Source organism: Mustelus asterias, chromosome 23, assembly GCF_964213995.1.
Source record: "Mustelus asterias chromosome 23, sMusAst1.hap1.1, whole genome shotgun sequence".
In the NCBI taxonomy this organism is placed as follows: Eukaryota; Metazoa; Chordata; class Chondrichthyes; order Carcharhiniformes; family Triakidae; genus Mustelus; species Mustelus asterias.
In genome coordinates, this window is record NC_135823.1 from 68,913,740 (window position 1) to 69,044,501 (window position 130,762).

Here is a 130,762-nt window from a genome sequence, read left to right on the forward strand (position 1 = left end):
CTACAGCCCTCTGTGGTAAAGAATTCCACAGATTCACTACCCTCTGAGAGAATAAATTTCTCCTCAACTCTGTCTTGAAACGGGTGACTACTTACTCTGAAATTATGACACTCCCAAACAGGAAACAACGTCTCAGCATCTACCCTGTCAAGCCCCTTAAAAGTCCTATATGTCTCAATAAGGTCGCCTCTCATTCTTCTGAACTCCAGTGAGTAGAGACCCAACCTACTTAACCTCTCATAAGAAAATCCCTCCATACCTGAGATCAACCTGGTGAGCCTTCTTTGGATTGCCTCCAATCATTTGTTGGATAAGGGAACCAAAAGTGTTCACCGTATTCCAGATGTGGTCTAACTAGCGCCTTGTATAGTTTTAGCAAGACGTCCCTATTTTTATACTCTATTCCTTTTGAAATAAAAGCCAACATTCAATTTGCCTTCCCTATTACCGACTGAACATGGAGGCTAGCCTTTTGTGCATGAGGACCCCCAAATCTCTCCATGTTGCAGCTTTCTGCAGTATTTCTCCATTTAAATGTATTCAACCCTTTTATCCTATGTACCAAAGTGCGTAACTTCACTATTTCCTATATTATATTTCATCTGCCAGGTTTTTGCCCACTTACCCACCTGTCCATATTTCTCTGCAGACTCATCCTCACCACTTGCTTTCCTACATTTTTTGTGTCATCCAAAACTTGTAGTACATTCACTTCCCTTGTCCAAGCCATTAATAGATATTGTAAATAATTGTGGTCCCAGCACTGATCCCTGTGGCAGTCCACTAGCTATAGATTGCAATCGTGAAAACGCTTTTTGGAAATCCAACTACATCCCCTTTATCTATCCTGCTCGTTACCACCTCAAACAATTATGATAAGTTTGTGAGGCATGATTTCCTCTTCATGAAGCCGTGCTGACTCTGCCTGATTATAACAGGAGGCCATTCGGCCCATCATGTCTGCACTGACTCTCTGACAGATCATTCCACCCAGACCTATGCCCATAACCCCATGTATTTGCCTCATTAATCCCCCTAACCTACACATATTGGGACACAAAGGGACAATTTGGCATGGCTAATCCAATGAACCTACACATGTTTGGACTGTGGAAGGAAATCAGGTTATGCATTTCTAAATGCTCTGTTCTTACATCCTTTAAAATGAATTCTAACATTTTCCCTATGCCTCCTATAACTGATCCTACTGGAAGTTTAAAATTACAGTCCACATTCCTCTTTTTGGGAAATATCGTCCTTTCGAAATGTTATTTTCATGTCATCTTAAAGAATGTATTCCATCTTGCAATTATCCACCTACATAATATTATGTTGCAGAAACAGTTGGGATACATCCCGAAAAATTTAGATATAAATGTTGAATTAGTTGCAGAGTTTGTTTTTTCTTAAATAGTGGCATGTGTGTAATTGGTGTTGATCCTGAGGAACTTGCAGGCTTGTTCAGACCGGGGATCTCCAGACATGCAAGTGTGTGTGTGGTCACCTCCCCTCAGTCAGTTGCCGCTCCAGACGGTTATCTGGCACAGGGGTTAGCACTGCTGCCTCACAGTGCCAGGGACCTGGGTTCGAGCCCAGCCTTGGGTAACTGTGTAGAGTCTGCAGTGTCTCCCAGTGTCTGCGTGAGTTTCCTCCGGGTGCTCCGGTTTCTTCCTACAGTCCAAAAGACGTGCTGGTTAGGTGCATTGGCCGGGCTGAATTCTCCCTCAGTGTACCCGAACAGGCGCTGGAGTGTGGCGACTAGGAGATTTTCACAGTAACTCCATTGCAATGTTAATGTAAGCTTACTTGTGACAATAAATAAATGAACTTAAAAAACGTAAAGGTGCCTTTGTCAGAATAAGCTGTCACCAATCAATGGCATTCTAAAAGGAAAGGGGGAAGAGGCAAAGATGGCTAGCACAGTGGTTAGCACAGCTGCCTCGCAGCGCCAGGGACCCAGGTTTTCTTTCGATACCAATCAAGTAAACGAACTCAAATTAACTTAGGGACAAAGTAAAAGGGGCAGCTCCCCAAAAGGAAGGGGGGAACAGCCCGAACCAAAAACAAAGTCGAAAGGAAACTTAAAACGTCAAACCAAAAGGTGATTATCAGGGTCGACAATACACCCCAGCCCCTGCCGTGCCCAGCGGTCGCCTGCTGGTTAGGGTACATTGGCCGTGCTAAATTCTCCCTCAGTGTACCCGAACAGGCGCCAGAGTGTGGCGACTAGGGGATTTTCACAGTAACTTCATTAGTGTTAATGTCAGCCTACCTGTGACACTAATAAATAAAAAAATAAATGTAAACCTTACTCAGCTTTCTGCCTGATCGATTCCCCCGCTCCTCCCCCTCCACCCAAAAAAAAAGCGCTGAATCTTCAAACTCCATCTGGACGGGGAAGGCTCTCGACAGTTGGAGCGCCAGGTTGCAGGGGGGGGGAGGGGGAGGTCACACATCCGGGGACTGAAGGTGGGCGCGGGGTGGACTGTGGGTACTGTAGTCCGCGCGCCCTGATTGGCCGGCGGCGGCAGGCGCGGAGCGGAACTACAATTCCCGGCGGTCCTCGCGTGGAGGGGGCGGGCGCATGCGCAGAAGCCGCCGTTTATCTCCAGTCTCTGGCGTCAGTCGGCTCGGGAGGTACACGAGGAGCGGAGCTGGAGGCCGGCCTCTCCTTTCAGGCGGCGGCCGAGACCCCCTTCAACCATCATTACCATCCCCCCCGGCCCCCCACTAAAACCCGGCGGAGACAACTTCACCTGTGAACAAAAAAAAGCAAGAGGGGGGGGGGAGAGAGAGAAAATATTTCCAAAAGGACGACGACGTTATATTTGAATCGGGTGACATTCTGAGCGCGGCGGCGGTCATGGATTCGAAAGACGTGGCGGATTACGCCCCTGATTCCTGGGAGCTGGCGACCGACACGGAGGTCGAGGCCCAGATGAACAACTCCTTCTCCCGGCTCAACGTGAACGCCAAGCCGTTCGTGCCCAATGTCCACGCAGCGGAATTCGTCCCCTCCTTCCTCAGGAGCTCGGACGAGCCGGGTGAGACGCCAGAAGGTAATGAGAGAAAGGGAGAGAAATATATATATAAATAAAATTACACATCTTCACATTTATATTTTAAAAACCCTGAGGCCCCGGTTTGGGGGGGTAACAGGAGGCTCCTCTTCCAGGCCTTTGTTCGGTGGCAGCGGGGTGCTGTGGGGTTGGGGAGGGGGGGGTGACTTGTTGAGAGGCTCTGAAGTGGGGGTCACATTTGTTCCCTCCTCCCTCATCGTCCCCGTTGTGTCCTTAATAGGGCCTCAACCGTCCGCTTGATTCGTGTCTGGCTGACAGAAGGGGGGGGGGGGGGAAGGGAGGTTAGAAATGAGCCTGAAATAGGCCCTCCATTTCCACTTTGAACACCAAACCTTTTCTTTTTTAAACGCTATAATTGCGCTTAACTCCCAACTTTGAGCCCGCTTCGGTATGTGTGTCTGTGTGTGTGTGCATGGTTATTTTCTCCCACTCTCTCTCTCTCTTGTGCAATGCTCCATATGGTGGAAGGGGGGGGGGGGGGTGGTGGGGGAAAGAGTTGGTGCTGCATCCACCATGGCTTCAGGCCCTGCACCCTGGCAGCCGGCCTCTTTCCTTCGGAATTTTGCGCTTCTTCCGTTCACCGTCGGAATAACGAACACCTGACAGGGGTGGCCTGCACCCTGGCCTTTCTGAATTGCCAGGAAACTTGCAGGCCGCGTAGTTTGTTCTCGCTTATGACTTCATTTATTTACAGTAAACGGCCCCCAAGTAGGTTTAAAGCGGAAAAATGCCACCAGCACTTGTGAAACTATATGGTTCAACTTTGCAGATGCGATTGTAACCACTTTTCAGAGAGCTTTGAATTGTTTTTAAAGTTAAATTGGCACGGGGTGGAACTAATAGGAGATTGAGACTACTATTGTAAAATGCAGTCGTCAGGCTAAATTGCATGCCTGCCATGTCTTTTAGAAGCACTATTCTGTAATTGTCATGTTAGCTACTTTACAGCGCTTTTTCGAAGACGTGCATTCTACAACTAACATTTAATACTGTATACATTTGTACTGTAGCTACCAGAGCTCTAGTTGGCCAGTCTAATAGCAAGAAACGCAGCAATGCAGTAACTAGAGTTAACTCCGGTCCACTAGGCTTTTGCATTGTTCCCTGAGGCAGTATTTGTTTTAATATCAGACTTTTCTCAATTATGGCTGAATTGGGTGGAGCTGGAAGCTATTTTGAGCTCTTGATTTCAAGCTGGTTGTTTGTAGGTGCACAACCAAGCCCTGGGGATAACTGTACAAGTATGCACCGTGCATGTCCAATAGGAGCTAGATAGAGCTCCCTGTATTCCTTTCACATTGGTCCTATTAACAATGACAGTGGAAGGGGTTTTCTTCCTGGTCCATGTTGCGAAGATAATCAAACCCAGCTCTGCTCCACTGTTAGCATGTGGTGATTTTCCCAATACAACCAAAACTTAGACTTACAGTTTGTGTTTGGGTCTTGTTAGCAGACACTGGAATAACTTCTTGGAGAAGTTGTTGGGGTTGTTGTCTGATGTTGGGGTAGTGCCCTTATCAATTATTAAACTAGAAAACGAAGCAAAGGCGGTTTCGATGAGTGGGGGTGATGGGTAACTTGAATTGGAGCAGTGCATCCTTTTTTTACATGCCCTGTAAGCTTCTGTGAAAACCGATCCTTTTTGCCATTCCTTCCTGATTGTTGCTAAAGTGGGCCAAGAATGGTACCTGTTTCAAAATTAGCAAGCTAAGAATTAATAATACCTGTGAGTGTTTGTGGCATGATGCAGGTTACTAATTGTGGGACTCCATGTAGGTTTCCAGCTGCTGGACCATGCAATCTTTCTGGAGCGGACTAATTGCATTGAGCTGCACAGTCATAACTCCAGGTAGCAAGCTACAAAATTGCAGAAGAATCCAGGGAAAAGCTTTCCAGACCATTCTGTTAGCCAAAACAAATGTGGCATGGAAATGTTCCTTTTGAAAGAGAAAATCTAACTCAAAGTATAAAACATTATTGAGAAAAAGTTGGGTAGGATTTTGTTTTGTCCTTTGATCTTCATTCCTAGTTCCTTGCACATTTCTTCATCCACAATCCACAGGTGAGTTGTGGTACAAAGACTTCAAGCAACGAGACATGAATAAATGTTGAAATTTTACCTATAAACAATTCATTAAAATGTTGCTTTTGGAGATCCTGCTTTGTGGTATTAGTTTCCTGTTTATTTCAGCCAGCAGAAACAATTGGCCCCTTGCATCGGCTGGTAACAATCTCTCCAAAGCAGGTAGTGGCTTTTTCAGGTAAGTGAAACACTGGCTTTTCCTTATTTCAAAGGTTTCAAAGAATGTTTGCAGCTGAACTGATGTTGAAAACCTACTGCAGAAATAGTTGGTATACAGGTCGAGTACCTGAAAGCTTTGGGGGCGCCTAAGAACACAATATTGTGGCTACTGGAAATGAAACAAAGTGCTGGAAAAGCTCAGCCAGTCTGGCAGTAGCTGTGAGGAGAGAAACAGTTGATGTTTAAGTCCAAATGAAGAAGAATCATATGGACTCCAAGCATTAATTCAGTTTCTCTTTCCACTGATACTGCCTGACCTGTTGAGCTTTAACATTTTCTGCTTTTATTACAATAGCCAAGCTTAAACTAGCTATAATATAAAATACAATGGCCAGAGAAGTAAGATGTATTATTGAAAAATACATGATACCTTTCATAAATTCCCACCTGTTACGCTGTCTGTGATTCTGCTTGTAGGAAAGGGTTCAGTGTGTCTATGTCCAGGCAAACAGCTAGACTTCCCGCACTAAAGGCCAGATGTGGTCGGTGAGGTGCAGGTCATGTCTGCACTGCTTGAACCAGGGACTTCCTGTGCTAAAGGTCACAGATTAAATTCTGGGATTCTCAGCTTGGAATCCACCGTGGTTAGCTTCAGGCAGCTGGATTTATTAGAAGAAAAATCTCAAAACTGCTCTCTAAATTTGCAGTGATTTAGATGGTTGTTGTAGTGGACTGTTGGAGTAGATTGCAGCCACAATTGATCTCCACTGACAATTTTGATCATTAGGCAGCAGAGGTATTTCAGCAGTGTGCATGTGGCAAGAAAGCTCTCCATTATTTGGGTTTGACGACTGGCATTTGCTTCACTGGTGTGCAAGAGTTACTCCTGATGACTTGTATTTCAATGGCATGTTTAACATGAAACACCCTTAGATGGTTCGCATGGGGACAGGTCAGCCTAGCATAACTTAAGGGTGGGCATGGATACTCTCATGTCTGCATGAGTGCAGCTGCAACAACCAAGAAGTTTGACACTATCCAGGACAGAGTAACCTGCTTGGTTGACGTCCTTTCTACAAACATTCACTCCCTTCACCACTGGTGCACAGTGGCAGCAGTGTGTTCCGAAAGGCATTTACAGGGTGCCACATGAAAGACTGATCCAGAAGGTGAGATTGCAGGAGATTGGGAGTAGAGTACTAGGTTGAATTGAGGATAAGCAGACTGACAGAAGGCAGAGGGTTGAGATAAATGGGTCCTTCTCTGGCTGGTGAAATGTAACTAGTGGGGTGCCGCTGGAGTCAGTCCTTGCACCAGGACTGTTTACAATCTATATCAATGGTCTGCAGGCAGGGACAGACTGGAACATAGCAAAATTTGCAGATACTAAAATAGATGGGAAAGCAGGCAGTGAAGAGGATATGAAGATTTTACAGACTGATATAAATAGGCTAGGAGAATGGGTCAAAGTTTTGTAGATATAGTTTAATGTAGAAAAGTGAGGTTATCCATTTTGGCAGCAAAAAAAGCCAATTACCCAAATTGAAAGCAGATTCAAAATGCATCCGGGCAAAGGGATCTGAGTGTGTACGTTCATGAACTGCAGAAAGTCTGTATGCAGGTGCAGCATGTAATATAAAAGGCAAATGGGATGTTGGCATTTATTGGATAAGGGCTGGAGTATAAAAGTAGAGAAGTGTTGTTGCAATTGTATAGGATGTTGGTGAGACCACGGCTGGAGTCATGTCCAGTTTTGATCTCATTTGAGGAAGGATGTGGTGGCATTGGAGGCTGTTCAGAAGCGGTTCACCAGATTGATTCCAGGGATGAAAGGGTTGAGGTATGAGGAGAGATTAAAGAGTTTGCGCTTATAGTTGCTGGAGTTTAGAATGATGATGGGATCTGATCAAGGTATATAACATTTTTAACAGGATTGGTGAAGTAAATGTAGGCCATATGTTTCCTCTAATGGGGCAATCTGGACCAAGAGGTCACAGGTATAGGTTGAGAGGTGGTAGATTTAAAACTGAGATGAGGAAGAACTACTGAGGGTGTTGAATTTGTGGAACTTGCTGCCCCATAGCACGGTGGAGTCTGCATCATTGAATGGTATCAAGAAGGAGGCAGATATATTTTTGATTTTTAAAAAGAGACATGGGGAACAGGTGAGGAGGTAGATTTGAGACCAGGGAGAGATTAGCCATGATCTGATTGAAAGGCAGAGCAGGCTCAGGGCTGAATTTGCCTAATTCCTATGTTCCTACCATCTACATGCAGGAACCATGGCTCCTTTGGCAGCACTTTCCAAATCCATGACAGCTGCCATCTAGAAAGACAAGGGCAGCCGGTACTTGGCAACACCACCATGTGGAAGTTCTCCTCCAAGCTACTCAACATTCTGTCATGGAAATGTATCGCCATTCCTTCATTGTCGCTGGGTCAAAATCCTGGGTTTCACTCCCTAACAGTACTTTGGGTGTACCTAGACCATAGGGATTGCAGCGGTTAAAGAAGGCAGCTCCCCTCCACCACCTTGAGGGCAATTAGGGTGGGCAATAAATGCTGCCCTCGCCAGCCATGCTGCATCCTGTAAAAGAAAAAGAACTGAGTTCCAGAGATTTCTAAAGGTAGAAGAGCTGCAGTGGGTTTTGCAGTGGACTCTTGAGCAGTTGTTCAAAGTCAGGGGAGTGCACAATTAGAAGAGCCTGGAGGCACAATGGCATAATGCTGTGGAAATATTTATACGTGAACATGAGAATTTTTTCCAGGTAATGCCAGCTTTATTTATTGTTGCTATCTAAATATCTTCACCAGGAAGCCATCTCTGAACCTGTTTATGCATCATCCCCAGCAGCAGGTGAATTTCTTTCCATGGCGATTTGTGTATAGTTAATCTATGTTTTGTGTTTGCACACCAGTTTGATTATACTTTCTGGAAGTTCTTGGAGGGCAGCAGTTGGATGTTGCTGAAGGCAGAGTTCACACCCAAGGTCAATTTGATATGGAGCAGTAGCAGAGTTACAGATATTAGCTTTTGCAGTTTGGAGCATTGTTGCCAGTGCACTGCTTTTTGGAAGATTGAAATTGAGACGCAAGGGAGAATGGGATTTTTTTTCCAGCTGGGGTAGGATGTAGAGGTGGAAGTAGGGAAATTTGGTTTAGTAGCAAATGCTCCTGGTTGTGGGCTGCATTTGGGGTTTGTACGTTAACATTGTGTCCAACCGCTGGAATGGGAATCAAACTGGAAGCTTGTGCCAAGTTTCTGGCAGATAACTCTAAACTTTATTGTTGGACTGGAGAAAGTTCTGCCTGATTTAAAAGCAGGTAGACCACATTACAACAGCTGTGTTAGGCCAGTTCTTGGGTTGAAATCTGGTCTCCGGTGAGCTTTATTCTAGTGTCAATTGTTTAAATCAATCGCAGAAAATGGGTGGGTTCCTTGTGCACAAAGCATACATTTGCTACCCAAACCTCTTGAGCATTGCAAACAGAGTAAGCAATTTGTATGGTACTAGCTGCAAAGTTGTCTGAAAAGAGCACATTGATGTAATGAGCACAAATTACAAGCTAGATTTCTCTAGAAGTCTCGTAGCTGTCGAATCTTTCTTGGAGTCATAGAACCCCTACAGTGCAGAAGGACGTCATTTGGCCCATTGAGTCTGCACCAACTGACAGAGCACCTTACCCAGGCTGTATCTCCATAACCCCATGTATTTACCCTAATTTACACCGTGGGATTCGAAAGGACAATTGTCACGGCCAATCCATCTAACCTGCACATCTTCGGACTGTGGGGGGGGGGGAGCTGGAGCACAGGGAAGAAACCCATGCAGTCACGAAGGGGGTGTGCAAATTCCACACGGACAGTCATCCAAGGCCAGAATTGAATCCAGGTTGCTGGCACTGAGGCAGCAGTGCTGGCCACTGCGCTGCTCCAGTGTTAACTTAATATTTTAATTCTTTTAGTATATGCAATAACTGGTACAGACATTTTTGTGAAATCAAAAATAAATATCAAATTCAGGTGTGTTTATGTTCCAAATAGCATTCTAATGCAGCATTTATAGGATTAATTTGCAGAATTCATCTGTTTTTGTGTCACATTGCACATGAATACCTAGACATGTTGGGATACACCTCAGTATTTCTGCTGGCATGAATTCAGTTCCCTCCTTTTGTATGTGAAAATGGGCGAGTGTTCCACAATAAGCCCCATGTTCATTCGGGGTGACAGACTGAATTAACTTGCATGTTAAGCAAAATGCTGTGAATGATGGAAACCTGAAATAAACAGAAAAGGCTGGAAGTACTCAGCAAGACGGGCAGTGTTGGAGAGAAAACAAGAGTTAATGTTCAGGGCTGTGACCACATTGACTGACTGAAAGGTATGGTAATTAGGAAGCAAACATGAACTGTGGCCCAAGATGGTGGCTCATCACCTCCAGGGCAGTCAAAATGCTGGTCTGCCAGTGATGCCGATGTTTGAAATAATTTAAAAATAAGGAAAGCAACTGGAACATTGAGTCCAGAATAACCAATCTCAACCATGCAATGGGAAAAAAATCAACCATCGGTCAAGTTAATCAATATTTTATCATCGAAAAATACTCCAGTGCTTTTCACAGAAGCATTTGTTGAACATAATTTACAACCATGAGAAATATTAGGGCAGATGATCAAACGATTCTCCCAAGAGGTAGATTTTAAGGAGCATCTTTAAAAAGGGATATGTGATAGTGAACTTGGGATGGAGAATTTCTGTCCTTGTATTTTGAATAGCTAAATGCATGACACCAATTAAGCAATTAAAATCAGGGCTGTGCAAGAGGCTGGAGTCAGAGGAGCACATATGATGCTTGTCGGGTTAGACGAGATTACAGAAATAGGGGTGAGTGTATACATTGCTTAAATTTGTTTACTCCACTTTAAACAAATACAAGTATGGCATTTAACTCCTCAACCCGACTCGGGTCGGTTTAGCTCTGGCTGGACAACTGGTGATGAACAACATGCATTCAATTCCTGTACCAGCTGATGTTGATCATGAATGTACACCGGCTCAAACCTTGTCCACCACCTGAGATACGGTGATCATCGGGTTAAATCACTATCATTCATCTCCCCCCTCAAAGGGGAGAGCAGCTTCACGTCATCTGGGACTATGGTGACTTTACTTTTATCTTGCTATTGAGTGAGATGATAGCTAATCTGTTACTTTACTCTTAAGTACCCACTTTGACCCATATACCTTTGATTCCGATACATCAATCTCTGATTAAAGTTACTAATTGGCCTAGCATTGCTGCCTTTTACTGAAGAAAGATCCAGTCTCCCTTTTCCGTGTAGAAGTGTTTCTTAGCTTAACTCCTGAAATTTCTCCAACTGTCAGAATTTAAAATGTACCAAGAGTCAAGTATCTTCCTCCTTTGAACATAGGTGTATTTCTTGGTGTTTTTGAGATCATTTTGGTTTTGGCAATGTTCTTTTGTTCCAAAATTCATGTCTGCGGTTACTACTGTTAGGGGAGATGGTGGTGTAATGGGAGCAACATGGTAATATCACTGGTGGAATAATTGAGAGCCCCAAGAAAATGTTCGAGGCACATGGGCTCGAATCCCCCCCCAAGCAATTTAAATTCAATTATGAATTTGCAATATTAGTTTCAGTAATTAGCATAAAACTATCATTGTAAAGACCCATCTGGTTCCCTAATGTCCTCCTAGAGAAGGAAATCTGCCACCCTTATCTGGTCTGATCTACATCTGACTCCAGACCCACAGCAATTGAGAGTGGTCAACAAATGCTGGTCAGTGATGCCCACATTCTGTGAAAGTCTGGTTTTTTAAAAATTCTGCCTGCTAGTTTGTAATCCTTCTGCCTTTCATTGTATTAGTCTGGTTGTCTATATATTGAGGACGTTGAAACTTGTAAGAGTAGGAGGGCACAAATTCATCAGAGATGACTAGTTTAGATTCGATGGAGGAAAAGGGATGAGAAACAATTGGCATTATAAGATTGAGTGCACACAGTTTAGAATTTGGGCAGCAATTCTGTTTGTTTTGTAGAGTCTGAACAAGCACTCCATCAGGTTGACTGGATTAAGATCTTGACAGTGTTAAAAGACATTGGAGTAGATGGGAGGGATAAATAACTCATAAATCTGTACATGGGACAAATAGCAACAGAAATTAGCCAATGGGATGTCGCAGGCATGTGTAATTAGAGTTTGACAAGGGTGTTCTTTATCACCAGTCCTCCAAGTCTACAGTAGCAGTGGTCAAAGGCCTGTGAAGACACAGAACCTGGCATTTAAGATTGAGCGCCAATGATGATGTCAGTTAAATTAACACAGATTAAACAAATTGCAGCAGGCACTGAAGGATTTTATAATTACGCACTCCATATTTGTATTTTATAATCTATTTTATGGAATTGTTCTCCTGTTGGGTGCAATGTGCGAGTCTGATTAGAATGCAGGCTTAATTTGCAAAAGAACTTTCAACTGAAATCCATTGTGATACAATTTGTTAGTTGCATCTTAAAGCAAGTGAGCTTCAAATTCAGATAAAGGAAAATTGCCATGGGGTTTTGCCATTTCAAGGGGCGTCTCCAAGTAGTGCTGTTCCAGCTTTGTAGTACAGGGTAGATTAGGCTGAGTAGATTAAAGGAATAGCAAGTTTGGTCAGTTATATCTTTTAAAGCATGTCTTTCACGGCCGACCAACTAACTTTGAGCTGTAATTGTTATTAAGCTAATCCAGAATCTAATCAACACAACAGGTCCAGCAAGCATGGAACGAATGAATATATGACCAGTTGATCCATTTCATGCATCTAGGATCCAGAGTATGATTAGACATAGAGTACAAACACAAGGAAATTGTGCTGAATTCTGAAACACTACTTTGGCCTCAACTGGAGGACTGTATCAAATTCTGAGCAGCTCACTTCAGCAAGGATATGATGGGTGTGGGAAGATTTGAGTGGTTCTAGAGGTGTGGGAAAAGTGAGGTGAGGTATTTGGGGAGGTCAAACGAGACATAGGAATGCACAAGAAACACCAGGCTACTGAGGTGTAGAGGCCTGCGGGACCTTGGAGAGAAGGTTCACAGATCCCTACAAGACAAGTTGATAAGATGGTTAAGGCAGCATATAGAATCCTTTCATTTATTAGCCAAGGTATGGATTATAAGAGCAGCAAGGTTATGCTGCAGATAAAACAATAGTGTGCAGTTCTGGTTACCTCATTGCAGAAAGGGTGTAATTGCTACAGAGGAGATCTGAGGATGTTGACAAGACTAGGAAGTTGCAGCTGTGAGGAGAGATGGGATAAGCTGGGGTTGCTCTCCTTGGAACAGAGGAAGCTATGGGGAGTTTTGATTGAGATGTGCAAAATTGAGGGACCTGGATGGGAAGGGTCCATTTACTTTTGCAGAGAGATGTAACTGGGGTGTGGGGAGGCATAGATTTAAACTAATTCATGGAAAGACTCGAGGCAAGGTGAGAACTTTTAACCTAGAGGGTAGGAGGCTTGTTGCCTGGAAGGGGCATAGAGGCAGAAACCTTCAACGCTCAAGGTTTCTGGATATGCACCTGAAGTGTGGTAATCTGAGGGCTCCAGGCTAAATGTTGGAAATTGGCATATGGCTGGGTGGCTCATTTTCAGCTGATAGTCACAATGGGCCAAGCGATCTCTTTGTGATTTCCACATGGAAACATTGGAGTATCCAATGGTGCCTTAGAGAAGGTTGAGAGAAGATTTGAAAGTGTTCAAAATCACGAAACATCTGCACAGATAGGAACTATTCCCATTGGCAGATAGGTAGAGAACAAATGGACACAGGCTTACTAATTGGTTATTTTTTTTTAAATCAAGGTGATGTGAAGGAAATGTTTTGGGTAGCAAGTGGTTGCAATTGGGAATACGCTGCCTGAAAGTGTCATGGATCCACGATTGTGGTGAATTAGGTAGCTGGGGGAAAAGAAATACTTGGCAGGGTAGTGATGTCAGCTAACTTATCCTTGCAGTGGATCAGCTTGGACTCAATGTACCGGTAGCCAACTTTTATATGCAGTAACCATTGTGTTTTGAGTAGTCTTGACCAGGAGACTTTGGAGTACTCTATTTTAAATTGCATTAAATTTGTAGTACAAAAATGAGCTTTGTATGCTGGTGTTTTTGCTTGGCAGGTCCTGTTGACCTAATCTTATTTTTATCAATGTCCTTCCCCCTTCTTCCTCAATAGTTACCCAGCTTTTGTTAAAGATGTTTGTGCTATTGACTTCAGTCATCCCATTTGAAAATGAGTACCACATTCTCACTGTTGGGTAAAGACATCTCACAGAACTGTTAGTGCACAAGGAGGCCATTCAGCCTATGGTGTCTGTAGTGGCTTTCAGAATGAGCAATTAACCCCGTGCCATTCCCCTATATTAAGACGGAGTAAAGCTCCCTCTATGTTGACGCATCAAACAAATCCTGGGCAGGTGCGGCACGAAATTTGAGTAAAGCTCCCTCTGCTCAGTCAAGTCGAATGCTGTCCAAACAGATACAGAACAAGGTGCTAATTTTTTTGAGGGCATTTAACCACATGCTGACACCTCTCAGACATTTACTGCTGCTCCTTGGGCCTTTGCTGTGAACCTATCCCACTCGGAATGAAGTTGAGACTGGCTCCAGGTTTATTCTCCAGAAATGTTCTATATTTATGACCCATCGTTTCAGAATGTTAATCATGTCTGATTTGAATAGTTGGCATTCTAGATATCTCTTGCAAGGCAGAGGTACCAACTAACTCGAGGTGACATCTTTATGATAAAGAACCGTTGTGATAAAGTCATTGCTTTTTATCCACTCCTGAGTATCCGAAATTGTATGACTGGTTATGTTTGGTATATTTTCTGAGGTACTCATAGTTTGTACGTGGCTTGGCCCAGTGCCTTCTGTTGCTATTGGCATGATGAGCATGGTCCTTTTCACTTCATCCCAATTTGGGGAGTGGCTGAAGAGGTGTAATAATTGTGTAGCCTGTAATTGAAAACAAGATGTAAATATGGCCTGACTTAAATTGACCTGCAATAATTTTCTCCCCTTTCGGAAAGTGGTTAGGTTTGCACATGCTAAATTATTTGTTTGGGATGAGAAAAACTAAAAATGATTTTTTTATTAAGCAGAACAAATGCCAGCATAACTGTTTTGTTTTGTGTTCCATTGAGCAGGGTATGCCTGGTCCCCTGGCTGATGAACATCTCTGATGCACAGCTCGTAAAAAGCTTGCACTTGGCCATTGAGCTACATAAAAGGAAGCAAATCTCTACGTCTGTAGAGGTTTTTGGTTGAGGGCAGCCATTCCAACCCCAGAGGGACTATAACTCTAATCAACATTCAGCCAGTGTCAACCGCTGGATATTGAAATGCCTCTTGGTTCAGTACAGATTGTTAGGACTGCACAAAAAAATTGTTTGTGCCTTATCACATTAGTAAGCAGATGTACCCCAAAAAGACTAAAATATATCTACTAGCCCTATGCACTATCCCTGAACCCACAGGGTAATAGGCACTTGTTCTCGATCATCAAGCCAAACAATAGTGTTCCTCTGAAGAAAATTCTTAAATGTCTGGCCAGACTACTTGTTATGACTCCTGCTTTGTCCATAACCTCAAGTTACAAAGGGTCATGAATTAAACCCAATCCATGTAAACAGCCTCCACTCCATTGACTCTGTCTGCACTTCCTACTGTCTCGGAAAAGCAGCCAGCATAATCAAGGACCCAAATACCCTGGGCATACTCACTCCTACCTTACATTGGGGAAAAAGATACAAAAGTCTGAGGTCCCCTATCTACTGACTCAAGAACATCTTATTTCCTGTTGCCATCAGACTTTTGAATGGACCTACCTCGCACTAAGTTGATCTTTCTCTATATCCTAGATGTGAATTTTACTACTTCGTCACAAGTAAGGCTTACATTAACACTGCAATGAAGTTGCTGTGAAATTCCCCTACACTCCGCAGTCCGATGCCTGTTTGCGTCAATGCCAGCACATCTAACACTACATTCTGCACCCCCTCCTTTCCTTTATGTACGGTATGCTTTGTGCAGCGTGCAAGAAACAATAATTGTCAATGTGTACCAATGCATGTGACAATAAATCAAACTGGCTATGCTGTAGCAAGGGAATGTTTTGATCATCTTGAATGTGATTGCTCTCGTGGGTAAAAACAAATTTATAGATAAATTCCCAATTCGGAGGGTGGTGTCTGCATTGATTTTGTGCAATAATTTTTCAGTGTTCACTAGTACATCTACAATGGTGTTTCTTGCTTCAGTCTATATGGATTTGGCAGGTATAACAGTTGGAGACATGAGTTCGTTCAAGTGGGCAAGAAGATTTTTTAATGACATTGGACAAAGTTGAAGTTTGATATAGATGTTGGACTGGAACTATAGTTCAATGAAGGCATCCTCTTGTATTCTATTTGCTGTTTTAATTCTGTAGTTCACGTCCTCCTGGCTTTGGTTGCTGCTTTGTTTGTATGTGTCATCTATTTCTTCCTATGCCTCTTTCAGCTTCATCCAAAACTTCCATTTGGAGTATGTTATCCATTTCTCATTTGTACACAATTTCTGGAGTGTCTTTTCCAGTGCAGTTCCAGTTTGATGTAGCCTGCAATTTTGTCCAGGTCTCCTGGGACACTCAAGCGGAGGCCATTTAGAGGGCTCCCTGCTGGGTGCCACGTGTCCAAATCTCTAGCAGCCAGATTTTCGGTGCTGCCAGAAATCGGTGTGGAGCTGCATAATTTATTTAAATCTTCATTTTAATATTTTTTATGTATAATTAGTGGGCCTGCGACTGAAGTCTCTGGGATCACTAGTGTCTGTCGTTTCTCCCCGTCTCCCTCAGCCAGCAATGTTACACTCCAGCAGGGTTGACAAAGCTCCCCATTAGCAGGGAGCTGGCAGCCTGACTCCGCTGGAGGGAGGGGGGAAGTCATGCCCCCCCCCCCCCAAAAAGAGGTCAGGAGTTAGGGGGGCTGCCCTGTGGGCATTGGTAGCTTGGCACTGCCCATCAGGCATTGGGCAATACCAAGATAGGGCCAGCAGGGCAGGTCCTAATGGGGCCGGGGCTTCTGGGGGGAGATCAGTGCAAGTGGGGTGGGGGGGGGGTGGAAGCGTCCTGCTGCCATTGCATTCGGGGTCGGTGACAGAGGGAAGGAGGCCAGCCATCTGAGTGGGGGAGGGAGATTGGGGCTGGTCTGGATTCGTGTGGGGGGGCGGTCACACAGCCAGTTATTTGGGGGAATTGCTGTGCTGGCCAGCAATCAGGAGGCCAGCAGTGCGGGGCCACTGCGCATGTGCAGATCTTGGCGCTGACAGATCGGCGCATATGCTATGGCCTGCTCAACGAAATGCTGCCGGCCTCCAGTGGGATTAGGCCCCGCCCACAGATTTTCAGCGTGATTCACACTAGTGCGTTCTGCAGCGCAGTGTGGGGTAGATTCTTTCGAAACTCCTACTGGAAAAGCCAGAAGGATTTGCTCCAGTTTTTACACAAATTTGACACTTATTTTTGGAGAATCGCCCCCATCTTTATGGCACTCCACTTGGTACTTGCCTCCTCCCTGTGGCATAACATTTCTTGCAGGTGCCCTTAGTTTTGTACCTTTCCAGCCCAGATGTACCCCAAATCCCCAGACTTTACCTGTGCCTTTTGTGCGTAGTTTAAATGTCTTGCAAGTCCCTGTGCAACTTGTGCAGGACCCAGTTTCAGAATTTGTGAATAGTCCAAATCTTGGAAATGTTGTGAGCAGTGAGGAAAGAGCATCAACTAGTGGAAAAGGTATATATTTGATGGATGAAATTTAATGCTGGGAACTTTGAAGTTATTCATTTCAACAGAAGAATGGGGAGAGGCAATATAAAATAGAATACAATTCTAAAGATGGTGCAGGAGTTAAGGGACCTTTGGGTGTATGTGCACAAATCATTGAATGTGGCAGGGCACATTGAGAAGGTGGTTAATAAATCCTGCTTGATAGAGTTCAAAGGTTGAAGTTTATTTAGTCACAAGTAAGACTTACATTAACAATGAAGTTGGTGAAATTCCCCGAGCTGCCACATTCCAGCGCTTGTTCAGGTCAATGCACCTAACCAGTACATCTTTCAGACTGTAGAAGGAAACAGAGCACCCGGAGGAAACCCATGCAGACACGGGGAGAATGTGCAAACTCCAGAGTGACCCAAGCCAGGAATCGAACCCATGTCCCTGGTGCTGTGAGGCAGCAGTGCTAACCATTGCCACTGTGCTGCCCACCTGAGGAGGGTGGGGTAGCAGGTACTGCAGCAGAACCTGTATAAACCCGGTTTGACCTTAAATGAAGTATTTTGTCCAATTCTGGGTGCCACACTTTTGGAAAGATGAGAAGGTGCTGAAGTGCACCAAAAATTTGAGAATGGATCCAGGCACTTCGTGAGAAACTTGAATCGCGTGGATCAATTGAAAAAGCTGGGGGTTTTCCTTGAAGAGTAGCTTAAGGTGATTTGATAGAGATGCTCAAAATTCTGACAAAGAATATTATTAGTAGAGGGGTCGAGAACCAGAGGATACTAATTTAAGATGTCTGACAAAAGAAGCAAGAGATCATCATAGAATCCCTCGTGCAGAAGGAGGCCATTCGGCCCATCTAGCCTGTACCAACCACAATCCCATCCATCCCCTATTCCTGTAACCCCCTTGACACTAGGGTCAATTTAGCATGGCCAATCAACCTAACCCGCACATCTTTGGACTGTGGGAGGAAACTGGAGCACCCGGAGGAAACCCACAGAGACATGGGGAGAATATGCAAACTCCACACAGTGACCCAAGGCTGGAATTGATCCCGGGTCCCTGGCGCTGTGAGGCATCAGTGCTAACCACCGTGGCGCCCATGTGAAGGAAAAGGTTTGTACAAGGCTAGTAGTATGAATACATGCCTGAGAATCTGGAGGTAGATACTCTAAACTGAACTTCCTAACTCGACTTTCCTCCTACGTCCATTTGACTTGCACTCTGAATAACTCAAGTCATATACTCATCAGAAATTGAAGTTTAACCACTTGCTAAGGGTCATAATGAGGATGAGATTTCTTGGGCCTTCTGCTAAATTCCAGCAAGGTTGTCCTATCAAATCTCTTTGCACCCTCCCACAGTTGTAGACTCCCTTTTGCAGAGGCATCACTAAGTGTACCCACTTTGGGTCAGAACCCTTCTGGCTCCTAGAAGTTCAACTCACTATTTGTAGAGTCCTTCAGCTATTAAGGTGTTCAGTCTTGTGGCCAGGGCACAGAATTTCACCTGAACTCTGCTTTAAAGAGATTTCCTGCAGCAAACCTGTCCTAAACTAAAACCGTGCTAGAGAACAGAGCCACACTGTCTACTCTCTCCCCCCCCCCCCCCCCCCCCAAACTTAGCTTCCTGTTGACCCTTTTTCCATTCTTTATCTTCCAGGCGATATGGCCAGCTGATCATTTCCTGGAAGCAAGGTGCTTTACCAGAAAACATCTAGAGGAACTTGGTCCTTAAAGGACCATCACCCCAACATAAAGTATAGGTTTTCCCAAAAGCATGTGAGCCATCACAACTTGAAGGAGCCTTAACAAAATTGAAGTCAGTAGCAACCTGGGTAGGGGGACACTTCACTGGGTGAAGTCCTACCTAGAACAAATGAAGCTTCTGGTTCTTGGGTGGCCAATCAGCTCAGACACATGACCTCATTGCTAGGTGACCAAGGTTCAAACCACCTTCAGCTACTCTATCAACGACCTTGTCGTCCCCATAAGATCAGAAATAGGCTATGTCCAGTGATGTGGTTAACTTCCCACTATGGAAAGGAAATAGTGGGGTATGTCCATTGATGCTTGCAGAGAGTTCATGACTATTTGCAGCTTCTCAGATGGGCAGTCTAGGTGCCATTCTGGCTTAGGTTGATGTGTGACACGAGTGCCATTGGCCACTTGAGTGCTTGGTATCCACCTTCTCGTGTTCAGTGGCATTATTGTCAATTCCTTCAACAACCAACAGGTTACCATTGTTCAGAAACTGAACTAGGCAGCCACATAATTGGAGTGGCTATGAGCAAATCAGAGGCTGGGAATTCTGCAAAGAATAATTCACTTATTCCCAAAACTGTTCCACTGCCCACAAGTCGGGACTATGATGACACAGTCCACTTGCCTGAATGGGTGAAACTCTCATGACATGGAAAAATCTTCTCACCGCCCAGGACAAAGCAGCCTGTTTGATTGGCATCACATTCACCATCTTTGACATTCATTGCTTCCGCCACAAGTGCCTTGTGGCAGCAGCATACATAATCTACAAGATGCATTGCAGCAGCTCACCAAGGCTCCTTCAACTGCATCTTCCAAACTTGCACCTACCATTTAGGAAAACAAGGACATGGAACACAATAGACCCATGGAAACACCACCACTTCAAATTCCCCTTTAAGCCACATACCATCCTGACTTGGAATTATGTTGTTGTCTCTTCACTTGCTAGGTCAAAATCCTGAACTCCCTCACTAAATAACATTCGGGTTGTGTCTACGCTGCAGACTGAAGTGGTTCACCACTACTTCTAGTGTGATTAGGGATTGACAATAAACGTTGGCTTTACCAGTGCCCACATTAAAAGAAAATTTTAAAAAATAATTTGCCACATCTCTAAGTTTTTTCACTATTTTACAAAGGCAATTTATAACCTGGTGCTGGTCAGTTGTGTGAAGAAAGGTGCTCCAGCTGAAATTTGCATCTAATTGATTTCAAGAATTATAACTAAGGCATGGACTTCTGACAATGATCTGAGGATCTCGCTAAGAAGTCAGCCTCGAAGTTTAGAAATGCACCGCAATTGCTTTTGGTGTATTAATAATACACTGATTCTATGCAACTGCATTTTAACAGAATTGTAAATTTGTATGCAAATTACAGGCACCTAAGTAACCAAAAAAGGATGTGGGACACGAGTAATTGATGGCTACAAAAGATTTTTGAAAACTACCAATCAATATTAAGCGGTAATCATTAAAACAAGTTATAAGGTAGCCAAGATCAATCAGTTCAAATGTTAGCTTGAATATTAACATGGAAAGCATAGACCAAGGTGCCTCATTCCTGGTATCGAGTGTGCTCATCAGTGCTCAGCTGTATACCAAACAGTATTCTACAACTGAGCACACTATAGGGTGTTTTGAGCTTGAGATACGAAGATATTTGGAAAGCCAGCTTCAGCCAGTGTACGTTGGACCCCACTGAGGAAGAGAACCCTGGATAGATCCAAATGAAGAAGCCTGTAATTAAGCAACCTCGGTATTTAAAGAGGACAGAGTTGGCTCCCTACAGAACAAGCAAGCACACTGTAAAACTCATACCTTCACCCAGCCCTCCAACTATCTTCATGTGTAATATTTGCAATTGGATCTGCAAATAAAGATTTGATTTAAGTGTATGAGACCACTCCGACCAAGATGGTGAGTTATTGGTCTCTTTGCTGAACACTCAAAGCAATGGGAGAATCCATCGACACCAGAATTAGAAATAAGATCCTTAGCCTGGTAAATCAAAAGTTTATAATTCATAAAAAAATTGTCCAAGTCCTTCTGAAAGGATACATTTCCATAGTTATTCTAAATGTTTCATATGATGCAACTTGTTTACTTTTTACATTTTCTCCCATTGCATGTCCTTTAGTATACAGTTTGCAACACAATGTTGAACAAGTACAGGTGCATTATACTGAGACAGAGTGCACTATAGTGCTACGAAGAGCAGCTGTGTAAAATGATCTGATCTCAAACTATTTTCAACAAACCTTTTCTTTCTAACTTGTGGTTTCATCTGGGTGCTGACTTGTTCTTGTGATGGTTTGTGGTACAATTGGCATGTTCAACTCATCTACTTGTGCTGGACATCAGCCAGACTTTTTTCTAAGTTCTCTCATTTGAAGGCCCTGGCTGATGGGGTTTGGTTCTTTGCTGTCTGTGTTTGAATCTGATCCAGTGGGTGATGCATAGCAGGACTAAAGTCAGGAGTTCAGTAGAATACCTGCCACTGGGGTTGGTGCAACTGCAACAATGCTCAAGAAGTTGAACATGAATCAGGGCAGAGCAGTTTGTGAATCCCTTCACCCTTGCATATTGACTGCAACGTATATGATTTACAGGATGCAGTGCAGCAAATCACAGTTACTTGAACAGCAGCACGCTACCTATGACTGCGATTAATGGGATGGTCAAAATCTGCCTGCAGATTATTGGTCTAGAATATGGGCTTTCTGTTTCTGAGGGACGCCATCTGTGTTAAAATTCCACGTACCGCCCCCCTTCACAAAAAGTGTTTTCACTGTGCAAATTAATTAGGTTCAAATATTTCTTTTTGTTTTACTTTGTGAAACTGATGCTGAGCCACAACTGTCAAGACATGGCAGCTTCAGCAAACACTATTGGGATGTCATACTCACTGTTTATCCTGACTCATTTCTGCTCGCGATAGACTATTGCCAAGGGTGATGGTAGGCTGTCAGTGGAGCTGATATGAGTGCCGATGAAACTAATATCGACAGCTACACCAGCTCCTGCTTCATATACCCATGAGCAAAGCAGAATGTGCCTTGAGTATGGGTGCTGTTCCCTTGACGACAGAGCACTGGACTAATGGCCATGAGCCTCTGGGATGAAGTTTCAGTCCCTCGTTTTCCTGGCCAGGGACTAGTGATTCCATTGTTGGTGTCATTTGGTGCCTTGGGGCTGGAAGATAAGACGCTGGATATTCTAATCTTCAAGGATTGTCAGTACATTTACTTTGTATGGTGGGGACAGAGCCACCCCTTAAGTTTTACCCAGACCCCTGGTTGAAAATTCTTATCCATCGAGGGCGATGAAATTATTGGATAAACTTTATGAAAGCATTACTGATGTGCAAGTGTGCCCCTTTCTAGGTCTAAGCATACCTGTCCTGCTAGATCTGTAAACTTCATGTATGCATTTAGCCTTGATAAGACACCTCTATGTTGTGACACATTCAAAATGCCTGGGTAGCAGTGGAAATAAAATATTGCATTGCTGTTCAGTCTCAGAAGTTGTGGTGATTTTAGTACTTCGGCAGCAAATAGTTTTCAATGTACTATGAGCTGACTTGAGGACTGGACAGATTTTCAAAGTCTTAATCCTTCAAGACAAGAAGGAAGGTTAGGGAAAAACATGCAAGTAGATCATTAGAAAATGAAGTTTACAAGGACAAAGAATTCGAGCTTGAATCCGATGTCTGGTACTTGAGAAAGATTAAGAAGTTGAGCGGAACAATTATTTTGTCTACAGAAGCATCAGCTTCATGTAATATAAGAAATGAAGCATCAAAACTACTGAATTTGAAAGGAACTGTACAAATTATGTCAATGTGCCTGTTTAACATTTGCTTTGAGACGTACACAAATCAAACTTTGCGCACCAGTAAGCCTCAAAAACTGCTGAAGGAAAAGATTTTTTAGGACCATTGATTTCCCCTCAAATCCCCACCCCACCAATGTTGACTCCTTTCCTCATCGCTTCATTGACCATACAAATGTACAGTGCATTGCACCATCACCATTCAGTAACAAGAAAGGAAAAGAAATAATCACTGCACACTTTAAAATATCTCACCAATCTTTAGTGTACATGGGTAGTCAAAACAAAGTGCAAGCTTCAGTCATGTGTGGTTGGACTCCAGCTATAGGGGCAGGCATAATTAAATTCCTATTTTGAAGTATGTCATTTAAAAAAATTCTTTATACCACATTCTGTCATTAAACTCCTGCTAGTTGTGGTGCTGCAGTGCCTGCACAGAAGCAGAATGATTGCATCAAGTTTTCATAAACTGCTTCCGTTTTAATGACGACATAGGAATTCAGTGTAGTTGATGGGACATGCTCAGAGCCACAAATAAATACAATATAAAGATGGGTATAGATTATCAAATTTTCTACATCCTGGAAGTTAGTAAAATTAACAAACCTCAGACTAGCTTGGGGCAAGCATTCATCTCCCCTGACAGTTTTGTGGATATATGGAATAGACTGTGGGTGCTGGGTGAAATTATCAAGTATCCAGCGGCTTCAGAAATGTTCAGGCAAATGTAACATTTTGAAAATTCAACTTATTAAAAATTGTCTGGATTAAATAAGGAAGCTTGAATGGATGCAGTGCTCTGCCTTTGTCCTTCTGCTACATCTCACTTGAAGCTTCTGCTATGGAAAGTGGCATCAGTGCAATTATATGTTAAGTAATTGACAAATTTAACCATTAATCACTTGGGAACCTAGGTATTGTGTTCTTAAGCTCTTCATCTGGGAAAGGGCCATCACTCTGAAATGCAGCCTGCTCTCACCAGATGTCTCGTTCTATATCCTTTCCGACAAACAACAGATGTGGAAACCATAGCATTTTTTAAACCCTATATTCTCTCCAAGTGCTCCACAGATCGAAGTACCTACAATCCCCACATGAGAAGTTACTTGGCAGAGATTGAATTGAAGGAACAAATATCTGTTTGATATGGCTCATTTAATGCATTCTCTATCTTTTCTAATTGACCCTTAATGTATTTTTAGAAGCTTCAATCGAGTTTACTGATTTGGGCCCTGGATTTGGTCAAGAACATGCCTTCTCTCCTGCCTTTTCAATAATTGTCAAATTGAAAATTATCAAACTAATTCATTTGCCAAGTTAAAATTTAAGATAGCAAACTGATCTTGATTTCAGTAGCAAAATACCCGGAGAGGGTAATTTGGTGGTTAATGCATACATAATTCCAAGTATTATACTAATATCTTGAAAGTCACTCAGTGGGTTACACAGTAGTCTAAACGAATCTGCAAATTTTGGCATTGTGATCTTTACCGTACAAAGAAACCATTCCATCTGATGCAATTTTACAAGTTGACACTGATCTCTGCTCTTCTGTCTCTATTGTCAGCTACAAATTTATACATTTTTCTCAAAAGATGTAATTATTTCACATTCTACCAACCACAAATTGTTGATTGGGGTCAGCTGTCTCTGTTCCAACAAATCCATTCAGATAATTTCTCCAAATCTTGCGCTCGCTCCATTATTTTGTAATCCATTTGTTTAACTCTGCTCAATTCCAGTATCATGTTGCCATGACTTTTTTAAACACACCAAACTCTCGTCACTTTGGAATGTAAGCGTCTTGTTACACCTTCGTACCATCCTTTATAACCTTGATGTTTGATCACCCATAACTTCTTTGATGTAAGCATGACGTTCCTACAACATTTTTTTCATGATACTTGGTTGCATTCAATGAATCTATTTTGTACACTTTGCTTTTATTGCCTTCCTTCAATGAGGTGTTCAAAATGGCATATGGTTCTCAAACTGCAGTCTCACTGAAGTTGAGTTCATTCTCTTTCAGTTTTACACTTATAGGTACAATACCTATGACTGTTCACCTCTTTGCGGCTTTATGTTCTTGCACCAACTCCTAATGGTCAGTGTGTCATGCCAAAGTGCCCTTGCTACTCTACTCCATATAAAATGTCACCAGTATTTACTTTCCCTGTGAAATGCAGTGAACTTCTGTACCATGGGATATGGAATTCAAGTTAGCTCAATGAATTTGACATGGTTCTAGTTGCTATTCCAAACAAATAATTCTCAGTTTCTCTCCTTCAGGGCCGGATGCTACAGATGCCAGCATGGAAGTCTCTGAGCCAGCTGGTAAGGAACTTTCAATAGAATTTTGACCTTAAACAAAATAATGAATTATGTGTATGTTGCCAAATTATAGTGTCAGTTACGGACAACTTGTCTATATTTTAAACTTGAGACAATCTTTGCACTTGTGGTATTTAACCATTAACGCGGTTAGCTTTCTTTTCCAACACACTTTTAAATAAGAGTAAAATACTATGGATGCTGGAAATCTGAAAAACAATGTGGGATAAACTCAGCAGGTCTTAAGTTTTTATTTTTTTACAGTGGCAGAGTGGTTAGCACTGCTGCCTCACAGTACCAGGGACCCGGGTTCAATTCAGGCCTCGACCACTGTGTGGGGTTTGCACTTTCTCCGTGTGTCTGCATGGATTTCCTCTGGATGCTCCGGTTTCCTCCCACAGTCCAAAGATGTGCAGGTTAGGTGGACTGGCCATGCTAAATTAACCCTAGAGTCGGGGGATCTGCAGAGAAATGCATGGGGTTGCGCGAATAGGGCCTGGGTGGAATTGTGGCCGAATGGCAGCCTCCTGCTCTGTAGGGATTCTGAGTGTTTTATCAGTCACGAGTAGGCTTACATTAACACTGCAGTGAAGTTACTGTGAAAATCCCCCAGTTGCCACACTCTGGCGCCTGTTCGGGTACACTGAGAGACAATTTAGCATGGCCAGTGCACCTAATCAGCATGTCGTTCGGACTGTGGAAGGAAACTGGAGCACCCGGAGGAAACCCACGCAGACACACAACGTGCAGACTCCACACAGTGACTCATGCCGGGAATCAAACCCAGGCCCTTGGTGCTGTGAAGCAGCAGTGCTAACCACTACCACCGTTGGTCTAGCAGTATCTGGCGAGAGAAACACTGGACGTTGGATTCCATATGAGCCTTCTACAGAAGTCTTTAAATTTGTGTATATGCATGTATCCAAGTACACTAATTATAGGATTACAATTTACAAACTGTTTCAGATTTAAGCTAATTGGTTACTTGGAGTATATCTGTCTTGTTTGTTGTTTTCAAAATGTAGTGTAATTTGTTTGGACAAATGTGACTAAATACACTTTCAGTACGGGTTCATCCAGTGTACAACCTTGTGATTGAATGCTAGATTTTGAATTTAGTGAACAGATTTCCTGTAGAAAAATGTTTCTCTTTAGACTCGGCTTAGTTTTAACTGATTGCTCACTGTTTGAGCTTCGGCTAAATTTTAATTAGTTTCGCGAAATGAACAGCTACTGAGAACTTAATAAATGTTACAGCCCCAGTAGAAAATGGCGATACAGAAGCTGGATCTGAAGAATCGTGGGAGCAGAAAGCAGAGCCGAGTGAAGCAGAGCCAGGAGGTGGTCCTGCTGGCGATGGGGGGCCACCTTTGGCGGCTCCAGTAGGAATGGAAGAGGAGGATGATGTGTCAACGCCAAAGGTTGCCGTGGTAGAACCAGGTGCTCCAAGGAAGGAACATGTAAATGTTGTATTCATTGGTCATGTAGGTAGGTTAATCGATAAAATGACATAGTTTGTGCCTCATTTGCTGAATGTTGATCCCATTTTATGTCTCATTTATTCCAATAATTGCGGCAGCTGAAGAACTGCTGTTAGAGTGGCAATGAACTTTGTTCAAGGAAGTCTTCTGTTTGAGCAATTTACAAAAAGCTAAAGCTTGTTCATTTTTCAATGCAATAATGCTGTCTCTATTTTCCCTTAGATGCTGGAAAATCCACAATTGGTGGGCAGATCATGTAAGTTAATGCTTCTGTTCTGTAAGAAGTAGAGCAGGAGTGAGCAAAACTCCTTTGTAATCAAAATTCCCAATTTGTTTGGCTCAGTGTTGCAATCTATTCGGTAACCATTCTTCGTAGTAATTTCAGTGAGCATGAGTTCTGAACTCGAGCCCTGTCACTTCTGAGTCAGCCGTATGTGGGATTGAAACCCACAGCAGGATTTCAAATTTGTGTTGCGGCTTCAGGCCAAACATCAAATGAGATTCTGTAGACTTATTCAAGTAATACTTGGCGGTCATGGTGCATCATGTCATCCTCCTTGTGTCCTGTACAATATTGCATTTTCATCTGATGGTGTTTAAAAGAAAGTTTGGTGAACTGCAGTTTATTGCTGTTTTAAGTGAATGAGTAACTATTTAGCCAGGATAATGGTTACTGTATTCCAGAATTAGTTTATTTTAGTTTGAAGTATCTTCAAGGTGATGAGATGCAACTTTTTTTTGCAACATTAAAATTTGGCTTACTTTCAGATTTATTGTAATTTATCTGTACTTTCATCTTGTAATCTTTCAGATTCCTTGTCAGATAGTATGGTTCTGAGTGTGAATTTTAATTCAGACCAGAAATGCAGTAGTGTTTTGGTCTTAAACTGTTCTGAAACCTGCAAGTGAAGCATTTTGGAAAATACCTTCAACTTTAAGATCTGTCTCTACTATTTGAGGAAAAATTAGTGCATCAAATCAGCAGTGTAGATCAGTATTGTAGAGTAAATCGCAGGAAGCATTTTATGTTTTGAAGAAAACTTGTTTCTTTGAACGAAAACTATATTGAATTGGAACTAAAGTCAGGACCATTGGAAATGAGTGTAAAAGGATTTTACTTTGTACAAGACTATGTACAAAGACTTGTTTTCTACAAAGTGGTTAATAAGTGTAACAATGTATATTTTGTCACATTTTAAAATAACTTGAGGCATGTAGTTAACTCCAGCTTTACTATGATCAACACAAAAATAAATTGTAGTAGCATGTTTAGCCTGATTTGAATGTTGACCAAAAGATTAGTAGAAATGTATTCACGCTTTGCTGTTAATGCCTTAAAGGTACCTCACAGGTATGGTTGACAAGCGAACACTGGAGAAGTACGAGAGAGAGGCCAAGGAAAAAAATAGAGAAACATGGTAAGATATTTGTATGTTGGGTACTGAATCAACCAGCATCAGGATTCCTAAATTAAAGCTTCATTTTAGGATCAATTTCTAAATTTTCAAGCTCATTTTATTTCCTATTATTTGGGTTCCCCAACAGTTCAGTGAGTTTGTCTATTGAGGATCGTAAAGCCCCGGAAGTCCTTAGTTAGGAGCAGATTGGAACACCAGTTTGGGTTAATTAGCTGATGTCTACTTGATGCTAGAACCAGTATTATTGGCTTAAGTGCCTCAGACCAGGAAGAGGGAAATTGGTTATGGTTCTGCACCCATGAACCCTGTTGGAAGTGTGTGGATGATGTGATCAAGCGTTACCTGATGCCTGCCTTTGCTGCCATCACATTTCATTGCCAGTGTTTGGTGATGGTTATGTGGTTGAGTTTGCAGAGGGAAGTTGGCACTGTGGGACCCTACCCCAGCAAGGAATCAGTGTTATTTATGGTGAGTGTGGTGGTGGAAAGGTAAGGGAAGAAAGCTGGTGGGGGAGGAGGGGTGGATAGCTGTTGAGATTAGTTAGCCCAAAGGAATCTAGTACAACAGCTAACAGAGGAGGTGCATAAAAAGTATGTGTTTTCCCTACCCCCTTGTTTCATTGCTAGCTTTGATTAGTTGTTGGGAATTTGATAGATGCAGGGGGAATTTGAGCTATTTTGAATTTGTGGCCCATGTTGTTAAAATTGCTTATGGTTTTATTCATCCAACAAGTTAACATGAAATTACATAGTTTTTTTGTCTTCACAATATATTACAAAAATCTAATTACATTTAGGTACCTTTCCTGGGCCTTGGACACAAATCAAGAGGAGAGAGATAAGGGCAAAACGGTGGAAGTGGGCCGTGCATATTTTGAGACACAGAAGAAGCACTTCACCATTTTAGATGCTCCAGGTCACAAAAGCTTCGTACCGAATATGATTGGTGGGGCATCTCAAGCTGATCTTGCTGTCTTGGTAAGTTAAGGCTTCTAGTTTCTTGGACTTCAAGTTGATAGATTCAGGAACTAATTTGATAGTGTTATGATTCCAGTTGATACTACTGGACAGGAAAGGTTCCAGCATGGAACCTTTACATATTTAACTGGCAGCACGATTGTTTTAAGAGCTGATCACATGATTTGACAGTATCATTAGGGTGTTCACACAGGCTGCTGTTTTAAGTTTGTATTCTCTACAGGCAAAACTTAATAAATCTTTTGAATCTACATGTGCAAGCCCCACCTTGTTAACTCCCACAACCCTTAACATAGTTGGAATATTACAAAAAGAAAATTGGCGACAAGTTGGGATTCTGTTTCAAGAAAAGATTCTGAATCGAAGAAAACGACATGATGGGTCCTCACACTTAGAATATTAGATGGCTGAGGACAAGCAGCAATAGGGTTTAAGATTGAGGTGCCAGTGCAGGAAGACAAGTAAGGAACATTTTAAGGGTGAGATTCCGGGCAGTATCTGGCATTTTTGAAAAGACTGGATGCTTTGCTGTATGGCTGGGGCCATTTGAAAAAAATATCAAGTTGGTGATCTCCAGGGCAAAAAGAGGGAGCACTGGCAAGGCAGTGAATTTTAGAAAAAAAAATAGACTAAGTCTCAAGTTGCTAATGCCTGCAAGAGAAGTGGTGGGTCAGTTCGGATCTGTGTGTTCTTTCAATGACAATGAATCATGAAGTTCCTGTGCAGTGTGCTTTCAGTACTTTGTACACGCGAATAAAATTCCTAATGAGTTACTCAGACCAGCTTTTTTCAGTCCTGTAGGAAATAAAACCTTTAATTTCCTCCAGAGCTTGGTTCATGCAACAAAGCCAGGAACTCAAATTGATGATGACTTGACAAAGATCCTTGAGCATTACTCTACATTGACCATGGTGTAACCTTTTAATGGAACGATCTCAAATGTATGTCTAAAATCACATCAGTTGGCTTTAAAGCAGGATGCTTCAGCTTTTGTTGGTATGCAGTATCAGGAATTAAAGATACAGCAGCACCAGTATCAACCTCCATCCTAATAGACCATCCACTTAACTTTGGAATTGCTCAGAGTTTGAGGGGTTCGCCCTGTATGGATGTATTAAGTCAGAGCTCTTTATAGTTCAAGGCATCCTTATTTTCTTTAATCATTTTCTTCCATGTTGTAAAATTCTTTGTCGGCTGCAATTTGTTCTTGAAGGCACCTAGATCTTTCTGAATATTCTTAAGGGAAGCTCATCTAGCCCAACAAGCCTTTGCAGTGTAACCCATTTTGCCACAATTCTTGCATTGACTATCCTCCAGCATTCACTCGCTGAATGGCCCATTTTGGCATGTGACATGCTTGTTGCTGCTTTGACTTATGTACAGTTCCCAACTAGTGGGTTGTCATTCCTGCACCAAATTGTGGAACCTCTTTAGCTGCCAGTTCCATTGCCACTGATTTCTACTGCTCTTTAAAATCAAAGCATGTTCAGTAAGCAATCTTCTTTGGCTTGCCTCATTTTGAAGACTGCGAACTAGATCTTGAAAAGTTGAGCAGACAAACAGCGGGGTTGCCTGTCCATGTGGTCGTGGTTTTTATTATTCATTCGTGGAACATGGGCAACGCTGGCTGGCCACCATTTATTGCCCACCCCTAGTTGCCAGAGGGCAGTTGAGAGTCAGCCGCTTTGCTATGGCTCTGGAGTGTTATGTTTTCTTAGTCTCAATTGATGCACACTCAAAATGGCCAGAAGTTATCCACTGTATCTGACGAACCATTGAAAAACTTGACAATTTTTGGTAAACCTGAACAGATTGTTAGCAATCACGGTTAGCAGTTTACGTCAAGAGTTTGAGGCTTATCTCAAAGTAAATGGCATTCAGAATATATAATCTGCACATTCCCATCCATCAACTAATAGATTAGTGGGAAAATGTGTACCATTTAAAAAACTTCAAGTGAGTAAGATTCGTTACAATGCTGTTTGAATAGCTTTTTGGCATCTCATAGAATCACTACTTGTGCAACTACCCAAAGTTCACCTGCATTACTACTCTTTAGAGAAAGTTGAGAACTATGGTTGATTTGTTATTACGTCCAGAAACTTCAGCGATAGTGAAACGTCAACAACTTTCTCAAGTTGCTAGATGAGAAGTGAGGGCAAAACACTTATTTCAAAAAGGGGATTGAATGTTGGTGCAATAATTATGCCACAAGTGAGAAATGGGTACCAGCCATACTTTTGGCAAAAACCAGTCCAAGTTCTTGCAGCGTTCAAACTGAAGATGCAACAGTTTGGTGATTCTGCTAACCAATTGCCACCTGGAAATTATTTCGCGGTATCTTCTCCGGAAGTAATAACTTTAGCCCCTAGTGTTGTGAATGCTACTATGTAAGACTTTTTTGAATCGGAGTTGCCTGATTGTCTCTGCTCCTCCTCTACATGGGAATGATCCCAGATTAGTTCCAAGAGAAGTATTTATTGAAGTTCCAAATCATATTTCTGGGGTCAAGGACATCCAAATCCCAGAACGTCACATGCAGCCAAAGAGGAACAGACATCCTCCTGATTGACTGACCTTATTGACTGCGTATCATTGATGCATAGTATTATGTCTAGAGTATTATTGATCCTATCTAACATTGTAGTAATTTGTCATGACCACAGAAATAACAAAGGGATGTTATATATTTTTTAAGTGGTTGCAGATTGCTTTGAGCTGATCACTTTATGGTGATAGGGTGGTTCAGTTTGTACTCTGTACAAGCAAGTCCCCTCAGAATAAATCTCTCAGTTTGAAGCTACATATGCCAACCACATCTTATTAAAACCCACAATCTTGAATATGGTTAGAACATTACACAACTTTTACTATTTTTAAAACATGGATAAAAATAGTCACAGGACAGTTGGCTTCCAACAAAAAACATTTATTAAACTGGACAAGTTTGACTATAATTCAAACTCCTTCACTCCCACTTAACCTTAAATATACACAGATTTTAAAGATAACACAGGTTACAAAATCTCTTATGCCACAAGGTTTTCAGTAAACACTCAGTCCCTTAAAACCCTCAGGCTTACTGTGATCAGAAAACACTCTGCAACCAAGTAGCAGGTGCCACTCAACTGATCGAGTGTGGATTTCTCCCCAAGTTCCCCTCAGACTGTCATGTGGCAATTCCACTCGAAAAGACATGCTTCAGAATCATCATGCAGAGCACTGTTTTATCTTGTTTTCATCCAGGATTTGTTTCCAGGTTTTTCTACTATCCTTTCAAACAAGGCTTTCCCTCAGCTGTTTCAGTAGGGATCTGCCTCCAGGTATTCTAACTCTCCTTTCAGTATTCCTTTGTCTTGATGCTTTTACACAAACTGAGATCCAGCCACTTATTGCTCGACAATTATTTCACCTATTGCTTGCTGTTGTAGCAATATCTCAAAGCCCTTAGAACCACTTCAGATATCTTTTTGGTTTCTCACTAGCTAACCCCTTCTCAGCTGTCTGGATCTTCAATAAGCAGTATCCCATTCTTGTTCCAGTTTCCTCTGATCCTTTAACTTCAGGCTTCTTGGAAACTCCTCTTCTTTTCTCTAGTTTCCTTAGCTAGCTGGCTTTAGATTTCTGGCACTGGCTTTCTTAACCATTCTGGTGGCACAGTGGTTAGCACTGCTGTCTCACAGTGCCAGGGACCTGATTCCTGGCTTGGTTCACTGTGTGCGGAGTCTGCACCTTCTCCCTGTGTCTGTGGGTTTCTTCCGGGTGCTTCAGTTTCCTCCCACAGTCCGAAAGATGTGCTGATTAGGGGCATTGGGCTATGCTAAATTCTTAGTGTACCTGAACAGATTGTGGTGACTTGGGGGTTTTCACAGTACCTTCATTGCAGTATTAATGTAAGCCTACTTGTGACACTAAACTTAAAATTACTCTTGTGTGGCTTTTTTTCTAGCAAAGCTGAGAGCAGCTTACCATCTAGCTTCCTGTCATCAACTGTTGTGAATGTGAGCCAAAACCAAACTTCTTACCCTAAAGGTGCCCCTGGTTGCTAAGCAACCTTCTCCAAGCTGCTTTTACCTTTTCACAACCTAAACATAGCATAATAGCAACACTCTTTGAACTGAAACCAAGGCCCCCATACATGCAAACACCTTTGTCTAACTAGAGTTTTACTATTCCTACATAGCAGCACTAAATTAAAACCTTAAATCTATACCCCATTTCTAATATTTAACAATACAAATGTCCACTTGAAACTATTTTACTGACAATACAGGCGAAAAGAGAAAGGTGAAATAAGAACACAAAATGTTGGACATATTCAGCAGGTCTGTCACCTGTGGAGGTAGAAAGTACTGTGTTTTGGGCTGATAACCCCTCATCAGATTTCTCAGAATTACATGTGATCCCAGACCTCCTGAACATTCCCAATATTTCCTGTTCCAGTTTGCATGGTGTTTTGCTTTAGTAAGAGAAGCATATCCACATGCACAAGCATAAACAGTTGGATCCCTGTTTATTGCAATGTAGCTTTTAACACTGGGGAAAATGCAACAGTTTAACCAGTAGCACTATTGGAGCAAATATACTCTTTTTGTAACCAAATACATGTACAAAATCTGTTCAAGCAGTTTATGTAATCTAATAGAAGTTTGAGCTCATGAAAGAATATTTTATGATTCTTAAATTAGCTGCAGGTTTGGGTTGTATTCAGAATGTTGAATCAGTGAAAGACCTGAGTTGGTATCTTGCTCTCGTCAGGTAATTGCACTCCCCATTTCTCTCTGGGGAGGTAAAGCAGGCCATTACGCATTTCATTTTGCTTTTCAAATGCTGAGTTAAATAAAATTGCCATTCATGGCACATACAGCCATTTTGACATGTTTTCTATCATCTCCCCCTATCTACCTGTTGCTTGTTTAGGTTATATCAGCCAGAAAAGGTGAATTTGAAACAGGCTTTGAGAAAGGAGGTCAGACACGAGAACATGCTATGTTGGCAAAAACAGCGGGAGTCAAACATCTGATAGTCCTCATCAACAAAATGGATGATCCAACAGTAAGCTGGAGCCAAGATAGGTATGATTTCTGCATTATGCTGAGCGTGCTTCAAGTGATGCATCTAAGGTTCATAATTCAATCATGTCAAGTTTTGTTTTTAATTAATGTACTATTATGCAACAAAAATCACATGGTTAAATGTTAAATTGAAACAACTTGTGACCTTTTTCAGTGTAGCCATCTTGCAAGGGGAACAATTCATAAGATCTCTTTCTTTCAGTATTGTTCCCTGCAGATAGTGTATATTGGTCTTGCCAACATGCACGATGTTGCATTTATCTAAGTTAAATGCAGTTTGCTATTGTGTGGCCCACCCTCTTGATTATCTAAAACTTTTCGCATTTGATTGCAGTTCTCTTCTCAACCCTTGCACAGGTTTTGGTGTCATCTGCAAACTACTTGACCATACTCATGATGTGACTGTCCCAAGTCATTAATAAAGACAGTAAACAGTAACAATCTGCACTGGTCCAAGAGGGGCCACCACTAATAATGTGCCTTCAGGCTGAACCATGTGTGTTTACTGTTTTGGCTCTGGGAGTAAAGCCAATTCATAATCCAGTATATCAGATTCCATACTGTGACAATTAGGCTGCATCAGTATTTAAGAATATTTAAGGTGGCAGCATCGTCATTCTAAGACATTTTTTGGGCATTTGAATTCCAGGTGGCTATTAATCGGGGAAACATGGGAACCAGATGGTACTGTGGGGTTGACACTAACCTTTCATCCGTTAGCTAGATTCAAATTCAAGTTTGACTGATGGATGGACAGTCTTCTGTTACACTAATCCTTGAAATAAATTTGAGCAGTATTTTTATTTCCTACTGCCTTGAATCTCTGTGCAAAATTAATCCTAAATTAGTCATATCAATCAGACTGCATGATGGCTTGTGCAAAAATGGAAAACATTTCATGCATCAGAATGAAGTCTTCATTTTGTCTTGGAATGAGACATATTTTTAGACCGGGCAGTGGGAGCCTTCACTAACTCCATATCCTGTGCTGCTCCTGACCTTGGAGTGATTGTTGGCATTGGGTACCAGAAATAAGTAACATTGTTTGCCACAGCATTGTCTTCGTCTCAAAGAAATTCTAGTGAAATGGCAGCCAACAGCATACTGCAAAGTGAAAATTTATGCGGGTCTTCTGCAAATACCTGTTTTAGATGTTCTTGCCACATATGTCTTGAATAATGACCATGACACTCCATGGAAAAAATCAGAGCAAACTGACTAGGGTTGCATTTTCTAGTAAAATGAATAAAGCATTTGGGAATAGTTGTTGGGGAATAGTATAAGTGAAGGAAGGCAAATGTTCGCAGTCTCTTTGACTTGCAGCTATAGTTAAATTCAGAAATTTAATGTCACTCATTTTAATTGAAAAATAAAAAGCAAGTGCTGGAAGTACTGAGGTCAGACAACATCTGTGGAGAGAAACAGTATTAATATCAGGTCAAGATGACCATTCATTCTGTTGAAAGGCTATCTGAAGCTGAAACGTTAATTGTTTCTTTCCACAAATGTTGCATGACTTGCTTAGTACTTGAAGTTGTTTTTTCAGATTTTCAGTATCTATAGTATTTTCCTTTTATTAAGGTTTGAAACTAGTTGGAATTTTTAATAATGAGCTTGTTTCACATTGGTCGTCTTGTCCCATCTGACAATCTTCCAACTTTTAATTTTTGATTAAGATAGGTGGTATGCAAAGGCAATGTTTAGAATAATGAATTGCCACGACTTCCAACCTTCTCCCTTGCCATGAAGACTTTGCTTTCTCTTGTTTCTCCCCTCATGCCCTCCCAAGTCCATCCTGTCCATAAGACCCACCTACACCGGCTACTTTTTCCAGTAAACTGCTGGCCACCCAATGTTTCTTCCTGGCTCCCATGTTAGTTAATGTTAGCAGCTCTGTCCAGAGGTTTTGTCTCCCACTGTGCCAAATCTGCCACTGTCAGATGCAGCCCTGATCACCATTCCCTGCTTCCAAGAAAGCCATCACACATAGAAACATAGAAAACTACAGCACAAAACAGGCCTGTCGGCCCCACAAGTTGTGCCGAACATATCCCTACCTTTTAGGCCTACCTATAACCCTCCATCATATTAAGTCCCATGTACTCATCCAGGAGTCTCTTAAAAGACCCTATTGAGTTTGCCTCCACCACCACTGACGGCAGCTGATTCCACTCGCCCACCACCCTCTGTGTGAAAAACTTCCCCCTAACATTTCCCCTGTACCTACCCCCCAGCACCTTAAACCTGTGTCCTCTCGTAGTCGAAAATTTCCACCCTGGGAAAAAGCCTCAGAGTCCACCCGATCTATGCCTCTCAACATCTTATATACCTCTATTAGGTCTCCTCTCATCCTACGTCTCTCCAAGGAGAAAAGACCGAGCTCCCTCAGCCTATCCTCATAAGGCATGCCACTCAATCCAGGCAACATCCTTGTAAATCTCCTCTGCACCCTTTCAATCTTTTCCGCATCCTTCCTGTAATGAGGCGACCAGAACTGAGCACAGTACTCCAAGTGGGGTCTGACGAGGGTCTTGTATAGCTGCATCATTATCCCCGGACTCCTAAACTCAATCCCTCGATTGATAAAGGCCTGCACACCATACCCCTTCTTAACCACCACCTCCACCTGTGGGGCCGATTTTAGAGTCCTATGGACCTGGACCCCAAGGTCCTTCTGATCCTCTACAGCACTAAGAGTCTTTGCCTTTATGTTGTACTCCTTCATCCCATTTGACCTGCCAAAATGGACCACTACGCATTTATCTGGGTTGAAGTCCATCTGCCACTTCTCTGCCCAGTCTTGCATCCTATCTATGTCCCTCTGTAACTTCTGACATCCCTCCAGACTATCCACAACCCCACCAACCTTCGTGTCGTCAGCAAACTTACCAACCCATCCCTCCACTTCCTCATCCAGGTCACTTATGAAAATGACAAACAGCAAGGGTCCCAGAACAGATCCCTGGGGCACACCACTGGTGACCGACCTCCATTTAGAAAAAGACCCATCTATACCCACTCTCTGCCTCCTTTGGGCAAGCCAGTTCTGGATCCACAGGGCAGCAGCCCCTTGGATCCCATGCCCTCTCACTTTTTCGAGAAGCCTTGCATGGGGGACCTTATCGAACGCCTTGCTAAAATCCATATAACCACATCTACTGCTTTCCCTTCGTCAATGTGTTTGGTCACATTTTCGAAGAACTCCACCAGGCTCGTAAGGCACGATCTGCCTTTGACAAAGCCATGCTGAGTATTCTTGAGCATACTAAACCTCTCTAAATGCTCATAAATCTTGTCCCTCAGGATCTTCTCCATCAGCTTACCAACCACTGAGGTTAGACTCACCGGTCGGTAATTTCCTGGGCTATCCCTATTCCCCTTGAAAATAGGAACCACATCTGCAATCCTCCAGCACCCCTCCTGTCTCCATTGACGACACAAAGATCATCGCCAGAGGCTCTGCAATCTCTTCCATCGCCTCCCACAGTAACCTGGGGTACATCCCATCCGGACCCGGCGACTTGTCTATCTTGATGCCATTCAAAGATTCCAGCACAACCTCTTTGTTAAAGTCCACATACTCAATCTTTTCAGTCCACCGCAAGCCCGCAGTACATCCACCCAGATCCTTCTCCTCTGTGAAAACCCAGGCAAAATACTTATTAAGCACCTCTGCGATTTCTACTGGTTCCGTACAGATTTTCCCGCCTTCACCTTTTATAGGCCCTATTCCTTCACGTCTCATCCTTTTACTCTTCACATATTTATAGAACGCCTTAGGGTTTTCCTTAATTCTACTTGCCAAGGCCTTCTCGTGACCCCTTCTGGCTCTCCTAATTTCCTTCTTTAGTCCCTTCCTACAAGCCGTATACTCATCTAGATTTCGATCTTCGCCAAGCTCTCTGAACCTTTTGTACACTTTCTTTTCTTCTCGACTAGGTCCCGCACAGCTTTCGTGCACCACGGTTCCTTTAACCTACCAACTCCTCCCTGTCTGCTCGGAACATTGTCCTGTAGAACCCTAGACAGACATTCCTTGAAAAACTGCCACCTCTCTTCAGTAGATTTCCCTGAGAATACCTCCTTCCAATTTACTACTCTAATTTGCTGCCTTATGCCTTTGTATTTCCCCATACTCCATATAAACGCTTTCCTAGCTTGCCTGATCCTCTCTTTTTCCAATGCAAGCATAAAGGAGATAGAGTTATGATCGCTATCCCCAAGATGCTCTCCCACTGAGAGATCTGACGCCTGTCCAGGCTCATTGGTCAGTATCAGATCAAGTACAACCACCTCTTGTAGGCTTGTCCACATGCTGTGTCAGGAAACCCTCCTGAACACACCTAACGAACTCTTCCCCATCCAATCCCCTTACCCTAGGGATATTCCAATCTATGTTTGGGAAATTCAAGTCTCCCATCACAACAACTCTGCTATTATTGCAACTCTCCAGGATCTGCTTCCCTATCTGCTCCTCCACCTCCCTGTCACTATTGGGCGGCCTATAGAAAACTCCCAGCAAAGTGATCTGACCCTTCCCACTCCGAACTTCCTCCCACAGAGACTCTGTAGACAATCCCTCCACAGCATACACCTTCTCTACAGCTGTGACACTATCCCTGATCAGCAGTGCCACTCCACCCCCTCTCTTGCCTCCCTCCCTATCCTTCCGAAACATCTGAATCCCAGCACCTGTAGTGTCCTGTCCCTGAGACATCCAAGTCTCTGTAATGGCCACCACATCACACTTCCAGGCATCGATCCATGCTCTGAGCTCATCCCCTTTATTCACTATACTCCTGGCATTAAAGTAAACACATCTCAATCCTTTGGTCTGAGCTCTCCCCTTCTCTATCCCCTGTCCATCCTCCCTCTTGCACCGTCTATAACCCTTCTCTGTTTGCGAGCTAACTTTCTCGCTCCCAGTCACCTCGTCTCGATCCCCTCCCCCCCAACCTATCTAGTTTAAACTCTCCCCAGTAGCCTTAGCCAACCTTCCCGCCAGGATATTGGTCCCCCTGGGATTCAAGTGCCACCCGTTTTTTGTGTACAGTAAAGAGGTCCCAATGGTCCAGGAACCTGAATCCCTGCACCAGTCCCTCAGCCACACATTCATCCTCCACCTCACTCCATTCCTGCCCTCACCCTCCCGTGGCACAGGCAGCAATCCTGAGATTACTACCTTTGCTTTCCTCCTTCTCAGCTGTCTCCCTAATTCCCTATACTCTCTTTTGTGTTAGCACCTTTTGTGTTAATGAAGGAAGGTATTAAATGTAGTGCTATTTGACTTGTGTTCTTGACCTGCAGTCTTTGTAGTTGACTAGCACTTATCCAATGTCATCCAGCTGGTTGGGATTGCACTCTGCTTCCATTCTTACCAACCAAGTTGTAAGTAGAGAATGACCTGCAATACTACTAGGTCTTATAATTACTTCCCCCAGTGGCTTATCCTTGGTTTCTTCCTACTTTTCATCTATACGTTTCCCTTCAACAATGACACCCAGATACACAGCACTAGTTCCCAGATATACCCATCTCTGCTCACTCCACTTCTTTGGATCCGGTCATCCGTTTCTTAAATTGTCATGTTTGTCAAATGACCAAACCTCATGGTGTTTGATCCCCCATCACATACTCCATTCCCTATCCCCCAACCACATCCCTGTCCCTGGCAACTGTCTGAGCAAATCATTCTTAGCAATCTTGGTGTCATACTTGGACCTGAGATGAGCTTCTGACCATATATCACTGTCATCACTAAAACCGCCTAATTCCACCTTCTTTACATTTCACTCTGCCCTTGTTTAGCTCATCTGCTGAAAATCCTTGTCCCTGCCTTTGTTTACCCCTAAACTTGACAATTTCAGCACACTCCTGGCTGCCCCCCCCCATTTTTTTCCAGTCTGTAAACCTGAGGTCACGGTAAGAGTTTTAACAACACCAGGTTAAAGTCCAACAGGTTTATTTGGTAGCAAATACAAAGCTAATGGTATTTGCTACCAAATAAACCTGTTGGACTTTAACCTGGTGTTGTTAAAACTCTTACTGTGTTCACCCCAGTCCAACGCCGGTATCTCCACAACCTGAGGTCAGCCAGAGCTCTGCCCACATTAAGTCCTGTTCATCACATAATTAACCTACATGGACTTGTGGTTAAGCAATGCCTCTATTTTAAAATCCTCCTGTGTTTCCAAATCCACCTGTCGGCTCAGTGCTCCCTGTTTCTAATCACCTCCACCCCTACAATCCCGTATGTGGTCAAGTCCTGGCCTCTTGACCATCCCATTTTAAGTGCTCCATCAGCTGCCAAGGCACTAACTTATATAATTCCCTCCCTGCCCCTCTACACTCTTCTCCTTGAAATCTCTTTAAAATCTTGCATCTGATGAAGCTTTTGGTTGCTCTGATCCCTTTGTCGCTCAAATTTTGGTTGCTGACGTTTCTGTGCAGTGGATTGTACTTAAGTGTGCTGTATAATACCAGTGGTTTGATCACATTTTATTGTATAGTTTTAAATAATTTTGTATGCAACACCATATCAATGCACTCGAGAGGAGGATGTTGGATATTTTTTAAACTAGTGTTTGAATTTGTTTAATTTTGCATATGTCATTGCTATAAAAGATTGAAAAATTGATTTCAAATCCAAGTACAGTAAAGAAAGCCCTAATTTTTTTTCATGGCTGGCCAGCATTTATTGCCCATCCCGAGTTGCCCTTGAACTGAGTGGTTTGCTATGACATTTCAGAGGGCAGTTGAGAGTCAACCACATTGCTGTGGCTCTGGGGTCACATGTAGGCCAGACCAGGCAAGGACGGCAGATTTCCTTCCCTAAAAGACATTAGTGAACTAGATGGGTTTTTCTGACAATTGACAATGGTTTCATGGTCATCAGTAGATTCTTAATTCCAGATATTTTGGAATTCAAATTCCACCATTTGCCATGGTGGGATTTGAACCTGGCTCCCCAGAACATTAGCTGAGTTTCTGGATTAAAAGTCTAGCGATAATACCATTTAGGCCATCATCTCCCCATTAACCAAAGCATTGCTTTTCTTGAGCTGGGTGAATCTTGTTGATTTTTGTCAGCCGAAGAATATAAATATTTACAGTACTTTTTTTTGGATTACTTGGAACAGCATGGGTACTCAAAGCCCAGTGTGGTATTGGCAACTGAGGCAAAACCCAGTGAGAGAAGAGTGTGATAGACATGATTGACCATTTCCATAGTGAATAAAATTAGAGTTTTAGCTCAAAATTAGTACTAAATTCTCGAAACGTCCATAATAAAAATGGAACTTAATTTGAGCACTAAGTTGATGGATGGGATTGAGGTGGAAGTATTTTGGTTGTGAAGCTTCAGTTTAAAATGAGCCACTCTGCTGCTGATTAGTACAGCAATTTAGTCATAAGTTAGAATTTTGTATTGTTTCAAATGTTTGTTGTAAGATTAAGCTGACTAATTGGAAGCAGCAAATGAATATTGTTATTGACCAGAACAGCCATCTTGAGTGTTTCAAACTATCTGTGGCCTCGATATCTAATAGAATTGGAAATGGAAATAGGCGCACAATTGAACTTCAGAGCAAAGCAAAATGTTTTGCCACAATGTCACTACTGAATGTTTTTTCCCTTTAGATATGAGGAATGCAAAGAAAAACTTGTGCCATTTTTGAAGAAAGTTGGTTTCAATCCGAAGAAGGATATTCACTTTATGCCTTGCTCTGGATTAACTGGCGCAAACCTAAAAGAACGAGCTGAGAACTGCTCTTGGTACACGTAAGTATACATCATAGAAAAGGGGTTAGCAATTATAAGTGGACAAAAACATGTCCAAGCTGATTGTTATAAACTGAGAAGCAATAACGTCAGTGCTGATCAAAGATGTGGTTACACAATCCAAATTGGCTCTAGGGCTATCATAAGCAGACAAATTAGGAGCAGAAATTGGCCATTTGGCCCTTTGGGCTTGCTCTGCCATTTAGTTCATGGCCGATCTTATTGTGGCCCAACTCTTTTTTTCCATCTACCTGATAAAATAGTAATGTAGTGGTGGAAGTAGGCCATTTGGCCCAGTGAGCCTGTTCTGCCATTCACTTAGATTATGGCTGATCTTCAACCTCTGCTGTTTGACCTCACGATCCCCATATACTTTGTCATGAGCATCTTGATCTATGGATTTCTGTCATGAGCATGCTCTTGATTGGGTAGAGAATGCCAAAGACTCAGCACCCCCGAGTGAAGAAAGTCCTCCTCTCTGCTTTAAATGATTACCCCTTATTCTGAGACTGTGCCCCCTGGTTCTCAACACCATCCAGGGGGAAACATCCTATCTACATCTCTACCTTCTCAGGCCCTGTAAGAATTTAGTATGCTTCAATGAGATCATCTCTCATTCTTCTAAACTAAAAAATACAGACCAGTTTCCTTAATTTCTCCTTATTAAGACAAAGTTTGGTGAACCCTGGTTGCACTCCCTCTCTGGCAATACATCTTTCTTTAGATAAGATCAATACTGTATATTCTACTCCAGGTGTGGTCTCACCAAGCAAATAGAACTGCAGTAAGACTTTTACTCCTGTACTGAAATCCCCTTACAATGAAGGCCAGCATACCATTTGCCTTCCTTATTGATTGTTGCACATGCATGCTAGTTTTTAGTGACTCATGAACGAGGACACCGTGGCTCCTTTGGGCATCAACACTTCCTAACCTTTCACCATTTAAGAAATATTATTTTGTTTTTACTACCCAAGTGGATAACTTCACACTTACATTATATTCTGTCTGCCATTGTCCAGTCTCCTTGCAGTCGCCTCAACTTGCACTCCCACCAAGTTTTGTGTTAGCAAATGTGCAAATATTACATTACATGGTTCCCACATCCAAATTTGTATAGATTGTGAACAGCTGTGGCCCAAGCACTGGTCCTTGTGGTATCCCAATAATAACAGCTTGCCATCCTGAGTGATCCATTTATTCCTACTTTGTTTTGTCTGTTAATCCATAGCAGTATATTACCCACAATCCCATGTGCTCTCATTTTGTTTACTAAGCTCCTGTATGCAACCTTATCCAAAGTCTTCTGAAACTCCAAATACACGAGATCTACTGGTCTCCTTTATCTATGCTACAGGTAACTTTTTCAAAACTCCCAACAGATTAGTTGAACATAATTTCCCTTTCAAGATCCATATTGACTCTGTCCGATTGTATCATTTTCTAGTTATCATATCCTTTATAATTCAAACATTTCCTATTATGGATGTCAAACTAACTGCTCTGCGATTCTGTTTTCTCTCTCCCTCTTTTAAATACTGAGGTTGCATTTGCTACCTACCAGTCTGCGGTAACTTTTTTCCAGAATCTGTAGAATTTTGAAAGATAACCACCAATGCATCCATTATTTCTGCCACCTCCTTCAACACTCTGGGATGTAGCCCATCAGGTCCAGGGAATTTATCAACCTTCAATCCAATTAATTTTTCGGGTACTACCTCTTTATTAATGCTAATTTATTTCAGGTCTTCATTTTCACTAGTCCCTTGGTTCCCAACTATTTTTGGGAGATTTCCTGTATCTTCCGCCACTGTGTTTAGTTTCTCCACCATTTCTCTAGTCTCCATTTTAAATTCTTCTGTCTCTGCCTGCATTGGGCCCACATTTGTCCTTACTAATCTTTTCATTTTCACATATTAAAGAAGCTTTTACTTTCTACCCTTGTTTCTTGTTAGTTTATATTCATATTTTTCCCTTGGTTCTCCTTTTCTGGATTCCAAATTGCTCCAAACACTCAAGCTTGCCAGTTTTACTGGCAATTGATCTGATGCAGTCTTTAGCTTCTTGAGCCCCCATCCTGTTGGGTTTTTGTATCTTGGAGGAATGTATCAGCCATTGCTTGCGTATCGCCAACTTTTTTTGTGTGTATTTTCCCAATTGGCCACAGCCAACATGTCTCTTGGACTTTCTAAAAGATGTGCTGGTTCAGTGCATTGACCCAAACAGGCCCCAGACTGTGGCGATTAGAGGAGTTTCACAGTAACTTCATTGCAGTGTTCATGTAAGCTAAGGTAATGTTATTGTGACTAATAAATAAACTTTAAAAACTTTGCTTTCGCAGTTTACTTTGTTTAGAATTAAGACCCTTAGTTTCAGGAAGAATGATGACACTTTCAAACTTAATTTAAAATTCTACCATATTGTAGATACTATTTCCTAAAGGCACATTTACATCCTCCATTACATAATAAATCTAATAACCTGATCCCTAGTTGGTTTTTCAACAGTGCTCCAGAAACCCATCTCCTGCACAATTCAGGAATTCATTCTCCTCAGCATTAGAGCTAATTCACTTTACCCAGGCTATAATTAAATTCAAGTTGGCCATTACTGTATTTCCCACGTTACATGCAGCTCTAATTTCCTGGTTTATTCTGTGTCTGATGTTAGCACTCATTTGGTGGCATGTGAACAATTCCCACCACCAATGTTTGCTGTCACTTAGCTCCACCCAAACTGATTCTCCATCTTTATCCTTTGATCTATGATCCTGTCTCATCAATGTACTGATCCTATCCCTTACTAACAGCACTACCCCCCCCACCTTTTCCATTTTTGCTTATCCTTCCTAAATGACAAGTAGCTTTGAATATTCCTTTCCCAGTCTTGGTCATCCTGTAACCAGGTCTCCATAATGGCAATTAAATACCAATTCACCTATTTTGTGCCTTTACATCTACCTCATTGCAAATGTTTCATGCATTCAGAGTGTCATTAACTTTGTCATTTTAACATTCTGCTTTCTGATCCTGTTTAATGTTTGCCTTCACTTTGCTTTCTAATTTCACATTATTTTTCTTGTTTCCCTCCAACCTGAGCTCCATCTCAAGTTACTGTCCCCCTGCCAATCTAGTTTAAAGCTTCACCCACGTCACTAGCAAATCTCCCTGTGAGGATGTTCGTCCCAATCCTGCTGAAGTGCAACATGTCCATCTTTGCAAGTCGCACCTACCACAGAACTTAACCCAATGCCTCAAAATTGATGCTGTTCCTCCTGCAATTCTCCAGCCATGTGTTCAATTGCTGAGTCCTTCTAATCCTGTGCTCACTAGTACATGGCACTAGGAGTAACCTTGAGATTACTGCTTATAAGGTCCTGCTCTTTAATTTATTTCCAACTCCTCTCTCTCTTCCCTACCTGTATTGTTAGTACCATTGTGGACCATGACGTCTGGCTGTTCACTTCCTAGAAGAATGTCCTGCAGCTGCTCTGTAACATCCTTGATCCTGGCACTGGGGGGGCATCTTGGAGTCGCATCTTCAGCTGCAGAAATCCCTGTCTGCACTCCTAATGAACCAATCCCTGTCAGTATTTCTCTCCCATTTTTCTATCACCCCTCCTGTGCAATTGAGCCATCTGATGCCACAGACCTGCTGCACTCCTGTCGGAACCGTTGTCCACGCCAGTATCCAAAATGGGAAAACAGTTGGTGAGCAAGATTAACTTGAGGGACTCCTGCACTGCCTGCATGGACTACCCCTTTAACCATGTTATCCATGTGGCTCTCTGCCTCAAGGAAGCACCACATTGACCCCAGCCACTTCTCTAGTTCCAAATCCCGGAGCTCAAGCTTCTGCAGCCAATGGCACTTTCTGCGGAGGTTTGTTTGGGATGCATGGTGCATATGTGACTTTCCACAGGATACACACTTCATTCGGACAAGCTGCCTGTCGAAGTAAAAAAAAGTTAAAATAAAGCACCCCCTTCACCAAACCTCCAGCTTGTCACGCTTCAAAGCCACATTTAGTACAAGTTGCACCAAGACTAAATCTGGTTTCTCAGAGCTGACTGTCTAAGCTAACTATGTAATTAACTAAATACAGTTGCTCTAGTAGAGAGCTTGTTTATCCCTGCTTGAGATTTAATTTGGGTATTTAAACTTGAACAATTTTTAGTTGGATACTCGGTGTAAACACTAGACTAACGCTCACTCCCCAAACCACCGGCTGTTCGCTTTGTAAAGCCACACTATGAGCAGGCAATCCAGGTAAGATTAAACAGATTAGTATGCTGGGAAAAAGTATTTCTCAGCATATTAGCAAGCTAAACTGGCTATCAAAGTCCCCCTCCAAGAGAATTCAGTTACCTTATTCAGGGGAAAATAAAAAGATAGCATGCAGTTTTATGTTCTGAAAATTGAGTTATTGGAGTTGGGTCTTGCAGTGAGAGGCCTCAAATGCTTCAGTAAGTGCTGAACTGTCCTTTTACAGTACCTGTCAGTTTTTGATAACTCTGGGCATCTATGTATCCTTTATAACCCCTGCCCCAACCAACCTCATGCTTTCCAGGTCCTGCCTCAGTACATCAAGGCAAAGATTTTCTCTCCTTTACAAAAAAAAATAAACTTCAATGACTATAGTTATGATAAGCTAGAGTTTGACACATTTATCTTGCACAGTTTTGCAGTGGTGTAACTTGGGGTGTGCAGGAAAAAACTAAACAGTTTAATGATTTTAAATTACAGGAAAAGGAACTCCCAGGTACAATGAGATGTACAATACTCCTTGGCTTCTGCTTTTCTCCCTCTTATGCCATCTCTTTCCCTCTGCTTCCCCCACCTTAATGTTCCATTCGGCTTAATCCCATTCTTAAATGCCTGTAAGTGCAACATAAAACAGCGTGAAAAATGATTTCTGATACCTAGTTGGTTCTTCAAAACAGGAGTTGCAATGTTCCCATTTTTTTGTTATTGATTATATGCTGCAGTGAGAGCATGCTTTTTTGGTTTGAAAGATGTATATGATCTGAGAGGTCAAAGGACAGTGGTTGGAAAATGTGTGCCAGCATTATTATCCATGACATAAGGGATGAGCTTTCAGTTCTTGGGCATATGGCCTGTAAACTATTCTCTACAAACTTTAGTTAAGTACATAAAATGTAATTTCCAATCTTTCCAATGTGTACCTGCACATACATTCTAAAATAAACAATGAAAATATTGTGTCGAGGTCAATAAAATGGCAAATAAAGTATTTTCAGGATTGTTTAGATTGGGACAGAAAGTTGGATTTGTTTTGGCATGTTGATCATAGACAAATTGTTGGCAAATAATCAGTGGAGTATGTTGTTGCATTTATTTTGGAATCGCAATCCAAGTGCAATTTTGCAAAAACAAGCAAATGTTTATCCAAGTAACTTCTGCTTCCCTATTCCTTTCATAAACCAGTATCTCATACATTTGAAATATAAAAGTGGAGTAAAGATCTTTTATTTTACAAAAAAGCTTGCTTAAAATTTGGCTGCTGTAATTACCATGTTTTTCTCCCCCTCCAGTGGATTACCATTTATTCCCTATCTGGACAATTTGCCACATTTCAATAGGACATCTACTGGGCCTGTACGAGTACCGATTGTAGATAAATATAAGGTAAGCTCGTAGTCCTGATGTGGGCTGTTTAATTAAATTCCAAATACTTGTCATTCAGCCTGTTTGATCACTGAACAGATCAATAACCGATCAGAGTTGTGATTGAAACTTCATCTGGTCTAAATCCCGAACTATTCAGTTATCTTTCTGCCGATGTGATGGTCAGTTTGTATGTCCTGGAAGGATCCTAAGATTGACCACCTCACTGTGGTTGTGCCATAATGGCATGCATGGTCTTCAGAGACACAGTTCATAAAGTCTAATCCACACCAGTATTATAGTGCATTAAGATGAGCAATGGCCATATCTGTCGCTCATTTTACTATAGAAGCAAGCTTATTTGATGCAAAATTGACCAGATCTGCTCCTTCAAATGTCAAGTCAAAGGAATTGATACCTCCAGAGCAAATTTTGTTGCCTGAGAAATTTAGTTTTATTAAAGTTATGGTTAGCCAGCATTGAGCCTATTATGTTTAAGGGGTATCCAATACTTCAACTTTAATAGACTGTGGAATTTTGGAATTTATACCATCTTGATGTGTTTGTCCATTCGCAGCAGTTCCTGTTCCCTTAGCATCCCTGGGCTCGCTAACCTACATTGGTCAAACAATGTTGATATTAAAATTCACATCCTTGTTTTCAAATCCCTCCATGGTCCTGTTCCTTATTTTAGTAATCTCCCCCAACCCCACAGTCTTCCAAGATGTGAGTTTAATTTTGGCCTCTTGTGATTGTATAGTTATACTTTTCCACTATGGTTGGTTGTGCCTTCAGTTGCATAAGTGCTAGAATTTCCCCTCCATGACTATGCCTCTCCCCTTCAATTTCCTTCTTTAAAACATTTAATAGCTAAGCCCTTTGGCCGTCTAGCCTCATATCTCCTTAGTGGCTTGGTCATAATTTGTTTAGGTTCCTGTGAATGCCTTGGAACAACTGCATGAAAGGTGCTATGTAGATATGTTATTGAAATTTAATATGGACTTGGAATTGCAATGCTGCACTTGTGGTTTTGGCAGCAAAGTCTCTAGTGACCTTGTCAGCATATGCATTCTTGCAGGTATCTGATCCTTGATCAGCAAATGAAAAGGTAATTTCAAGAAATTGGAGCTAACTTGGGACATCTTGGTTCAGAGATTCATCGCTGTGATAGGAAAGACATTTATTAAAAGGCACCATTTTTTGTTTTAATCTTATTTTTCTGTTCCGAATATTAGACCATCTTCAGTTGCAGATAAGAGAAGTCGGCTTTCCAGAAGCAGCTTGGACCTCCAAACAGATCTTTAAATGTGGATAGTTGAATAAAAGGCAGCTTAAGTTGGGGATGATATAGGCAGCTAGTATGTGATATTTTGAATAATTAACTCATATGTAACAAAGTACTGATTTTCTTTTGTAGGATATGGGTACTGTGGTTCTAGGCAAACTAGAATCTGGATTAATTGGAAAAGGACACCAACTTGTCATGATGCCAAACAAAGTGAGTAAACTTGCTGATACATGTGCATCTAAAATACGAAAATTCAGTTTGCATTGCATGCCTCATTCGATGTAGTTGCAACCATCAGTTGGGTGCTCAAACCATGGTACGTATTGCATGCAAAATATTTTTTGAGAACCATTTTTATAAATCGAGCCAAGGAATTGTACTTCAAGATGTTGGTGTTTCCTGTGAGGCTGAACTTCTGTCTGCCCCTAGTTTTCCTGAGTAGATAGTGATCGGCCTTCAGTTGGCGTAATCCTTGTTTAGTGGTTCTTTTGTGATGGGCAACAGCAATTTATTTTAGATTATTTAAAATCCTAATCCAAATTTGGTCCTCTGGCTTGGGGGAGAGAAATTGTGATTCCATGCAGTTCCGAGACAGTTAATTCAACACCAAGATAAGGGGTCAAGTAGAGAAGTTTACTGATCTGCGCAGTGTTGTGCCTTATTTATATCATGAGCCATGGATAGGTACTCTATCTTTTTAAATGTTCAATTCTTTCTATTCTACCTAATGAAATGGAAAACAATTTTTTACTTATGCACATATTGCTTTATAATTCACTAATCACTTTGGTTTCTTCCCCAACTCAATGTTGGTTTTGCGTGGAAAATTTAGTTGACTAGCCAGTGCAAGCTTGTGTTTTTTAGATCAAATCCAATTCCTGTTTGGGGAGAAAACACAAACCTAAAAAGACCTATGCTAATCTGTTTGCAGCACAATGTTGAAGTTCTGGGCCTCCTGTCTGATGACGTAGAGACTGAGACTGCAGACCCAGGAGAAAATCTAAAGATACGACTGAAAGGAATAGAAGAGGAGGAGATACTGCCGGGATTCATCCTGTGTGATCATGGCAGCCTGTGTCATTCAGGACGTACTTTTGATGCTCAGGTAAAATTGAATATTTTTGGTTACACGACATCAGCAAAAGGATTTGTAGCATTGCAGACCTTCAGTATGTTTTTTTTGGTTAGGTGAAGTTGATTTTTAAAAATTATCTCAATGTAGGAAGAAGCCAGTCCTTTCAGTCTATCTTAATAAAATCCAGTTTTGTGGTCTGGTGATTTCTCAACCAATTCTGCAAAAATACAATATTATGAAGGTTTCAACAAAGTCAGTACTCTAAAGTTTAAAGAGGAAACTGTGCTACGGTTATGATTTCCTGACTTTGAATGCTTTCTGGCAGTCTTGGTTTAGTGCACAATATCTTGCTGCAATAACTTCGCTGATCCCTTTCATTGACTATGACTGTCAAATCTGGATGCAAGGCTTTACTCAAGCTGTAGTCATTAGAGCACAGAGGGAGGCCATTCAGCCCATGGAGTCTATGGCAACACTCTGGAGCAATCCAGTCAGTCCCATCCATTTGTCTATCCCTCAAGTCCCCTCTTTTTGAAGTCATTGATCATCATCACTTCCACCACTCTTTGGCACCGAATTCCAAGTCATGACGAGACACTGCTTTTTTTAAAACAAAATTCTTCCTTGCATCCCTCCCCTGTGTCTCGCCCAAAGGCTTAAATCTACATTTCCTAGTATTTGTGATTTGGTTAATGGGAACAGCTTTTCTTTATCTATCTAATCTAAAACTATCATAGTCTTGTATACCTCTAGTGATAATTTTCTGTAGTATTGTTTGTTTTCATTGGACCATTGTTTTCAATGTTCAGATCAAATATTCCTTGGTCTTGGCTTCCTTTACATGTATACAGTGCAGAAGGAGGTTATTTGGCCCATTGAGCCTGTGCCAACAACAATCTAACCTAGGCCCCCTGACACCAAGGGGCAATTTAGCATGGCCTATCAATCTAACCTTCACATCTTTGGACTGTGGGAGGAAACCCACACCAACACAGGGAGAATGTGCAAACTCCACAGTCACCTGTGTCCCTGGCACTGAGAGATTCCATTTATCACTTCAACTGTTTTTAATATCAACGCGTGCATTTATTTAAGTCATGTTTGTAATTTTCCTCTGAGCAGCTCAATTTTGTCCCTTCCCATAAGAGAGTCCTAATTTTAACATGTGCTTGTAATCCTGAATTTTGTTTGTGTGCCTTTGATACATCTTTGTATTTATAACCATTTACTTTGTTGTGGTGGAGAGGGAATAAGTTCAGTCACTGTGTCGATTATGATACTTTGATAAATTGAGGGTGTCATTTTATGAACATTCTACATGTTTTTAAGTTTTCAAAATGTAGGTTGAGTTGTGGGCTTCAAATATACAAAACTAGAACACTGGTATTCATTCTGTCAGGTGTGGGCCATCCATTTCAAAACTGACATCACCTGCCTCAAACATCCTTCAGCCCCTCTGCTTGGAACTTACCTCTATCTCTAACCCATTCTTCCTCTAAATAATTCAATGTTTTTATTGCCTGCTGGCCATCATATACTTTTTTCAACCTCTCTACACAGTAGCACAGTGGTTAGCACTGCTGCCTCAGCGCCACGGGACCCGGGTTCAATTCCGGCCCAGGTCACCTGTCTGTGTGAAGTTTGCACGTTCTCGGTGTCTGCGTGTGTTTCCTCTGGTTTCCTCCCACAGTGCAAAGATGTGTGGGTTGTGTTGATTGGCTATGCTAAATTGCCTCTTAGTGTCCAGAGGACTAGCAGTAAATGCATGGTGTTAAGGGGCAGGGCCAGGGTGGGATTGTTGGTGTTGGCTTGATGGGCCAACTGGCCTCCTACACTGTAGGGGTTCTATCAAGCTACTCAGTGCAACTAGGACAGCAACTTTCTTGGTTCTGTTTTCAACTATCGAATTCTAGCTGGAGCATCTCAAGTGCTTTGTTTTCCCGTTAAGTTTATTTATTCATGTCTCAAGTAGGCTTATATCAACACTGCAGTGATGCTGTGAAAATCCTGTAGTCGGCACACTCTGGTGTCTGTTGCACTGTCATCTGGTTCCCTCCTGTTCCCATCTACGAGCTGCTCCTTGCATTTCTTCTTCTGAAGACATTGATTCAGGGTTTCTAAGCCTATCCAGCACCTCTGGCTCATCAAACAGTCATTCGTGGCTACGTTGTGAACATAGGAATTAGCAGGAGTAAGCAATTCAGCACCTTGAACCAGCTTTGCATCTGATACAATCATTGCAGATCTGAGTATGGTCTGAACTTCTATACCCTGATTGTTTGACAGTCAATTCAACTCTACCATAAGCCATAATTTGTTCTAGTTGCATGTTGTGAAGACCAAGCACCTGTCGCAAACACTGTAAACTTTCACTGATCCCATCCCCCTCCCTTGCTATTCTCACATTGAACACTGAAGGTGTGAACAGTCCCGTTCAATTTGACCCGAAGCAAAATTTCTGGCTTCATATTCTTGCCGTCCACAGGACGGTCTACTTTCACTTGCCTCAGCCCATTTTGATGAAATCCTCATTCATGATTTTGTCGGCTCCTGACTCAACTATTCCAATGCTTTGAACGAAAAGCAAAATGGAGTGGGTTTCCTCTGGGTGCTCTGGTTTCCTCCTGCAGTCCAAAGATGGGCGGGTTAGGTAAATTGGCCATGGTAAGTTGCCCCTTAGTGTCAGGGGGACTAACTAGGGTAAATGCACATGGTTACGGGGATAGGGCCTGGGTGGGATTGTGATCTGTGCAGACTCGATGCGCCGAATGGCCGCCTCCTGTAATGTAGGGCATCTGATTCTAAACCTCAAAGGAAATACAAAATATTGGAGACGCTTAGATTGAGCAGAATTTGCCAAAAGCAGCAATCCGTTCATATTTCAATTAAGCCCTTAAATTGGAAGATATTACAGATGAACAGGGCAAGAGAAAGGGAATAAAACTTATTGCCCCACAAATCGACAATGACATGTGAAGCGTTATGAATAGCATAACGAGTGAAAGGGCAGAAGTGAAATGAGCAGTGGATATAAGGAGGCATGAGATGAATAAATATTCAAGAAACTGCAGTTCTGAAGGAAGGTGGTGATAAATATAGACACCAACACTGCAGCAATGTTTGGATAGAGGTGTGAATCTCCAGTCATCCATTACCCTTATGTTCACTGATCTGCATTGGCTCTGAGCTCTCCAGCACTGCAAGTTTACAATTCTCATCTTGTTCACATACTTAGCCCTTTGTATATCTGAAACCTCCTGCAGCTTTCTGCATTCCTTCAGCCCTGGCATCTTGAGCTTTTCCTAGTTGCTTCACCCTACCATTTACAGCCACGCATTCAGCTAAGCTCAGGCGCTTCATTATTAAAAACCCCTCTGCTGCACCATCCATTCTGTAAATTTTGTCAATGCGTTTAGCTACTGACTTTGTTGTGGAGACCATTTTTGTCTGATTTTCCCCTAAATTATGAATGCATAATGTTTTATCCTGTTGGGCATCAGATTTTAAGAATTTCACTTGAATTTGCATTCTTTTCAGTTTTGTCCCCTGACTTTCTGTTCCAATTCAGTTTTGTATTTGTGTGGTGGTGCTGATCTTAAGTTGTTGCAGTAATTTGATTTTTATCAGGATTTGACCTGTTGAGCAGAAGCAGAGCTTTCCATGGTGGTGAAAACTACAGAAATATTTTTTCAGTCATACGCTATTTTTTGGCTTTGGCCTTTTGCCAATTGCAGAGTGTTCAGAACTATTCACAATTCCCCATGACTAAGTAGTCCACGTCTGTGTGCAAACCAACCTGAACAACATGCAGTCTTGGGCTGGTAAGTGGCAAGTAACATTTGCACCAGGCAATGAGCATCTTGACCTAATGACCTCGACTTGTCACTGTGATATTACCATTGCCATATCCCCTACTGTCAACTTCCTGGGAGTCACTATTCACCAGAAACTCAGACCAATTTCTCAAATGGCTGTTGGAGTAGGTGAGAAGCTGGTTATTCAATGGCAGATTTGCTTCCTGGTGCCCCAAAGCCTCTAAATTGTGACTTTTGACAGTTGCCATCCAGGGCAAAGCTTTCTGCTTGATTGGTACCTCCATGAAGTAACCTCCAGTCCAGCACTGTACCATCTACAGAAATGCATACTTCTGGGAGTACCTTCACCACATGGACTGCTGCAAAGAAAGAAGGCCTAGTGAAACCAGGATAAAACCTAGGAGATGAATGAAAGCTTTGCCTTTGACACACATTCTGTGAATGGATTTTAAACATTTCCTTCCATGTCCAACTCGCTGTGTAACACTTGAAATCTTTTGCAACTTATTGATGCTAAGCATACTTATGATGTGCATTTTTGCCTGCTGGCAAATTTTGCTTTGTGCACATTTTCTAAGATTTACTTTCTTTAAATTTTTATTGCAGATTGTTATAATTGAGCATAAATCCATCATCTGCCCAGGTTACAATGCAGTGCTGCACATCCATACTTGCATTGAAGAAGTGCAGATTGCGGTAAGTCTGGAGAGATTGGAGAAATTACCTGTTTTGTTAAGTTTTCATTCAACAAATATCTGCATAGTTCAAACTGATTCATAAAGATCTCCACTCAAATGATGCTGTAATTCGATATAATGAATTTTGGCCGTAAGATTATATAAGACACTCCATGAAACCTGTACCTTCCCGCAGAATAATTCTTGAATTAGTTTCAGTTTAAAAGCTTTGGGCAAAAGCAACTATTAATCCTGACCATTTAATTGTATGAAATATTTACTATGTTTTATGTCAGCTGAAGTAGCCAGGTTGCAGCATCAAGCTCGTAACCATGTTTATTTACATACCTACATACTCTGTTTTTGACAATAATGGTTGCTAAACAATTGAGGTTTAGCTTGGGAATGTCTGACAAAACCAAGGGACAGTCAAGTTTGTTTTTCTTCAGTGGGAGTTCTGGATAAAAGCAAATTAATGCAGATGCTGGAATCTGAAACCAAAAGAGAAAATGCTGGAAAATCTGAGCAGGTCTGGCAGCATCTGTAAAGAGAGAAGAGCTGAGAAACAAGCCAAAGATTGACAACGGGCCATCTGGACTCTAAACTTGAGCTCTTTTCTCTTGGGCGGTACAGAGGCTAGCACTGCTGCCTCACAGCGTCAGGGAACCCAGGTTCGATTCCCGCTTGGGTCACTCTGGAGTTTGCACTTTCTTCCCATGTCTGCGTGGGTTTCCTCTCAGTCTGAAAGACATGCTTGTTAGGTGCATTGACCTGAACAGCTGCTGTAGTGTGGTGACTAGGGGATTTTCACAGTAACTTCATTGCAGTGTTAATGTAAACCTATTTGTGACTAATAAACTTTAAACTTAGATGCTGCCAGACCTGCTGAGATTTTCCAGCATTTTCTCTTTTTTGGTTTCGGATTTTCTTTCCTTTGTTGTCTCATGGCCACTTTTATTACTGAAAATTATTTGGGTGGTTTTTGTGGATGGATGCTGAAAGATGGTGCAAATATAAGCCTAATTCAGGAATATCCCCCAAAACACTATCGCTCTTAAACACATGCAACATATGATCTGACAAAGTGTGAAATCCCAGATGTTGTTGAAGAGATTCCACAGGATTCCAATGTTTTAAACAGATGAGCTTTTAATATATAAAAGTCAGGAAAGTAAACGGTCCACACCATGCCCTGTACTCTAGTATCCAGAATTAAAGACACTAAAAGACAATACAAGGGGTGCTGGAAATCTGAAGTAAAAACAGAAAATGCTGCAAAAATCTTGACAGTCATACAGACTCTGTTAACTCTGTTCCTCTTGCTGGGCCAGACCTGCTGAGTTTTCTGTTTTTGTTTTATCCAGAATTAACATGCGGTAAACGTGAATTAACAGGCAAACTGGTCAAATCACAAACTGTACATCAAATGGAAGGCCTAACCAAGGCGGGTCCTACTAATTTCTCAGCAACTCACCCAGACATCAGTGATTCCAAGACTCACCAAAATTCTTTTAAACACTCTTCCTTGGGATTTTAGCTGTTCTCCAAAGAGCTAGTCTGATCTCCAGCTGACAGCAGTTCAACTCCACCCGAGTTCCATGGATAAAATCCTCGCTCAAAAGGCACTCTGTTCCAATCCTCTTACAAATCTGCTCCTGGATCCAGCCACGGTTGGTTGTCTTTTCCAGATGAGTTGACTGACTTCACTCCAGCCTCTAGAAACAGGCATGGTCCCTGCTCTGCTGCCAACAACCCTTCATGGAGCAGGCAACTGTGCTTCTGGTTAGCTGAGCCCAACTCTTCAGCACTGGGCTATCAAACGCCCCTGAACTTGAAGCCCAGCTGCTTGAGCTGGTGACTACCACATTTTCAGTTCCAGGGTGAAACCCATGTGGGCTCACTTTTCAGGCTGCCAAAATACATAGTCACCTGCTCACTCTTCACGCCAAAACCCCAGTCCTGTGTTTGGGTTTAGAAAAGTGCTTAAGCCTGTCTCTCTCCATCTCCTGCTGGCACTCTGGGCATGCTGGGAGTTGTAGTCCTCGGCCTCCACCTGGAAAACACTGAAAAAGATCCATGAACATAGATTCCATGAGATAATGTCTGCCAGTCATGGAAGTGTTTGGGGTTTCAACTCCCATTTCTTATAATGGCAAAGGTGGTGATTTTAAACCGACCTATAGGGGTTGTTGTGTAGGGTACAAGAAGGTGGAATCAAAGTTCTGGCGAAAGTCTTAAAACGGATATCTCTTGTGCCCTTGAATTCTGACTTAACCATTGTATTGGAGGATAGTTTGTCGTCATGTTGGGAATAATGCACCTAAAATGTGAATAGAAATTTTATTTTTTCTCCCAGTGTGGAAGTACAATATAATCTGGATTGATTTTGGTCGTACTCATGAAAGTTTGAATGTAAATGAAGTTGAATAATTCCTATGAAACTTTTTTTTTTAGGCCTTAATCTGTCTAGTGGATAAGAAGTCTGGAGAGAAGAGCAAGACGCGGCCTCGTTTTGTTAAACAGGATCAGGTTTGCATTGCTCGTTTAAGGACAGCTGGAACTATCTGCCTTGAGACCTTCAAAGATTTTCCTCAAATGGGGCGCTTTACCTTGAGGGACGAAGGTGAGCCACAGATTTTTGCAAATGTCCACACTTTAATGACTAAATGTGATTCCATGGATATTTCTAACCTTGAATTCTCTAATTCTGTTTGTGACCATATGGTCCGATTTAAATATTTGCCAGCACAGTAAGTTGACCATTGAAAATTTATGAAAAACTGAATTCACATTTAGTAATTAAATGAAAGGAACAGTGTAAGCCACCTTGGGCTATACCCTATGCAATGATGCATAATTGTGCATCTGTATCTTAGAAAAATAATGAACAGCTTCGAAGGAAATAAATTTGGAGTTGCCAGTAGAGAAATGATTTTTGTGCATTTTTCAAATTACTTCTTACAAAGGAATCTTTAAAGGGAACTCTCCTCAATGGGACTGCACCCCCTGACAGGAACTCCCAACCCATGGAATACCCTCTACCCACTTGTACGTTTACCTCCTCCATGGCGTGTCAAAGACCTTGCAGCATCTTTAGGTGCTGTAAAATAGATTATTTATTGGGGGGCATGGGTGTCACTGGTTGGCCAGCATTTATTGCCCATCCCTAATCGCCCTTGGTGGGCAGTTGAGAGTCAGCCACGTTGCTGTGATGTAAAAAGGGATGTGGCTTCTTTACCATTGTGGAGCTATTGACGCTATGTCCCAGGGATGCACTGCCCAGATTCACCAGGCCTGAGCCAGAATGTCAGGGGAGATAGGATTTTGGTTAAGAAACTGGGAGTGGAGTGGCAATCCAATGCTGATTGTCACTCCATGGATGTTCGGCCCCACAGTCTTGTTAATTCATTCATGGGATGTTGGCATTGCTGGCTAGGTCAGCATTTATCGCTCAACCCTAATTACCCTTGAAGGCAGTGGTGAGATGCCGCCTTGAACCTCTGCAGTCCTGTGGTGTAGGTACACCCACATTGCTGGTGGGGAGGGAGTTCCAATGTTTGACCCAGCCACAGTGAAGGAATGGCAATATATTTCCAAGTCGGGGGTGAGTAGTTTGGAGGGGAACTTCCAGGTCGTGGTGTTCCCATGTGTCTGCTGCCCTTGTCCTTTTAGATGGTAGCATTCGTGGGTTTGGAAGGTGTTGTCCAAGGAGCCTTCTTGCAGTGCATTTTATAGATGGTACATGCTACTATCAATGTGTGTAGGTGGGAGGAAATGTTTGTGGATGGAATGTCAATCAAGTGGGCTGTTTGTGGTGTTGGAGCTGCACCCATCCAGGCAAGAGTATCCATCACACTCCTGAATTGCCTTGTAGATGGTGGACAGGCTTTGGGCAGTCAGGGGCTAAGTTGCTTGCCATGGGATTCCTAACCTTGGACCTGCTCTGGTAGCCTCTATATTGATATGGCTTGTCCGGTTCATTTTCTGGTCAATGTTAATCCCCGGGATGGTACTGGGGGATTCAGCGATTGGTAATGTCAAGGGGTGATGGTTAGATTCTCTTGTTGGGATTTGTGAGTACAATTTTAGCATTTTCACACACATTCCTGTCAAATTGACTGAGTTTTGAAATTAAAGACCGTGATATTTTCTGACTGTGTGATTTAACCCAGTGGTTCTCGATCTTTTTTGCTTCTGAGGCTCTGCCCTTCCATGTTATAAAGTTTAGCTGTACGATTAAACATATTAATTGTTCTGCTTAATGTGAAATTTGGTGCTGGTGCTAAGCAGCAGTTCAGTCTCAACATGGAGGTAGCGTGGTCCCTGTTCATCCTGACTAATTTCTAAACTTGGAAAGCTGTTGCCAAGATCAATGGTGTTAATGGCTGTATCTTTCATGTCTCTCATCCATTGCTGTTGAGCTAAGTGTGTGCCTGCTGAGCTGGATGCTGTCTCCTTGACAACATGACTGACCAATGACCCTGAGTCCCTGTGGTCTTGCAGCATCTTCTGGTTCCTCCTGTTCCCCAAAGGTCACGGGGGCAAAAATGGTGCTGCTATTGATTGTGACTCATGCCTGGAGGGTAAAACAGTATCTCCAGGATGGTGTACCTTTTGGAGATTAATGCTCAATGGAGTATAATGTGGGCAAATGTAAAATGAACCATTTTGGCAGAAGAATAAAAGAGAAGCTTGTTATCAAAGTGGTTAGCGATTCCAGAGCTCTGAGGTGCAGAGGGATCTGGGTGTCCTAGTGCATGAATCACAAGAGACTTGTATGCAGGTACAGCTACTAATTTGGAAATCTAATAGAAAGTTAGCACACAGAGGAATTGGTTTAAAAGTCAGGATTTGGGTTGCAGTTGTGGAGGGCATTGGTGGGACCACATCTGCAGTATTGGTCTCCTTATCTCAGCAAAGATGTAAATGTGTTCGAAGCAGTTCAGAGAAGGTTTACTAGACTAAGCAGGAAGGGCGAGTTGTCTTGTGGGGGAAAAGCTGGAGAAGTGAGGTTTGTATCCACTGGAATCCAGAGTATAAGGCAACTTGATTGAAACCTCCAAGATCCTGAGGGGTCTTGACTGGGTGGATGTGGAGCGGGTGTTTCCTCTTGTCAGAGAATCTAGAACCAGGAGTCACTGTTTCAGAATAAGGAGTCACTCATTTAAGCTTGAGGTGAGGAGAAATTCTTTGAGGGTTCAGTTGCTGGGATTCTTTCTCAAAAGGCAGTGCGAGCAGAATATAATTATTTTGAAGGCAGAGTTTGATAGATTATTGATTAGCATTGGGGGTGAAAGGTTATCGGGGTAGACAGAAATGGGGGGGGGTTGTGGTTAGTTAGTCAGATCAGCCATGATCTTATTGAATGACAGGGCAGGCTCCCGGGGCAGAATGGTCTACTCCTGCTCTTAATTCATATGTTTTGTAGGTTTAAATTGTCTGCATGTCGGAAATGGAGCCATTTGTGCTCACTGCTTGAAACTTTGCTTCAGACCCTAGTTGAGAACCCACAGGTTAAATGATCCTTTGACACCATTTATTATTACAAACTGTTTTATGTGGTACAAATTGAATTTACCAAAGCAATAAATTTCACTTTTTTTTTCCACCCAAAAGGTAAAACTATTGCAATTGGGAAGGTCCTGAAGCTGATTCCAGAGAAGGACTGAATCTCCACTATCTAATGCTGCACAATACTGTGATGAAAAAGGACTCAGCAACAGCCTACTTCATGCCTTCCTTTCCTGGTTTTCATTGTCCCTCTGCCCATCGACATCTTTATCTTCTCATAAACTGCAAATTGCTGTAAACATGTCCACATTTTACGTCAGCTTTCTCATATTGAGAGCTCTGCTATGCCATTGTTAAAGCTACCATTTTAAATCCTCCTCTTCTGAAATCTGCTTCCTTAGAAATACAGCAATAGCTACCTAACTGATGTGGACAGAATTGCCTGCAAAAATAAAATTAAACCAAAAAAGTTTATTTTATTCTGGCATCATTCTCTTTTGTGCGCATTCTTGCTCACCTGCTTTTTCCAACTAGATCAGGTTATTCAACAGATCAGCGTGTGTTTGTGTTAGAAAGGCATCTGTAGAGATAATAAAATTGGTTTGAAATATTTCTGGCATTTGAGTTACTTTGGAAAGGATTCTTGTGAAATGAACCTTTCACCAGCTTGTCAGCTGGTGTCCCAGCAAATCATTTCTTGTTGATTTAATTTTTACTTAACCTATCCTAAATATGTTTTATAAGCCTCTGCCATGTACCCCCACAGTATGACGTTTGTGGTTTTTCCACTTTTACAAAAGCATGATGCATTTTAGTATAAACCTTGTATGTGCTGGGTAACAATTATCATTATTCCAGTGCTGAAAAAGATGTAATGAAAATTGTTAATTTTGAAGCTACTGTTTCCCTTCAATTTGTCACCTCCAAAAGAATCAAATCTTAACGATAAAGGTACACAACAGCAATTAAATAGAAACGCTTGGGAAGAACCTCGGGAGAAAGAGAACAAATAGCTGCTGCATGAGCTATGGTGTCATATTCCACTTTGAACAAGCAGTGTATTAACGTGGATATCTATCTAGGTTTGATTCTTTTGACTTGAAATGCTATTTAACATAACAGATTGGAATATCTGTGACTGGGTTTTTATTTTCCTGCTTATAAGCACATTACATAGACCAGATAGTATATGTGGGTGCACATGTAACAACGTTTGGTGGGGGATTTTAACACTTGCGTACAAGTTACATATCAAATGATTTAAAATTTTCAGTGTATTGATTTTATAAGGAGTGGATATTTCTTAGATGAGTAATGAAGAAAAAAAAAATCAGCTGAAATAGAACCTGTGTGGTTGAGATACAAAATGTGAGAAAATATAGTTCTTGTACATATTTGAAAACCTTGTATTTGAGACACAGCAGTTATTTAATATAATGGTAAGTTTGTTACCGCTAAAAGGGTCATGCTGAGGATTTTTTTTTTAATTCTCTCGCCTCGCAAAGTTACTATTTCCAGTTAATGAAAGGGATTTATAAAAGAATGATGGGACTAGCCCTAAAGTACACAACAATAAGCAATCGTATGAATGGGCCTATTCTGGAAAAAAAACTGCAATTACGTGTCATTTTGTTGTAAAGCAGCAAATTACATTCAGACTCTGGACAAAGATATATCTGAACACTAATCTAGAGCAAACTTGGTTGATGCACAGGGCCACTGTTAGTGTGAACTGTGTACTGCCTGTGAAACAATCCCACAAAAACTAATCACATTATTCCATTTATTTTTAGTGAATCAAATGTCTAGGCAGCATCCGATTTTCCCCTTGATTTTCTTTGCGCTTATTTAGTTCCAGTTGTGCATAGAAATGAAAATCCCATTGTTTTGTCAGCTTGTTTTCAAAACAAAATAATCTGGGAATTTGCTGCTCTTGAGGATAAGTTGGTGCTTCAGTATATTAATGGCAATATTCCCCATGGTTCCTGCTATTGCAGTGTTTTTTAATTGGTTAAGTCAGTAAGTGTATAAAGAAAATGCTAATTGCTGCTGTATGAAATGCCCTTACTTTTAATTGGGCAAATGTTGGCTTTGTCTTGGTGATCCCACTTGAAATTGTCTGTTTTATAATGAAGTATCATTGGCACTGCACAAGCCTGGTGTAAGACAGCACAGCTGTTAAATATGACCACAGTATTGTATAGTATACAAGTTTCTTGTATGCATTCTTAATCTCGCAAAATAAAATTTGATTTCATTTCCATTGGCATATTGTCTCTAACTGGAGATCTAGCTGAAGAGTACACGTTTTGTTTTTCATCATGTAAATGCATTCATGTAATTACGTTACCCAAGATGAGCAGAGGGGACAGGGTGAAGTTTCAATTGAAGAGGCTTGCTGTGTTACTATCCTTTCCTAAAAATACATTAGTATGCTGAAAAGGTTTCATACAGGCTATTTTTCCCAGGTTGTGGAAGGACCTCCATTTGTAAAACCTACGTTGCTAAAGATTTATACAGAGTATTAATGGCAAAACCTTTGAGAATCTGACTTGGTGTGTTTGCAACAATTCTGCTTTAAAGTACAATTTTCTATCCTTATTGGGTATTGGCATCTATCTTGATCAATGCATTGTTTACGGTATGTGCAGTAATGAGTTTGTTTTATCCAAGTATATGGAGGATTAGCATCACATCCATATGCCCAAAATTAATGACTACCTTTATATAAGTGTACATACAAGGCTCTCCTTTCTTAAAAGATGCTTATGATCTAACAGTGACCAGGCTATACAGATAACCGGGTGATTTAACACATTACCTTTCGCAGTGCAGAATATTGTTCACTAAAATGCATGGGATTCAATATCTGTTGAAAGCTAGAAGCAGAAAGTTGTATCAACTTGCTGAATTTCTCTGTTTAACTGAACTTCAGCTGTAAGTTGCTGTAAGTGATTTTTTTTGTCCACACTGTACTGTGCTTAAAGTGCAAATTGCACTTGCCCATGTATGTCATGATTCATTTCATTAACCAAACTACAGAAGGGTAAATAAAGATGATCATAAGATGGTTGTATTATGGACAATTTCATTACAAATAAATTGTGTGCAATGGAACATTATCTCAGTGAATTCCTAGGGAATAGTCTTGTGGCAAATGGGTTATTTAACCAGCATTGACTGTATAGAAAAGTCATTCATTTGTTTTTAAGTGCTGGCTCTTCACTTATGTATGCACATTTATCAGAGCTAACCTTGGTTGCCAAGATGAAGTTGCGTGTTGTGGAATTGTATGTGGGATAGTGTTTAAATTACAATAAAGTTTTGTTGAAGGTATTTACATGAAATCATTTATTTGTATTCACAGGGTAAGACCAGAGATGCAAGTAAACAAGAAAGTAAAGTCATTTTCATCCTTTTTAATTCAATAACTGAGCAATTTTAGCCAATGAATTAATAGTAGATCAGGAAAATCTCAGGTGTACTTGGGTCTGTGCTGAGCTAGTTGATCTCAACCTTGGTGGTAATGGAAGCTATCAAAGTGGTTGCAATTTCCTGGCTGGAAATGGTAATAACAGATGACATTTGCTCTCCAGTCATTATCCAGCATCTCTGCTGGCTAATAACTAAATACCCACTTTGGTGTAACTTGCAGAATGCATAAACTAATGTGCAGCTGCCAGAACTTATTCGTCTGTGTATCTGCAAAGATTTTGACTTTAAGGAGAAGTGAGGAAGGGGAAAAAATGAGGGTACAAAGAATTCACAGAAATGAGTTTGATTATTCTTTTCAAAAATGTGCTCATCCTCCAATTGTGTTACACCAGATCAGCTTTTATTAGATCCATACATCAGTTAGTCTTGACAGCTCTGGGCAGGCATTTTTCAGTTGGGGCATATGGCCTAAAGCTTAGCCAAGGGGTGAAATTCTGAGGGTATTAAAGGAAGTGGTACAGAGTCAGTGGTTTTAGCTAGGGAACTCCAGCGGTTAAGGCCTTGGCAACTGGAAGGGTGGCCACCATGCAGTTGAGCCAATGGAATGGAATGCTTGAGGCCATAATTAGATAAGTGCAGATATCGGAGGGCTGAGGCTGGAATTGATTAGGGAGGGCAAGAGCAGAGGTCACGGAGCAATTTGAAAACGCAAGTACTTTAAAATTAGTGTTCCTTGACCAGGGCAAATATAGGTCAAAGTTCAGAGGTGATTGCGAGTAAGGAAACTGGCAGCAGTTTTGGATAATGTTTAGAGGGAAGAATTTAGAAGACCAGCTAGGAGTGTGGTGGAATAGTTGAACCTGAACATAACTTTTGGACTAGAGTTGCAGAAGCAAATGAGCTAAGGCAGCAAAGTCAGGCATATTGCATAGGTGGAAAAGTCTGATGTGGCTATGCATAAAATTCCAAGCCTACAATTCTCTTTTTAAAAAGAACTAATTTGACAAGTTTCCAGAACTGAGGAAAAGACGGTCTCTGTTCTCATTGGAACAGGAATGTTAGTCTTTGTTTTCAAGAGAACAAACACTGTTTGCCACCAGCTACATGTAAGCGAAAGGTTGAGATAGCAAAGAAGAATAGATTAGATCAGTACAGATGTACTGATTGCAAAAAAACAATGGCCCATCGTCACTTGGGAGTACCCCAAAGGATGTGCTGCCCTTGCCCGCACCACTACCACTATCCTACCTACTTTCTCCTCCACTTAAAGTATATGGACCTTTAAACTTACAGCATTAACTTTTAAAGCAAGTAAAGGGGGTGCGGCTTCTTACTCGACTCTGGCCTTTGGCTGGAGGGCTCTGGCATATGCTGTACAATACAGTTCTTGCTCAGCCCGAGTCAGAAGGTTGGACAAGAAAGATGTGACTGGTTTTCCAGACAAGAAACTAGGAATAGAGTAGCAATCTGGCTCTGCCACTCCATGGAAGTTCAGGCCCCTATGTTTAATAGTCTATTACCAACCAATGACTATCATTGGTGGTACCATGGGAGCTCCTTGATATTAACTGGTTTCAATTTTGTTTCAACCCAAGAACTAATTTGGCTGAATTGGTAAATAGCTGAACCAGCAAAGCTGCAATTACTGGAGGAAACTTGATTTGATCAGTGAAGAATATGGAGCACTGATCTTATCAGTTGAATCATAGAATCCCTACAGGGCAGAAAGAGGCCATTCAGCCCATTGAGTCTACACCAACAACAATCCCACCCAGGCCCAATTCCCCATATCCCTACATGTTTACCCACTCATCCCTCCAACCGATGCAGCCCAGGGCACAAGGTCAATTTAGCTTGGCCAGTCAACCTAACCTGCACATCTTTGGACTGCTTTGGGATTCTTTTTTTTCACTTTACCAAAGTAACTCTCCATTGGAAGCTTGGCAGTGTAATCTAAACATATACATATGGCTATACAAACCAGGAATGTTCATGCCACTCACGGGCCAGCCAATGACCATCTCTAACAGAAGAGAATCTAATAATCTCCCCTTGGCATTGGCAATGCTGAATTCCCACTGTCAATATCCTAGGGTTTTTCATTGTTAAGTCTGTGCTGCACCAGCCATATAAATACAGTGGCTAAATGAACAAGTCAGAGCCTGGGAATTCTGTGGTGAGTTACTCTCCCGACTCCCCAACGCCTGTCCACCATCTGTAAGGTCCAAGTCAAAAGTGTGATGGAATACTCTCCACTTATTGGAGGAATATAGCTCCACAGCACTCGAGAAGCTTGATGCCATCTAGGGCAAAATAGCCCACTTGATCAAGACCACATTCACCAACTTAATCATTCATTCCAACCACCACTGATGCATAGTTGCAGTCACGAATAGCGTATGCAAGATGTGCAGCAGCAACGTTCCAATGCTCCTTGGAATAGCTCCTTCAAACAGCACCTTCCAAACATGTGACCTCTACCACCAGAAGGCAAAAGACAGCAGATGCTTGGGAAAACCACCACCTGAGTTCCCCTCCAACCCATACACCACCTTGATTACGTCCTTCACTGCTACTGGATCAAAATTCTGAAACTTCCTCCCAGGACCACAGCCTACCTGCACCAGATGGACTACAACAGTTCAAGAAGGTGGCTCATTACTCTCTGAAGGGTAATGAGGGACATACAACAAATACTGGTCTCACTTGTAACATGCATGACAATTTTAAAAATACTCCCTTCTCTCAGCATTTACAGAGAGTAACAAAGTTAATTTCTTAGTCACGGTACAGAAAGAAGCCATTCAGAACTTCATGTCTGTGCTAGTTCTCTGAAGGAGCAATTCACTGAGTAACACTTCCTTGCTTTTTTTTCCCTGTAGCCGTACAATTTTTTTCCTTTTGAAATAATGATCCAATTCTCTACTGAAAGCCTTAACTGACCCTGCCTCCACCACACAGCCAGGCAGTGCATTTCAGATCTGAACCACTCGCTGTGTGAAAATGTTTCTGCTTGTGTCCATTGCTTCTTTTGCCAATTACCTTAAAATTAATAGTCACTTGAGCAAATGTGGGTTAAGGAAAACTGACATGGATATGTTAGAACGCAAACAGCTGACGAAGGGTCATCCAGAATTGAAATGTTGGCTCTTTGTTGGATGTTGGACCACAGATGCTGTCTGACCTGCTGAGATTTTCCAGCATTTTCTTTTTTTTTTTAAAGTGTTGTATGGATTTGTTAGGACAGATCGTATTTAATTAGCTTGCTGGAGTTGATCTTGGTGAGGTAACAGACGGTTAATGATGGTAATGCTGTTGATGTGGTGTACTTGGGCTTCCAAAAGACATTTGATAAAGTGCCACACAACAGGCTTGTGAACAAAGTTGGAACTCATGGAACAAAAGGGACGGGAGCCAACATGCATACGGAATTGTTTTAAAGTTTATTCATTATTGTCACAAATAGTCTTACATTCACACTGCAAAGTTACTGAGAAAATCCCCTAGTGGCCACACTCCAGCACCTGTTCGGGTACACTGAGGGAGAATTTAGTATGGCCAATGCACCTAACCAGCATATCTCTGGACTGTGGGAGGAACACAGTAAGACGTTTAACAACACCAGGTTAAAGTCCAACAGGTTTATTTGGTAGCAAAAGCCACACAAGCTTTCGGAGCTGCAAGCCCCTTCTTCAGGTGAGTGGGAATTCTGTTCACAAACAGAGCTTATAAAGACACAAACTCAATTTACATGAATAATGGTTGGAATGCGAATACTTACAACTAATCAAGTCTTTAAGAAACAAAAGAACATGAGTGGAGAGAGCATCAAGACAGGCTAAAAAGATGTGTATTGTCTCCAGACAAGACAGCCAGTGAAACTCTGTGGGGGTTACAAATAGTGTGACATGAACCCAATATCCCGGTTGAGGCCGTCCTCTTGTGTGCGGAACTTGGCTATCAGTTTCTGCTCAGCGACTCTGCGCCGTCGTGTGTCGCGAAGGCCGCCTTGGAGAACGCTTACCCGAATATCAGAGGCCGAATGCCCGTGACCGCTGAAGTGCTCCCCAACAGGAAGAGAACAGTCTTGCCTGGTGATTGTCAAACGGTCACGGGCATTCGGCCTCTGATATTCGGGTAAGCGTTCTCCAAGGCGGCCTTCGCGACACACGACGGCGCAGAGTCGCTGAGCAGAAACTGATAGCCAAGTTCCGCACACACGAGGACGGCCTCAACCGGGATATTGGGTTCATGTCACACTATTTGTAACCCCCACAGAGTTTTACTGGCTGTCTTGTCTGGAGACAATACACATCTTTTTAGCCCGTCTTGATGCTCTCTCCACTCATGTTGTTTTGTTTCTTAAAGACTTGATTAGTTGTAAGTATTCGCATTCCAACCATTATTCATGTAAATTGAGTTTGTGTCTTTATAAGCTCTGTTTGTGAACAGAATTCCCACTCGCCTGAAGAAGGGGCTTGCAGCTCCGAAAGCTTGTGTGGCTTTTGCTACCAAATAAACCTGTTGGACTTTAACCTGGTGTTGTTAAACTTCTTACTGTGTTTACCCCAGTCCAACGCCGGCATCTCCACATCATGACTACTGTGGGAGGAAACCGGAGCACCCGGAGGAAACCCACGCAGACACGGGGAGAAGATGCAGACTCCAGTGACCCAAGCCAGGAGAGTTAGTACATTCTCCTCGTGTCTGCGTGGGTTTCCTCCGGGTACTCCGGTTTCCTCCCGCAGTCCAAAGATGTGTGGGTTAGGTTGATTGGCCATGCTAAAATTGCCCCTTAGAGTCCTGAGATGCGTAGGTTAGAGGGATTAGCGGGTAAATATGTAGGGATAAGGGGGTAGGGCCTGGGTGGGATTGTGGTCGGTGCAGACTCGATGGGCCGAATGGCCCTGGCACTGTGAGGCAGCAGCGCGTTACCCTCTGCCACCTTGACAACAGGAAACAAAGAGCTGTGGTGAACAGCTGTGTTTAGGACTGGAGGAGAGTTTTTAGTGGAGTTCCCCCAGGATCACTCTTAGGACCTCTGCTCTTCCTTGTATACATTAATGACTTGGACCTTGGCAGATTATACAAAACTTGGAAGCATTCTGGACCATGAGGAAGATGGTGCAGAGCTTCAAAAGAACATAGACAGGTTAGTGGAATGGGCAGACAAGCAACGGGTGAAATTTAATGCAGAGAAGTGTGAAGTGATTCATTTTAACAAGAATAATGGAGACAATATAAAGGGTACAATTCTAAAGGGGGTGTAGGTGGAGGAACCCGATTATGCACATAAATCATTGAAAATGGCAGGACAGGTTAAAAGAGCCATTAATAAAACTTGCAGCATCCTGGGATTTATCATAGGGAGGTGGGGTGAGGATGCATTGAATACTAAAACAGGAAGATACGTTATATCTGTATGAAATATTGAATCAGTCTCAAAAAAATTATTGGGTCCAGTTCTGTTCATCCACCTTTTGGAAGGATGTGAAGGCATTAGAAGGTGCAAAGATTCATGAGAATGGTTCCAAGAATGAGGAACTTAAATTACATGAAAAGATTGAAGAAGTTGGTGCTGTTTTACATTTGAGAAGAAAGGTTTAAGGGGAGATTTGGTAGAGGTATTCAAAATTGCAAGAGGTTTCTGGATAAGGTAGATATGGAGAAACTGTTCCCATTAGTGGAAGGATCAAGAATAAGGCGGCACAGATTTAAGGACCCTTCGGCAGCTGTTTGCGTTCTAACGTATGGGCGGCACAGTAGCACAGTGGTTAGCACTGCTGCTTCACAGCTCCAGGGACCTGGGTTCGATTTCCAGCTTGGGTCACTGTCTGTGTGGAGTTTGTACATTCTCCTCGTGTCTGCGTGGGTTTCCTCCGGGTGCTCCGGTTTCCTCCCGCAGTCCAAAGATGTGTGGGTTAGGTTGATTGGCTTTGCTAAAATTGCCCCTTAGAGTCCTGAGATGCGTAGGTTAGAGGGATTAGCGGGTAAATATGTAGGGATAAGGGGGTAGGGCCTGTGTGGGATTGTGGTCGGTGCAGACTCGATGGGCCAAATGGCCTCTTTCTGCACCGTAGGATTTCTATAATTCTATATCCATGTCAGTTTTCCTTAACCCACATTTGTTCAAGCGACTATTAATTCTAAAATCTTTCCCACCACCAATGTTAAAGTGTAGTTCAATTATCTTTTCTTACAGACAGCCCACTGTTCAGTTTCAATTTTGTCTGCTAATCTTCAATTCCAATTTATCTGGGAAAGATCCATTCTTACCCCAGATGTTTAGCATAGTTCTGCGTTAGCACACAGTGTTAACACATTGAACCCAAGCCATATCGCTGCATAAACATGGATGCATATAGTCAACAAGCTCCTAAATTCTTTAAATCATAGAAACCCTACAGTGCAGAAGGAGGCCATTCGGCCCATCGAGTCTGCACCGACCACAATCCCACCCAGGCCCTACCCCCACATATTTACCCCACTAATCCCTCTAACCTATGCATCCCAGGACTCTAAGGGACAATTTTTAACCTGGCCAATCAACCTGACCCGCACATCTTTGGACTGTGGGAGGAAACCGGAGGAAACCCACGCAGACACGAAGAGAATGTGCAAACTCCACACAGACAGTGACCCAAGCCGGGAATCGAACCCGGGACCCTGGAGCTGTGAAGCAGCAGTGCTAACCACTGTGCTACCGTGCCGCCAGGTTAGGCTTAAATAAATGCTGCATCTGTTCAGAGAAAGTGTGCAAACTGTCAGAACAAACCAGCTCGACGTGATGTACCTACATTCACATACCTCCCACAAATGATCACTGCAGGCACTAATGACCTTATCAAATATAGCAGCTGGCATGATTTGCACAAATGCAGGCGAGTCCAGGATGCCAATATGAAGCTCCAAGGACATTCGTAATGCCTCAGAAGGCTCAAAAGATGCCAACATCCACCATGTTTAAATATGTTTTTTATATTGTGCGAATACCGAAATGTTCCCATGGCATGGTTCTTGCACAATAAAATAGCTGCACATTGCCAAGGACCTCCAGAAGATCCTGTAAAATGGGAATTAGGACATTTCTATACTTGTCTATTAATTTTGTTTCATTTCACAGGACATGGGTGTCACTGGCTAGGCCAACATTTGAAGTTCTATATTCCAACAACACCCTCTCAATCTCTCATGGCTGAACAAGCATTCGGCAGTAGGAAGAACCCTCTCTCCATGGCGCTATTTGAAGGCATCATCTGATCATCTACTTCAAGGTTAAATGCTGATTGATTTTTTGAACTTGCTATGATTCTACTAGTCTTGAATACTGATGAAAAGATGTCCGTGTTGCTGTAGCTCTTCACCTTGCACTCATTGGGGCAAATGCACGAATGACAAATCTTAAGTGATGATCACAATTTAAACTACAGGAGAAAAAGGGAGCTGATTGTTCAGCAAGTCGACTCTGGTCAAGTCATTGCCATTTGTTGTCTGTCATCCATGTGCCTTTGCCTGTCCTGGTGCTCTTACACCTTGCTACCTTGAGGGCTGTAGGCATTAAACTACAAAGAAAAACTACCACAAGGAACTACAAAGGATCGTGAATGTAGCCCAATCCATCATCAAACCAGCCTCCCATCCATTGACTCTGTCTACACTTCCCGCTGCCTCGGCAAAGCAGCCAGCATAATTAAGGATCCCACACATCCCGGACATTCTCTCTTCCACCTTCTTCCATCGGGAAAAAGATACAAAATCTGAGATCACGTACAAACTGACACAAGAACAGCTTCTTCCCTACTGCTATCAGACTTTTGAATGGACCTATCTTGCACTAAATTTATCTTTCTCTACACCCTAGCTATGACTGTAACACTACATTCTGCACTCTCTCCTTTCCTTCTCTATGAACAGTATATCTTATGTGTATAGTCTTATGGTAATCATTTGTACTTGGAACTGAAGGTGAGGTTGGAAGGTCAGGCAGAAAGCTTTGAGCAAGCGGTTTGTCATGAAGAGAAACCTTAGATTATTTTGTGGAACAGTCAGAAGTCTCACAACACCCAGGTTAAATTCCAATAGGTTTATTTGGAATCACGAGCTTTCGGAGCACTGCTCCTTCATCAGGTGAGTGGAGTGGTAGGTTTCACAAACGCGGCATATATAGACAATCGCAAGATAATGGTTGGAATGCGAGTCTTTTCAGGTAATCAAGTCAAGACTGGTGTTGTGAGACTTCTTACTGTGCCCATCCCAGTCCAACGTCGATATTTCCACATCATATTTTGTAGAAAACAGTGTAAAGAAGAAAAGTAATTAGGACATATGTTTTTTTTTGGAGCATAATTCCCCCGCGATCTCCACCAATTTTGACTTTTCAACATTTAGATTTCCTCCTCCAGGTTTCATGTAAAGATTAAATAGGTTACTGAAGCATTACCATCAATAGAGAAACTTATTTGCAGCATTTTCTGTTCATATTTCCTCTCAATGTTTGTTTTCCCCTCCACCACAAAGGGAAGGAGTTTAAATTTAATAACCTGCTTTCTTACTACACATCCCTTCTTGTGTTGTCTTATCTTTCTTGTGCATCTTTAGCCACTCCTGCTGATTCTGTGTTGTAATGTGGAGATGCCGGCGTTGGACTGGGGTAAACACAGTAAGAAGTTTAACAACACCAGGTTAAAGTCCAACAGGTTTATTTGGTAGCAAAAGCCACACAAGCTTTCGGAGCTCCAAGCCCCTTCTTCAGGTGAGTGGGAATTCTGTTCACAACTCTTGTTCACAACTCTAGCTCTGTTTGTGAACAGAATTCCCACTCACCTGAAGAAGGGGCTTGGAGCTCCGAAAGCTTGTGTGGCTTTTGCTACCAAATAAACCTGTTGAACTTTAACCTGGTGTTGTTAAACTTCTTACTGATTCTGTGTTGGACAGTCCTGAAGTTATCTGACTTCTGCCAGACCTGACTGCCCAATTCAGCTGCCTGTTTAAAGTTTCAAAGTTTATTTGTTAGCGTCACAAGTAGGCTTACATTAACACTGCAATGAAGTTATTGTGAAAATCCTCGAGTCGCCACACTCTGGCGCCTGTTCGGGTACACTGAGGGAGAATTTAGCATGGTTAATGCACCCTAACCAGCACGTCTTTCAGGCTGTGGGAGGAAACCGGAGCACCCGGAGGAAACCCACGCAGACACGGGAAGAACATGCAAACTCCACACAGACAGTGACCCAAGACAGGAATCAAATCTGGGTCCCGATGCACCGTGAAGCAGCAGCGCGAACCACTGTGCCACCCTGCTGCCCTATACTGGTTAAAAAGAGTTGGATGGTTCCAAGCTAGTATAATAGAGTCATAGAGGTTTACAGCATGCAAACAGGCCCTTCAGCCCAACTTGTCCATGCCACCGTTTTTTTTAAAACCCCTAAGCTAGTCCCAATTGCCCACATTTGGCCCATATCCCTCTATACCCATCTTACCCATGTAACTGTCTAAATGCTTTTTAAAAGATAAAATTGTACCCGCGTCTACTACGACCTCTGGCAGCTTGTTCCAGACACTCACCACCCTCTGTGTGAAAAACAAACTGCTCCTCTGGACCCCTTTGTATCTCTCCCCTCTCACCTTAAACCTATGCCCTCTAGTTTTAGATCCCCTCCTTTGGGAAAAGATATTGACTATCCAGCTGATCTGTGCTCCTCATTATTTTATAGACCTCTATAAGATCACCCCCTCAGCCTCCTATGCTCCAGAGAAAAAAGTCCCAGTCTATCCAGCCTCTCCTTATAACTCAAACCATCAAGTCCCAGTAGCATCCTAGCAAATCTTTGTCTGCACTCTTTCTAGTTTAACAATATCCTTTCTATAATAGGGTGACCAGAACTGCACACAGTGTTCCATTACCAGGTCCAGGCAGCGGGCGATCGACAGGGCCGTCGATCCTGACTGTCTGCCCCTCTACCGCGGCTACGTTCGCAGCCAGGTGTCCCTGGAGCAGGGGGCATGCGGTGTCCACGGGCGCAGGTGACGCCTTCCACGCCCTACGGGCACCGCAGGGGCTGGGGTGCATTATAGACCCCGATAATCACATTTTGATTTGATGTTTTAAGTTTCCTTTGTACTTCTGTTCTGTTTGGGCTGTTCCCCCTTCTTTTGGGGAGCTGCCCCTTTTACTTTGTCCCTGAGTTCATTTGAGTTGGTTTATTCGGTTTGCCCTAAAAGAGGCACACAGTAGTGGTCCCCTTATTTGCGGAAGGATATATTGGCCTTGGAGGGAGTGCAGAGAAGGTTCACCAGGTTGATACCAGAGATGAGGGGTGTTGATTATGAGGAGAGACTGAGCAGATTGGGTTTGTATTCGTTGGAATTTAGAAGGCTGAGGGGGGATCTTATGGAGACCTATAAGATAATGAAGGAGCTGGATAGGGTAGAGGTGGAGAGATTCTTTCCACTTAGAAAGGAAACTAGAACTAGAGGGCACAGCCTCAAAATAAAGGGGGGTCAGGTTAGGACAGAGTTGAGGAGGAACTTCTTCTCTTAGAGGGTGGTGAATCTCTGGAATTCTCTGCCCACTGAAGTGGTGGAGGCTACCTCGTTGAATATGTTTAAATCACGGATAGATGGATTCCTGATCGGTAAGGGAATTAGGGGTTATAGGGATCAGGTGGGTAAGTGGAACTGATCCACTTCAGATCAACCATGATCTTATTGAATGGCGGGGCAGGCTCAAGGGGCTAGATGGCCTACTCCTGCTCCTATTTCTTATGTTCTTAGTATTCCAAGTGTGGCCTTACCAATGTCCTTTACAACTTCAACAAGACGTCCCAACTCCTGTATTCAATGTTCTGACCAATGAAACCAAGCATGCTGAATGCCTTCTTCACCACTCTGTCCACCTGTGACTCCACTTTCAAGGAGCTATGAACCTGTACCCCGAGATCTCTTTGTTCTGGAACTCTCCCCAAGCAGATGGAACTGTGCTGGTTTTTAATGAGGGATTTGGACTCAGTGAGTAGCTTGCTGCCTCTGCAGTGTATCCAGCTGCGGGATGTATCCAGCTGCAGTGTATCCAGGCGACGCTGTGCGGCGCTGCAGCGCCCTCACCCTCGCGCTGTGTCTGTCTCTCTCGGGGCTGTTGATAAAGTTTGATTGTTGACGTTTGTGCGGCTGCGCAGTCGGGAGCGGTTCTCCACACGTGGGCAAGATGGCGGCGCTGGATTCCGAGCAGGTGCCGGAGAACCGGGAACCGAGTGCGGGGCGCCGGGCCCGGGGGGGAGCCGGGCCCCGAGTGCGGGGAGCCGGGCCCGGGGGGGAGCCGGGTCCCGAGTGCGGGGCGCCGGGCCCGGGGGGGAGCCGAGTGCGGGGAGGGAGCCGGGCCCGGGGGGGAGCCGAGTGCGGGGAGCCGGGCCCGGGGAGGAGCGGGTCCAGGGCCTCCGGGCCGGTCTCTCTCTCTCTTTCTGGGATGGCAGAGCTGGGTGTCCCGCTCACTCCCCGGCCCGCTCCCCGGGAGGCTCGCGGTGGTTTCCAGGGAGCCGCCGGGCAGCTTTCTGAGCGACCCCAGCATGGTGACAGCACGGGGAGGCTGTTCGGCCCGCAGCGTCCGTGTTAGCTCTCTAAAGGAGCGAGACACCTCGTGCCGCTCTCCCCCCCCCGAACAACCCTGCCCCAAAGATGTGCAGGTTAGGGGGATTAGAGGGGTAAATGTGTGGGGTTACAAGGATTAGATGGGGAGAGGGCCTGGGTAAGGTCCTCTGTCGGAGAGTCAGTGCAGACTCGATGGGCTGAATGGTCTCCTGCACTGTGGGGACTCTACGAATCTTCCTTTTCAGATAATCCAATCCAAAGCTTCAGTTGAATCTGTCTCCACCACAATCTCAGGCAGTGGATTCTAGATCCTCACTAGATCCTTGTGTCTCCATTGCCTCTTTTGCTAATTACCTTAAATCTGCGTCCTCTGGTTCACTTTCACCAGTGGGAACAGTTTCTCTCCATCTAAATAAGGCAAACTGGGTCCTGAACTTTGAATAGAGGCATAGAGTAAGTACAATAGCAAGGGTGTTAGGATGACCTTTATAAAACACTGGCGTTTGACCTGAATTGCAGTATTCTGTGTTCTGTTCTGGGCACCACACCTTGGAGAGGATGCAGAAAAGATTTACTGGAATGGCTCCCAACATGAGGAACTTCAACTACGTGGATAGACTGGAGAATCTGGGGCTGTTTTCCATGGAAAAGAGGAAATTTGATGGAAATCTTCAAAGTCATGAGGGGTCTGGGCAGAGCAGATAGGGAAAACTGTTCCTGTTGGCAGAAAGATTAAGAACCCCTGACAACACTGATTTAAAGTGATTGCCAAAAGAAGCAACACTGACATAAGTAAAAAATCTTTTTTATGCAGCAAGTGGTTGGGATCCGGAATGCACTGCTTGAGAGAGTGATGGAGGCAGATTCAATCAAACCACTTAAAAAAGATTTGTATTATTACCTGAAGGATTATTCAGTCCATGGCTCCAGGAGAATAGTACTAAGTTAGCTGCTCTTGCAGAGATAGCACAGATATAATGAGCCAAATGGCCGCCTCTTGAGTTAATGATTCTATAATTATCCTTTTAGTAAAGTAATGTCTTTAGAAACCTTAACTTTTCTTGATTTTGTTATAATTGTGTTGTACTGCTGAAAAAACATCAGTATTGTGTAGGCACAGAATTGGAAAGAAAATGTGTAGAACTGAGATCAGAAGATTATTGAATAGTTCCAAAGTGGAAGTCTCTATCGGGAAAATTAGTTTATAAAGGGTGGAGGGGAAATTTATACTTTTAATAGCTTATGTCACAAAGCTTGTGGATAAATGCACTCACCTGAAGAAGGAGCGAGACTCCGAAAGCTCGTGCTACCAAATAAACCTGTTGGACTTTAACCTGGTGTTGTGAGACTTCTTACTGTATTTTATCTCAATATGAGTATGTACGTTTGTGTTGACTTCCTCCGCACGTTCTTCATTCCAACAGGTAACTAAGGCTGTGAAGGCCCTACTGGCATATGTGAAGAAAAGTAAGGATGACACAAAGCTATTCCTGAATGAAGATGAGAATATTTTGCTGAACGTTACAGTGTGGAAAATTCCAAATCAGGAGCTAACGATAAAAATGTAAGTGAACCGAAATGAAACTGGACGTACAAGCTGTGCCGATGGGTTCTGTGGCCTGCAGCGAGACTTTGGGATGACTTGATGGATTTTTACTTGTGGCTAATTTTGAAGCCCTGGTGCTGAGGGAAGCTTGTTTTTATTTTCACAGAACTCTGCCTCACGGAATTCGATCAGAGAATAAGGAAGTTTGTCTCTTCACTAAAGATGAACCAAACATGACAGCAGAACAGACAGAGAGGTTCTATAGAAAGCTGCTCAACAAGCATGGCATTCAGAATATAACAGAGGTAGACAAGCTATAAAATTGTGTTTAAAATCCGTGTGTTTACTTTCAAATTGTTCACTGTTGCAACATGATTCTCTCCAGTGGGAATGGCTGATTGGGATCTGTGACAAAGTACACCAGCATTAGTTGTGTCCCGCCCGTTCCAGACCATCTTTGTAATTTCTTCCAGGGCGTCAGAAGGAAAATCAAAACAATTGTCTGCAGAAAGGAGGTTCCCGGTGGTGGGGTTGTCCAGAACCAGGGGTCACAGTCTGAGGATTCGGGGTAGACCATTTAGGACGGAGATGAGGAGACATTTCTTCACCCAATGAGTGGTGAGCCTGTGGAATTCATTACCACAGGAAGTGGTTGATGCCAAAACATTGAATGTATTCAAGAGGCGGCTGGATATAGCACTTGGGGTGAATGGAATCAAAGGTTATGAGGAGAAAGCAGGATTAGGCTATTGAGTTGGACAATCGGCCATGATCGTGATGAATGGCAGAGCGGGCTGAAGGATAAAAAGGCCTCCTCCTGCTCCTATCTTCTATGTAATCCACTTTTGTGCATATCCCTCCCCATGTAGATATGCATTTCCACATTACTGAGTACTAGGATCTACATTCCGGAGTGGGAAAAATTCTAATTCTGGCCATGCATGACAACCAGTATGTCGTAAATCGGCTTGATATCATAGAATCCCTACAGTGCAGGAGGAGGCCATTCAGCCCATCAAGCCTGCACCGACAACAATCCCACCAGGCTCTATCCCCATGACCCCACTTACTTATCATGCTCAGCGCCCTGACCCAAAGGGGCAATTTAGCACGGCCAATCTACCTAACCCGCACATCTTGATTGTAGGAGGAAACCGGAGCACCTGGAGGAAACCCACGCAGACACGGGGAGAATGTGCAAAGTCCACACAGTGACCCAAGCCGGGAATTGAACCCAGGTCCCTGGCGCTGTGAGGCAGCAGTGCTGACCACTGCTGCTTGAAATATATAGTCTGATTTTATTTTTTTAGCTCCTCATGATGAGGAATATAGTTTTTTCAGATTTTACCTGTTGTCAGCTTTGAGAACTCAGCGAGTTGGCTGTGTGCGATTGGCTGCAAACTGAAGTAGAGGAAGTGGTGGCGTTAAAAGGAAATTGGGGAACACTACTTTAAGTTGTACGGATGAATTATTTCTCCTGAGACCATAAGACATTTGAGCAGAAATAGGCCATTTGGCCCATCGAGCATTCTCTAGCATTCAGTGAGATGATGATTGATCTGATGTGATAATCCTCAACTCCACTTTATCCACAATACTGTTGACTCCCTTCCTGACTAAAATTTTTGTCTAACTCAACCTTGAACGTACTTAGCGACCCAGCCTCGACAGCCCTCTGTGGTAAAGAATTCTACAGATTTACTACCCTCTGAGAGAAGAAATTACTCCTTATCTCTGTCCTACATGGGTGAACAGGGGCGTTACGGTGACAGTTGTTAGCACTACTGCCTCTCAGCGCCAGGATCCCGAGTTCGATTCCAGCCTCAGTTGCTCTCTGTGGAGTTTGCACATTCTGCCCGTGTCTGCGTGGGTTTCCTCCAGGTGCTCCGGTTTCCTCCCACAGTCCAAAGGTGTGCAGGTTAGGTTGATTGGCCATGCTAAATTGACCCGTTTCAGGGAGATTAGCAGGGTAAATATGTGGGGTTACAGGGATAGGGTGGGATTGTTGTCGGTGATGGGCCAAATGGCGGCCTCCTGTATGTAGGGGTTCTGTGATCTTATGAACCCTTACTCTGAGATTATGCCCTCTGGTCCCAGACTCTCCTTCAAGAGGAAACAACCTCTCAGCATCTACCCTGTCAATCCCCCTGAAAATCCTACATGTCTCAATAAGATCGCTTCTCATTCTTCTAAACTCCAACGAGTACAGACCCAACCTATTCACCCTCTCCTAATAAAATCCGTCCATACCTAGGATCAACCTAGCGAACCTTTTTTGGACTGCCTCCAACGCCAGTATATTTCCATAGAACCATAGAAAATTACAGCTCAGAAACAGGCCTTTAGGCCCTTCTTGTCTGTGCCGAACCATTTTTTGCCTAGTCGCATTGACCTGCACTTGGACCATATCCCTCCACACCCCTCTCATCCATGAACCGTCCAAGTTTTTCTTAAATGTTAAAAGTGACCCTTTTACCATTTACCACTTTATCCGGCAGCTCATTCCACACTCCCACCACTCTCTGCGTGAAGAAGCCCCCCCTAATATTCCCTTTAAACTTTTCTCCTTTCACCCTTAACCCATGCCCTCTGGTTTTTTCCTCCCCATGCCTCTGGAAAAAGCCTGCTTGCATTCACTCTATCTATACCCGTCAAAATCTTATACACCTCTATCAAATCTCCCCTCATTCTTGTACGCTCCAGGGAATAAAGCCCCAACCTATTCAATCTCTCTCTGTAACTCAGCTTCTCAAGTCCCGGCAACATCCTTGTGAACCTTCTCTGCACTCTTTCAACCTTATTCACATCCTTCCTGTAACTAGGTGACCAAAACTGTACACAATACTCTAAATTCAGCCTCACCAATGCCTTATATAACCTTACCATAACACTCCAACTTTTATACTCGATACTCCGATTTATAAAGGCCAATGTACCAAAGGCACTCTTTACGACCCTATCCACCTGTGACGTCACTTTTAGGGAATTCTGTACCTGTATTCCCAGATCCCTCTGTTCAACTGTACTCTTCAGAGTCCTACCATTTACCCTGTACGTTCTACTTTGGTTTGTCCTTCCAAAGTGCAATATCTCACACTTGTCTGCGTTAAATTCCATTTGCCATTTTTCTAGTTGGTCCAAATCCCTCTGCAAGCTTTGAAAACCTTCCTCACTGTCCACTACACCTCCAATCTTTGTATCATCAGCAAATTTGCTGATCCAATTTACCACATTATCATCCAGATCATTGATATAGATGACAAACAACAATGGACCCAACACCGATCCCTGCGGCACACCACTAGTCACAGGCCTCCACTCAGAGAAGCAATCCTCCACAACCACTCTCTGGCTTCTTCCATTGATGTGGAGATGCCGGCGTTGGACTGGGGTAAGCACAGTAAGAAGTCTCACGACACCAGGTTAAAGTCCAACAGGTTTATTTGGTAGCAAATACCATAAGCTTTCGGAGCGTGCTGCTCCTTCGTCAGATGGAGTGGTTATCTGTTCTCCAACAGTGCCCAGACACAGAAATCAAGTTACAGAATACTAATTAGAATGCAAATCTCTACAGCCAGCCAGGTCTTAAAAGGTACAGATAATGTGGTTGGAGGGAACATTAAACACAGGTTAAAGAGATGTGTATTGTCTCCAGACAGAACAGCTGGTGAGATTATGCAAGACCAGGGGCAAGCTGTGGGGGTTACTGATAATGTGACATAAATCCAACATCCCGGTTTAGGCCGTCCTCATGTGTGCGGAACTTGGCTATCAGTTTCTGCTCAGCGACTCTGCGCTGTCGTGTGTCGTGAAGGCCGCCTTGGAGAACGCTTACCTGAAGATCCAAGGCTGAATGCCCATGACTGCTGAAGTGCTCCCCCACAGGAAGAGAACAGTCTTGCCTGGTGATTGTCGAGCGGTGTTCATTCATCCGTTGCCGTAGCGTCTGCATGGTTTCCCCAATGTACCATGCCTCGGGACATCCTTTCCTTGGATCTTCAGGAAAGCATTCTCCATGGCGGCCTTCACGACACACGACAGCGCAGAGTCGCTGAGCAGAAACTGATAGCCAAGTTCCGCATACATGAGGACGGCCTAAACCGGGATGTTGGATTTATGTCACATTATCAGTAACCCCCACAGCTTGCCCCTGGTCTTGCATAACCTCACCAGCTGTTCTGTCTGGAGACAATACACATCTCTTTAACCTGTGTTTAATGTTCCCTCCAACCACATTATCTGTACCTTTTAAGACCTGGCTGGCTGTAGAGATTTGCATTCTAATTAGTATTCTGTAACTTGATTTCTGTGTCTGTGCACTGTTGGAGAACAGATAACCACTCCATCTGACGAAGGAGCAGCACGCTCCGAAAGCTTATGGTATTTGCTACCAAATAAACCTGTTGGACTTTAACCTGATGTTGTGAGACTTCTTACTGTTCTTCCATTGAGCCAGTGTCTAATCCAATTTACTACCTCCCCATGTATACCCAGCGACTGAACCTTCCTAACTAACCTCCCATGAGGGACCTTGTCAGAGGCCTTGCTGTAATCCAGGTAGACAACATCCACCGCCTTCCCTTCATCCACTTTCCTGGTAACCTCCTCGAAAAACTCTAATAGATTGGTCAAACATGATCTCATAGAAATCATAGAAACCCGACAGTACAGAAAGAGGCCATTCGGCCCATCGAGTCTGCACCGACCACAATCCCATCCAGGCCCTACCCCACATATTTTACCCGCTAATCCCTCTAATCTACGCATCCCAGGACACTAAGGGGCAATTTTAGCATGGCCAATCAACCTAACCCACACATCTTTGGACTGTGGTAGGAAACCGGAGCACCCGGAGGAAACCCACGCAGACACGAAGAGAATGTGCAAACTCCACACAGACAGTGACCCAAGCCGGGAATTGAACCCAGGTCCCTGGAGCTGTGAAGCAGCAGTGCTAACCACTCTGCTACCGTGCCGCCCCAAACCTACCACGCACAAAGCCATGTTGACTCTCCCTAATAAGTCCCTGTCTATCCAAATATTTGTAGATCCTATCCCTTATCCAATAACTTGCCCACCACCGACATCAAACTTACTGGCCTATAATTTCCTGGATTTCTTTTGGAACCTTTTTTAAACAACGGAACAACATGAGCCACCCTCCAATCATCTGGCACCTCCCCTGTGAATACTGACATTTTAAATATGTCTGCCAGGGCCCCTGCAAGTTCAACACTAGCTTCCCTCAAGGTCCGTGGGAATATCCTGTCCGGTCCTGGGGATTTATCCACTCTGATTTGCCTCAAGACAGCAAGCACCTCCTCCCCTTTAATCTGTAAAGGTTCCAGGCCCTCCCTACCTGTTTGCCCTATTTCCGTAGACTCCATGTCCGTTTCCTTAGTAAATACGGATGCAAAAAACCCATTTAATATCTCCCCCATTTCTTTCGGTTATATACGTGGCCGACCACTCTGATCTTCAAGGATCAATTTTATCCCTCACTATCCTTTTGCTCCTAACATACCTATGGAAGCTCTTTGGATTTTCCTTCACTCTGTCTGCCTGCTTTGGCTCATGTCGTCTTTTAGCCCTTCTGTTCCTTGCTGCCTGTATATTTCGTACAACTCTCTCTTCCTCTTAATCAGTGTTGCAATCTCCCTTGAGAACCAAGGTTCCTTATTCCTATTCACTTTGCCTTTAATCCTGACAGGAACATACAAACTCTGCAGTCTCAAAATTTCTCCTTTGAAGGCCTCCCACTTTCCATTTACATCCTTACCAGAGAACAGCCTGTGCCAATCCACACTTCCCAGATCCTTTCTCATTTCATCAAATTTGGCCTTTTTCCAGTTCAGAACTTCAACCCGAGGACCAGATCTATCCTTATCCACCATCAGGTTGAAACTAATGGCATTATGATCACTGGATCCAAAGTGTTCCCTCACACTCACATCCATCACCTGCCCTAACTCATTTCCCAATAGGAGATCCAATATCGCATCCTCTCTAGTTGGCACCTCTATATACTGATGTAGAAAATTCTCCTGAACGCATTTTACAAACTCTACCCTGTCTAAACCTTTAACAGTATGTGAGTCCCAATCTATATGTGGAAAATTAAAATCCCCATCTGTCACAACTTTGTGTTTCTTGCAGTTGTTAGCTATCTCTCTGCTGATTTGCTCCTCCAATTCTCGCTGACTATTGGGTGGTCTATAATACAACCCCATTAATGTGGTCATCCCTTTCCTGTTTCTCAGCTCCACCCATAGGGCCTCTGTAGACAAGCTCCCTAGTCTATCCTGCCTGAGTACCGCTGTAACGTTTTCCCTGACCAACAATGCTACCCCCCCACCTTTTATCCCTCTGCCTCTATCCCGCCTGAAACATTGGAACCCCGGAACATTGAGCTGCCAGTCCTGTCCCTCCTGTAGCCAAGTTTCACTAATGGCTATAATGTCATATTTCCATGTGTCTATCTATGCCTTCAGCTCATCTGCCTTCCCCACAATACTGCTGGCATTGAAATAGACACACCTCAAAAGGTTATTTCCACCACACTCAACCCTTCCATTTGTGATTTTGCTGGAACTAACCTGTCTTTTTACCCCTGCTCCACTATCTGCTCTGGCACTCTGGCTCCCATCCCCCTGCAAATCTAGTTTAAACGCTCCCCAATAACACTAGCAAACCTCCCTGCAAGTATATTGGTCCCCTTGTAGTTTCGGTGTAACCCGTCTCTTGTACAGGTCCCACCTGCCCCAGAAGAGGTCCCAATGATCTAAGAATCAGAAACCCTGCCCCCTACACCAGTTTCTCAGCCACGTTTTCATCCGCCCAAGCATCCTACTCCTACCCTCACTGGCACGTGGTACAGGTAACAATCCTGAGATTACTACCCTTGGGGTCCTGCTTTTTAACTTCCTTCCAAGCTCTTTGTACTCACTTTTTAGGACCTCCTCGCTCTTCCTACCTACGTCATTTGTACCGATGTGTACCACAACATCTGGCTGATCACCGTCTCACTTTAGAACGCTGTGCACGCGATCAGAGACATCCCTGACCTTGGCACCCGGGAGGCAGCAAACCATGCGGGAGTCTCTGTCCCGACCACAGAACCTCCTGTCCGTACCTCTGACCATTGAGTCCCCTATCACTACTGCTCTCCTCTTCTTCCTCCCACCCTTTTGCGCTGTAGAACCAGACTCCGTATCAGAGTTCCGGCTGTCACAGCTTGTCCCAGGTAAAGCATCTCCCACAACAGTATCCAATTCAGTATACCTGTTGTGGAGGGGTATGGCCACAGGGGAACCCTGTTCTGCCTGTCCTTTCACATTTCCATTTCCTCTCCTTAGAGTAACCCAATTTCCTGTGTTCTGCTGCTTAGGTGTAACTACCTCCCTAAAGCTACTGTCTATAAACTCCTCATTCTCCTGAATTAGATGGAGGTCATCAAGCTCCTTCTCCAGTTCCCTAACACGCTTTGCTAGCAGCTGCAGCTGGATGCATCTTTTGCAGGTGCTGTCGTCAGGGATACCGGAGGTCTCCCTGATCTCCCACATCCTGCAAGAGGAGCATTCCAACATCTTGCCTGGCATTTTTTTTTTACTCTGGGGGAAAAACAGGAATAAACTTTCTGGGGGAAAAAAACCTACTCTCAATTCTGCCTGTTCTCGCCGAAGCCCGTTGAGCCAAAGCCCTTCAGCTCTCACTCTGCTCCCTGCTCACTCCGCTGCCCGCTGAATAGTGCGGCCTGCTTTTAAACCTCCCATGCACTAAAAAAAAACACTCCAAAAAACCCTTCCCAGAACACCCCGCGGCCTACTTCCAGTTTACAGTTTGAAACTTTAAAAAATAAATAAAGCCCGCGAAAATGTAATTTAAAGGTCGATTTCTCACCCTAGCACTCCTGCAACAAACCGCTCCTCTTTGCCTCCCCTTGGATAGGGGGAGCAAAACTGTTCAGTTTTCCAGGAGTGGTTAAACTGGTCAATGGTAAAAGCCAACATGGACTGTTTGGACTGAATGGCCTCTTTTTATGAAACTTTGTTGGAAATTGTATTCTGCTCCAACGGATTCAAGATCTGAAGAATAAACACAACTGTGTTTTCCACACTGGCAATCTCTTTACCTTCTCTGAAATAATAAAATGATGCTAAATTTGTTCAATTCCCCTTTCTGTTTGTTTTAAAACTTGTGTGCAACTTTTATAACTCAATTACATCATAAATTTCCACGTGATTTAACCTGCTTTTATTGTAGCGTTTCTTTGTAATGGTTCCTGAAGGTAGTTTTCATTCAAATTTGACTGCAAATATTGTAATGGGAGCTTATTGAAGTGGAGATGTCGCCGTTGGACTGGGGTGGGCACAGTAAGAAGCCTCACAACAGGTTAAAGTCCAACAGATTTATTTGGAATCACTAGCTTTTGGAGTGCTACCGCGGAGGCCACTCACCTGAGGAAGGCGCGACGCTCCGAAAGCTCGTGATTCCAAATTAACCTGTTGAACTTATTGAAATTAAGGGTCTTAGTCAAATGAACCTCCCTCACTGTGGGGTTGATGAGTTTGTACATTGATAAGATATAACCTCCCATTCCTGGGTAAGTAATCTAGTGAAAGTACAAGAGTTTTGTTTCAACGAGAAAATAATTGAGCAATTTACATGTTCTTTGGTAAAATGGTGCAGTGTTTAATGCCAGTTTTATTTTGTTAGATTGTCCCATATAAAGCGCTGAAGACCGAATACAAACCATTTGAAGCAAAGCGGCGTTTGTTGAACAGATTTGATCTGTTCCTCGCTGATGACCGAATCAGACGACTTTTACCCTCTCATTTAAGCAAACATTTTTACAAATCTAAAAAGTAAGTAATATAAATATATTGTTGGATTTGGATTAAGGATTTGATTCATTATTGTCACATGTATTAACATACAGTGAAAAGTATTGTTTCTTGCGCGCTATACAAAGCATACCGTTCATAGAGAAGGAAACGAGAGAGTGCAGAATGTAGTGTAACAGTCATAGCTAGGGTGTAGAGAAAGATCAACTTAATACAAGGTAGGTCCATTCAAAAGTCTGACAGCAGCAGGGAAGAAGCTGTTCTTGAGTCGGTTGGTATGTGACCTCAGACTTTTGTATCTTTTCCCCGACGGAAGAAGGTGGAAGAGAGAATGTCCGGGGTGCGTGGGGTCCTTAATTATGCTGGCTGCTTTGCCGAGGCAGCGGGAAGTGTAGACAGAGTCAATGGATGGGAGGCTGGTTTGCATGATGGATTGGGCTACATTCATGACCTTTTATAGTTCCTTGCGGTCTTGGGCAGAGAATTCTTCAAGGACAAATCTCATTGTATTTTTTACTTTTCTAATCCTCAAGTTGCCACATTTAAGTACATAAAATAATCTAAATTTAACTATCTTGCATTAACTGTCGCTCATATTCAAATGGTCTCAACCATTACCCCATTTCTGAGTAATGAAGTGGGTGAGTTGGACACCACCTTTAGCACTGAATCGCAGTAAATGATTACTGAAGCAATACACGACCATTGCAGTAGGGCGCACTTCTGGATTTTTAATGAGACCAAGTACTCATTAGATGTGCAGTTATCCCAATATAATCAAGATTATATTCCTATGAAAGGAGGAACTAGCGCAAAGGAAATGGTTGTAGTTGTTGGAGGTCAATCATCTTGCCCCAGGACATCACTGTAAGAGTTCCTCAAGTTCGTGTCCGAGGCTCAACCATCTTCAACTGCTCCCATCAATAACCTTCCCTCAATAGGTTAGAACAGAATTGTCCTCTGGTGATTGCACAGTGTTCAGTACTATTTAGACAACTCCTCAGATACTGAAGCAGTGTGTGTCCATGTACAATGGCACCTGGGCAATGTTCAGGCTTGGGCAGATTGGGGACAAGTAGCATTTGGGCCTCAAGAGCCAGGCAATGACTATCTCAGACAAGAGAGAATCTTAACTATCTCCTCTTGACATCAGTGGCATTACCATTGTTGAATCAACATTCTGGGGGTTACCATTGACTTGAGATTTAACTGGACCAGCTATATATTTACTGTGGCAACAAGAGCAGATCAGAAGCTGGGTATTCTTAGACAAGTAATTCACCTCCTGACTCCCCAAAGCCTGTCCACCACCTACAAGACACAGGTCAGGAGTGCGATGGAATACTCTCCGCTTGTCTGGATGGGCGCAGCTCCAACAATCAAGAAGCTGGACCATTCAAGATGAGCAGTTCCATTGATTGGCATCCCATCCACCACAGAGACACAATGGCAGCAGTGTGTTCCATCTATAAAATATACTGCATTAACTCACTAAGACTCTTTCAACACACCTTCCAAACCACCAACCTCTGCAATTTAGATGTACAATTGCAGCGGGTGCATGAGGACCCAGCCTTACTCGGAAATATATCGCCGTTCCTTCACTGCTCCTGGGTCAAAATTCCGAGACTCCCTTTCTATCGGCACTATGGGAATACTTACTTTGCAGCAGGCTACCACCACCTTATTGTGGGCCAATAATGAAGGGCAGCAGATGTTGGCTTTGCCAGTGACAATCGTGCATTCCCTTCCCCACCACCACTGCAACAACTGGTGGTGGGGAAGGGAATGAACAGGCGCCGGAGTGTGGCGACTAGGGGATTTTTGCAGTAACTTCATTGCAGTGTGAATGTAAGCCTACTTGTGACTAATAAATAAAATTCTAGACCAGCCAGTGACGCCCACATCCCATGAATGAATGAATGGATTAAAAATAATTTTATTTTGACTTCTGATTTTCAGAGTACCTCTGTCAGTAAACCTGTCTGCAAAGAATCTGGCAGAAAATCTGAACCGAAGGATCCAGGGTACGATCCTTCCTATCAGCAAGAGGGGCAGCTGTTAGTGAGTATTGAGGCATATGGTTGCATCGTGTGTTCCTCGAGTTTGGGAGGATCTAACCCACTCTCTTACCCAACACCAAAAATCAATTCTTTTTTCATTTGCAAAATAATTCTGAATAAGAGTGACAAGTAAAAGGACAGAACTGCCTGTAGAATGCTAAATGATAAGCAAATCTGATATATCTAATTTTGCATTGGGCTGAGTGTTTCCTATTAAGTTTACGTTACAAGTCTATCCTTCTAAATTCCTGACACAGAAGGAGCTGGGCATTCCCAGTGGCTGTTTACACCTTGAATACTGATGTTCCTAAAACCTTCTCGACCAGTATTTGTACTCACTGAACAGCACATTTAATCACAGGTGTGTTTGAATAACATAGAACAGTACAGCACAGAACAGGCCCTTCGGCCCACGATGTTGTGCCAAGCTTTATCTGAAACCAAGATCAAGCTATCCCACTCCCTATCATCCTGGTGTGCTCCATGTGCCTATCCAATAACCGCTTAAATGTTCCTAAAGTGTCTGACTCCACTATCACTGCAGGCAGTCCATTCCACACCCCAACCACTCTCTGCGTAAAGAACCTACCTCTGATATCCTTCCTATATCTCCCACCACGAACCCTACAGTTATGCCCCCTTGTAATAGCTCCATCCACCCGAGGAAATAGTCTTTGAACGTTCACTCTATCTATCCCCTTCATCATTTTATAAACCTCTATTAAGTCTCCCCTCAGCCTCCTCCGCTCCAGAGAGAACAGCCCTAGCTCCCTCAACCTTTCCTCATAAGACCTACCCTCCAAACCAGGCAGCATCCTGGTAAATCTCCTCTGCACTCTTTCCAGCGCTTCCACATCCTTCTTATAGTGAGGTGACCAGAACTGCACACAGTATTCCAAATGTGGTCTCACCAAGGTCCTGTACAGTTGCAGCATAACCCCACGGCTCTTAAACTCCAACCCCCTGTTAATAAAAGCTAACACACTATAGGCCTTCTTCACAGCTCTATCCACTTGAGTGGCAACCTTTAGAGATCTGTGGATATGGACCCCAAGATCTCTCTGTTCCTCCACAGTCTTCAGAACCCTACCTTTGACCCTGTAATCCACATTTAAATTCGTCCTACCAAAATGAATCACCTCACATTTATCCGGGTTAAACTCCATTTGCCATTTTTCAGCCCAGCTTTACATCCTATCTATGTCTCTTTGCAGCCTACAACAGCCCTCCACCTCATCCACTACTCCACCAATCTTGGTATCATCAGCAAATTTACTGATCCACCCTTCAGCCCCCTCCTCTAAGTCATTAATAAAAATCACAAAGAGCAGAGGACCAAGCACTGACCCCTGCGGCACTCCGCTAGCAACTTGCCTCCAATCCGAAAATTTTCCATCCTCCACCACCCTCTGTCTTCGATCAGACAGCCAGTTACCTATCCAATCGGCCAACATTCCCTCTATCCCACACCTCCTCACTTTCATCAGCGCTTTGTTTATCTCTACATGACAGTGAACAAAGTAACCAGCTGATCTTGTGGTTGACATGTGCTCTGTTTCACTTGCCAGCAATTTAAAATTAGACCCTTGAAATGAAATGTCAGTGAACGAAGTAGCACGCTTTTTACCAATTGAAATTCCAGCTTCAGGTAAAGAGATGCCAGGCTTGGGAAAATTTGCTTGATTTAACTTTTGTGAAAGGTAACAGTGAGTTCAAAGGGTGACTGGGGAAGCCTTTGAGGCACTCTGCTTATCCAAGTCACAAATGACATGTTGTGTGACAAAGATAAACTATCCTCCTCGCCCTTCTCAGCCTGCCTGCTGCTTTCGACACTTGACCACACAGTCCTCCTCCAATCTGGGTGGGAGTGCACTTGTTTGCTTCTATTCTTATCTAATTGTAACCAGAGTATCACCTAGGAATGGTTTCTCTCCTTACTCCCAAGCTAAATTATCCGCCTATTTATCTAACATCCAGTACCAGATGGACAAAAAATTTCCCCCAACTAACCATTGGAAAGACGGAAGTTTTTGTTTTTCACTCCCTGGCAACTGTCAAGAGGCTGAACCAGCCTGCTTTTCGTAAACTCTTATGCTTGACCCTGAGTTCGGCTTTTGACCACATGCCCGCACTAGAGTCAGAGAGGTTCACAGCATGAAAACAGGCCCTTCGGCCCAACTTGTCTGTGCCACCCTTTTTTTTAGCAACTAAGCTAGTCCCAATTACGCACGTTTGGCCCATATCCCTCTATACCCATCTTACCCATGTAACTGTCTAAATGTTTTTTTAAAAGACAACATTGTACCCGTCTCTACTACTGCCTCTGGCAGCTCGTTCCAGACACTCACCACCCTCTGTGTGAAAAAATTGCCCCTCTGGACACTTTTGTATCTCTCCTTAAACCTATGCCCTCTAGTTTTAGACTCCCCTACCTTTGGGAAAAGATATTGACTATCTAGCTGATCTATGCCCCTCATTATTTTATAGACCTCTATAAGATCACCTCTAGGTTTCCTACGCCCTAGGGAAAATAGTCCCAGTCTATCCACCCTCTCATAACTCATAATTCACTAAGGCTGCCTATTTTCACCCCCGTAATAGCGCCCAACTTCACCTCTTGGGTGAGTTGTTGAGACCCTCGTCCCTGCCTTTGTTACTTTTCAGATTTGATTATTCCATCGCATCCCTGGCAGGCCCCTCACACCCAACCCCCTGTAAGTTTAAGTCATCCAATGCCTGTGCCCCTGCTCACTCTTGCCCAGCACTCCAGCGTTATTGACCTAGATTGTTTCTCTTGTAGCATTCAATGGTTCTTGAATGAGTCCACGGATTGCACTGCTGTGTGAATGAGTCTATTCCATGTATTAATAATGCCTTGTTTGAAAAATGTCTTGACGGTGGTTAGCAATGCTGCCTCACAGTGCTAGGGAACCGGGTTCAATTCCGGCCTTGGGTCACCCTCTGTGAGGAGTTTGCACGTTCTCCCCGTGTCTGCGTGGGTTTCCTCCGGGTGCTTCGGTTTCCTCCCATAGTCCAAAGATGTGCGGGTTAGGTGGATTGGCCATGCTGAATTGCCCCTTAGTGTTAGAGGGCTTGCAGGGTAAATATGTGGGTTTATGGGGATAGGGCCTGGGTGGGATTGTTGTCGGTGCAGACTCAATGGGCCGAATGGCCGCCTCCCGCACTGTAGGGATTCCATGAGATAGGTTCTAATTTTTCTCTTTAAATCTGTTCTTACACTCTCGCAATTTAATTTTTAATTACCTTAGAGTTGACCTTTTTCTGTATTATTTACAATCATCTATTCCTTTAACAAAATCACCTCTTGGACGCCTCATTTAAAACCAAAAGGCCCAGGATCTAGAAATGTTGCAGGTTTGAAACAAGCACATACATGTGCAGTAATGTTTGAGTGGTGGGTGCACAATCAATCTATAGAAGCTCCGAGTTAAAGTCCCGCTCCAAATCTTGATGGCCAAGAAAGGCGCATTCATAACATGGCCAAACAGATTGAGTAACAGCTTGTAAATCCTTCCAACATACACCACTGGCAGGAGAGATATATAATGGAAAGAATATTGGAGCCCCTACCATCATTATGCATTGTTCCAGACTGCAACATGCATGTAAACATGTAGGGTGGTTAGCACTGCTGCCTCACAGCGCCAGGGACCTGGGTTCAATTCCTGGCTTGCGTCACTATGTGGAGTCTGCACGTTTTCCCCGTGTCTGCGTGGGTTTCCTCCCACAGTCCAAAAGATCTGCTGGTTAGGTGGATTGGCCGTGCTAAATTCTCCCTCAGTGTACCCAAACAGATGCCGGAGTGTGGCAAGGAGGGGATTTTCACAGTAACTTCATTGCAGTGTCAATGTAAGCCCACTTGTGACACTGATAGATAAACCTAATAAACGTAAAGGTGCTTTTGTCAGAATAAGGTGTCACCAATCAATGGCATTCTAAAAGGAAAAGGGGAAGAGGTGAAAGTCATTCCAATGCACATCCTGGAAAGGAAATAGAATGACTGGCAAAGTGAAAAATAGGAGATGGTAAAACTGCAGAGGCAAGCAGGAGACTCCAGGAGGCATCCTGAGAGAAATGAAAGACATATTGACATTACCAAGAGCCTGTGTAAAGGGAGAGGAATAAGCAGATAAAAAGAAAGTATGACAGGCAACACACGTTTATGTTTGCGAGCAAACGGCTGTTGCAGAGGGGGAGTCACTGAGACCACTGGAGAACTCCTACTGTAGAAAAATGTTACATCTGCATAAAATGTCATGTGTATAAAGCCACCTGTAAAAATAGGCATCATTTCTCCACTATTTTAAAAATAAGAATTAGTTTTTCAGGACCAACAAGTTTATTCAGCTGTAATTATGAACTTAGTACACCATTAAAATCCAGTTACACTTCATCCAGCAAGATGTAACTTACGGGATTTTACCGCAAGATTGACAGCTTAAAAGAGAAAGTTCTCAGTTCATAGATTCCTGATTGGCTGACTTGGGGAACTTCAACAGCGTATCCTGTGTAGAAACATTAGTCACTAAGAGTAAACTCTGGATCACTACATTTAGCTGTGTCAGTGCAGACTCCAGAAGTTGCTGTCAGATTCAGAGTAGTAATGACAGCGAATGCTGAAATTTTTGCAGATATCAATACTACAAACTCTGAGCCAATTCAGTGGGTGGCACAGTGGTTAGCACTGCTGCCTCACAGCGCCAGGGACCCGTGTTCGATTCCCGGCTTGGGTCACTGTCTGTGTGGAGTCTGCATGTTCTCCCCGTGTCCCCCGGCGCTCCGATATTTCTTCCCACAGCCCAAAGATGTGCTGGTTAGGTGAATTGGCCATGTTACATTGCCTCTTAGTGTTCGGAGGACTAGCTAGGGTAAATGCTTAGTGTTATGGGGATAGGGCCAGGGTGGGATTGTGGTCGGTGCAGACCTGATGGACCGAATGGCCTCCTTCTGCACTGTAGGGATTCGATGAATATCATATTTGTATTTCACCTGCAATGATTGTTTGACTGTTAGCTTCAAAGTTCCTTGGTAGAAATTATTTTAAATTCCATGAAATTTTTCAGTGCACATTGTATATGATACTGATGACCAATGGGGGTATAGTGATGTTTAACAATCTCAATTATCCATTTCTTTTAAAATATATATCCACTTTCAGCCTATTTCTACGCATGTAATTTATCTGTGGAACCACAGCGATGCTGTGTCTTACATGTAATTAGTAAGTGCTGTCTATATAACTCTTATCTCCATGCCTCCAGCCTGTCTGTCTATCTCTCCCTGCAGCCTGGCCTTATTCTTCACTATTCCGTGCTGACATGATGGCTCTGAACTTCATTCTATCCTGGGACAACTTCTCTGGACTTTGTTACTCACGTCTGGCCCTGGTTTCCCGGGAGTTTAAACAGATTGTGGATGTTGAGTGAATTACCTGATGGTAATTTCAGAAATGTCAGTTGCTCATTATTGGTTCCCTGTAAATTCTCAAAACTGGAAAATCTCAATTGTCTGACTAGGAAGTTGATTGAGTACCGATAGGGGACAAGGCGTTTGTGGATTTTCTAGAAGATTTTATTATTCCTCATTTGAAAGATGCGTGTATGGTGTAATCTCCTGTTATCTTTTCTTTTTTTCAGTGCTTCCCGTGTAGCTCACACAGGAATGAAGTTGCAGGAAGTAGTGGAAAATGTTACTGCTGCTGTTCAAGTTATTGCAGAAATGATGCCCATGGTGTGTTTTTAAAAGAAACTCTGTCATTGTGAATATAGACAATCATATATACGCATGTACCATCCCTCTTTGCACTGTATTCAGTTCACACCCAGGGTGATTTTGACTTGGTGCCTCACAGTGCCAGGGACCCGGGTTCGATTCCCGGCTTGGGGCACTCTCTGTGGGGAGTCTGCATGTTCTCCCCATGTCTGCGTGGTTTTCCTCCGGGTGCTCCGGTTTTCTCCCACAGTCCAAAGATTTGCAGGTCAGGTTGATTGGCCGTGCTAAATTGCCACTTTAGTCGGGGGACTAGCAGGGTAAAAACGTGGGGCTAGGGGCTGGATGGGATTGTGATTGGTGCTGACTTGATGGGCCGAATGGCCTCCTGCACTGTAGGGATGCTATGATTCTATGGCTTATTACTTCGGTTCTGCCCTATTCTGTTTTGTCCTTCCTCCAACTCCCACCTTTTGCAATAATGTGCAATTTTCTCTTAACGTAGGTATGTAGGTTGTTTCAAGTGACAGAAAGTTGTACTGTATTTGAAAGAAAAAGTTCCAATTCAGTGGTGTGTGAATAATAAATTGCTGAATTAAACATGTATTCCCCATAGAGACCAATAACCTGAAAAGAAAGAAATCCCCAAACAATTCAGGCAAAAGGAATCGAGGGATAGGATTTCCACTTTGTGCTGTCTCCATCCCAAAATTAAGCAAACATTAACAGGCAAATGGTATTTAACTTGAAACCGTGATTTCGCTTTAAATAATCCAAATGACAAAGATACACTTCACGGAATTACCGACACTTTTATCATTCCCCACCTATGTCTGCCTCCACCTACAATCCCAGAGTTTTCCAACTCTGCCTCTGGTGCACTCTTCCCACTCAATGGATCTGGCCCTTCAATCACTTTTACTGTCAGTCTTATTCTAACCATAAGACATAGGAGCAGAATTAGGCCACTCGGCCCATCGAGTCTGCTCTGCCATTCAATCATGGCTGATATTTTTCTCATCCCCATTCTCCTGACTTTTCCCCATAACCCCCGATCCCCTTATTAATCAAGAACCTATCTGTCTCTGTGTTAAAGACACTCAATGACCCGGCCTCCACAGCCTTCTGCGGCAAAGAGTTCCACAGATTCACCACTCTCTGGCTGAAGAAATTCCTCCTCATCTCTGTTTTAAAGGATCGTCCCTTCAGCCTGAGGTTGTGCCCTCTGTTTCTAGTTTTTCCTACTAGTGGAAACATCCTCTCCACATCCACTCTATCCAGGCCTCGCAGTATCCTCTAAGATTCAATAAGATCCCCCCTCATCCTTCTAAACTCCAACGAGTGCAAAGTCTCCAGCTATGGGTAATGCCCAAACGTGCACTCTTGAAAAACCGTAGCTAGGTTCATGACGGTCTTGATGACACAGATTCCCCAGAGCCTCCTTTATCTGATCCCTTCAATAAACCCTGGTGAATGTTCTGGTCAACTCTGGCGAAACTGAAGCAGCAGCCGTGTAATTGTCGAATTCACAATCCCTGTTCTAACACTGCCTTCACCTACATGTCCTTTTTGATTTGATTTATTATTGTCACATGTATTAACATACAGTGAAAAGTATTGTTTCTTGCGCGCTATACAGACAAAGTATACCGTTCATAGAGAAGGAAACGAGAGAGTGCAGAATGTAGTGTTACAGTCATAGCTAGGGTGTAGAGAAAGATCAACTTAATGTAAGGTAGGTCCATTCAAAAGTCTGACAGCAGCAGGGAAGAAGCTGTTATTGAGTCGGTTGGTACGTGACCTCAGACTTTTGTATCTTTTTTCCGATGGAAGAAGGTGGAAGAGAGAATGTCCGGGGTGCGTGGGGTCCTTAATTATGCTGGCTGCTTTTCCGAGGCAGTGGGAAATGTAGACAGAGTCAATGGATTGCACACTGTATTACACACTCTTAATTAACTATTACGCACACACAACTCCTTGTAAATGTACTTTTTTGGTTCTTCCCTTTGCTGAAGTTCTGGAGAATTGAACCCACACCAAGAGTTCTGATGCTGTTTGTGTTGTACCACAGACTGTAAATCTATAGCCCACTTACCTGCTATTTGTCTTTCCTGGTTAGCAAGCCCCCATCTCCATGTCAGTGTTAAGTCTCAGCCCAGTACATGGCTTTGTCTATTACCTGAACCCTGTCTCCCAAGTCAGGATAATTTCTCAGAAGTCTAAGAACCTCATAGCCAGGAATTCCAATCACTCTGCAAGCGTTATCCTTGTTTCACTTTGGATTTAGAGGGATATTTCACAGTTGCCAACTTTCACAAAGTTCATCACACATGTTTCAGTTTATAAATGTATAATTACTATTTACCTTTCCAGTTGCTTTGCAATGCATAGGGAAGGAATTTAAGATGTTCTTCACAGTTACAACTTTGGGAGCAAATATTGCTCGAGCTGAATAAACAAAGGGTGCTGGAGAAAGGAGAAGCTTTCCATTCTGGCTAGCACGTGCCTGTCTGTATTCCGCACTTCCAATTGATCATACAGCACAGCTCAATGTAAAATAAAGCTATTTCTACATAGCTCAAACCAGCCTTACACCGTATCTTGGAAGAGCAACTTGATTTACATCAGTGTGAATTCTGCTGTCTCCTATGCCAGTGACTCCTTTGGCAACTGGCAATGAAAAGTTGCACAAAAACTAGAATTTCCATTGCTTAAGAACTAGGAGCAGGAGTAGGCCATCTGGCCCCTCGAGCCTGCTCTGTCATTCAATAAGATCATGGCTGATCTTTTTGTGGACTCAGCTCCACTTACCCGCCCGCTCACCATAACCCTTAATTCCTTCACTGTTCAAAAATGTATCTATCCTTGCCTCAAAAACATTCAATGAGGTAGCCTCAACTGCTTCACTGGGCAGGGAATTCCACAGATTCACAACCCTTTGTTTGAAGAAGTTCCTCCTCAACTCAGTCTTAAATCTGCTCCCCCTTATTTTGAGGCCATGCCCCCTAGTTCTAGTTTCACCTGTCAGTGGAAACAGCTATCTTAGAAGTTTCTATCTCATCGATTCCCTTCATCATAGAGTCATAGAGGTTTACAGCATGGAAACAGGCCCTTCGGCCCAAATTGTCAATGCAGCCCTTTTTTAAACCCCTAAACTAATCCCAATTGCCCGCATTTGGCCCATATCCCTCTATACCCATCTTACCCATGTAACTGTCTAAATGCTTTTTAAAGGACAAAATTGTATCCGCCTCTACTACTACACTGGCAGCTTGTTCCAGACACTCACCACCCTCTGTGTGAAAAAATTGCCCCTCTGGACACTTCTGTATCTCTCCCTTCTCACCTTAAGCCTATGCCCCCTAGTTTTAGACTCCCCTACTTTTGGGAAAAGATATTGACTATCTAGCTAATCTGTGTCCCTCATTATTTTATAGACCTCCATAAGGTCACCCCTCAGCCTTTTATGCTCCAGAGAAAAACGTCCCAGTCTATCCAGCCTCTCCTTATAACTCAAACCATCAAGGCCCGGCTTCACTCTTTCTAGTTTAATAACATCCTTTCTATAATAGTGACCAGAATTGCACACACTATTCCAAGTGTGGCCTTACCAATGTCTTGTACAACTTCAACAAGACGTCCCAACTCCTGTATTCAATATTCTGACCGATGAAGCCAAGCATGCCGAATGCCTTCTTCACCACTCTGTCCACCTGTGACTCCACTTTCAAGGAACTATGAACATGTACCCCGAGATCTCTTTGTTCCGGAACTCTCCCCAACGCCCTGCCATTAACTGAATAAGTCCTGCCCTGGTTCAATCTACCAAAATGCATCACCTCGCATTTATCTAAATTAAAACCCATCTGCCATTCGTCAGCCCACTGGCCCAATTGATCAAGATCCCGTTGCAATTGGCGATACCCTTCCTCACTGTCCACCATGCCACCAATCTTGATGTCATCTGCAAACTTATTAACCATGCCCCCTATATTCTCATCCAAATCATTAACATAAATGACAAATAACAGTGGACCCAGCACTGATCCCTGAGGCACACCGCTGGTCACAGGCCTCCAGGTTGAAAAACGACTCTCTACAACCACTCTCTGGCTTCTGTTAAGAAGCCAATTTTGTATCCATTTAGATACCTCACCCTGGATCCCATGAGATCTTATATGTTTCTATAAGATCTCCCCTCGTTCTTCCAAATTCCAATAGTAAAGCCTCAGTCTCAACTTAAATATATTTATGTCCAACAATGTGTGGAAATGTTCAGTTAGCCTCGAGGGCCATTGGGGATTGCCAGTGATACTCATATCCCATGTGCCAAGACAGAATTTTTAAAAATTCAAAGATGGAGTGAGTTTATCTAATCCCTGTCATGGATTTATTGCTGTATTCCAGAGGTACAAACAGCACACCCACCTACTGTTAGGAAGATTTTTTTCAAAAACAATTTCTTGTACACTTATTTCAGCTTTTAAGATTTTTTTTTAAAAAGTAGGATTTAAGGCAAATTAAGTAAAAACTCATCAGAAAGAAATGCTTGGGTATTGATAAGAGCAAGTACGGTGGCACAGTGGTTAGTTAGCACTGCTGCCTCACAGTGCCAGGGAGCCAGGTTCAATTCCAGCCATGGGTCACTGTCTGTGTGGAGTTTGCATGTTCACCCTGTGTCTGGGTGTGTTTCCTCCGGTTTCCTCCCACAGTCCAAAAGATGTGCATTTAGGTGGATTGGCCATGGTAAATTTCCCCTTAGTGTCCCAAGATGTGTAGTTAGGGGGATTAGCGGGGTAAATATGTGGAGTTATAGGAATAGGACCTGGGTGGGACGCTTTGAGAGTCGGTGCAGACTTGATGGGCCGAATGGCCTTCTGCACTGTCAGGATTCTGATATTTTAGGAGCAACTTCAGGTAATTGAGATTTGAATATTGGAAGCTCCAATCCTTAGGCTTTTGAAGTTGAATTTCAAAAGCAGGACTCAGTTTTTGAGCATGTTTTCATCCTGCATTACTTGCTTTGGGGGGAACTCGGGGATAATGTTCCTGCTTTATTGTGTTACCTACCCTATTATCTTTACAATTAACAATTTGTGAATGTGATTCCAAATGGTACATTTTTTAGCTTGTGAAACCTAAAGTGCACAGAAAAATATGGGAAATATATCTTGTGTTACATTTGTTTGGAAAAAATGTGATTTTATTTATCTTCCTGTGAGCAGGATCTGCTGTAAATGCAGGAAGATGGTGCCTGATTTATTTATTTCTCATGCTTACCGGTGTTTTTTCTGCTGGCAGCGATGGAAAAATGTGAAAATTCTTCACTTGAAAACTACAACTTCGATTGCCCTTCCCATTTATGCATCTGGTATGCAGAACCTTCAGGAGTTAGAGGGAAGTCTTCCAAAAGCTCCCAAGAAACGGCTCAAAGCAGTAAGTAAATAGTTTTTATATAAACTTAGAGCAGGTCCAGCATATGCTCATTTCCAGTGCAGTAAAGAACAAGAATTTGCAAAGATATCGCATCTTCGATATAAGCAAATGTCTTGTTGCTTCACAAAGCATTGGGAGAAGGCTGCAATGGCGCTGGATGCCAAGTTAAAGGATGAAAAGAATTGCATTGGTATGGTGCTTTTTACAACCTTGATTCTTCCACGACTTCACTGCCAATGAAATACATCAAGCCACAGTTGTATGAACAGCTAATTTGCATATCGTAAAATCCCACAAACTGTTGTGACATAAACGATCACAGAATCTGTTATAGTCATCTTGGCTGAGGGATAGAAAGTTATTCATTTGCAGGATGTGGATGGTACTCGCTGGGTCTGCATTTATTGCCCATCCCGAACTGCCCTCCAAGTCATCTGGCATTGTTCCATCGAGCTTCCTATTCTGTCGGAGGGAATGGCTGACGACTTGGATGTAATTGGAATTTTGTGTCATTGGCGTTTGACCCATCGACTGCACATTTAAAGTAATTTGATTGTCCATCCCTCAACAGCTTATGTTCATCTGGGTTGATGTGTTTTACTTCAGTACCAATAAATCTGCAGTTTTGTGTCTACGGTTATCATAGAATCTTTACAGTGCAGAAGGAGGCCATTTGGCCCATCGAGTCTGCAATGAGTCTCCGAGAAAGCACCCATCCAGACCCCCCCCCCAGCATTTCCCATGGCTAATCCACCTAACCTGCACATTTTTGGAGTGAGAGGGGAAAGCGGAGCACCCGGAGGAAACCCACACAGACACAGGGACAATTTGCAGACTCCACACAGACAATGTGCAGACTCAACACCGACAGTGACCCAAGGCCGGAATCAAATCTGGTTTCCTGGTGCTGTGAGGCAGCAGTGCTAATCACTTGTGCCCCTCCCCGCCCCCATTCTGAGAAATTGAACTATCTTCAACTAACAGAAGTCATCAAGCTGTGTGGAAGAGGGCGGGGGAAGTAGCTTGTTTCATGTTGTGTTCGTACATGGGGAATGTTCACCCTACACAACAGTGAAAGGTTTCATGTGTTTTAAATAAAACTACATCTTGATCTTCTTTCTCAAAACAAACAGAAGAAAGTTGCAAAATCAGAAAAGGCAACAAAAGAACCATCTTCGACTGAGGTTGCGAGTGTTCTTGTTGGAGCAGTCAAGAAGGCAAAACCATCGAAGCCGCCTGTTGCCAAAAAGCAAGCCGCAGAAGAAGAAATACCGCAGTTGGTTCCTATTGAAGAGCAAACGCCAGCAAAGAAGGCAAAATTGCAAGTAAGTTCTATGGTCAACCTGGGTCATTTTTTCCTGATTTTCTTTCTCCCTCTTGCGCGCGCATGCACCCCCACCCCCCCCCCCCCCAAATCACCGGCAGACATGGGGAGAGTTGTGGTGCCACAATCCAGTTGCTGTGTCTGTTTAAGATCTGCTAACTCGATGCAGACGGATCAAATCTGGAAACTTCTCACCAGATGAAGCATTTATTTGCCTGCTCAAATCACTTTCCACAGCTGTACAGTTTTGGGGTTGCGTAACTATTTTAATAACTATTTTGATCATCTGCATGTTTTTTTTATTTTGAACCAGCTTAAAAACATCAAAGCAAAATAACTGCACTGGAATCTGAAACAAATGGAAAATGCTGGCAGCATCTGGAGAGCGAAACAGTTAATGTTTTGAGTCCTTATGACTCTTCAGAGTTAGAGGGAGAAATGTCTAAAGGTTTTTGAGGAACAGATCTTTTTATCCAATATTTTTTTCTGCTGAGCAAATATACTTGTGTCTCAAGGTGTTTTTGCATATTGGCCTCGGCCACAGTCACTCGGGCACAAAGAGAGGCCATTCTGCCCAGCAGCCAGCAGCCTGCCCGTATACCAGTCAGTCTGTCCTGTCTCCCTGTTCTCTCTGGGCAACCCTGCAAGTTGTTTTTCCTTTGATTTGATTTATTATTGTCACACGTATTAGTATACAGTGAAAAGTATTGTTCCTTGCGCGCTATACAGACAAATCATACCGTTCATAGAGAAAGAAAGGCGAGAGTGTAGAATGCAGTGTTACAGTCACAGCTAGGGTGTAGAGAAAGATCAACTTAATGCGAGGTAGGTCCATTCAAAAGTCTGGCAGTAGGGGAAAAGCTATTCTTGAGTCGGTTGGTATGTGACCTCAGATTTTTGTATCTTTTTCCCAACGGAAGAGGGTGGAAAAGAGAATGTCCGGGGTGCGTGGGGTCCTTGATGATGCTGGCTGCTTTTCCGAGGCAGCGGGAAGTGTAGACAGAGTCAGTGGGTGGGAGGCTGGTTTGAGTGATGGACTGGGCATCATTCACGACAATCTTGGGCAGAGCAGGAGCCAAACTGAGCTCTGTTACAACCAGAAAGAATGCTTTCTATGGTGCATGTCTCGATTTCTATTGAACTTCCTTTGAAACCATTGCTCATCTCTACCTCCACCACCCTCGTAGTCATGTGCGGGGAAAAAAACTTTCTCAGTTCCGAGTCCATTTAATGCGGCAGAAAATATAAATTTATTAAATTATCATTGTGTTGTCTTGGGGTCCTACCCCCATTGGCACTAAATATAGCACAGGGTCAGCTGTTCTGGAAAGCACTGGGTAATTCTCGTGGCTGTACTTTGAAAGAAGATTTATGACTTTCTGGTAGCTTTTAAATCATCTGTTGTATGAAAAATACACTTGGTCTTGTTTATAAGATTGGCAGAGTTCGGGGGAATTCTTAGCTGAGACGATACCCACAATGAAGGGTAGAAAATTGGAAGAATGTTAATTGTTCTTGTATGAGCATGTGATTTGTTTTTGTCCAACAGAGACACTTAACTGTGGAACTTTATTCATTTAGAATGAGCTATTCACCATTTATGGTGATGCAAATTGAATTCTCTTACAAAACTGGTCAGATGATGCATTTTAGTTTCTTTAAACTTGTATTTATTAGATATCAATATTGTTGTTTTTTGCTACTGAGCAGACATTAAATGGGGAAAGTAAAACCACGCCAAAAGCAGTTGATGGAAATGAGACTCGCGTTGGCGGGGAACCGGAGCAAATGAAATGCGACGACACGCAGCAAACCCCAAAACAGAATCCAGACAGCCAAGAGCTGCAAACTCCAGCCGCACAAGCGAAAGGCCTTCAGACACCGAAACAGGCAGCGAAGAGAAAAGATTCCTTACTCTGGAGCGGTGCACAAAAGAAAAATGCTAAAACACCTCAGCAGAAGCCGGGAGGAACCCCCAAAACAGGGAAACTTGTAAAATCGGCAATGAAAACCCCCAAACAGAAACAAAAGCAAAAGGTTCCGCAGTCTGCTTGAACTTTACCCGAGCCTTTATTTTTTTTAAACAGCGTGGATCTCTTATTCAAAACCTGGCAGTAAATTCTTTGCCACTCCAAGTGGATTGTCAAATACACAGTGTTGATTGCATTTGTTTAAATAGATATGACATTGTTTAGTGATTTAAATGAGCTCTCTTGTTGAACACTGTGGTAACAGTTTGTTGTCCTTGACTGAATAGATATCGTCACCGGTGCATCGATCATTGGGGTTGGAGAATAAAGTACCAAGTTTAACAGATTCAGAACTTTATACTGAACGGGAAGAATAATAATTGTAACTAAAAGTATCCTGTTAATAAGTTCTCCATTTCTTTACAAATTGTTGCCAGTTATCTTATAACTGATATTTTATTCTCCACCACGAACCACCCGCCAGTTCCTCCCCAGAGGACTGGACACTGACCTGGTTGTGGGCCTGATGCTGCAGTTGGATGGTGGACACTTGGTTGAAAAAGCAAAATACTGCAGGTGCTGGAAATCTGAAATAAAAACAGAAAATGCTGGAAATACTCATGAGGTCATGCAGTATCTGTGGGGAGGAACAGAATTACGATTGGAGTCATCACGACTTAAAACATTAACCCTGTTTCTTTTTACAGATCTGACCTGATTTTTTTTTTGGTTCACTTTTTCCTCCGTTTTATTTCTTTTCCCCCTTTGTTTCCTGTGAAAGAGTGACTCGTATCAACTTTAGCGTGTTTGCTGATGACTCTGCAATGGCAGGTAGTCGGGAGTGCAAGCCTGTGTCCATTACATGGAATGAATTTTAGCCGTAATTAAATGACAAAAGTAACCAGAGAAATGGCCAGCTATTCTCTCCTTTCAGTTTTAACATCGCCCGTGCCCCATTGGTACTCAATGCCGACATCTTAGCAGAAGCATCGATGTGGGAAGCCAATAGGACATGGCACACTGTTAGCTTTAATGATGTTTTAGTGTCTTGGGGACAGTCTGTTGCAGGATTTGTATTAGACTTGAATTTGTCCCAGTGCTATTCAGTCTGTCCATATATGTGCTGAACTTGGCTCATCCTCGTTTGTGCTTACCCTGTGTGAAACATTTCTCAGGAGAACAGTCAATTGAAATGTAAGCTCAAGTCATCCTTTGTTTATTAACAGTATATTAGCCTTCCAGAAATGAAATAAAACATTCTATCCAATTTTAGCTTTATATTTGCAGATATGTTTTGTGTCATCTTTGATTTTTTTTTGCAAGTCGTTCCTGTGTAGATGCATAGTGTATTGCCTAATGTTACTTGATTACAGGTCGTTATTTTTCATAGAATCAGAGAATTCCTGCAGTGCAGAAGGAGGCCATTCAGCCCATCAGGTCTGCACTGACTCTCCGACAGAGCATCTTATCCAGGCCCTCTCCCTGTAAGCCCTGCACATTTACCCCGCTAATCCCCCTAACTTGCACAGCTTTGGACACGAAGGGGCAATTTAGCATGGCCAATCCACGAACCAGCACGTCTTTGGGCAGTAGGAGGAAACTGGAGCACCTGGAGTAAATCCATGCAGACATTGGGAGAATGTGCAGACAGTGACCCAAGGCCGGAGTTGAACCCAAGCAGCAGTGTTAATCACAGCCAACTGTTATAATTTTAAATAGTTTATTATTGATAAGTGTGTATCTAAATCTAGTTTACAACTAGAATTTAAATTCAGTTAATTAAATAATGATCCATCTTGGCCTCTTCCTTAAGCTTGCAATCATCCTTTGTTGTGTGTCTTCAGCCAATTAGATTAGTTCTCCATGATATCAAGAAATGATTGACACTGGACATAGCTAAGACCCTTATAACATCCCAGTTGTGCTGAAACATGTTCCAGCATAAGCCATTCACCTAGCCAAGCTTTTCCAATACAGTTACAACTTTGGCACATACCCAACAATATGGGAAATTTGAATCAGAAACCCTACAGTGCAGAAGGAGGTCATTCGGCCCATCGACTCTGCACTGACAACAATCCCACCCCAGGCCCTATCCCATAACCCCACACATTTATCCTGCTAATCCCTCTAACCTACACATTCTGTGACAATATGGGCAATTTAGCATAGCAAATCAACCTAACCTGCACATCTTTGGGCAGTGGGAGGAAAGCGGAGCACCCGAAGGAAACCCATACAGACATGGGGAGAATGTGCAAACTCTACACACAGTGATCCAAGCCGGGAATCGAACCCGAGTCCCTGGAGCTATGAGGCCCCAGTGCTAACCGCTGTGCTGCCCAGATAGGTCCTGTCAATAATAAGCAAGACCAATCCAGCCACTTACTGCCCTATCAATATACTCTTTTCATTGGCAAAGTTGTGACCCTTGGAGAAGAGAAAGTTGAGAGGAGATTTAATTGAGGTATTCAAAATCCTGAGGGCCCTGGACAGATTAGATGGGGGAGAAAATGTCCCATTGTGAAAGGATTGAGAACCAGAGGGCACTGATTTGATGTGACTTGAAAAAGCATTTTCAAGCGGTGAGTGGTGTGGACCTGGAATGCACTGAATGTTGAAAGCAGGGTCAATTGAGGCTTTCAAAAGGGAAGTGGGTCATTATTTGAAAAGGAAAAATTTGCAGGTCTGGGGAAAAGGCAGGAGAGTTCCCTGAGGTGAATTTCAAAAGGTCAGCATAGGCACAATGGGCTGAATGGTCTCATTTAGTGTAAGCATTCTATGATCAACGATGCTATCAAGCAACATGTATTCACCAATATCCTGCTCAGACCAGCACAGTTTGGGTTTAGCCAGGATGATGTGTCTCCTGACCTCACTACAGCCTTGGTCCAAAACATGGACAAAAGCTGAATTCCGAAGAAATTATGACATTGAGGCAGCATTTTTACAGAGTGTTACACCAATAAACTTTATAAAAATGGAAATCAAGGTAAAAGCAAAATAGTGCGGATGCTGGAATTTGAAACAAAAGTGGAAAATGCTGGAAAATCTCAGCAGGTCTGACCGCATCTGTGGGAAGAGAATAGAGTCAACGTTTCGAGTCTGGATGACCCTTCGTCAGAGCTGTCGAAGGGTCATCCAGATTCGAAATGTTAGCTCCATTATTTCCCCACAGATACTGTCAGACCTGCTGAGATTTTCCAGCATTTCTGTTTTTGAATGGGAATCAGGGCTCTCCGCTGATTGGGAGTTGTATCTAGTGCAAAAGAAGACAAATGTGTTTGTTGGAGGCCAATCATCTCAGTCCCAAGAATTCTCTGCAGAGGTTCTTCGGGATAATGTCCTCGCATCAAAGATTGCACAGCATTGCATTCCATTTGCAACTCCTCAGATAAGGAAACAGCCTGTGCCGACAAGCAGCAAACTCTGGACAATACTCAGATTTGGGCTAAGTGGCAAGTAACAATCATGTCACACACGTGCTGGGTATTAACCATTTCCAGCAAGAAACTGCTGCTGAATTCCCCACCATCAACATCTTGGGGGTTACCATTGACCATAAATGTAACTGGACCAGCTCCACACTCTAGCTGCAAGAGAAAGTCAGAGGCCGGGTATTCTGTGGTGAGTAGCTCGCCTCCTGACTCCCCAAAGCCTTTCCACCATCGACAAGGCACAAGTCAAAAGTACAAAGAAAATTATAGCACAGGAACAGCCCTTTGGCCCTCCAAGCCTGCACCGACCATGCTGCCTGACTGAACTAAAAAAAACCCTACCCTTCCAGGGACCAGATGCCTCTCTTCCCATCCTATTCATGTATTTGTCCAGACGCCCCTTAAAAGTCACTATCGTATCTGCTTCCACTGCCCTCCCCCCCCCCCCCCCCCCCTCCCCTGGCAGCAAGTTCCAGGCATCCGCCACCCTCTGTGTAAGAAACTTGCCTCATACATCTCCTTTAAACCTTGCCCCTCGCACCTTAAACCTATGCTCCCTAGTAATTGACTCTTCCACCCTGGGAAAAAGCTTCTGACTGTCCACTCTGTCCATGCCCGTCATAATCTTGTAGACTTCTATCAGGTCTCCCCTCAACCTCTGTTGTTCCAGTGAGAACAAACCAAGTTTCTCCCACTTCTCCTCATAGCTAATGCCCTCCATGCCAAGCAAAACCCTGGTAAATATTTTCTGTACCCTCTCCAAAGCCTCCACATCCTTTTGGTAGTGTGGCGACCAGAATTGAACACGATATTCCAGATGCTGCCTAATTAAGATTCTATAAAGCTGCAACATGACTTGCCAGTTTTTTAAATTCAATGCCCCGGCAAGCATGCCGTATGCCTTCTTGACTACCTTCTCCACCTGCATTGCCACTTTCAGTGACCTGTGTACCTGTACACCCAGATCCCTTTGCCTATCAATACTCTTAAGGGTTCTGCCATTTACTGTATATTTCCTATCTGTATTAGACCTCCCAAAATTACCTCACATTGGTCCGGATTAAACTCCATCTGCCATCTCTCCGCCCAAGTCTCCAACCAAGCTATACCCTGCCACATCCTCTGAGGGTCCTCATCACTTTGTCATGAAGTATGATGGAATGCTCTCCAATTGCCTGGGTGAGTGTAACTCAACAACACTCAAGAAGCTTGACGCCATCCCAGACAAAACAACCTGCTAGATTGGCATCCCATCCAGCACCTTAAACATCCACTCCCTCTACCAGCAGCACAACATGGCTGCAGTTTGGACTGTCTATGGGATACACTGCAGCAATTCACCAAGGATTCTTCAACAGCACCTTCCAAACCAGCAAACTCTACTGGCAAGAAGAACAAGGCAGCAAGTACATTGAAACATCACCACCTGCAAGTTCTCTTCCAAGTCAAACACCATTCTGACTTGGAAATATATCTCTGTTACCTGATCACTGCTGGGTCGAAATCCTGGAACTACCTAACAGACTGCAACCATTCGAGAAGGGAGCACTTTTTCAAAGGATGGGTATTGAATGCTGCCATGTCAGGTCGATCTTTCTTTTTGTCCATTCGTGGGACATGGGCGTCGCTGGCTGGCCAGTATTTATTGCCCATCCCTAGTTGCCCTTGAGAAGGTGGTGGTGAGCTGCCTTCTTGAATCGCTGCAGTCCACATGCTGTGGGTTGACCCACAATGCCGTTAGGGAGGGAATTCTAGGACTTTGACCCAGCGCCTGCGAAGGAACGGTGATATATTTCCAAGTCAGGATGGTGAGTGGCTTAGAGGGGAACTTGCAGGTGCTGGTGTTCCCATTTATCTGCTGCCCTTGACCTTCTAGATGGAATTGGTCATGAGTTTGGAAGGTGCTGTCTAAGGATCTTTGGTGAATTGCTGCTCTGCATATACAATGAACAAATGAAAAAAAAATGAACATTAAAAATAATAACTTAAACAATTGTCAGTAAATGAAAACTTTAATTAAATTGAATATTTAGAAGGAATATCTGGATATATCTCCTGTTAGGAATAATTTGATTCATGGAAATATTAACAAATGTTTTAGATCCTAAAGAAAGATTTGTCTCTCCTTCCCTTGCTGTTCAGAATTCAAGCGAAATACAAAATATTTTTAGGTCCCTGAGTTTGTAGCGGGCATTATGATTTGGTTTCTATTCCTGTTCCGCTGTCCACCACCCACCCTGGAAGGAACAAACTTTGTGACATTTCCTTTAATAATGTGAGCTGTTCAGAACATGATGAGCGTTATTATTTAGCCCCACGCTTCTCCGCATTCCAAGTAAGGTTAGATATGTCTGCTAGTACTATATAGAGCTATAACTAATGACCTTTTCACATAACATAAACAATTATTCCAACTCACAAAGACTGCCTTGTGCTGCCAGCTGTCACTAATGAATAAATCCTTGTGTGCAATAGTGAACATCGACCCCACATCTTAGGGACGACGAAATCAAACTTTACCAGCAGCTACACAAGGTGCATGAAAAGAATTACTCAGAGATTGATAATCTGCCCTATAAATGACGAACCCCTTAGAAGTTACGCAAACTGGCAATATGTAAACAAGTCAGCACGGTGGCACAGTGGTTAGCACTACTGCCTCACAGCGCCAGGGACCTGGGTTCGATTCCCGGCTTGAGTCGCAGTCTGTGTGGAGTTTGCACATTCTCCCCGTGTCTGCGTGGGTTTCCTTGGGTGCTCCGGTTTCTCCCATAGTCCAAAAAATGTGCAGGTTAGATAAATTGGCCATGCTAAATTCTTCCTCAGTGTACAGGTGCCAGTGTGTGGAGCCTAGGGGATTTTCCCAGTAACTTCATTGCAGTGTGAATGTAAGCCTACTTGTGACGCATATAAATGAACTTTAAACTTTAAATCCAGCTCACCTACCTACAGAGAATCAAATACTATCACATGAACGTAACCAGTTAAAACACTAGATCAACAAACAAAAGTGAATGAAAATAATTTTGCTTCTATTAGGATTTAATTCACTGACGTTTCTCTTCCAGGAAATGTTGACCTCCCACTCCACCTGACGAAGGAGCAGCATGCTCCGAAAGCTAGTGGCATTTGCTACCAAATAAACCTGTTGGACTTTAACCTGGTGTTGTTAGACTTCTTACTGTGTTTACCCCAGTCCAACGCCGGCATCTCCACATCATGACTCACATCTGTGGGCAGGAATCTTCCCCCATTCAATGGATCCTTTCACCCATCTTGAGTGTTCTCCCTCTACCTGGACCCCTCTCTCTGGCCTCTTTTCATTGTGTGGACGAAGAAAGAACAGCTACAACAATAATTTAACAACAATAATGGCAATTGCAGTTTTAAAGTGGCTTTTCAGACTGAGAGCTAAGCATACTGGGATTTTTAGTCAACTTATAGATTAAAGATGCAGGTTGTAAAGAAGCTCTGGTCTGGGAGTGCGATTTGAAGCTTCCTGTGTTGGTCCAGATAACGGAAGTTGTTTATATTAACCGAGACAGTACGTCTCTGATTTTTATGGCTGCTTTGTATGGTACATGTCAAATGAACTAAGTGTAATGGCGTCGTTCAAAAGTAATTTCACTGGATGTTCGAGCCATATGATCGGTTTCTGGTTACACTGTTGGCTGGATGACCGAGAATCTTCCGGAAGTGAGCGGATAATTGTGGATAAAGAGACATGTGAGCTTTTGTTTGGCACTGATAATTCAAAGAGACCAAACATCGCAACAAGATCTGTGCCCTGAAGGATGCTTCAGAGGAGAAGATAGATTCTACATCAAGGATATTTCTTGGCCAAGGTTTTCCTAAACTTGATAGTATCTATTTTCAGTTAAGTAGCTAAAGTTGATGTTTAGTTAAAATTGATGTTCAGTTAAAGATAAAGTGCAGTTTAAGAGTTAAAGTTCAGTTGAGAGTTGATGTTCAGTTCGAGTTAAAGTTCAGTAAAGAGTTAATGAGTTGCAGTTGTTTATGTTTGAGTTAATACTAGACGTGTTAACAAAAGAAATAATTGAATTACTGTCCTTGTCTTTCTCATTAAACTGGGATGCTTGGAAGGTGTTTAAATGAAAGCTGTACAACAATTGAAAACCTTTGACACAACCTTGGCCATCTCACTTTCTCTGCTTCTCTTACCCACTCCAACCTGGCTCTCTCTGAACTTGCTGCACTCCATTCTCTTCAATCCAACCCTGACCTTGTGATCAAACCTGTCAACAAGGGTGAGGTTGTTGTTGTCTGGTGTACTGATCTCTACCTCGCAGAGGCTGAGTGCCAACTCAGACACTTCCCCCTACCTCCCCCTGCACCATAACTCCAGCACCCAGCATCAAGCCATTGTTTCCAGGGCTGTCACTGGCCTCCACAGCCTCCAGCCTCATAGACCCCCAACCTTGGACAGCCTGCTTCTACCTCCTTCCCAATACCCACACATAGGACTGCCCAGGTACACCCATCATATCAGCCTGTTCCTGCCCCACGGAACTCATTTCTTCCTATCTTGACTCCATCCTCTCTCCCCCTGTATCTTCTCACTTACATTCATGATTCCTCGGATGCCTTACCTCATATCAATAATTTCCAGTTTTCTGACTGTAACTACTACCTCTTCATTCTGGATGTCCCTCTATCCCTCCTTCTCAAGCAGAGGCCCAAACAATCCCCACCCACCACCACTCTCCTCCATCCGGCTGAACTTGTTCTGTCACTCAACAATTTTTCCTTTAACTTGTCTCACTGACTAGACAGGATGGATGCAGGGAGGATATTCCCGATGGTGGGGGAGTCCAGAACCAGGGGTCACAGTCTGAGGATTCGGGGGTAGACTATTTAATAAGAACATAAGAACTAGGAGTAGGCTATCTGGCCCCTCAAGCCTGCTCTGCCATTCAATAAGATCATGGCTGATCTTTGTGTGGACTCAGCTCTACTTACCCGCCCACTCGCCATAACCCTTGATTCCTTTACTGGCAGGTGAAACTAGAACTAGGGGCATGGCCTCAAAATAAGGGGAAGCAGATTTAGGACTGAGTTGAGGAGGAACTTCTTCACACAAAGAGTTTATCTATCCTTGCCTTAAAATCATTCAATGAGGTAGCCTCAACTGCTTCACTGGGCAGGGAATTCCACAGATTCACAACCCTTTGTGTAAATATCCAAATGTCTCAATGCAAAAGGCCTCCTTTCCAAGAACAGGCCATCTGTCTCTTGTTCTTAAGTTTGATACATTTTATTGCAATCTCTCCCAGCTACTGCATAATATCTAACACATTTCTCCCACTCTTCAGTTCAGGTGAAGAGTCAGACGGACTTGAAATGCTAACTTTGCTTTCTCTTCCTGTAGATGCTGCCAGACTTTCTGAGCTTTTCCAGCATTTCTTGTTCTTATTTCAGATTCCAGCATCTGCAGTATTTGGCTTATCTTATTTGAATGAAAGTAATGTTGGGTTAAGGTTGTTCATGTCATGCCATCTGTATTTCCGTAGCTCAGCGAAAATGAGTTAAATTCCCAGATGATAATCAACAGAATAGGGTGAGGGAATTGGAAGAGGCATCTAAGGATGTGAAGATATATGTAAATTGTAGCACAAATGGAAAAATGGACACAGTACATGAATGGTGCTGAAATAGCTATGGCTGAAGTTGGAAGAGTTTTAGCACTATGAAGCAACACTCACAGTAAGTGGAGTGCTGAACTTTAACAAACAAATTGAGCAAATTCCCTGCTTTGATTCCCAGTCGATGCTGAATTCGGGGATTTCAGCGCTATTGTTGGTCCTCAGGGAGAAGAGAAGATGTCCAGGGTTTCTGCTCCAACTGGAAGTGTTGCAGTCAGAAACTGTGATGATATAAACTGAATGGATGATTATTCTACCACTGCCCCGTGACACCACTGTTTATAGCAGTGATTGTGCAGCGGGAGAACATTGGGGGGGATGTTGAAAGCTTAAAAAGCTTATTTATTCATATTCCAAGTAGACTTACATTAACACTGCAATGAAGTTACTGTGAAAATCCCTTAGTCGCCACACTCCGGCGCCAGTTCGGGTACACTGAGGGAGAATTTAGCACGACCAATGCACCCTAACCAGCACCTCTTTCAGACTGTAGGAAGAAACCCAGGATGGGTGAAAATTGGGGTTCGCATTTTTGCCAGTTAAACTTCAGTTTGCGTTGAGCTTCACTGGAACATTGCAGCAGGCCAAGGACGGACATGTGGGCATGGGAGCAGGATCGTGTGTTAAAATAGCACGCAACGGGAAGGTCAATCCTGATTGCGTACAGACTGAAAGTGCTCAGCAAAGCGATCACCCAGTCTACGTTTGGTCTCTCCGACATAGAGCAATGAATGCAATAGACCAAATTGAAAGAGGTGCAAGTAAAACGCTGCTTAACCTGTAATGAGTGCTTACCAAAATGCAATGTTCCAGTGAAGCTCAACGCAAACTGGAGGAACAGCATCTCATCTTCCAGCTAGGCACGTTACAGCTTTCCGGTCTCAACATCGAATTCAATAACTTCAGATGATTCGCTCTACCCCACCTCCACCCCTTTGTTTTCATTTTATTTTATTTTTAACTGTCCTCTACCTTTTATTTCTTTATTGTCTTTCCCCCTTATCTTTCTTCCCCACCCTTCTTTCCCTTTATTTTATCCTCCCTTTCCTTACCTTTTCTCCCCCTTTCCCCCTTTTTCTCAATTTTATCTCTCTCCCACCTATCTCCCCCCTCCCCCCACATCTTCTTCTGTCACAGCTTACCCTCTGGTTTCAACTTCTCTGCCGTTTGGCTTTTCACACCTTCTATTCTCTCTGTGGGCTGCCATTAGCAGCCTTTCCCCTTGTTTCTGTGGCTATGACTCATCTTGCATTCCCTCCCCCTGCAGTATAAATATCTCCCACTTTCTATGCCTTTTAGCTTTGACAAAGGGTCAACAGGACTCGAAACATCAGCTCTTTTCTCTCCTTACAGATGCTGCCAGACCCGCTGAGATTTTCCAGCATTTTCTCATTTGGTTTCAGATTCCAGCATCCGCAGTGATTTGCTTTAATCATTACTCTGATATCTTTGACCTGCTCAGTACAATTGGAAAAGACAACAGCACAGTGAGAGGCCCTTCGGCCCATCCTGTCTGCGCCAGCCATCAGGCGCCTAACAATTCGAACAGAAAATGCTGGAAAATCTCAACAGGTCTGACAGCATCAGTGGAGAGAGAATAGAGCCAAAGTTAGACTCAAAATGTTGGTTCTATTCTCTCTCCACAGATGCTGTCAGACCTGCTGAGATTTTCCAGCATTTTCTGTTTTTGCTTCAGATTCCAGCATCCACAGTAATTTGCTTTCATCTATCTATTCTAATCTCATTTTCCAGCACTTGGTCCATAGCCTTGTATGCTTTCACGTCTCATCTAAATATTTCTTAAATGTTGTGAGGGTTCCCGCCTCTATCACTCTTTCAGGCAGCGAGTTCCAGGCTCCCACCACCCTCTGAGTGAAAAAGGTTTATCCTCAAATCCCCTCTAAATCCACTGCCCCATACCTTAAATCTATGCCCCCGGTTACTACCCCTCTAATAAGGGGAAAGATTTCTTCCTATCAACCCTATCTACTTTGCTCATAATTTTGTAAACCTCAATCAGCCCCCTCCCCCTCAGTCTTCTTTGCTCTAAGGAAAATAAACCCAATCTAACCAGCCTCTTTTCAAAGCTGAAATGCTTCATCCCAGGCAATATCCCAGGCAATGCCCAGTGAATCTCCTCTGCACCCTCTCTAGTGCAATCACATCCTTCCTATAGTGTGGTGACCAGAACACTGGTCAGCCTGGTAGCACAGTGGTTAGCACTGTTGCTTCACAGCTCCAGGGACCTGGGTTCGATTCCCGGCTTGGGTTACTGTCTGTGTGGAGTTTGCACATTCTCTCCTCATGTCTACGTGGGTTTCCTGTAGGGATATGGGGATAGGGCCTGGGTGGGATTGTGGTCAGTGCAGACTCGATGGGCCGAATGTCCTCTTTCTGTACTGTAGGGATTCTATGATTCAAAAAAAAACGGCACACAGTACTCTAGCTGTGACCTAACAAGCGTTTTATGCAGATCCATCATAACCTCCCTGCTCTTATATTCAAGAAGTGGAGATGCCGGCGTTGGACTGGGGTGACAGTAAGAAGCCTCACAACACCAGGTTAAAGTCCAACAGATTTATTGGGAATCATGAGCTTTCAGAGTGCTGCCCCTTCATCAGGGACTCACCTGATGAAGGAGCGGCGCTCCGAAAGCTCATGATTCCAAATAAACCTGTTGGCCTTTAACCTGGTGTTGTGAGACTTCTTATTATATTATATGCTTCAGCTAATGGACAAATATCCCATATGCCTTCTTAACTACCTTATCTACCTTATCTGCGTTCAGGGATCCCTGGACTTGCACAGCATGGTCCCTCTGTACCTCCTAGCGTCCAACCATTCATTGTATACTTCCTTGCCTTGTTAGTCCTCCCAAAATACATCACCTCACACGTTTCAGGGTTAAATTACACTTGCTGAGTTCTGCCCATCTCTATCACTCTGCAGTCTAAAGCTTTCCTCCTCGCTATTTACCGCACCACCTATTTTCGGCTAATCTGCGAATGTATCGCTTATACCCCCTCACTTTCATCAGCAGCTCTCTGTGGTATGGGTGAAACTGCAAAATTGAAAGATTTACTGATGAAAGAAATGCACGCGAGGTTAGAAGTGAAACGCTGTGAACTTCCGCTGAATTGAAGTAGGTTAGCTGGCACAGCAATGTTGTTTAATTTCGAGGGTGATGTATCCTTATAAAGTAGCAATTGCCTGAAATAACATCGGCATCTCACTAACTTGTCATAGCTGCCTGTTTATAAAACATGACAATATATTGTCGAATGTGTATGCAACCGCTTAATAAATAGCAAGTCTTTCATCACATTTTATTTCGCGATTGTTTGCAGAATTAAACGGATGCCAAACAATTCCGGTAGGGAAAGGAAATGTCAGCAGAGTAGCTTTGGAAAAAATTCTCTGTATCCAGATGGTGAATGAGGTATCTGCCTGTCTGCCACTCTCCTGTAGCAATCTGTATCTGTAGCAATATCCCCTAGCTATGACTGTAACACTACATTCTGCACTCTCTCGTTTCCTCCTCTATGAACGGTATGCTTTGTCTGTATAGCGTGCAAGAAACAATACTTTTCACTGTATGTTAATACATGTGACAATAATAAATCAAATCAAAATCAAATCAAAAATCAATAGGTTCTTTATACAAACTCCACCAAAAGGAAGCATTTACTGCGGCGATCTCACCTATATAGCAAGGACACCTATGTCAGACTCCTATTTATCGACTACAGCTCAGCCTTCAACACCATTGTTCCTAAGAAACTCATCTCCGAACTCTGTGGCCTGGGCCTCGGCTCCTCCCTCTGTGACTGGATCCTGAATTTCCTAACCCACAGACCACAATTAGTAAGGATAGGCAACAACACCTCCTCCATGATCATCCTCAACACCAGTGCCCCACAAGGCTGTGTTCTCAGCCCCTTACTATACTCCCTATACACATTTGACTGTGTGGCCAAATTCCCCTCCAACTAGATTTTCAAGCTTGCTGATGACAGTACCGTAGTGGTTTGGATCTCAAACAATGATGAGACAGAGTACAGAAATGAGATAGAGAATCTGGTGAACTGGTGCGGCAACAATAATCTCTCCCTCAATGTCAACAAATAAAGGAGACTGTCATTGACTTCAGGAAGCGTAAAGGAGAACATGCCCCTGTCTACATCAATGGGGATGAAGTAGAAAGAGTCGAGAGCTTCAAGTTTTTAGGCGTCCAGATCAGCAACAACCTGTCCTGGTCCCCCCATGCCGACACTATAGTTAAGAAGGCCCACCAATGCCTCTACTTTCTCAGAAGGCTAAGGAAATTTGGCTTGTCAGCTACGATTCTCACCAACTTTTACAGATGCACCATAGAAAGCATTCTTTCTGGTTGTATCACAGCTTGGTATGGCTCCTGCTCTGCCCAAGACTGCAAGGAACTACAGAAGGTCATGAATGAAGCCCAATCCATCACGCAAACCAGCCTCCCATCCATTGACTCTGTCTACACTTCCCGCTGCCTCGGCAAAGCAACCAGCATAATCAAGGACCCCACGCATCCTGGACATGCTCTCTTCCACCTTTTTCTGTCGGGAAAAAGATACAAAAGTCTGAGGACACGTACCAACTGACTCAAGAACAACTTCTTCCCTGCTGCTATCAGAATTTTGAATGGACCTACCTTGCATTAAGTTGATCTTTCTCTACACCCTAGCTATGACTGTAACACTACATTCTGCACTCTCTCCTTTCCTTCTCTATGAACAGTATGCTTTGTCTATATAGCGCGCAAGAAACAATACTTTTCACTGCATACCAATACATGTGACAATAATAAATCAAATCAAAATCAAATCAAATCACTCCACAGAAACCTCCACACTGAGATTCTGCGTTTCTTTTCCCAACGATCCCATTTCACCCTCTACATAAAAGTCAACCTACGGAATATCATCTGAACCTTTCCCAGGTTCCCCCTTTCTGAAGTGATTGGAGTATGATCATTTTCTTCACCTTTCTTTCCAGTGTTTACACAGACTGGTGTTTATTCTGTACCAAGCTGGGCATTTCTGTTATTGACAGGGACTCTACAGCAGCAGCTGAGAAGTTATTAACAGATGTTTAATCAATGGTATCTAACCGAGTGCTGTGAATTAATAGTCATCAGCTCATTTGGCAGAGAGTCATAGAATTTTACAACACTGAAAGAGACCCTTCGGCCCATCTTGTCTGCACCGGCCCTCAAACATCGATGTATTCTAATTCCATTTTCCAGCATCTGGTAGCCTTGCATGCTTTGGCCTTTCCAGTGCTCATCTAAATGCTTCTTAAACGCTGAGGTCCCACGCCTCTACCAGAACTAGGGGTCATAGTTTGAGGATAATGAGAACTAATAATTAGAACTGAGGGGAGGAGAAATTTCTTCATCCAGAGAGTGGTGAATGTGTGGAATTCACTCCCACAAAAAGTAGTTGAGGCCATAACGTTGTGTGATTTCAGGAAGAAATTAGATATAACTCTTGGGGCTAAAGGGATCAAGGGATATGGGGGGAAGGGGAGAATCAGGATATTGAATTCAACCATCAGCCATGATCAAAATGAATGGCGGAGCTGGCTCGGAGGACCTACTCCTGCTCTTAGTTTACCACCCTTTCTGGCAGTGAGTTGCAGATTCCCACCACCCTCTGGGTGAAAATGTTTTTCCTCAAATCCCCTCTAAATCCCTTGCTACTTCCCTTAAATCTCTTCCCCCTGGTTATTGACCCTTCTACTAAGGGGGAAAGTTTCTTCCTATCTACCCAATCTATGTCCCTTATAATTTTGTACACCTCAATCAGGTTCCCCCCTCAGCCTTCTCTGCTCCAAGGAGAGCAACCCCAGACTAAGCAGCCTCTCACAAAAACAAAAAGTGCTGGAAAATCTCAGCAGCTCTGACAGCATCTGTAGGGAGAGAATAGAAAGAAGTCTCACAACACCAGGTTAAAGTCCAACAGGTTTATTTGGTAGCAAATACCATAAGCTTTTGGAGCACTGCTCCTTCGTCAGATGGAGTGGTCTCAACAGAGACTTCTTACTGTGCTTACCCCAGTCCAACGCCGGCATCTCCACATCGGGAGAGAATAGAGCCAGCGTTTCGAGTCTGGATGACCCTTGGTCAGATTCAGATTCCAGCATCTGCAGTATTTTGCTTTTATCTAAGCAGCCTCTCTATTATTTTAACTGAATCCTGTCTAAACAAGCGGTAAGAATCCATCAACCCTAGACTGTGCATTACGACATCGCAAGAGTTTCCCAAACCAAAAGAGAAAACATCGGAAAATCTCAGCAGGTCTGGCAGCATCTCTAAGGAGAGAAAAGAGCTGATGTTTCGAGTCCAGATGACCCTTTGTCAAAGCTTCTTTTCCCTCTTTTCTCTCCTTACAGATGCTGCCAGACCTGCTGAGATTTTCCAGCATTTTCTCTTTTGTTTCAGATTCCAGCATCTGCAGTGATTTGCTTTTATTTTAGCAAGAGTTTCCATTTTGAATATTAATACCAACAGGAAAAAAATGTTATCTTTAGTTGGGAACCAAGTTAGGGATTGGGAGGAATTTAACAGTCATTTTGTACAGCAAAAGATAAAGGGTCTAAACTATCACTGGGGGAGATGCTGATTGGTTTTAACGAAAATATAAAGTTTTGGATGAGGAAAAATCCTTTTATTGGTTTAAATGTTTCAGTAGAAATTGGCTATATTACAATATGCTCTGCTTGTGACAGGTAAGTTCTCAAGGGGAGAGGGTGTGTGATGTTCTGCAGTAATAACGCCCTCCTTGGAGGGGTGGAGGGAGGTTGTCCCTCTTTCCTGTTTCTGTCCCACAGCCAATGGTGTTGTGGAAACCATAATGATGTTTCCTGCTTGCCCCTTTCTATCCCTCCAGCTCCCGGTCCACCTGAGCTAGCAGCGGGCAGGAGACACTGGCTGCAAGTTGTGTGACCTCGCTTGGCAGATTGTGAAGTAAGTACAGCACCCCCATACCCTTGGGCTTTTACCCCCAGACCCCTTCCTGGGAAAATGGTGGGATTTCTGCTTTCCCCCTCTTTCTCCCTGGCTGCGGGCAGCGCTTTCTCAGCCTATGTTATTCCGGAACAACTTTCAGAGTATCCTTAGCGAACGTGTAACCAAAATTTCAGGCTTAAGAAAGGAAGGTTCCCCCACGAAAAAAAAATGACATAAATCGTGATTTAAATGCTTGTTAAAGTTCCATACACGCGTCGCATCTGCCTGTGTTTACAGCTCACGCCAGCTGAAATAGTAAATTTCAGCAGAACCCAATAAAACTGCAGAAATACAAAGGTCGCGGGTTCCTGCACATTGGGACTAAATTCATGTTAGTACAATTCCGGAAGTGTGATATGCTCTCCGTGTTACAATGTTACTGCCTGTGACACTAGAAACAGCTGGGTTTAATAGGGAAACACTCTGAACTTCTGGGAAAGTGCGATATACTGGAGGGTTTTTTTACAAGTTGACTGGAGGCAAGACGTGACGGAATAAATGCAAATTACTGCCGAAGCTGGAATCTGAGACAAAAACAGAAAAATTCTGGAAAATCTCAGCAGCCCTGACAGCATCTATGGAGATTGGGTAGCTCAGTGGTTGGCAATGCTGCCTCACAGTGCCAGGGATCCGGATTCGAATCCCAGCTTAGGTCACTGTGTGGAGTTTGCACGTTCTCCCCTTGTCTGCGTGGGTTTCCTCCGGGTGCTCCGGTTTCCTCCCACAGTCCAAAAGATGTGCAGGTTAGGTGGATTGGCCGTGCTAAATTGCCCCTTAGTGTCAGGGGGACTAATTAGGGTAAATGCATGGGGTTATGGGGATAGGGAGTGGGTGGGATATTGGTCAGTGCAGACTTGATGGGCCGAATGGCCTCCTTCTGCACTGTAGGATTCTATAATTCTAAATAGATTGGAGCCAACGTTTCAAGTCTGGATGACTAGATGATCAGACTGATGAAGGGTCATCCAAACTCGAAACATTGGCTCTATTCTCTCTCCACAGATGCTGTCAGACCTGCTGAGATTTTCCAGCATTTTCTGTTTTTGTTGTTAAATGTGACGGTGTTGGGAGCTGATTTCTGTCTGAACATAATTACACTGTACAACCAATCCCAGACCTATCCCATGCAACAGTTTCATTACAATATACATCGAAAGCCTAAACTCAAGTAATTTTGAATTCCTTGCTAACAAATATGGGATTTTAATTTTGAAAAATAGATTGAATTAGCATAGTCGCCTGGGCTACCCTCATTTCAACCGCAGAACAATGTGAAGCAGTGGGAGATTTCATTCACAGCAGTGTTTACCAATATTCCGGCAGCTCTGAAACTGATTCGAACCAGTAAGTGCAATCTTAACGGCAAAAGCAACAGACAACAAATCATTCCTTTCAGTGACTGTTGGTGTCTTGAACCCAAAAGACAAAATGCTCTTTTGGTTTCAGATTCCAGCATCCGCAGAAATTTGCTTTTATCCACTGTTATGTGTCTTGCTGGTTCTCAAAGTCTTTCTGGTCTTTGATTGGAGGAGGTGCAAACTCCACACAGACACTGACCCAAGCCGGGAATTGAACCTCCTCCCCGTGTCTGCGTGGGTTTCCTCCAGGTGCTCCGGTTTCCTCCCACAGTCCAGGGATGTGCGGGTTAGGTGGATTAGCCATGCTAAATTGCCCCTAGTGTCATGGGGATTAGCAGGGCAAATGCATGGGGTTACGGGAATAGGCTTGGGTGGGATTGTGGTCATACAGATTTGATGGGCCAAATGGCCTCCTACTGTACTGTTGGGATTCTACGATTCTATTCCAAAGGGGAAAGCTGAGCAAAGGGGGGTGGATGCAGATTCGATGGGCTGAATTGCCTCCTTCTGCCTTGAGGGGACTCTACGGGCATAGGGAACTTTACTTTTATAACCCCAGAATTCACATCCGTAATATTTCGTTCTAACATTGTCTTCTGTAATCTTTATCAGTAGACTTCAGAAAAGACTTTAGAAGACCTTATCAGTCTTCTGTAATCTTTATCAGTTTATTTTCAATCTGTGCTACTTGTTTGAACACTGCCTCCTGGTTCCAGCTGTTAAACTTCCTCCTGCAGTGTTACTAAAGTCCAGTGAGTGAAGGCAGGTGTCCGGGGCCAGGGGAGGTTTTGTCAAGTTTGCGATGGGAACAAGGCGCGGAGTGGAGAACTGGAACCCAGGAGTGATCATGGGCATTGCTCAGTAACTCGGGGAGGGGGGTTAGGGCGGTACACGGATCGGCAGGAGAAGGGGTAGGAATTACAGACAGGAGACTGTGCAATGTAAACCTAGAGACAGCTCTGGGATGTGGAATTTGGGAACAGAGCCAGGGAGGGAATGTGGAGGAGAGGGGGAGAGGGGAGGGGGGCAGGGGGAGGAGGCTGGGAGTGTGGGGATAGATTCAGTAAGCAGTCTCAATTGTGAGACTTCTCACTGTGCCAGCCCCAGTCCAACGCCGGTATCTCCACATCATGAGAATAGGTTGTAAGCAGCAGATATTTCTGTAGAATGTGATTATTGGATTTTTCACTGAACCAGTTATGGTGACAGTAAAGAATCTTGCTGCTAATGAGAAGGATACAATTCCCCGGTTTCTGCAATCTGATTGGTTGAGGTCAAACTCTGGTGTTAGTTTCAGGGATCTTATTGGTCAATGTACATTTCCGCAGCTCCACATTCCTGAGTGATTGCAGCCACTGAGTGGATGATGCAGTTTCTCACATAACCAACATTTACCCGTTCCCATGTCCAAGGGTTTCTGGCAGCGACACGGAAACTGTTAGAACCAAAAACTTTTCCTGACGGTGAATCTTGTTCGAAAGCGAACGTGAAATTTCTGCAAAAGCGGTGAAGGGAGAGAGTTGTGTTTGTGAAGCGTAACAACATTGTGGGTGGATTTGGGGTTTAACAGTGCCGAGTTCACAGATAAACTCTGGTTCTATTGCCATTGCCACATCACAACTTTACATTTTGAATATTGCTAAAAAGCGACACCTTATGGAAGCTTGTTTAAAAAAATACCCAGGAACTTACAATTCCCCGTTACTTTCTTCATGACATTTGATTTTTGATGTGATTTATTAAGACCATAAGACATAGGAACAGAATTAGGCCACTCGGCCCATCGAGTCTGCTCCTCCATTCAATCATGGCTGATATTTTTCTCATCCCCATTCTCCTGACTTTTCCCCATAATCCCTGATCCTCTTATTAATCAAGAACCTATCTATCTCTGTCTTAAAGACACTCAATGACCTGGCCTCCACAGCCTTCTGCGGCAAAGAGTTCCACAGATTCACCACTCTCTGGCTGAAGAAATTCCTCCTCATCTCTGTTTTAAAGGATCGTCCCTTTAGCCTGAGGTTGTGCCCTCTGGTTCTAGTTTTATTATTGTCACATGTATTAATATACAGTATAAAGTCTTGTTTCTTGCGCACTACACAGACAAAGTATACCGTTCATAGAGAAGGAAAGGAGAGGGTGCAGAATGTAGTATCACAGTCATAGCTAGGGTGTAGAGAAAGATCAACTTAATGCGAGGTAGATCCATTCAAAAGTCTGATGATGTGGAGATGCCAGCGTTGGACTGGGGTGGGCACAGTAAGAAGTCTCACAACACCAGGTTAAAATCCAGCAGGTTTATTTGGAATCATGAGCTTTCGGAGCACTGCTCCTCCATCAGGTAAGTGATGAAGGAGCAGCGGTCCAAAAGCTCGTGATTCCAAATAAACCTGTTGGACTTTAACCCGGTGTTGTGAGACTTCTTACAAAAGTCTGATGGCAGCAGGGAAGAAGCTGTTCTTGAGTCGGTTGGTATGTGTCCTCAGACTTTTGATACCTTACCAATCGGAATCGAGTTGCTAATCAATCAGCACCCTTTTCTCCTGTAGTATAAATTGTCATGATCCTTTGAAATTTGGTATTCTTGTGTTTGTCCTAATGAGTACAAAATGAAAAGCTTCAACAACGTGCCTTTCTGTCCAGCAATATACAAGGTCATTTTCAGCAAGTTCTGTACGTTAAGGGACTTCACATTTTATTAAGGCAATCTCAGTAAAATGCTGGAGCAGGCTCCCATAAAATCGATTTCGCTTTGTCAAAAAAAGGTATGTCTGAACATGGAAAATAATAATTGTTCTGAGAATGAAATGTATTTTACAATGTTCATAACTTTGCTTTTTTGTGAGCAACTATTTTAAAAAGAGCCTCAGTGTGGTTGGACTAATAGAGCTCATGTTTTGAGTCTGGATGGCCTTTCCCTCAATCTGCTCAACCTCCTTCATAAAATAATCTCTTGATCACAGGAATGATTCAAATGAACATTCTCCAAACTACTTTTAATGCAATTACATCCTTTCTTAAGTAAAGAGACAAAACTGTACACAGTCCTCGAGATGTGGTCTCACCAATGCTTTGTACGACTGCAGCGTAATCTCCCTACTTCCATACCTGATTCCCTTAGCAATAAAAGCCAACATTCCATTTGCCTTCCTAATCGCTTGATGTGACTGCGCACCAACTTATTGTAATTCATGTAGACTGACTTCTGGCCAATTGTCCTTTTTCATAGAATCATAGAAGAATCATAGAAACCCTACAATGCAGAAGGAGGCCATTTGGCCCATCGAGTCTGCACCGACAACAATCCCACCCTATCCCCGCTTAGTTACCCTGCTAATCGCTCTAACCTATCACATCCCTGGACACTAAGGGTTAATTTAGCATGGCTAATCAACCTAACCCGCACATCTTTGGAATGTGAGAGGAAACCGGAGCACCCGGAGGAAACCCACACAGACACGAGGAGAATGTGCAAACTCCACACAGTGATCCAAGTCGTGAATCAAACCCAGGTCCCTGGCACTGTGAGGCAGCAGTGCTAAACACTGTGCCACCGTGCCACCCACTGTGCCACCATGCCACCCACACTGCCACCGTGCTGCCCACTGTGCCACCATGCTGCCCACTGTGCCACCGTGCTGCCCACTGTGCCACCGTGCCACCCACTGTGCCACCATGCCACCCACTGTGCCACCGTGCTGCCCACTGTGCCACAGTGCCACCTACCTTTCATCTGACTGATTTGCAATTTCCATTTTTATTACTCCAATTTAGTTTTGTTTCAGATTCAGATAAACATACACATTAGAGTAGGAGCCATTTGGTCCTTCAAGCCTGCTCCGCCATTCAATAAGATCATGATTGATCCGATTGTAACCTCAATCCCACATTCCTGCCTACTCCCGATAACCTTTCACCCCTATGCTAATGAGGAATCTATCTAGCTCAGTCTTAAAAATATTCAAAGGCTCTGCTTCCACTGCCTTTTGAGGACAAAGACTCACAACCCTCTAGAGTCATAGAGTTTTACAGCATGGAAATAGGCCCTTCGGCCCAACTAGTCTGTGCCACCCAGGACTTGGCACCATTGAGAAAGAGGGATTCGAACAAATGCAACTGACACACAAAAGTACATCTCAGCAGAGTCATGGCAGATAGTTATGTGTGCATCACAAATGGATTGGGCTATTCTGAAATGACACAAAAGAACAGAGACGAAAACATACCAGCAATTAATTTAAAAAATCCTGATCTGGTGTGGTTGTTTGTGGCAGGTCTGTGTGGTTTGATATCAATGGTTTGATAATAGACAATAGGAATCATAGAATCCCTACAGTGCAGAAGGAGGCCATTCGGCCCATCAGATCTCTCCGAAAGAGCATCTCACCTAGGCCCTCCCCTCTGCCCTATCCCCGTAACCCTGCCTATTTACCATGGCAAATCCACCTAACCTATTTATCCTAATGGAATAACTTTAGGATAAGATTGACACGCCTTGTGGATTCACTGTACGGACAATAAAACCGTGACCATCATTAAACATTAACCAATCACGTTTTGCCTCTTTTCTTAATATTTTCAAATAATATTTTCACAGTCACTTCATTGCAGTGTTAATGTTACCCTACTTGTGAAACTGATAAATAAACTTTAACATTTAACTTTAAGCTTTTACTTTATTTTTGTTACAAACGGATAATGTCAGATCTTTTTAGGTATGCAGTATTCTAACATGTTGGATTCTTGAAATTCTCACAAGATTTACTATCCACTAATCGTTACCACCATTGGTAGTAATGAGGTAATGGCCTGGGCTCTGTTTTGGTGATGTTGGTCAGGGTGTTGTCCAGGGCGCCGTGGAGAATTTCATGGAATAGTGGCACTGAATCTTTCACCTTTACCTGCGAGGGAGGTGGGGCTCCGGTTTACTTTCTCCTCTTGCTGCTAAAGGCAGCATCTATGGCAGTGCAGCACCCCCTCAGCGCTGCACTGAAGTATCAGCCGAAATGTTGCCTCAGGTTTCTGGGCTAGGGTTCGAATCCACAGCCTTCTGACTCCGAGCTTGTATAATGTAATAAAAACAGAAAATGCCGGATAAACTCAGCAGATCTGGCAGCATCTGTGGAGAGAGAAAACAGAGTTAACATTTTGAGTTTAAAGGATCTTTCCTGCAACAGTACCCAAAACATTGGCTCTATTCTCTCTCCATAGATGCTGCCAGACCTGCTGAGTTTATCTAACATTTTCTAGTATTTTGCTTTTATTTGCTTGTATAATGTGAATTACTTTAAAAAGTAGATCCTCAAATGTCATATTTTAAGCGAAAATTACACCATTGAAACGAGATAATGCATTTATGTAACTTTATTAACAATTCTTGTGTCCTCATGCACAGCTGTTTGAGGGATGGATGCTGGTGGATATTTACAGGATTCAGTTCCAGTGCATCACATCCATTCCTGCTTTTTTGCAGGTTCCCGCTGAGATGCAACTTGTCGCTCTGAGCTCTTCGGAGCAGTTTGGCTCAGACCCGATTTCCTTCCGTGCAAATCCGAGAAGCTGCTCTTTCGGGAGCAGCTCAGCCTTTGGAGAGGAGACAGGCTCCATCCCGGAACACGGCGAGTGCAGCAACTGGGCTTCTTATCACAAACCCGCAACCACCGCCCTGGTCGGAGTTCTCGGCTTGCTGGCCGGCATCGCCCTCACGGCCCTTTACTTCACTCGAGCGGTCGAGGTCCCTTATGTCCTGGGGCCGATTTGTCTCTCCATTGGTCTAATGTTCATGGTCATTGGACTGGTGTGGCTTCAGATTGTGAAGGAGAAGACCAGACATAAAAAATTAATCAGGACACTGCACCCCAGACAGTGATGATGCCCAATGATACGTCCAACTTCTCAGTTACAATGCATGGAAACAGCATCAATCTACAGCCTTCAATTGTGCTTTTCAAACCTCACTTTAACAAAAAAAAATCACCCTCATCCTGCCCAATGTTAGTTCCTGGCAATTAACTGTGTGGACTGTCACTTCATAAATCCGCAGGGTTTATTACACAACTATTAATCCATCATTTTCGGTGTAATTAAATATTAACTCCAGGAAGTGTTGCCATCTTTTAACAATGGCACCTAGTTCACTAATGTCCCTTTAGGGAAGGAAATCTGCTGCCCTTACCTGGTCTGGCCTACATGTAACTCCAGAGCCACAGCAATGTGGTTGACTCTCAACTGCCCTCGGCAACTAGGGATGGGCAATAAATGCCAGCGACACCCCTGTCCCACAAATGAATAAAGAAAAGGCCCAAAAATCCAAGCTATTTCTGATAGAAACGTAGAAACTAGAAGCAGGAGGAGGCCATTCGGCCCTTTGAGCCTGCTCCACCATTCATTTTGATCATGGCTCATCATCTAATTCAATATTCTGATCCCCCACCCGCCTCCCTCCATATTCCTTGATCACTTTAGCCCCAAGAGCTATATCTACTTTCTTCTATAAAAGATTCAAATGAGATTTTGCCCCTTGGCAAACTCAGTGGGTCTGACAGCATCTGTGGAGAGAGAGAACAGAGTTAACGTTTTGAGTTTAAAAAATCATAGAAACCCTACAGTACAGAAAGAGGCCATTCGGCCCATCGAGTCTGCACCAACCACAATCCCACCCAGGCCCTACCCCCATATCCCTACATATTTTACCCGCTAATCCACACATCCCAGGACACGAAGGGGCAATTTTAGCACGGCCAATCAACCTAACCCGCACATCTTTGGACTGTGGGAGGAAACTGGAGCACCCGGAGGAAACCCACGCAGACACAAGGAGAATATGCAAACTCCACACAGACAGTGACCCAAGCCGGGAATCGAACCCAGGTCCCTGGAGCTGTGAAGCAGCAGTGCTAACCACTGTGCTACCGTGCCGCCCTAAATGACCTTTCCTGCAACAGTACCCAAAACATTGGCTCTATTCTCTCTCCATAGATGCTGCCAGACCTGCTGAGTTTATCTAACATTTTCTAGTATTTTGCTTTTATTTTCTTGTATAATGTGAATTACTTTAAAAAGTAGATCCTCAAATGTCATATTTTAATCGAAAGTTACACCACTGAACCCAACTCGGATTTCTATCAATATACAGACTTCAAATAACAGGTCAGAGCGATTTCAAAGTTGTGATACTGTTTTTTTATTTCGGGGTTTAGAAGCCATGCGTACATTTCCAGGTCACCGAATGTCCTGTCCCCGATATTCAGGGAGCTGTGTTGACAGTTGCCTTAATCCCCCTTCCGCCCTGTGCATTATGGTCTGGGTGTGCAGTTAATGAGCCTGACTGAGGCATTTAATTAACTTCATTCCATCAGCAGCAAGGCAACAAGTTGCCAGAGGTAGTAGTAGAGGCGGGTACAATATTGTCCTTTAAAAACTATTTAGACAATTACATGGGTAAGATGGGTATAGAGGGATATGGGCCAAATGTGGGCAATTGGGACTTGCTTAGGGATTTTTAAAAAAAGGGCGGCATGGACAAGTTGGGCCGAAGGGCCTGTATCCATGCTGTAAACCTCTATGACTCTAAATGTCACCACTCAACCCATCATCCCATCCTGCCATGTCCTCTCTGTCTTCCATTGCGGGACAGAGGCAGCTGCTAACAACATGTTCTATCAATGAGTCTGTATTTTGCCTCTATGTCAAGGCAAGATCTACAGCACCTAATGTTCCTGTATTCCATTCCTAATTTCCTCATCCAAGTCTCCAATTCTTTCTGTTTTGATCTCTAAAGCGAGGGAATGAAGAGTTAGGATCTTGGGGAATTAAAGACTGGGTTAGGAAGAAGATTAAGATTTGTTTTATCACATTGTCTCACTCTCTTCATGTGATCATTAATTTGTAATCACTCTGGTACTCATTCTCACTCAAAGAAGAAAGAATAAAGAAAAGTATGTGTCGATCATGGTGCCCTAACGAAACTAAAAAAGTCTTCTGCCCTTACTACAGAGAAGATTCACCAGGTTGATACCAGAGATGAGAGGTGTTGATTATGAGGAGAGACTGAGCAGATTGGGTTTGTACTCATTGGAATTTAGAAGGCTGAGGGGGATCTTATAGAGACCTATAAGATAATGAAGGGGCTGGATAGGGTAGAGGTGGAGAGATTCTTTCCACTTAGAAAGGAAACTAGAACTAGAGGGCATAGCCTCAAAATAAAGGGGGGTCAGTTTAGGACAGAGTTGAGGAGGAACTTCTTCTCTCAGAGGGTGGTGAATCTCTGGAATTCTCTGCCCCCTGAAGTGGTGGAGGCTACCTCGTTGAATATGTTTAAATCACGGATAGGTGGATTCCTGATTGGTAAGGGAATTAGGGGTTATAGGGATCAGGTGGGTAAGTGGAACTGATCCACTTCAGATCAGCCATGATCTTATTGAATGGTGGGGCAGGCTCAAGGGGCTAGATGGCCTACTCCTGCTCCTATTTCTTATGTTCTTATGTTCTTACTCAGACCTTATCTCCCTATTCCCTCCCTATTCATGTACCCATCCAGATGCCTCTTAAATGTTGCTAATGTTCCTGCTTCCACCACCTCCTCTGGCAGCGCGTTCCAGGCACCCACCACTCTCTGCGTGAAAAACTTCCCCCGCACATCTCCCTCTCGCCTTCAACCTGTGTCCCCTTGTAATTGACACTTCCACCCTGAGAAAAGGTCTCTGACTATCCACCCTGTCTGTGCCTCTCATAGTTTTGTAGACCTCTTTCAGGTCTCCCCTCATTCTCCGTCTTTCCAGTGAAAACAACCCTAGTTTATTCAACCTCTCCTCATAGCCAACACCCTCGAGACCAGGCAACATCCTGGTGAACCTTCTTTGCACTCACTCCAAAGCTTCCACATCCTTCTGGTAATGTGATGACCAGAACAGCACACAATACTCGAAATGCAGCCTAACCAAGGTTTTATACAGTGCAAAATAATTTCCCAACACTTGTACTCAATGCCCCAGCTGATGAAGGCAAGCATGCCATATGTCTTCTTAATCACCTTGGCCACCTGTGTTGCCACTTTTAGGGAACTGTGGACCTGCACGCCCAGATCCCTTTGTACGTTCACTCTCTATCTCTTTCTCACACACCTTGCAATACCACTTCATTTAGAATGTTTGGTTCCTGTAATATAATGTTTTGATTTTTGACTTTGTTTCTATTGTTTTATGGGTTGTGGGCATCACTGGCTGGGCCAGCATTTGTTGCCCATCCCTAACTGCCCTTGAACTGAGTGGCTTGCACAGCTATTTCATAGAATCATTGAATCCCTACAGTGCAGAAGGAGGCCATTTGATCTATTGTGTCTGCACAGATACTTGACAGATCATCCCACTTAGGCCCTATTCCCTGACTTATCCCTGTAACCCCACGTATTTTAAAGTTTAAAAGCTTATTTATCAGTCACAAGTAAGGTTTACATTAACACTGCAATGAAGTGACTGTGAAATTCCCCTCGTCGCTACATTCTGGCACCTGTTCGGGTCAATGCACCTAACCAGCACGTCTTTCAGACCATGGGAGGAACCCGGAGCACCCGGAGGAAACTCACGCAGACACGGGGAGAAGGTGCAGACTCCACACAGACAGTGACCCGAGCTGGGAATCGAACCCGGGTCCCTGGCGCTGTGAGGCAGCAGTGCTAACCACTGTGCCACTGTTAGTAGTCGACCATATTACTGTGGGTTTGGTGAGAATTTCCTTGAAAGGCATTAGTGAACCAGATGGGTTTTTATGGCAATCGATGATAGTTCCATGGTCACCATTACTGAGGGTAGCTTTTTATTCCAGATTTTATTAGTTGAATTTAAATTCCAGCAAATGTCACAGTGGGATTTGTACTTATGTCCCCGGGCATTAGTCTGGGCTTCTGGATTACAAGTCCAGTGACACCTGCCACTGAAAAGTATCAACTTTACATTTTAATGTAACATTACACATTATCCAATGTAGATATTAAACAGGTTAATCATTTTGTTACAATTAGAACGTATCGTAAAGCAAGACATTTACAGCAGAATAATCAACACTTGAAAGTGGTAACAACATTTTGGTGAATCATTATCTTTATATTTCAGAATAATTACTTTATAAAATGACAATACAAAATGTTACTTCAATGTACAAACACAATATTTACTGAACACTGATGACATGTTATTGTGTTTAAATATATTAAACATTAATCTTTTGATATATTGTATTTGTAATCCTTCAAAGAGGAATCCACGTTTAATTTAATAAAAGATCTGCTTGCAAAAGTATTACACAATATAATGAAAAATAAAAAAATGTATAAAACTTGGTGAACACATTGATGGGTAAGTATGGATGGATGAGGGTAATGATACCTTCATAAGTGGACTGGGTAATGGACTTTCACTTTTGGGATATAAAGTTAAAAGTTTATTTATTGATGTCCCAAGTAGGCTTACATTAACACTGCAATGAAGTTACTGTGAAAATCCCCCAGTTGTCTCACTCCGGCACCTGTTCGGGTACACTGAGGGAGAATTTAGCATGGCCAATGCACCTAACCAGCACATCTTTCGGACTGTAGGAGGAAACCGGAGCACCTGGAGGAACAAAGAGAACAAAGAACAAAGAACAGTACAGCACAGGAAACAGGCCCTTCGGCCCTCCAAGCCTGTGCCGCTCCTTGGTCCAACTAGACCAATCGTTTGTATCCCTCCATTCCCAGGCTGCTCATGTGACTATCCAGGTAAGTCTTAAACGATGTCAGCGTGTCTGCCTCCACCACCCTACTTGGCAGCGCATTCCAGGCCCCCACCACCCTCTGTGTAAAAAACATCCCTCTAATATCTGAGTTATACTTCGCCCCTCTCACCTTGAGCCCATGACCCCTCGTGATCGTCACTTCTGATCTGGGAAAAAGCTTCCCACCGTTCACCCTATCTATCCCCTTCATACTCTTGTACACCTCTATTAGATCTCCCCTCATTCTCCGTCTTTCCAGGGAGAACAACCCCAGTTTACCCAATCTCCCCTCATTGCCAAGACCCTCCATCCCAGGCAACATCCTGGTATACCTTCTCTGCACTCTCTCTAACGCCTCCACGTCCTTCTGATAGTGCGGTGACCAAAACTGGACACAGTACTCCAAATGTGGCCTAACCAGCGTTCTATACAGCTACATCATAAGACTCCAGCTTTTATGCTCTATACCCCGTCCTATAAAGGCAAGCATACCATATGCCTTCTTCACCACCTTCTCCACCTGTGTTGCCACCTTCAAGGATTTGTGGACTTGCACACCTAGGTCCCTCTGTGTTTCTATACTCTTGATGGCTCTGCCATTTATTGTATAATTCCTCCCGACATTATTTCTTCCAAAATGCATCACTTCGCATTTAACTGGATTAAATTCCATCTGCCACCTCTCCGCCCAATTTTCCAGCCTATCGATATCTTGCTGTATTGCCCGACAATGCTCATCGCTATCCGCAAGTCCAGCCATCTTCGTGTCATCCGCAAACTT

At 43.3% G+C, this 130,762-nt stretch overlaps 2 protein-coding genes across 2 annotated transcripts; both read left to right on the forward strand.

Moving 5' to 3' along the window:
• Positions 1-2,617: 2,617 nt before the first annotated feature.
• On the forward strand, positions 2,618-62,922 carry LOC144510866 (eukaryotic peptide chain release factor GTP-binding subunit ERF3A). Its single transcript, XM_078240878.1, has 14 exons — positions 2,618-3,059; positions 25,041-25,085; positions 26,340-26,570; positions 26,786-26,819; positions 27,904-27,981; positions 28,778-28,958; positions 33,879-34,033; positions 41,672-41,812; positions 47,367-47,460; positions 48,857-48,937; positions 49,659-49,832; positions 54,224-54,313; positions 56,749-56,917; positions 59,911-62,922. Exons 1-14 carry the CDS (start codon positions 2,864-2,866, stop codon positions 59,961-59,963), a joined length of 1,722 nt encoding a protein of 573 aa, XP_078097004.1. The 5' UTR covers positions 2,618-2,863; the 3' UTR covers positions 59,964-62,922.
• An 11,451-nt stretch (positions 62,923-74,373) lies between these two features.
• On the forward strand, positions 74,374-103,013 carry rsl1d1 (ribosomal L1 domain containing 1). Its single transcript, XM_078240880.1, has 9 exons — positions 74,374-74,467; positions 76,248-76,387; positions 76,536-76,674; positions 85,085-85,233; positions 87,175-87,276; positions 92,933-93,026; positions 98,307-98,441; positions 99,575-99,766; positions 101,476-103,013. The coding sequence occupies exons 1-9, from the start codon at positions 74,444-74,446 to the stop codon at positions 101,818-101,820; spliced, it is 1,320 nt and encodes a 439-aa protein (XP_078097006.1). The 5' UTR covers positions 74,374-74,443; the 3' UTR covers positions 101,821-103,013.
• The last annotated feature ends 27,749 nt before the right edge of the window (positions 103,014-130,762 follow it).

What these genes read in the sequence shown, in the direction of transcription:
- LOC144510866 (XM_078240878.1), top strand. Translation starts at nt 2,864, where the DNA reads ATGGATTCGAAAGACGTGGCGGATTACGCCCCTGATTCCTGGGAGCTG. An exon ending in GAAAAAAATAGAGAAACATG is followed by an intron (nt 27,982 to 28,777) that starts GTAAGATATTTG and finishes AATTACATTTAG; the next exon opens with GTACCTTTCCTGGGCCTTGG. An exon ending in GACGTACTTTTGATGCTCAG is followed by an intron (nt 49,833 to 54,223) that starts GTAAAATTGAAT and finishes TTTTTATTGCAG; the next exon opens with ATTGTTATAATTGAGCATAA.
- rsl1d1 (XM_078240880.1), top strand. Translation starts at nt 74,444, where the DNA reads ATGGCGGCGCTGGATTCCGAGCAG. An exon ending in CGGCGCTGGATTCCGAGCAG is followed by an intron (nt 74,468 to 76,247) that starts GTGCCGGAGAAC and finishes TCATTCCAACAG; the next exon opens with GTAACTAAGGCTGTGAAGGC. An exon ending in CATTTTTACAAATCTAAAAA is followed by an intron (nt 85,234 to 87,174) that starts GTAAGTAATATA and finishes TCTGATTTTCAG; the next exon opens with AGTACCTCTGTCAGTAAACC.